This window comes from Hirundo rustica, chromosome 2 (genome assembly GCF_015227805.2).
Source record: "Hirundo rustica isolate bHirRus1 chromosome 2, bHirRus1.pri.v3, whole genome shotgun sequence".
Taxonomy (NCBI): Eukaryota; Metazoa; Chordata; class Aves; order Passeriformes; family Hirundinidae; genus Hirundo; species Hirundo rustica.
The window spans coordinates 92,317,269-92,461,447 of NC_053451.1; the positions used below are offsets into that span (position 1 = coordinate 92,317,269).

Consider the following 144,179-nt stretch of genomic DNA (forward strand, 5'->3'; position numbering starts at 1 on the left):
GCTATCTGTCACATAGACCCTTCAACAGAGCAGCACAGATTAAAGGGGTGGCTTTGAAGCAGTGGCAGTAGATAGCCTAAGTGCAGCTCTGAGCTCTGACCCTACAGCTCTAGGTTACAGCTAACAGGGCTTCCCACAGTGGATGTGTCCTGTGTAACTACGGATGGACAAGGGGGAGTAAAGCATGACTTGCAACATAGCGGTAATAAACGACATTCATCTTTTTTCTGGGGAGTTCATCCTCAAATACTGGAACAAACTGAAACCGCATTTTTGACGAAAACCTGCGTCGGTGTGTGGGGAGAACCCAGGGTTCTAATTTATGGCAGGACCGGATTGGGTTTGGCGCCAGCTTCCCTCTTCCTAGCGATGCGCCCCGGAGCTATTAAAGAGATGTGCCCGGAGGTGAGGGCGCAGTCTCCCCGCCCGCTCCCGCCGGCCGCCCATCGGCGCGACTCCCCGTGACCGCCCCCGCCGCTCGGCACGGCCGCTCCCGGGCGGCGGGGCAGGTACGCGGGGCCGGGCCGGGCCGGGCCGGGCCGGGGGGCCGCTCCGCCGCGAGGTGTGTCCCTGCTCGGCGGCTCGGCGGTGCCTCCCGAGGATTGGGCAGGGCGGGCGAGCGGCTCCGCGCTCCCCCGCCGGGCTCCGCCGCCCGCTCCCGCAGCAGCAGCGCGCTCGCCGCCCGCGCCGCTCCCTCTCCCGCTCCGCGCCGCTCCCGGCCCCGGCCGCCGCCGCATCGCCATGCCGCATCCCGCGGCGCCCCTCGGGGCCGCCCTGCTGCTCGTCCTGCTGGCGGCGGACTCCTCGCAGAGTGAGTACCGCGGCGGGGCTCGTCCCTGCCGCACACGCCGCCGAGCATCCCCCGGCTCCCCGCGCGTGTGCGAGCGCGGGCCGGGCGGCGGGCGGCGGGGGATGCGCGGCGGAGCGGCCGCGGGGTCAGCGGGATGCGGGCGAGGGGCCGCGCCGACCCGCGGGCGGCGCCCCGAGCCGGGAGAGCGCTCGGTGACCCCCGGAGCGGCTGACTGGGGTGCGGGGTGGGGGTCGGGGGAGCCGCGGCGGGCGAGCGGGCTCAGCTGTTGACGGCTGCCTGTCCTTCCCCCTGCTCCTCGCCTCTCCTCTCGCTCGCCCTGCTCCTCGCCTCCCCCGCGCCGTCCCGGCTGCCCAGCCGTGCTGCTGCGCGCCCCGGAAGCTGCCCAATTCCTGCGGCAGAGGCAGCGGCGAGCGTACCAGATCTTCGAGGAGACCAAGCAAGGGCACCTGGAGAGGGAGTGCGTGGAGGAGCACTGCAGCAAGGAGGAGGCCCGGGAGGTGTTTGAGAATGACCCAGAGACGGTAAGGACGCGGAGGTTTGGGGGTTTGTCCGGCTCTGCGCTCACGCCCACCCTCTGTCCGCGGCTGGATGCCAGCTACCGGCACAGCTGGGAAAGGCGTCGGGAGGAGGAGGAGGACCCAGGGCCATTCGGTGAATGGCTGGAGGACACACTAGTGCTCAGCCTGCGCAAGGGCAGTGTCGGGGCTGTCCGGTCAGGAGCACGGTGAGCGCGGTCTGGAGGAGCAGCCCAGCCTGGCACCTGCTGGCAGGACTGTCGCTGGAGGGTAGAAAGGTCCTGTTCAGCCATGGTCTGAATCCAAGAAGCAAGACCAGTGCAGCATAATGGTACAGCTTCTCTGTCTGGGTACCTTGCCATCCCTGCTCAGTCCTCCAGCTTCCCACCCCAGCTGTATTTAAAATCCCTTAGTGTTGCAGCACATGTCACAATTGGGGCTTCTCAGAAGAGTGTCCTAACAGTGTCTTAAATCCATGGGGGCCGATTCAGCTTGATCAGCATCTTAGAATCAGTAGGTTTGGGACCTGTCACTACAGCAGCAGGAGAGCACATGTATGGGAATGTGGTACTGCTGCACTTCTAACACTGTGGATTCACACACTTACAGACTGCACACCACACATGGAGCTGTCTTTTCCAGTCTTACCAAGGTTGACGTTCACTTCAGTCTTCTCACTTCGAGCAGTATGCGGATGCTTTACTAAGCTTGGCTTACTCCTCCAGTCACTTTGCACCTCCTCTCAACACTGTTTTGGATAGGCTGTTCTCATTGCAAAGGCTAGCTGGCATTGATTTAGCAGTGGGAAGTGGATTTTCTTGGTGCTCAAACTGAAGCTCAGTTCTGCACAGCGTGTTCCTGTTAATGGTATGATGCTCCAGGGAGAAGATAGGACAGAGAGGGAGAGAGAGAGAGCAAGCGAGCACGTGTGTGTACGCAGAGGCACAAACCACAGGCAAGGGAGGGACTCAGCAGAGATGTTTTATGCTTCAGTAAGGCAAGTCTTGACATGTGTGCTTCATTAGCAGCCTCAGCACTGGATAGGCAGTGCAGTAGCTTGCTGTCACACAGCAGTAGTAAGTACAGCGAAAGCAAAGTGATAGATTTTTGACAGTCTTTATTTTAGAGATTAATATGGAACACTTGCCCAGGCAGTGTTTAATGCTGCACCTTTTATGTGTATGTGTAGTCGCATCTGCATGTAGCAGTGTTTGCTTCTGTTCTGCAAAAACTGAGCTACTTCAGAATGTGGGTAATTGTAATGGGGTGAGAGTGGTTGGCACAACTACTTCCATATTCGTGTTGAGTAATATAATTTTAAACTCAATATAAATATTCACGTAGCAGTGAGTACAGGGTGATGAGTGTGATTTTGCAGCTTTCTGGAACAAAGGTGATCTAAGGTCACTCCTTTTATTAACTGGCTGCTGGCCAAGAAAGTAGCCAAAGGCAATGCATTGATAGATCAGTTTAAGGGTAGGATAGTGTACAAATACGTCAGAAATACTTTTAACAATATTTTTACTGATTTTGTAAATGGTAAAGAATATACAGTTCTCCTACTGAAATGACAATAGTGAAATAATTTTGGTTTAAAATCTTTCTATGTATAAATTCTTTAAGATACCATCATAATTTCAGTGTGTTTTGTAGGACAATGCCGGCTTTCTGTCATTGCAAGTGATTTTGATCTTTTGCTGCATTTCCTTTGCTATTGCTGCTAGGTTTCACTCCATTCTGAAAACCTGAAGAAAAGTTAGATGGGCTTCTAGTGTCTGTGCCCCCTAACATGTCCTTCTACACCAGGACACTTAGATCTGCAGTGACATAAGATCCTACCTTTTCTGAGACACAAACCTCCCGAGATCTTTGAAGCTGCTCGTTAAATGCAGTATGTCCTACTCCTTGCATTACTTTGCTTCAGTTGATTGAGAAGCAAGTGTTCCCTAATATATCAGGGGGATTTATGGCGCTTCCTGTCCCTTTTGCAGTCAGTATGTGACGTGAAAGCAGCAGCTGCTGCTCAGTAGCAGCTTTCTAATGCGTGGTGGCAGAGGTTATGAATGTGGGCTGTTGCTACTCTGCACTGGGAGACTTTGCTGTTTTGTAATGCATAGGAGACTACTCCTCCAACAGTACCTGTGGATTTCATGGACAGAGTATTAATTCACCATGGAGGTGTATTTTAAACAGTAGGGAGTTGTGCTGTCATTTCACTGATGCTGTGTTGTACATCCAGTCCTCGTGGCTGACGGAAGAAGCAAACTGGTTGAGACAGACCTGACTTCAGAAAGCCCAAAACTGTTGTAAACAACACCAAGCTTTTTGAAGAATTACAGTAACTGCGGTCATACTTCAGCGTATTGCCAGGCTGCGGCTGACCCGTGCTGGTAAAGTGAGTTTTTATTGACCAGGGAAATGCATAGATTGCTGTTAACAGAAGATGATTCCTTGCAGTTTAGGAAGGCTGGAATTTCTACGTGTACCTGCCGAACCTGGTCACAGGGATTAATTACTTAGGTTGTAGCAGAAGGAAACAGCTACAGCACTTTTTGCCCCGTGCTGAGCTCTGTGAGGCTGTGCAGGCAAGCACACAGCAGTGCAATCTGTCCCGTTGCATCTCCCAGGTTTTATGTTTTAAAGCACCAGATGAGCATCTGTGTAGGCATTTGGTTGTTTACTCTCCCACAGGGGCAATGGTCTTGCAGTCTGAAAGTTAGTTTCAGATTAATTGATCAGTCTTGATGCTTCTTGGTTCAGCCTCAAGAAAGGCTTGTGATGTCAGACTAAAAGTGTTGTCCCTCTTCCCTTTTCCTCTCCATTATGTGCTAATGAAATGTATGAGTCTTCCTTACCAACCTTGCCATTCTTGACTATTCTGTGGTGTGTGAGGAGAATTTCAAGGCCTAATTTCAAGACCTGTGACCTAAAGATGTGATAGGAAATTGCATTAACTGATTCAATAAAACAGTTCCAGAAGCTGAGGTAAGATGAAGCAGGGCTGTAACATAGCTCACACGATGCTTCCCAGGTAAAACCATATCTTTAAGCAGCCAATTGTAACATCTAGCCAAGAATTTTACGGAAAGATACCTGTTCCCAGGACAGACCAGTACATGAAATGAAGTGTCACATACCTAGACCATAGCACCATTTCTGTGCCTTCCATTGTGTCAGTGGTCAGATTTCCAGAGCAACATCTGCAGGCGGTCCGCGGGAGACGCACATTCTCTGAAACCTGAGTGTGGATCTTACCACATGTGCCATTACTTGCATCAGCTGCTAAGAATAGCGTATCAGGCGGGGCCCAAGGGCCATTCATCTGCAGGGCAGTGCAGCTTTTGTCTTTCATGTTACGGAAAATATAAATATCGGTTCGCTCAGACTAGAGGAAGGAAGATCAATTGAAACATTTTTAGATTGTTGGGTTTGTTTTTTTTTAAGAGGCAGAACAAAACTCAGTCTGTGCCGCTTGTATGACTATACATGGTAAAAGCAAGTAGCCTGGATTAATGAGTCTTGCAGCCTACCTTTTTCATGAAGCTGATTATAACATCCTTAAACATTCCTGCAGAATTCTGGGATGGTTCCTGTTTTGTAATTTCATTTATGCTAGAGGTGCCAAACAGAAAAATTAAAAGATAATATGGTGGTAAAAAGAAGAAGGATGGAAAGCGTCTCGATGGGAGGTATGCAGACTGTTTCTAAATGTGATCTATTCAAAATATATGCTAGATGTGATAGATGGGATGAAGTTGCAAAATATCTTGGATACAGAGATAAGAATGTTATCTTATTTAAGATGTTGACAAGGCCTTATAAAAGCAGCCCTGCAGAAATATTTGACCTTGGTATGCAGTCAAGGTATTACAGCTTGTTAAGTGACTGATAAACTACTCTGGAATTTGGTTGACTTGTTCTAAAAATCTGGTCATCCAAGCGTATAAAACAAAGGGCAGAAGGGAGTGCAGATCCTGATTTTCTCAGAAACATTGTATTTCCCTGAAGAAAAAAGTGTCCTCGTGCAAGGAGTTTCTCTGTTTTGAAAAGCTCAGCATAGGGAAGGCATTTGAATGCAGCCTCTTACCCTTTGGTACTATAGTATAGCATCTGTCCCTGCACATCCTGCTTGCTGCTCTTTCTGCTGAAGAATTACTGCTCTTCCTGCAGCTCGCCATTGAAGTTACCCTGCCGAATGCATTGAGGACTGTTAGGCACCCCAGAAACGCTGATGTAGGTCAGCCTGGCCACCTGTGTTTATTGTTTATGGGTTTGGCCCTCAGTAGAGCACTGTGGAAAGCCAGCTGGTTTCCATGTGCGTGCAGAATGGACATCTGATTCAAAGGCAGATACGTGAAAGTTCTGGTTTTTGAGGGACTCGCATCCAAAATGTTATTAAAATCTACAGCTTGTCAGATACACAGAACACTGGCAGAGGATCCCAGCGTAACTTGGGACTGAAGAGGAATCTACTCCACTCTGCCACTCATGGCAAGGGCAGCAGTGACACCAGATCAAGTTTTTGGGGGCTTTTAGCAATCTTGTCTTGAAAATTACTGATTCTAACAAAACATGCACCAATGTCAGCATTCTTTCTGCTAGGCTGGGTTTATTGAGAAGCTGAAATGCAGATAAAGCAAGGTAGAGGTGTGATAAGGGTCAGTTTGGCTGGTTTGCAGTGTGCCAATGGCTCACGTGGTTTTATTTTTTTATGTGTTCCATAATGTGACATGGTCTTGATAAGACAGATGAGCTTCATCCATGGACTAGGGTCATCCAAACTTCATTCTGAAATTTAGGAGGCGTGCTTGTCAGGCAGTGTTTCGATGTTATTTCTAAGAATAACAAGGTAGATACACACTTGTTAGTATTAATCAGGAAAGTATGAAGGCATGTAAAGGGAGGAGATGAGTTACTGGGAGAGTAAAGCAGTGTAAAATTTCTTTAAGTAATTTAGTGAATGTTGTGTAGTCTAGACATGAAAAATACTGATATCATCTTTAGATACAGATGTCATCATCCCTGTATAGAATATTCCTTTCTAGATCCAGGCAAGAATCTGGTTTTATTTGCTGTGACAGTTCTTCTCAATATACTGATTTGTTCTGACATTTCAGCAGAGCATGGAGAAAGGGCTATATCTATAGCTGGTGTAAATTTCTTTATCTCTTCTTGTTGGTGCAGAGAGAGAGAAAGTGTTATTGGAAAACTTTGCTGATGTTTAACCTGCTTGGACTCAATATATGGAAGAATGGATTCCCAGGCACAGTGGTACCTGCTTAATAGTTTTGAGAAAGAAAATATAGGGATATTTAGAGTTTTGTCCAGGAATGGGTTGAAGGAGAGAAAAAGGAAATAAAAATCTGAGTGCCCAGGTACATGCCACAGTGGCATCCCAGCCTGCTGGGATGAGACCTGGGTGTCCACCAGGTGTTCTCCCTTCCCTTTTCTTCCTTTTCCCTGTTTGGTATGAAAGACAAGGGAGCTTTGTACCAAAATCCAGGGGGTCTAACTGATCTGCAAGGCAAAATGATTTGGCCTGTTAACCAGGATGTACCCATCTACTTTGCAGTGCAGACACTCATTTGTTGGCAGTGGTGGTGTTCAGTAGCAGGAGGGTGACAAAAATACTCCTGCCTGCCTTAGGAGGCAGGCTGTGCATTTATTGGCTAAATGCTGCTTTATCAAAAGTCACTGAGAAGGGTGAGCAAAGTTTGCTGTTGGTGGAGGTAGGCGCAACTCCATCAGCTCTGCTGGGCTCATACCTACCTGACCTGTATCAGTTTCCACTCATGGGAGAGCAGCCCAGAAATTCAGAACAGACCTGGAAATACTGACACACCACATCCCAGAAGCAGTATATGCTAAATGTCCTGTGCAGCAGGAGGGAAGAGCAAGAGAGGACAAAAGGGACTAATACTATGCTGAGGGGCTGTTTGCAGATATGGTAGAAAAAGGTTCTAAGAATGACAAACTGAGTGGGGGGTTTATACTGGTTTCGAGATGGATGATAATGTAAAGAGTAGATGAAGTTAGGGTAAGTCAGTTTTCCAGAGCAGTACAATAAGTTTTAATAAATACGTGAGAGAAGGAAAAAGGCAATTAAAAATTTAGGCAACAGTTTTGTGTCCATGAGCTCATTTCATTTTCTTTTTCATATTAAAAAAAAAAAAAAAAAAAAAAAAAAGAGCAGCTTTCTGGGAATTAATACAAATTTTTAATGCAGCTGCTTAAGAATCAGGTAAGAGAAACATCGAATGTGTATAAATTAGCAGCTGGGATTCATGTGTGTTCCATACTCTGAGTGAGCTTAATGAATTAGAAGTAGTCACTTTCCACTAAACATGAAGAACAAGGAAGGAAGCACAACCACAGATTTAGGAGAAACTGAGAAGGAGCATAGCAACAAGGTTTATTTGTCCCCTCACATTACTTCTCAAGCCTTGGTTTCACACTGGGGATTCAGCTGACCTAGTAGAAATAAGCAGCTCCTTTGCCTGTTCTTTTCACCCTTCTTGCACAGCAATTTGGGTGCCTGCATGGTCCAGCTGAAGTAACCTAAAGAGAAGTAGTCTGCAGAGGAAAATGGTGATTTTGCAGCTGGATTGGTTTCCCAGTCCAGGGAGGTCTGCCACAGTGAAAAGGACAGCCTGAGGTTAGGGTGGGAAGGACAGGTGCTGGGAGGGAGACAGAAATGGCTGTCACAGCTCAGCCTGTCAAAGCAATGAACAACCAAGCCTTGGAGAATCTGACTGAAGTTTTTCAGCAGGTCTCCCTTCTGTATCTTTGCTTTCATCACAGTTTTGTTATGGCTGCTGATCTATAGGCTCCCCACGCGTGGACATCTGTGGGGAAATCCCCTTATTGATGCGTTTGTGTTTTCTCCCTGTTCCTTTGAGCATCAGCAGTGGCAAGTAGAAGAAGAGCAAAGCTGGGAAGTAAGGAGGATACCCAGGGAGGAGAACAAGTGTTGGTGTTGTCTTCACTCTGCACACCTGCCGGGACAGAAGGGTACATAAATGAAGAGGTGGAAGGAGAAAGGGTCATGCTTGCACTGCACAGTCATATGTACCTGGAAAGCTACCATATTTGGCTGATTCCTGGAACAGGGAGTTCTAGTTCAATTCCAGAAAATACTTAGTACATTAACAGAAAAGCAAAATTACTTAATTATTAAAATAATTAACAGGGAAGTGTGAGATCAGATTCTGTCACAAGGGCCTGGTGTCATCTAAGATGTCACTTCCCTATTCCTTACTTTCCTGTGCCCTCTGAGTCCAAATCCTTAAATGCCTTAATTGATTGAGTGCTGTTAGTATGAATTGTAACCTCTGCAGATAAGCAAGATCCAAAGAAACAGTGTGTTTACATTACAAGGAGGGGAAAAACTTCAGCGGATAAAATGTCACAGAGCCCATGAGAGATTATTGATATTTAAATCGTGTTTGATGGGATATATGACTGTTTTAAATATAGCTAAAATAATTACAGAGTAAATATAGATGGTGTTGGAGAGACAGCCTTTGACTTATTTATTGGCCAAATGCTGCTATATCAAAAGTCATTGAGAAGGGTGAGCTCACCATCAGAACGATATTTTATCAGATACCGTTTTCCTTAATTTGACTAAACTATCTGAGTGAGTTTTAGTTTACCCACATACAAATACTGTAACTCTTGCAACAAGTGAGGATTCAAACAAGCAACATTGAGTGAGTATTTGTCATCAGATTGAGATCTTGCACATTATTGAAGCTGGAGGGAAAGTAGCCTTTCAGTTCTGAAGCAGTGGAGGAAACCTCAAGGCATTTGTGATCAGATTTCTGTTAGAATAATTTGAAAGCACAGCCAACCAATTGGAATCACACTACAAATTATTTTTGTAAGTTTTTTGGCAGTATTTTTTGAAGCATTTGGTACCAGTTATATCCATTTTACACTGTTTACTGTCTAATCAAACCCTGCCTCAGGCCACCTGTAGAAATCATGTCTCTGTGCCTCCTGCATCTTGACAAAATGTAAAGTATCTGTGACATATGTGAACTTTTTTCCCCCTGTCTTTCCTTTCTGTAGTTTTTTTTCTCCCCTTTAATTATGCATTCCAGTCATTGGTGGGTTTTTCCTCATTGCAGAGAAACAGTTTTTGCTGAAGTGGCACCTCAGTAAGCTATTGGGAAACAGTCTTGCTGTCCAGAACAGAGCAAAGGAAGTTGTGACAATAGATGGGTTTTATTTCAGACTTGAGGATTCTGCAGAGGTACCTAATCTCTATGGAAGACTTCACGCTGGAGAGTATGGTCTTGAATGCTTTTGCTTTTGAAAATTCAGCAGCTTGGTAGAAGGGGCAGACCCAGTCATTGTGCACCTGAATTGCTGGATAGTGTGAAGTGGATACTTGACAAATGGACAAAAAATCTAAAGGCTACCCTAAGCAGCTGTAACTTGGGTGGTAGGAGATGAGTCTCGGAGGCTGCTTTTGGATTGTAACGTGACCTACTTGCTTCTCTAATGCCTCACTTGCCAAACTGTGGAGAGAAGTTCTCTTTGCTCTTTGTATAGAGACCACAGATTGCCACAAAGCAAAATAGGAAGCAAATTCACCTGGCTGAGTGATGGGTCCCTCATGATGAGAAGGAAGGTTTGTGCAGGCAATACGGGATTCTTTTGAGCATGAATTCTGTAACCACTGGTTCTATATACTTAAAATTCTGAATTGCACAACTGCTTAGTGCTCTGATATAGGTTAAGGGCCCAACCTTGCAGTGTGAGATTTTCTATGCACCTAAAGTCTAGGGCTGAGTTTTAAAAAATGGAAGAGGGCTCTTGAGCCTTACTGAGATTTGCATTCCCAGGCTGTAACAGTTGAAAACTGGCAAACACTGAGTTATAGCCATTTATGGTCGATAGCAGTAATTTCTTCAAGGATAATGCAAGCCCATAGTGTGGAAACACAAAGAACATTTATAAATGAGGTCTGGCCATGCCCAAGACAAACATTCAGTCCTGAAGGAAAGAGGAAAAGGGAGAGTCATTATATGGAAATAAGGAAAGGGCATACTGTGGGAGTTGTTGCTACTCTCTCAGATGTAACTAGGTAACTAAGAAAGTGCTTTTTAGAAGTCACCGTTGCTAACACAAGTCGGTGAAATGCTCCAGTGTTAGTGGCACTGCAGTCACGGAATCACAGACTGGTTAAGGTTGGCAGGCACCTCTGGAGACCTTTTGGTCCATCCTCCTTACCCAAGCAGGATCACCAGGGGCCAGATGTCCAGAAATATAAGCAGCCTTCCTATAAACTACATCTTTTATTTGTGGCCTCTAGAGCTCAAAATGATTTTCCTTAGATTCTGTGCCTTACAGTCTTACCTGACCTGGTACTCAAACGAAATAAACAGAAGCAATTAGCAGGCACTTATTTCTGAGGTCTCCAATGTTATGAATTGAAGTAGAGCAACAGTGAGAACATTTTCCTGGTGTTGACAGGGTCATTGTTATGTTTTCAGAAGGGCTATTTTAATACAGTGACTCATATTAATGCCTGTTCTGATTTGGTGTTTTTCCATCTTCTCTAAAAACGCAGCAGGACTAATGCATAGCCCATATAATTACACTAACTTCTGGATTTTACCGCCATGGACTTTGGCCACAGAGTTGAAAAGAGATGGTGACCCCAGTCACAGTGTAGGTTTCCTTTGGCAGGGAGGCTGACATGGGTGTTTCTGCCCCTTCCACTGCACAGCTGTGAATTCTTACCTTGGTGTTGCTGTTCTCCTCAGTTGTTTCAAGGAGAGGCGTTGTGAGGGTGGCCCCAGAGAAACTGTTCTTATCATTTGGAGGGAAAAAGCCAAAGATAAAAAATGAACAGCATGGAGTTTGGGCAGGGGTTGTTTGCTTGGGTTTATTTTTTTGAGGACACTTTTAAAATTATGCTCTCCTAGGTGTCCAGACTAAGTGTTGTCGTGGCTGTTTTATCAGGGTAATAGTAAGCTCCAGCTGCAGTTGGGAGAGGAGCACCTTAGCCCCATGAACAGAATTCTTATGCCCATGTTTGGTGTCACTCTACCTTGAAATAAAAGCATGCAGTCTTAGATCTCGCAACACTGTTGTGGAAGCAACTAATTGCATTTAATGCATCAGAAGACTTGCTTCTAGCATGTGCATCTATTTGTGTGAAAGGGGTGGGGGCTGTAGAGCTTAAATCTTTTCTGTTAAAGCACAGCTCTGTCTCCTGGGCAGCAAGAGAAAGTTCTCTGGAACTGAGCTGAAATAAGCAAGCCAGGACCTGCCTGGAGAGAGTGGCCTGATGCCGTGCCTTGCACCTCTCTGAAAGGGTGGGGATGGGGAGATGTTGGACACTTGCCAGTCTCTCCTGTTTCTTCCTCTTTACCCGAGATCTCTGCTGAGCTGTGCTTTGGGTGGCACATGACGTGTAACCCAAGGTGAGATACAGCTCTGGTGTGTAGCTCACACTACCTGTCAGACCTGTAGTGGCAGCAGATAAAAGATGTCATTTACAGAAGGACCGTTCGTGTTGCTCGGGCACCGCAGGCTGCCGGTGTCCTGCTGTCGTAGCTTCTGCCATCCCAGCCGTACTGTTGATAACGTGGAAACCAGACAGACAGAAAGTCTGGTGGGTCACAAAGAAGGGAGGTGGAAATACATGAAAGTTTCCTTGGTGGGAACAGCCACAGAAGTCGGAATTTTTGAGGCTGCGTTTGCGACGTTTGGTCTCTGGTGGAGGTCGGCGCTTCTGCAGCCTTTGTGTTCCTTTTGCCTGCGCTGGGGCATTACTGCTGGACAGATGGGTTAGAGAGCTTGGGGAGGTCAGAGTCCGTGCAGCAGCTTGTCCAGAGGATGTTTATGTCCAACGTGTATTTGTTTATAGCTTTTTATTTTAAAAGCCAATTGCTCCTGCCTGTATTTTCAGCAGTAATTAGGAAGCAGATCTAAAGGGGAAGGGTTGACCACGCTTAAACGTTGACGTTTTCTGTCAGAATCCAAGCTGAAAATTTCACACTCACATAATTCTGTGGCGATTTGCGCCACCCTAGTGGTAACAGTTAAATAACTTCCTGCGTTTTGATCCTGTGAACAGTGTGTGACTTTCTGGATGGTGAGAAGTTTATTGAGCCTGAAATTGAAGGTGGCTTGTTGAGAAATCAGCAAAATAGTAACAGAATCTTTGCCAACTCCTTCTTAGCAAGCCTCCAAGCATTTCTCTTGGCGTTTCTGTAGAATACTGAAAATGCAATTGAACACTTCTAGTAGAAAGAAGATGAGTTGCACACTTTTAACAGGGATCTAACCCTGTGTAGGATTTTTGTTTTCCCTGACATCTGGAGGTCATGAAACCTTAGTACATCACAGAAGACTGAAAAGACATTGAAGAGTCGAGTGCTCACATGAGAAATAATGTGCATCTCTATCAGGTCAGGCACAGCTTGAATTTTTAACTGAGAAAATATCTCATCGGTGTTTTTTGAAAAGGGAGCTGCAGTTTAAGCGAGTTCCTTTTCTCAAGGTGTAAGATCATTCCTCCTTCATTATTGATTAAATCTTCTCTGAATGTAAATATATTGTCAATGTATTTACAGAAGCCAGCTGTAAGAAAAATTGAGTATAAAAAAAAGTGAAAAGCTAGTCATACAAGAATGAGTCATGGTAGAACCTGTGAGCATACATCTTTGTTTTAGAATGGTAGTATCAGCAGGTTTTGTAAACCTGGAGAAGTGCTACTCATCAGCAAGTGCTTTTGTATAACATAAGCAAATGAGAAAGAGTTAAATTTCTATTAATAGCCTCCAGTTTAAATCACTTGGCTACATGCTTTGTGGAATGAAGCTTGTGGTGGTACAATGCCTTGGAGTTTCACTTTGCTGCTGTTCAACTGGCGTTGAATCAATACACAGTCAGTTTGAATTTGGAAGTTCCTTTTACAAAAGCAAATTCTATATCACTTTTCTAGCACTCAACTCATTCATCAGAGGTCAAGGAGAAAATGCCTTTGCCACCACTGCCACAGAGCAATTAGGCTGATAGCCATGAATATGAAAGCTCCTATTTATTGTCCAGTGAGTGCCAAAACAGTTGTTCTTGCCAGAGTCTGGATTACCCTTTTGGTGGTTAAATACATCGGCACATTCTTGTGAAGTACATGGAATAAAGGGGAAATAATGAAAGAAATGTTTGGAGTATTTTATTACGTGCCCCTGTCTTTTCCTCCTCAAGTGCTGGTTGAAGTTCAGTTTGTGGTTATAGCACAAATGGGCACCCATCTGAGCACTTAGACTGCTTAGATTTATTTGTATTTTGACTGCATTTTTTTTACTTGTCTTTTTGAAACTAAACCTTAAAAATACAAAGCAGGAACAAGGACCATAGTGGGTTCTGAGCTCATCACTCTGATGAAACATTTCAAGCTAAAGAAACATTTCAAAGCTCAACTCCAAAAGATGCCAAACTTATCACCCTCATGTCAGAATTGAAAATTAACATAAGTGTAAGCTGCTGCTTCTACTTCTTTGCTGATGCTTTCCTAATTTAGGCTGAATATTTACATGGTGCATTTCAGTAACTGGAGCATATTTGCCAGAAGCAGTTGATTCTTCTGGTAAATGACAGCAGTGCAATTGATTGCACTGGACAGTCCAAATCAAACTGAATCATGGTCTGTGCTTGCCTCTGTTGTTTATACACAGATCCAATCCAAACATCTGTAATAAGAGGAGAAGATAAAATAATTTCTTCTCTTGCACATTGTGTAGGCTAATTTAATTTTGTAGAATGCAGGGTATTTTGTGTTCCAATCTCACTGAAGATAGTGTTACATGGAAATTGCTCCTCTTACATAAAAGAGAATTATAATGTGCATATGTTTTCATAATTAGCTGAGAAGTGGTTTATTTAAAAAAAAAAAAAAAAAGAAAAAAGCACTGATACAATGCATAAGTTTTTCCTCATTCAATGCCCCAATTATCATTTTAACAGCACTTGAATTAGTGACTTACATATTATGAAAATCAGCATGAAGGTGGAAAAAAATGCTTTTTTCCTGGCCAGGTAGTTTTTTGTATTTTTTTTTAAGAATGTGATACAGTTGTCAGCTTCAGCCAATCTCCCATTCTTCCGTGCAGCGCAGCTGCATTTTCTGCTGCTTCCGTGTGTTGGTGCGAGCAGTCGTGACCGGCGAGGCCTCACCAGGCTGACTATTCCGACATGCAAGGCTGGATTCACATCACATCAGCAAAATGGTGCCGCTCTCCCTGTGTGGCTGCACTTTGTTGGTGCAAGGCAGGGAGCAGCAATGCGTGGCCATGTGCCAGAGAGGAATGGCAAAGCCCTTTGCAGCCTGCTTTTAGAGTAATGGCTGTCAATACCCCGCCTCTTGCAAAATGTAATTTCTCCCTTCTCTGAGCCTGCAGGATGGGATGTGTGGGTGGTACAGCAACGGGTGCTGGTTGAGTTGTAGGGTGCTCCTAGTAAAAGCAAAAGGTACTTTTTCTAGTGGCTGTGGTGTTCATGTGTTGGCCATGTCCTGCATCAGCAGAATGCCTTCGAGGAGGCGTGGGGTGGCTGAATGATCCCGTACTCTCCCCTCTAGGGTTTTGCTCCTGGATTCCAATTCCTTCCCCTACCTCATGCCAGCAGCAGCAGCTTTATCTCTTGGAGGGTGTCTTCATGCTCAGTCAATGACCAGATCAGCTGCCATCAAAAAGTACCTTGAGATGAGCTAATGTTTCTTTCCTTTTCAAATGACAAAATGCATGTACAATACTGTGCTGCTTCTGGTTCTGAATAAAAAGAAATCAGGTGTTTGGAATTGTTAAACAACTGCCATACAAGACCACTAAAGTAACAGCAGCTCTTAAATAGCATGAAAATAGAAGCAATTATGATTCTTTTTTTTTTTTTTTTCCTTCTATAGGAATATTTTTACCCGAAATACTTGGGTGAGTTGCAGCTTTTATTTTCATTTTGTGGGAGTGCTGGTATGTGCCTAACACTGGAGCTTGTCACAGTTGAAGTCTCTGCTAAGGAAAGTGATGGAAATCTGATTGCAATAAACATGCTTTGCTAACTTTTAAGATAGACTCTCTGATCTTTTTTGTACTTTGAGGTGGGTGTTTTTACTTACGTGTACATTTGCAGACAGAGATGCTTTATGTATTTTCTGCATCTTAAAATCTTGATGTTGCATATATATCTGTGACTTGAAGTGTTATGAAATAATTTGTAGTTTTCTACCTTTTTTCCCTTTTTAATTAAGTTAGATATTATCTCCTTAAAAAAAAAAAAAAGTGCCTGATTGAATTACTGGCTTTTTCTATTGACTGTATCATTGTCATGGCATCATACTGCTTTCTGTTCGTGTTTAATATGTTTTACTTAAGATCCCAAATGCCACAGTGGGAGAAAAAACCACATGCTTTTCAGATATTTTAAGAAATTTAGTTGTTCAAATTGGAGTAGCTACTACCATAGTTTTAGAATCATAGAAACATCTGGTTAAGTGATCATCCTATTCAAGTGGCTTTTAACTGCTGCTCATCAAAGCTAAATGATTTTAATGAGCGGCAGAATTTTAAGGCATCTGGGAGATGATATTATTGCATAGATATTGCATCCACCTTCCGAATCCTTGCAGGCCAGGTATCATTTTATGTGCTTTGAAAGCTGTCCTTCACCACTGTAACAATAACAATTTCATTTTCTGTTTTTCAGCTTGTATTCAGAAATATGGGTCGCCGTATACCAGAAATCCAGATTTCCTTACATGTGTTCATAGTAAGCATTTTTGATTTTTATATTGTAGTTGAATGTTCTCTCATTCTACCTGAAGGTGTGGGATTAGCTCAGCCATCTCTATTTTTGGTAGTATTTCAATACTGGTCTCCCTATTCTCTAGGCTTAAGACTCCATCCCACTAAACAAAATCTTTCTCATTTTATAACCTAATGCCATCTTGCTGTCATGTTTTAGTGCTTTGATATTTTATAGTGCAAGGTTCTGTCCCACCAGGTTCCCAAGGTTTGAATAATATGAGAAGCAAGAGGAACAAGAAATAGGAGGTACTATAAGGCTGTACACTATGTGTGGCCCCTCATTTTCTAGTCTCTTGAATGCTGGCTTTGGCTCACCCCATTAAGGAACCTCAAGAAAAGTTTAAAGTCAAACCAGGCTTGTGTCAGCCTTCTTTGCACTCAGAGATGAGTTTCATGTATCATGTGACTATGCTTTGAATATTGTTACCTTTAAAACCTCAAATCAGTTTTGAAGCCAAACTGATAACTTTGTAGAGGGTGAAGGGTTTTTTGTCCTTCACTAACTAGAGAGGAGAATTTAATGAATTCTTCTAATACCTTTCTAGCTGCCTTTTGAAACTTAGCAGTGCTAAAGGTAGAAAACTGCATAAGTATTCTAAATATGTCTTATGAGCAGTTAAAACGTGGAGAAAATCAGATGTATGTATATTTATTTTCTTTTTAGCCTTGGCTTTCAGTCTTTTATTGTGATCAAGTTTAATTAGTCATGTGTTCATACAAGTGCTACCAAAGTAGGATCAGTATTTAGTCAACTTTTCACATTTATATACTGCATTAAAGCTTTTTTAAGAGTGAATTCCAAGGTTAAGAAGTGGTGTGTGAAGAATTGCCCTCACATACTGCAGCAGTATCACTAATGGATGTTGAGTCCTTTGAACTGGGAATTCTCAGACCTGTGGTACCTGTGTTGGCTGCAGTATGCCAGCTAGTCCAAGGTGGGACGTGAGGCTGAGTGCTGACATTTACTTGTGCATGTGGCACAGCAAGGAAGAAGGAGTTTCTGCTGAAAATGGTGGTATTGACTGGGAACACTTGTTTCAAACAGCTAATCAGTGTCTCAGAAATGAGTCTTAAGGGTAGTGATGAAAAAATACGAAAAAAAAAAAAAAGCTGAGTAATTGTTTTTAGGGATTTCTGCCCATTGCAGATGCAGTGGATCGGAAAGAAAATGATAATATTTTCCCCCATTAAAATATTAAAGGGTTTTTAAATGGCTGAGTTTTGGCTAGCCATCATCAGTTCACAGGAGAAGTAACAGAGAAGGAGCCTGAAACACACTTGGAAGAACGACAGGCTTGGTGCTTGGCCAGTTCTAGTGTACCTCTTAATTTTTCACAGATGCTGCCAAAAGACTATGTAGCTCTATGGGCTTGTGCCTGCAAGACACTTCAAAAGTTTGTTTCTTAACAGCCTTTCTCTTCTCAAAACAAGGTCGTGGAAGGTTCTTTTAACTGGTGTGCAAAGGCATTGAGCAGCCTGAGGTCCGGAGGGTGATTAACTGCACTAGTTTATCCTGGGAATGAGGTAGAAATTTTAAGTATGACAGTGATTAGGCAGCTTGGACAGAATATGTGGGGATTCCTAATTTCATAAACTCTTGAGATCAGGTTACAGCTAGGATTCAGCTCCAGATTCAGAGGATTCAATGCAGTGTGTGAATAGGTATTCCCAGCACGGGTGCTTCCATGAGCAGCATTCCCATCAGAGTGAGCAGAGTTAATCTCCTCTGCTTCTAGAGGGATTCCCCCAAGCAAACTGTGTCTGCTCTGGGGAGGCCTGAGTCCCTCTGTGGGCTCTGCTTATTGCACTACCTCCACTGACTGCAATGAGCATCTATAATATGTATATCTTTGCAGATAGATGTTTACTTTACACACGGATACCTACACTTTCTCTGCATATCTGGATCTTTTTCTAAAAGAGATCCTGCAGGTTATCCAGGAATTAAGGATTTGGTTCTGCGAGGCTTTGGAAAACTTTACAGGACTTTTTGGGAAATGAAGCTTCACATGGCCTTAAAAAACAAAATGAGATTTTTGTCACATGTGCCTGCTTTTTTACTATTAAATTCCTGAGTGTAATATTATTTGCAGCCTAACATTTTATGAAGTTTCAATATGAACCATTTTGTGGGTATCAAAAAATAAATTCTCAGAACAAAGTAGTGAACTGAAAGTGACAGTCAGTAGGCACAAGCAAAATCTTGTTTCCATACAGATTCCAAAGATGGAATTGGTTGTTCTATTCTCTGTCTGCACTTATGAGCCTCATAGGTGCTATCAGACACAGTTCAGAGCACATGAAAAGGTCATGCTCATCACCAGTTGTAACAGCTTTACTAAAATCTGTCATGCAAATGAATGGAAACAAAATGGTGGTGCCTTTTTCTTTTGCAATGGTTTCAATTGGGAGCACCTTCTGTGAAGCCAGCAGAATTACACAAATGTGAAGCCACCAGAAGAGTATCAGAGTGTGTCTTGTGTTCGCAGACTCTCGTGACAGGAGGGGGTAAACAATCAGCACAGTGCTGATGTGATGGAAATCTCTGTGGTTGATATCCATGGGTTGTTACCCTGCTGGGCAGTGTTACTGCCATCTGGCTCTTCAAGGCATGTCAGAATCCAGTTTAAAGGGAAGAATCAGAAACTTGTGGATACACCAGAGAAGTTGTGCATAACCCCGTTGACTTGGATTTGCTTATCAAATTACTAAAAACACTGCCATACTTAAGGAGGCTTGGTGTGTGCTGCTAAAAGAAATTAAAATATTTGGCTTGCTATATCTAAACCATTCACCCTTCTGTTTAATGTACACATTCTGATCTGTTCAGGAAAAGGAACATCCTGGACAGACTTGCTTTGTTGTGGCTCATTGCCACCTTAACCTGGCCTCTCCCTCCCCAGCTCCTCCACCTCCAGATGTGCCAGCTGGGCAGTGATTTACTGGGAGGTGTGCTGGCAGGTGGATGTTAAGACAGTAACACAGTCCATGTAGCTGTGTTTTGTTTTTGTGGCCTGGCTTCTCTGGCTGTGCCCTGGGTCTCATCAGGTTTCATCTGAACATGAGGAAAGGCTTTTTCACTGTGAGAGTGAATCAGAGCTGGCACAGGTTGCCCAGGGAGCTTGTGGAGTCACCATCCCTGGGATAATCGAAAGCATTCTGGCCATGGTCCTGAGCGACTGGTTGTAGGTGGCCCTGCTTGAGCAGGGAGGTGGCACAAGCGATCTCTGGAGATGCCTGCCAACCTCAACCACCTGAGCTTAAATCCTAGGCAGTCAGTGCAAACCAAAGTGCTGTTCAGTGCTTTGTGAGGCGTCCAGCGGAGCTGCTCCTGCCTGCACTCACAGAAGTGTTAAAGTTCTTTCAAAGCAGCTCGTCGTGACAGTGACTTTCAGAATCACACAGAGGAAGGTAAGAAGAGACATGTAGAAGTAGAATAACCCTGGCAAAAGTGGGAGTCTTAACTTTTCTCAGTTGGAGAAGTCTCATGAGGCTGCTAATCTACAAAGAGTTCCACTCCTAAAAGCCTCCCTTCCATGCTACAAAGTCATGTTTGAGAGTATCAGGAGTACTGGACTCAGCAGAACCAGTGCATGGAAGCCAGTGCAGGTCTTTTGTGCTGCTGCTCACTCAATGTGTACACACTGGGCACTTTCACATGCTGTGAGGAGATATGTGAAAAGAAAGGCTCTTGAACTGGTGTGCTTTGCAATCTGCAGAATGAGCTTCTGCACTGTTCCTTCTGGTTGAAGTGGTGGAAACAGTTAATACATCCATGTTTCTGAAGACCACTGATCTAGAGCACGGGTGTCAGCAGGCTACTACTACATGATAGCTATCAGCTCACTTTTTTGTGGAAACAAGGGTATTCTGTCACTCTTCCTTTAGCTACCTCTGTGAAGCACTGTCCCTGGGTGTTGTGCAGGTAAGTGGGTAGGTGAATTTGGACAGGTGACTGCAGTTGATGAGTAGTTGCATGATACTTTGAGATTTATTCCTTCAGTCATTCCCAAAGTGTGGTGACTACTCCCCTGCTTCTTTCCAATGAGAAAACTCATTGCCAAATCCTGGAACTTGGCTTAAAATTCTCCATAGGAACATTGTGCTCTTTGTAAACTGGTTTGCTGTTCCTTGGCTGTTGATATATAGGTATTCCTTTTTTATTTTCATTCTACGTAATAGAAAAGATCTAACAAAAATATGATTTATAAACTTGCTAGCCAGAAACCTATCAGCCCTGGTAAGATCCTCTGCTGAACTACCAGAAGTGATTGAAAAGAGTACCCATCCTTTGTGGAGTATTTTAGTTGATACTGCCTTTTTTTTTTTTTTTTTTCCCATTAAAAATTAGTAAGAGTAGAAAAATAGGCTACTTTGGGTTGTTTCTTTCATGATGTGTCCTTCAGATGTGGGGGTGGTAGCTCACTCCCTTTTGCAATTAAGTGAATTCCACTGCATGTGATCTAGCAAGATTCTTGGCAGAGCTAGTTTGGCATGTGAGCACTGGGAATTAGCTTATAGTTTTGCCAGGTGCAAGTATTTTTGAGTGATTCCCCAATAATGTTTAAGCTTCCCATCTTCTAATGAGAGTGAAACGCCTGGTTTTCAGTGACTTCAGTGTATTTTCTCTTTTGTTTTGGTTTATTTATTCCTTGTGTAAATCAGATTTGCCAAACCAGTGTTCTCCCAATCCTTGTCATGAAGAAGGAACCATCAAATGCGAGGATCTCAAGGGGGATTTCTATTGTGAATGCAAGCGTGGCTGGCAGGGAAAAAAATGTGAAAAAGGTAATTTCATTTCATTTTCTTTTATTCTTGTAACAAAGATATTTTGGGTTTTGCTGTACTCTCAAAAGGTCACTGATAATGTGCTGCACAATTCAGAAGTCACTGAACTGAACCTGGATTACACACTGTGTTTTTACCCTTCTGGGGAACAGGTAGCTTTTTTCACATCAGCATTTTTATATGACTCTAGTGGAGCTCAGCTTGGTCTTGGCAAGGAAATCCAAGAAGTTAATCTCCAGCTTTCTGCTCCACCCCTCAGAAAGCAGCAGCAGAAACAGAGTAGTAGTGGCTTTTCAAGCAGAACTGCCTCAGCTGCGGCTGTGAACCCTGTGTAACAGATCTCAGAGTGCAGAGCCAGAGAAGCTGAACCATCTTCCCATCTAGCATCCCTGCAGTGGGAACAGTGACCTTCAGTCAGCAAGCTGAGGTCTGTCTGATGACACACAAACTGATAAAATTAGTCTGTTAAAGCCTCCTTGCTAGCAGGGCTCTATTCCATGTCCAGTTAATTCCACATATTGCATTAGTGTATTTCCATCACCTCAAAAGAGAATTTCAGACAGGAACTATTTGTGCAAGAAGTTCCAGCTGCCCACATAGCTTTCTCTACAAGTTATCTTCCCTCCTCTTGTTTTCTGGTTTCTTTGTTGGTTTTTGCCTGCGAGGTTTCCTGTTAGGGCCGCTGCTCTTTTGCTTGCCAATAGTAAGTAATGACTAGAAACCATCTCCAGCCAGTCCAGAATTGTGGAATTGTGGCAACCAAGAGAGCAAGAGATCCAGTGCTTTCCTTCTCATGTAAATACTTTGATGAGTTTATAGGATCACTCAGGCATCTTATTTAATCAATTCAGAAAGCAGACCAGTCAGTATCCAGTTGGCTTTGGGAGCTCAGACACTGATCAGCCTGAAGCATGTTTTCTTATTCTCCAGTAAGATGCCGTGACCTGCTGTTCTATCCATCAGCTAACTCTGGAGTCCCGTAGACAAGCAGGACATAATGAGCAGCTAGGGTAGATCGGGGGTGAAACCCAGGCTCTGCTGGATTTTACAGGCTTTTCTGCCAGCTACAGTGGGCACAGTTAAGCTTACAATCTTCAGCAGGTGTGAGCTTGGAACTTCCTGTGTTCTCATGAGTTCTGTAAGAGTAACAGTATAATGTTCCTGTTTTATTTAAAGCTTTTGTCCTGAGCTTACTGGCCATAGCATAATTTTAGTACTTAGTTATGATATAAAATACATAACTAGTTTGCTTCTTTCCTCCGCAGTGACTAAAGAAGTAAAGATACTTTTATGTATTCTCAGAGCTGTGAAGGAGATAAAGGAGATACTATTCAGTTACAGGTCCTTCTCTCTCCCCTTTTTTTTTTTTTTTTTTTTGTAAGTTGTACAAACTTGAGCTCATATTCCTGAAGTGTTTGAATATAATTTTTGTGTTGCATCTGTAATAACGTTTCTTGTTTGCTCTTTCTCCTTCCCAGCGCCTATTCCGCTCTCACCCTGTGGATTATTTTCAGATGTGAAAAGCTGACTGTGACACTTTCTTTTGATGCAGATATTGATGAATGCAGAACACAGAACGGTGGCTGTAACCAGCTCTGCCTCAACAAGCTAGGCAGCTACCGGTGCTCGTGCTACAGTGGTTATGCTCTTAAAGACAGCAAAATATGTGAAGGTAAGCTTTGCTGGGACTCTCACTTTGCTTCAGGGGGGATACTTCATGACTTGTGTCTGTGTTTTGGAGAGCTAGGTTGCCCTGAGCAGTCCTGGTCTGCTCCCTAGCCTGGCAGAAACTTGCTGGAAGCTCCTCTTAGCTTTACTCCACTGGGGTTGTGCTGGGTGCTCCAGCCAGTCTACATGCCTGGGCTTGTCAGCAGTTGGACCGTGATGCTCTCAAAAGCATAACACAGGCATGATTCAGGGAGGATTTGTGGCTTGGATTGTGCTAAATTGGTTTAGTCGATCAGTCCGTGTATCCTGACACTGAGAGGAGGAAGTGCTGGCCAGATGTGCTATTATGATTCTTTCCAGTCTCCAGTCTCACAGTGTTGTAGTATGTGAGCCATTTGTTTTTCTCTTGCGTGTTTCTTATTTTTATTTTTTTAGATTTCAATGTGTGCAGCAGCTAATGAATTCAAGTAGATACAGGTGGCTAAATTCACTGCAACTCAAAATTAATAAGTGTAGAAAGGCCCTAGCGAAGTTTGGCAGCTATTTCACATACCAGCTGAAAACAGAAAGTGAGGTCCTGAAGTTTCTGATTGAAACTGCCAAATGAATTTACACAACCAAAACTTAAGCAACTGAGATTTTAAAAGTGTTAAGAAACTGCATGCTGAGACAGATTCAATAGCTCAACAACAGGTAGCTGTTAAAGTTATGTTCATCTTACTAAAAACCAGGTATATATCTCTTAGAGATGATGTGATGACATATTTCTAAACAATTTGCATACGTGATCTGAACAACTTATTAGTGCACTACAATATAAGCATTCTGTTGCTTCAACGTGTGACCTTGCAGCTGCTGAGATTACTGTCAGGTGTGGTTATTGATAGCTGAGATTTATCATTGCATTTTGACTTTTTTGCCGTTTGTTCCTGTCATCGTGGGCAGGCACACAAAAGCCACCTGTTGTCTTGGTTTGTAGGCTAGGTTACATATGGTACTCAGCCAGTTCGCTCATTCGTGGGAAAATCAACAAGAGCAGTGTGTAATTGTCATTTTAACACATGCTAGAAAGCAAAAGTAAATATTAAACTCTAGGTGTACTGCAAATGTTTTGTCAACACCGGGATTCTGCAGGGTATTAGTTACCATGTGAGGTAAGCAGTCAGGTTTTTTATGGACTTCCAGTTCCAGTTCATTGCCTTTCCTTATGGTGAAACCCCACGTGGGTTGGCGTGGCTTGTTCTCTGTAACAAATTGGGCTGCTTCAATTCTCCTTTGCCACTACAGACCAGCAGATTTAGATCTTAGCTTTGTGAATATATGAAAATTTATTGTTTGCCTGTCTGACACAGAACAGAAATCTCTGAAGTGCCACGGGCTGAGTTTTCCATCAGTGTTTTGGTAAAATTCATGCTGCTGCTCCTAAGTTTCTGCTTTTTTTTAACCTGCAGTTTCAGCCCCCCTGACTGGGGAGAGTGGAGCTTTTTGGTTTTGTGGTAGTTGCTTTGTTTTAGAGTTTTTCTCCTCGTTTACTTTGCATTACTTTTTCCAACAGTGGTTAATGGCTTAAGCTAAAAAGGACCAACTGATTTTTGAAGCCTAAAGTCACTTCTTATAGCTAGCTAACCCTAAAAGTAGATTCTTAAAGATACTGTTCTTTTCAGTTTCCAAAATCACGCAGGAATCTCCTTGCCTAAGCTCAGTCCGTGTGAACAGTGAAGTGATTAAACTCCTCTGAAGTCACGTTGTTTAATTGCTTGTTTTGCAGACATAGATGAATGCACAGCGTCAGCAGACATCTGTGGAGAAGCTCATTGTAAAAATTTAATAAGCTCGTATGAATGTCTTTGCGATGCAGGCTACAAGTACGATGATGTGAGAAAAACTTGTCAGGGTAAGCTCAAGAAATATGTTAGCATTTATTACATCATTTAAATCTGTAGAACCCTAAAAAATTTAGTTTCAGGCTTCAGTAAAAGCATTTTTAATTTCTTTTTTAATCTTGCTTGTACACTGGAGTAAGCTTACTCACCCTAGTTGGGAGTGAGTTTGCAGTTTGCGGTCACCTTTGAGTTCATCGAGCTTGCCGTCATCTTTGAGTTCAGTGAGTTTGCAGTCATCTTTGACTTGAATCAAGCTGTATGAGCCCAAGTAGTGAGATTTCTTGGCATTTTAACAAGTGTAAGATCTGGTGAAAGCTCAGAGGCATCTGTGCATGTTGCTGTCTCTCTTTGTAGGACAAGAAAACTTACAAAGCAGTTCGTTTTTCTAAACCTGTCTTGTGGTATTACTCTGAACTAGGAACTTAGTGTGTACTGGAACCATGCACAGTTCTGCTGGCTACACTGCCACAAGCTCTCTCAACAGAGTAAGCTTTGAAAGTATTCCAAAACCAGCATTGTTCCCTGCCTTTTGTCTAAGTTAACGTAATGGCTCAAATCACGCTCCAACCAGTCCTGTTGGGCATTATGTGTTAAACTCTGCCTGAAGAGATCTCTGTGGGCTGTCACAGTTTGCTTTCCTGCATTTGTTTGTGAAGAAGATTAAAAAATAGCTGAAGAAAAAAAGAAAAGAGAAGGGTGACTGAGAAACTCAGGTTTTATATGCAGTCTCTGACTGCAAGGAGTAGGAGCCAGTCAGTACAGGCATAGCAGAAGGGGCCTGAAGGGAGGAGGTCTTGTCTCGAAGTTAAAGCCCAGGGCTCTGCTCCAGCAGACAAGTAGTTGAGTTCTGCTTCCAGCCTTCCCACTGACTTGCTGTGTATCTTTGGGCAGCTGGAATCTGTCTGTGAAAATAGATTTCACAGAATAAGCTGAGTTGGAAGGGACCCACAAGGATTCAAGGATAGAGTCCAACTCCCAGCCCTGCACAGCGCCATCCCCAAGAGTGACACCGTGTGCCCAAGACCCTTGTCCAAATATTTCTTGAACTCTGTCATGCTGGTGCTGTGACTGCTTCCCTGGGGAGCCTGTTCCAGGGTCCAACCATCCTCTGGGTGAAAATCCTATTTCTAATATCTGACCTAAACCTCCCCTGACACAGCTGCAGGCCGTTCCCTCAGTTCTGTCATGTTTGAACAAACGCAGTGTTTTTGTCTCTCGTCTTTGCTGGTCTCGTGTAGATATAGATGAATGCGAAGAAAAGCTCTGTGAACAGACCTGTGTCAACTCACCAGGGAGTTACACCTGTCATTGTGACGGCAGAGGGGGAGTGAAACTTTCCCAGGACATGAATACATGTGAGGTATGTCAGCGTCCACTGCTGTAACTGCAAACAGACCTTTTCTTTACAGCACTCCCTGATTCTCTTTCTGCTGTGCGAGGAGAATAATGTGAAATGTGTTTTGATTATAGAACATCATACCATGTGTGCCTTTTGCTGTTGGAAGGAGTATTAAATCCTTGCACCTGGGGCGGATGTTCAGCGGCACTCCTGTTATCAGGCTGCGCTTCAAAAGGAAACAACTGACGAGGTGAGGACAATTTAGAATGGCAGTGAAACGCTCTGACTGGCTTTGATGCATGCAAGGGAGTTGTTACAATAATAATTGATGCTAGTTTCCTCATTATTTGCTTGGATTATGAAGTCCTGTAAGGCTAAACGTTACCTAAACCAGTAATTAGGAAAGGCAGCCTTGACCACAGAGCCGCTAGGATAATTACTGAAATACAGTGTTGTATACTTTATTCTTGGTGATGTTTTAAAAGCTGTATTGACATCTTAAGGCTTTCAGGAATGCATTAAAAGCTAGTATGTTTTAACAGAGCTTTAGACCTGCTAGAATTGATGATGTATGGAAAGTACTCTGTGGTTTCTGAACTCTGCATAACTAATTTATTTCTTGGCACCTGTGCGGTCAGACTTGTGGCTGAGTTCGACTTTAGAACCTTTGATCCTGAAGGTATCCTTTTCTTTGCTGGAGGCCACCGGGACAGCACGTGGATAGTGCTGGCTTTGCGCAAAGGACGGCTGGAGCTGCAGCTGAAATACAGCGGGATCGGCCGCGTCACCAGCACCGGGCCACTTATCAACCACGGCATGTGGCAAACGGTGAGCCCAGACCCCTGCTGAGGTCTTAGCCCTTCTGGGCTTCTTTGGCATGCACTCATCTAGGGCACAGAGGCTTCATGTATTCGTGGGAAAATGCCTTTGCAACCTCTCTGTCCATTAAATGCATGCCGGTGTGTTATACATTCTGAGGTGAGAATGGGATGTTTTTTCCTAATGAATTATACTTTATATCCGTTGTAATATAGACTGCATCTCTAATTTGCACAACCAGAGCAACCGCTTGCACAAACAGTGCCTTTGAGATGCAGTAGGGCTAAGATGACTTCACATCAGCTCAAGAAGATGCCCTCTGGCTGAGGGCTGGAAGTGAGTAAGAGGGAAGGAACTCTGTGTCTGTTCTTTTAAGGAAGTTTCCAAGTGTGTTTGGTGTGGACAGCTTTGTGGTTGCTTTCGTTTATTTGTTAATTTGCTTGGTCACAGGCCTCAGATTTTCTGAGGCCTTGACAAATCTCTTATAGCGTACTATACTTTTTTTATCACATCTTCAGGTCTGTTTATATACAAAATAGAGTTGTAAAGATACTGGGGTTAATTATAGAATCATAGAATTCTGAAGAAGGTTGGACGAGACCTCTAAAATCATCAGGTCCAACTGTCAACTCAGCACTACCACTGTAATCCCTAAAGCATCTTTTTATTGATACCATAAACCCGGCAATCTCATGAGATAGTGAGGATTGTAAGGGTTCATGTTCTCCTTGGTGCTCTCACAGAACATTGACTGGTGATTTTGGGAGCATTGTGGTTGTTTCCATCTGTGCCAGGATCATGAAAAACATCCTGCTGTACGATCTACGCTAGATGAGCAGTTTATACATGCTTTCTCACTTCTGCCTCTTCCTCTCCTTTCATTTATTCTTACTTAATTAGTTCTTTTATACTTTTTAGTTGATGTGCCTCTTGAGGAGTGGGTGGGAAATTCTCACCTAACTCACATATGAGACAAATGCAGATACTGGTAACTGTGAATCATTTTCTGGTTTACATTTATTAGTATATGAAACCTCAAAATTGTGCATTAAATAAATAAGCAAGGTGGGAAAAAAATGTTTCTATTAATAAATGGAGAAGTCCTTGAATACATTCGCTGTCAACTACTGACATTTTGTAATGTTTCCAGCAGATGAGGTGATGTTTGGTTCAGTTCCTTTAATGTCAATGAAACAGTTTTAGATTCCAAATGGAGAACTGTAGAGGTTCAGTGAAACTGTAGATAAAATGTGTGACATGCTGTATCTTTACATATAGGAATAGCTTCGAGCCAGTTCTTACTGGATTTTATGGTAAGAGTTGTTCTGCTGATTTGAAATATGACAACTGTAATTGTGATAATCAACTGGAAAGAGAGGGTGGTGACAGAAGATGTGAAAAGCAGAGTGGATGCCACTGGGGTGAATTGGGAGTCACAAAAATCAGGAGTTGCCAAGCAAATTCATTTAATACAGGAGCTAACATACTGGTTAAGTGCCAGACCTCATTATGAGATAATTACAAACTACCCCATTTAGTTTGGGGAGACACAGCTGAAATGTGTTTTCTTTCTTCAGGGAGAGAAGGCAGTGATAAAAGTAAGTGTCATGTTTAGACAAGAATTGAATGTCTCCTGCTAGCTCTCAGTGTCAGGGCTCTTATCCCAGGAATCGTCCTAACCAAGAAATTGCCCAGCTGAGTGGCTGCAGCAACACACCCTGTGCATTTTCTGAGGGATTGTGTAAATCCCACCCCCCCAAAATCCTTCCCCAAGCCTTTTTGGGACAGTACAGACCAAGCTGTGGGTGCTGTGTGGAGCAGGTGGGTGGGGGCAGAGGGTGTCCCTGCAGCCAGGGGTGCTGCCCTGCGTGTGGGCTGAGCAGGGCTGGGCAGCTGCCAGGGGCATAGATAGCATGGCACGAGTGGAGGAGAGAGCATCCTGCAGTGCTGGCACTGAATGTGTGCCTGGAGCAGGTCAGTGGCCATAATTCTGGTGACTGTCTCCCAGTGTGAAACAGTGCAGTGCTGATGCTGCCCCAAAGCAGAAGGATTTACCCACGGATGCACAGCAGCAGGAGGAGGGAGCCTTTAGTCTCTTGACTTCATAGTTTACACCTTTGAGACCTGGGACCTTGCCTGGTTTGCTGGGAGGCTCTTGATTTCTCCTTTCTCGGCTCTATTCTCTCTTGCTTTCACCCTAGAGATACTTGGCTGTCTTCTGCTTGACATCTAGTGTCACACACCTCCAAATGCAATTTAATCTATATAGCTGAGTGATACAACTGCAAATATGTTCCTACATTTTATCCCCTCCTGCATTTTTCCATTTTTCTCTGTCTGGCATGGTTTTTAATTTAGGAAATCCTGTTTAAGGACTTCTTTTTACCATCTCCTATTGTAAAACATATAGCCATACATTTCATTTTGAGCATGGACTTGTGTGTACTTTGCAGCCTCACTTTCTATGAAGAACAAGCCCAACAATCTTCAGACATCACAGTCTAGGCTCAAGTGCAGTTGTGAGCTTTAGTCTGGACTTCAGTATGCACAGAATGAAGCCCTTAGTTTTGGTTAGATCTTAACCAGAGGACTTTGGATACTGGAGGGAACTTCATATGGGTCATGAAAAAACAGCAATTTTACTATTTAACTTTCAGCAGATGGAAAAACAATGAGTGTTTAAAAGCAGAATATATGAAAAAGTACCAGCAGTGTTCTCATCTCTTGAGTGAAAGTTGCATACTTTAAAGGAAATACGATGGCATTTTCAAAACTTCAGGGCAATATTTCTACCTAGGTATTTTCTCTGGTGTTAATCCTTCCTAAGGTATTTTGATATGAGCATTGAACCAGCATTGAAAACACAAACAAGCAAACTTCAGGAAGGACTTTTAATGTGGTTATTTGTGTGTAATCCAGCTGGATGAAGTGGCACATATGAAATTACGATACTAGAGAATGCACTCGCCTTCTGTTTGTTTTGCATTTCCAAAAACAGTCACAATTTTGTCTTATTTTCAGCGTTCAGCTTAGTACTCCTCTGAGGACACAGTCTGGTTAGCAAAAATAATAACTTACCTGCACTGTTAAATGTCAGGGCTGGAAGTTAAGCAATCACGAGATTGGTATTTGGTTTTAACCCTGCAGCTGCCTACAGGTCTGTCCCTTTTCAGTGCTGTCCACTCCCTTGTCAGCAGACAGTGGACGGGCTGGCTGCGTGCTATGAGCTATGCAGGGCATGAATCCAAAACACAAAGCTGATTCCCCTTATGGCTAACCATATGGGAACCTTAGCTATAAGAACTGTCCTCCTGAGTGTCCCTAAGCCGTGGTGACAGGCAGCAAGTAGCTTCTCCTTGCCACAGGAGTAGGGAATTGGAGCAGGATGCTGAATACAGAAATGCTTCCTCTTTTGGTTTAGATGTGATGGTGATGCACCAGCTGTTAAGCTTTGGCTATAAGAAGCAGGAGCTTAAACAGCCAGAGGGTATTGTAAAGTAGGCAGTAAACTGGAATCTGTTGAGAATTCCCACAGGGATTAACCCCTTCTCTAATGGAAGTTTTCACTGGTTTGGGTTTGCTTGTATTAAAGATCAGATGCAGCTAAGAACTCAGAATTTACTTTTTTTAAATGTTATTACTTGCAATACAATCTAATAAAATTTTAGAAGGCCCTGGATTTCTGGTGGCCCTGTAAGCAGCCGTATTTCTTCACAGTATGGGCACGGCTGCAGCTGGCTTTTCCCAGTCCCCATTTGCTGTGCCCAGTGTCTGTGCCAGGAGCAGGGGGCTGGTCTGTGCCAGCTCCTTGTGGCACTCCACAGCCCTGAGCACTAGGGCAGCGGTGACCACGACACTGAGCAGAGGTGTCTGTGTGAATTTTTGGCTACATAGCCTGTGTAGCTCAGCCAGCTGGGCTGTGGCTGCCAGGACCTGTGGGCTTATGTTCCCACACACTGAATGGGCTTTACAACCATCCAATACCCAAAAAAAGCCTGTTTGAGACTGGCTCGTGTGTCTCCTTGGAATGCAGTCTGGAAGTGTAGGTGCTACTTTAAACAAGCAAGCTGCAGACAAATAAATTCATGTCCTGGAGGAGATGGCACAGGGCAACACACCAGGTGTAAGCAGCCTTGTAGCAATGTAAACCAGACTGTACTAGAGTCCACAAGAGAAGAAAAAAAGTTCATGAGAAGAGGAAAGTCTGTAAATAATCTTTTCTACTATCAAATTCACTTTATCTTCATTACTGAAGATTACTGCAGTCCAAAGGGAGTCCCAGGTACAAACCTGCTCAACCCTCCTTCATGTTACAGCCACAGAGCAGGAGCTCAGAATGGCTGATAAGAGCAATTTTGGGACAGCTACTCAAAATGCAGAGAGAAAGATGCTCAGGACCTGGCCTGCTAGCAGGGAGAGGGAAGGAGACATCTCAACATCCTCTGGAACAGATAACTGGTTCTGTACAGCAGCTCACTAATGGAACCAGCATCTGGGTGTCCCAGGGAAGAGCTGTACAGATGAAGAGTGAGTAGCTGGAGTATCTGTCATAGAGTGGGAAGAAGATATGAAATAGTGAAGATGTGTTCCTTTCTTCTCTACAGGAATATGGGGATTGTCTTCTGCTACAGCCACAGAACACCCCACTGGTAGCAGGACCCACGTCCCAAGGCAGCAGAATCTTGGCTGCTGGTCAGTCTGGTGCATCAGCTTTGGGTTTCACCTTCTCTGCCTCCACAGAAGCTTTATGGTGCTTCTCTGTGCAGCCTGGTCATAATCAAAATGATGACATTTTTTAAAATTTCAGCAGTAATACAGTCTTCCTGCTGATGATTTTTTTGAGAGAAAAGTTATTGCCTATAACACGTTTTTATTACCCTCTCAAAAATTACATCCTCTGTTGTGTTTTTTGAAGAGGTTGGTATTCAAAGACTGGGTCTGGGAGGCTTCTGCGTTATCTTCCACTGATCCAACAAAAGACATCTTCTTTGTCCTCCCAGCTTTTCTTTTCATATGCAGTTGCAATAGGAAGTTTCTCAGTAATAATTCATTATGGCATTTTCATTTTGAATAAAGCAACCTACAAAAGTCATGTATTTAACCCACTCATGTTTTTCTGTAGCTGTTTTGAAGTAGATGGACTGTCTTCACCATTAAGGGTAGTCACAGACTGCTTTCTAGAGTAGATTTATGTATCAAGATGAAAAGCAACTTAAAAGGTGAACAAAGCGGTTTGGGGTCTGAAAATATTTCTTTATCTTGGGGATTTCACTGGAGTCAGTCCTGTAGCTGAGCTTGCAGATACTAAGTTCTTTTCATACTGAATTATTCAATTTGGAATTTTTTCAGATCTCTGTTGAGGAACTTGAAAGAAATTTGATTATAAAGGTCAACAGGGACGCGGTTATGAAAATAGCTGTCTCAGGGGACCTGTTCACTCTAGACAAGGGAGTGTATCAGCTGAATTTGACAGTAGGAGGCATTCCTTTCAAAACAAAGGACCTTATTCTACCGGTAAGTATAGCATGAATGCTTGTGTTCCTTTGCATGCCTGAAGGGCTTGATTTCATCTTCTCTTGGGGTTATGTAGCTCCTTCCTGAGACTAGTTCCACCTGCCCTGAAACGGGTGGAATTATCACCTTCTGGGTACAGCTTTCTGCCCATTGACTATAGCAGGAGCCTAAGCCAGTAGCAAAGCTGAGAGTCCAGATTTTTTGATTGGTAAGTTTGGGTGAGATGTATCCCACCTGCAGAATTAGGGCACAGCAAAACTGGAGCACATGACAAAATTCGCAGTGGTCTCGCTGGCTTGGAGAGCATGAGTGACCCAGGGGAGGGGCTGGTGGGCACATTGCTGTGTGAGGGTGCCACTGTGCCTACTAAGTCTGGAACCAACATCAGGGGCGTGTTTTGTGTTGCAGCCAAAGTTTGTGCTTCATGTATAACAGATCACAGTTTGCTGTTTCAGTTTAGTGAGACCCAAGGAAAAACAGACGCTTGTTTTTCTTTATTTCCTCCTAATTGGAGTGAGAATATGAATATGAATAAAAGTTAAGGCATTCCTTGGGTGAGACTGGATGATTGCTTTGTTTCTGGAATAGCTGCTGCTATGAATGTCCACCACAAGCAGAGTTGGCACCTTGAAATCCAAATTTGCGTCTGTTTATTCCTAGATGAGGTGACAAGCTTGTGGCTCTGACTGGGAGTGCAGCAGCTGAGCCTCACAGCTCCTGTGCCTCACAAAAAGTCATTCAGGGCCACTGCATGTCAGAAACAGTAAGCTCAGAGTATATAGTCAGAATCTAGGATTGAGAGCCAGAAACTCCTCAGGTTTTTACTGTGCCTCAGACACTTAATGGTCTCTCTCCTTCAGTTCATTGGGGGTAGTGGTGCTGATTTAGAGGCTTTGCAAGGAGCCTTCTCTTTACACACTGACTCACATTTTAATGCTGATGTTTGGTACAGGACAGCCTAACTAGAAGCTGGAAGGAGTAAGGTGTGTACAGTGGTGTGCTGGTATTATGGTGCAGGTGCCCCTCCTTGAGCCAGAACCCAAAAACTTATACCGTGATCAGCTCCAATGTCTGTCTTGTGTGTCATGCAGGCTGTTTGCAGTGACAAAAAGGATTGGGATTTTCAGCCTTAAGTTATCCTCCAGCACTCGCAATGCAGAATTACAGCTTTGGCTGCAGAGCTTTAGGAGTAAGTTGTACTAATGATGGGCAACAGAAAGAAGAGCTTACAGAATCAACACAACAAAATCAGCACCTGCAGTAGCTAGTGCCCTTCTGGCCTGTGGAGTCAAGCTGAGCTCAGGGGAGTTTCCTGGGGAAATACTGACCACTCGCTTGGGGTTGCAGGATTGGGGTTGCTCGCTGTTGGTTTGCATGTGCCCAACATGTCAAAATAATTTCTGTTTAGTATCATGGTGTAACTCAGTATTCCTTTGCACACAATTCCTCTTCACTGAACGGTAGTTTGAGGCATAAGATACTGCTTTATCTTCCTAGATAAACCCTCGTCTGGATGGTTGCATGCGGGCGTGGAACTGGCTGAATGGGGAGGACACCTTTATCCAAGAGACCATAAGGATGAATGAAAAGATGCAGTGCTTTGCTGTAGCAGGACGAGGGTCTTTCTATCCTGGCCGAGGTTTTGCTGTGTTTAATCTTACTTACAGTAAGTAGCCTGGGATTTTTTATTTCTGACCTCTCGTCCCACCATTAACCATACCTGGTTGATAAACTGTGTAAAACTTAGACATATGCTGGACTCACTGTTGATTGATGCAGAAAAAACCTAAACTTGTGGTTCTTAGTGAATGAAGGCCCATATATGATAGCTGATAGCCAGTGCAAATATGCCCAGCATGGATTAGGTTCTTTCTGTGAAGCTCCAGTAATACATTTCACACCCAGACTGGCTCCAGCTCATCCTCAGCCTTTAGAGGCTTTACACCTCTCTGTCAGCAGCTTAGGAGCTTCCAGTCCTTACCATTTTTGCCTGCTCAACAGGGAGACCTGCAAGCCAGGTCAGGACTGCTGTATCCTGAGGTTATGATAGACAGAAAAATTAATATTTTCTATTGTCTTGGATTCACTTTTAATCATGGGGGTGCTTATACTTGGGACAAATGCACTAAGCAAATGTCTGATAGAAGCCTATCTGTTTCAGTGTGGAGTGTAAGTCCTGCTCTGCAGGAGCCATCTGTTCAGCATTATGTGGATTTTTCTGCTGTGCCATGGTAAATTAGGGAGTACCAGGTGTCTGTCATATTACTTAGCACATGAATACAGAAGTTGCAAAGTAAAGACGAGGCAGCATCTAAAGTGCAGGTGAAGTGCAGATGACAGGACTCAGCCAAGGCCTCAACACCTGTGGTTTTTGGTTTTTTTTAACAATTATTCTCTCTCTCTCTTTTTTTTTTTTTTTTGTGTGTTTTGTTGTTGTTGTTGTGTTGGGGGCGGGGGGGGGGGGGGGGTTTTTTTTTCTTTGCAGTGGTAAGCATTATAAAGAATGGATTCTTACATTTCAAGATGTGGTGAAGTAGCAAAGCTGATACTCCTGTGAAGAAAGGTTGCAGGAGCAGGACTGAGATCTTTTTTGCAGCCTGCATTACCTTTTAAATTATAAGGGCATTGAGGCAGTAAGAAGATACCAGAAAATTTAATTCAGGGTTCAACAGGTGAAATAAAACATGTCACACTTCTGAGAGATTGGTGATTAGGAAGAGTTTGAGTAGGTGATGAGTGTAGTATGCTTATACAATTTTTGAGTTTAATACAGGCTTTCATAGAAATGTTTCCTGTGTATCAAATTTCAACTTAGATTTTCCAATGATCTTTGGGCGGACTGGTCAATCAAAATTGGTTTTTGATTGGCCTATCTTGCAGCAGTTGTTTGTATGTGTCAGATTGGCAACAATGGGAATTTGACTAACTCTTTGTGATAAAAAAGCTTAATGTTATCCTTTGACATTCTGAAAAGCAGCAGAATGCATGAGGTAACAAGAGGAAACTGATGCCCTTTTCTTGTCCAATTTTATGTTCAGGTGCTTTGGAATTATTTTTTTTTAATTTAAAAAAAAAAGCAGCAGTCCGTCCACATGCTCATCTGCCTGTGCTCTTCTCCAGGGAGAAACTGAGCGACTTACCCATTTGACACATTGTCCTATAAATTTCTTTTCCTGCAGTGCAACCTTCTTCTGGAAATGAAACCAAGACAAATTGGGAAATTGAAGTAAATGCTGTAATTCAGCCAGCAACAGATACTGGTGTGCTGTTTGCCCTAGTTACAGAAGAAGCATCTGTCCCTTTATCGCTATCTCTGATTGACTATCACTCCACAAAGAAACTGAAGCAACAGGTACAAGCAAGTATTTTTGTAAGGAGGCTTCCTGGTAACTGGAAGTCAGTTTCAGAAAGAGTTGTCAGGTTTGCTGTCTGCCTCATTATTTGTCCCACCTGTCCAGAGCATGGTCTGAAACAGCAGTGCTTGCCTGAAGTTCTGCCTCTTACAGGTGTGTGTCAGATGCTAATGGGGAACTCTTGGCAAATGTGGCCTAGGTAAAAGACAGAACTGCCACCTTGAATGCAGGCATATTTATTTTTTCTGGCAGAAAACCAGAAACTGTTTAGTGCCATAAACCAGGGATTTCCATTCTCGCTCATGAGTAACTGCCCCAAAGTAGCCAAGAGACAGGCTTTAGGTGTGGCAAAGGCCAGTTATGGTGGAGTGTCGAAGCTGCTCTTTAATGGCATTCATAACTAAGGTAAATGGCATTCCACAAGGGTAAACCAGGGAGGATTTCACTAAATCCCATGAGCCAATTTTCATTTATAGTACAGCAACTCCAGTCAGTTTGCTTCTATAATGACTTCTGCAAGACCCACTAAGAACTCTCTCTGAGAAAACATGGTTTCAGGAATAAATCCCACTGGTTCCTTGGTTTGTCATCTATGCAAATGAGCTCAGAAAACAATCAGCAATATCAATAAGCCTAATTCTCTGGAGGCCCCGCAAAGTATTTGTAATAAAGGGCACATTGGGCTCATCCTGGTACTGGGTAAGTGTAGCTAGGTATTTTTCTGCTCACTGCCTGTTTTTCTTTCTTTCCCCTGCTGTTCAGTTTATCATCGTGGCCTTGGAGAACACGGTTGTGTCCAGACTGGCAATAAATCTCTGTGACAAGAAGGAACACTCTGTAGAGGTCCTCCTCAAGAAAGATCACTTATCCCTGAGGGTGGATGGGGTAGCAGGAGAGAGTGAACTAAGCATCTCTGAGCTGGAGGACCGTCTGTCCATCTTGGAGAGCTCTTTGCAGTCAACGAAGACGTACGTGGGAGGATTGCCAGGTGAGCCTCCAGTTTTGTACCATGGACCACAGACTCCCAGCTCACCTTGCTGAGCTGGGAGTTAGGAAAACTGTTTCTGTTCAAGCTTGGAGACTCCTGCTCTGTTTCTACTTGAGCAGGCTTTGTCTGCAATACAGGAACATAATAGATCTGGGGTTACATTTTCCTTGAACGATTGTGTCTTCTGAGGACAGCTGGAGGCAAAAATAAAAAGAGGAGATTTTGCTTGTTCAACAGTAGAAATGATTCAATCTGAAGGATTGCTGTAAACTGGTTCATTATCTTAAACCCAGTAAAATCCATAGGAGCTGGACTGTAGGTTCCTGCAGGGCTTCATTAATGTGATGAAGCCATGGGAGCACTCCTTGAGGGGTGCCTTCAAGTTGTTTTGCCTTAAAATTGGGAACCCCAGTGTGGTGATTCTCCCTGGCTGCTGCTCTCTTTGAACTGATCACAGCACGACACTGACTGCCTCCCAGCAGAAGGCATGTAGGGCACAACCAAGGGGTTAACAACATCTATAGTTCCTCTGGCTTTTCAGCAACAACCTTCTGAGAGGTCAGTTTGCTCCTCTCTTCTGAACCTGTAAGATCAAACTTTCATCTGAATCGTGAATTTTGGCCAGGTTTGGGAGTTTGTTTCTTGTTCTGCCTGAACAGGTTTATCAGTCCCTTCTGCTGAGGAATGCTGTTAAAGGAGCATTTATATCTCTGATGCATGTGATGCCAGCAGCTAAGCAAGATCCTGTCCTTACTTGCCCAAGCAAGGGAGAGGTACAAACGTTGGCCTCTTGGTAGGTGCTGAAGCAATCAGGATGGAACAGGGTGGCTGAGGTGCCACATGTACTAGGACACATGGTGCAGCTGTCTCCACCATGAGCAAGAGTTTACAGAGGTTTTATGCTGATGATGCAAATGGCTCCCAGTCACACCTGAAAAGGGGAGGCCACATCCTCTGGGACGTTCACACACGGGCAGGAACAAGGCTGAAATCCCAGACGTGGCATTTTCCAGTCTCAGGTTGAATTATCTAGAATGGCCATTGCACAGGCAAGAGAGGTTGCCTGCATTCTTTTAAGCAGCTCTCAGGTGCACGGCAGAGACTCCCACAGCTCAGAAAATCATCCCATTCTGTCACTGCCCCAAGTTCTCTGTGGTTTGCTTCGATTGCCTGTGCTGGGTGCAGCAGTGGTTTTGATTTGGCCGAACGAAGTGCGAGATGCCGTGGCTGTGGCAGCTCCGACTCGGCTGGCTGCTGTGGGTTTAGCGACTGCCCCCCTTGGATCTGCTGTGCTTAGCAACAGGAATTTCTGCCAGCACTCTGCTTTTGCCATTGAGAGGAACCCGGCGCTCGCAGGAGAAACGCTGTCATTTGCCAAATAAATAAACATTTCAGCGCTTCAGTTGGATTCATCGCTCTGGGTTAAGTAACGATACCAAACGGGCAGACCTAAGCGAGTTTGGCTCACTCAGGTTTTGAAAACATTTGCGTAGTTTTTGGTTTTTCCGTGCTTCCATACCCTGTGGAAAAAACAGTATGCTGGTCAAACTTCACGTCTTTATTCCATTTGCCACAAATAAAGAAAGAATTCTGGATCCAAATGTGTAATAAGTCTGATCCTAAGCACGGCTAATTTTGCAGATGTGGAAGAAATACTGCTTAGAGTTGCAACAGGTAAGAGGGAACATAGAGACACTTACTGCGTTTTCTATAAGCTTTTTTCTGTTCTGCTAAATCTTGAATTATGTAATTTATGCGATGCATAGGTGATTTTTCAGAAAATATGCATTCCACCAGGCGAAGAAATCTTTAAACTAGACTTCCAGATTTTTACGTGACCACATTTCAGACGGATCCATTTCTAGTCATAACAGAAAATGAAATATTTCACATGATTTACAACTACAACACAAAGAAAAAAAGAAGTTAATTTTTTTTAAATCTCTTACAAATCCATCTGAAAGCCCACACTGTCTTTCAACCAGCCCTGTGGCACATGTACCAGCAATCTGCTTGACTCCTTAGATGAGTCTTCAAGCTCTTAAGTCACAACTTCAGCTCCATCTGACTCAAAATTTAGTTTACATTCTTCAGAGGTATTACAACAGAGATGCTGCATTCCTTTAAGCAGACTTTGCAGATAAACTTAGGTAAATGAAGAGGAATGGGAAATAGGTAACATCATTAATTAAAGCAACTACTGAGCAATGGTACTTCTCCCCCAGGAATCTGAAGAGATTTATAGTATTTCTTTGTAGCTTACATATCTCCCACAAGTGTTCTCTCTCCCACCCGGTCCTAGATTCTGTCTGAGCTCTATCTGATCACATCAGCCCTGCATATCTCCAGGCAGAACACTTTAAATTTCATATAATCTTGGGTCAACAGGACAGCCTACTGTTCAAGTTGTCCTTGCGTCGATGTAAAGATAAGTGATTTATTTAGCTACCTGAATCACTGTGAAGTTAAATATTCTTTGAGACTTTCATATTTTCCATTGCACAGCTAGTTTGATTGGCTCAGCTTTGGGTTGTAAATAAACTAATGACCTCTGGGAAAAGGTAGAGGACAGAGCTCATGTAGATTTTTCTTGTCCTTATGTTACCGTGTGGGGGGTTTTGTTTACAGTCAGTGTGTATATGATATTGCAGAAGTTAGTAGTTAGACTGACTAATTTCCTCTAGTCTATTGGATTGTACTTAGTGTCTTCTTCCTTGCCATCTGTTTTCTGCCCCTGGTAAACTGATTAAAAGAACGTCACTGTGGATCTCCACAGTAAAAATTAGTCTCGTTAGTCTAACCAATTCAACTGATGCATTCCAGCACCTTTCTGATGAAGGCCAGCAACCTTCCTGCGCTCATACACAGCGAAATCGTGGTAAAGATTAGTCCAGCTAGTGACAGAGGCTGCATATGGGAAGTGCTTTCTTGTCATAAAATTCTTCCCATAATACTTTGGAAGCTATTTTGAAGAGAAAAAGAAGATTTTGAAGAGAGCTCTATTTTGAAGAGAGCTCTATTTTGAAGAGAGCTTTAGGGGAAGGTCTAACATCTCCACCAGTAACAAAGCAGAGGGTTCAGAGATGGAGGAGGGGAAACGTGGGGCTGTGTGAGTGCCTTGTGCCAATGCAGTGAAGCCTTGCTGCTGTGCTGTGCAAGGTTTCGTGGTTTCATCGGGTCTGGAGGCCCTGCAGGCACACGGAGCAGCTGAGGAAGGGTTCAGCCTGGGAGAAGGGCGTTTGTGCACCAGAACAGATGGTGTTTTCCTCACGTCTGGGACCGTGCTCTTGCCTTCTGCGAGAGGGCAGGGGACGGTAGAAACCCTAGCATGGAAAGAGGTGAGCTTGAATTCATTGAAGTGAGAGCCACCTGAGCCTAGGTAGGGCAGGTGTTAATTTCAAAGCAGCTGTCAGAGATATTTATCTCCCCTTTCCTACAGACGTTCCTGTCACTTCCACTCCGGTCACCGCGCCCTACCACGGCTGCATGACCCTCAAGCTGAGCAACACGGCGCTGGACTTAGATGAGGCTCTCTACAAGCACAGTGACATCACCTCACATTCCTGTCCTCCGGTCCAGGAGGGTCAGTAGGTACCACTGCAATGCGAAAGTTTTATACTCAGAAACTTTCAGTGCTTTTCTTTTTTTTTAAAAGGTATAAATTATTCAGATCTACCGCACTGCGTGTATAGTTTCTCTTAAACACTGAAGTTACGTAGAAGCTACTGATCCTTATGTCAGATTGATTATTGGAATACTCTTTGCTTTGAGTTTTAAAGGTTGTAATATATTTGTAAATAGTTCAGAAGACTAATATTAAATAAGTCAAAAGTACAGAATATACTGAAAGTGAATACTATCTTAAAACTGTAAGAGACAGCTTCATCTGTAATGTGGGAAACCTGGTAATATATGAGTGCGGACTGGAAGAAAAATAATAATTCTGTATTGTTTTTTATTACCAAACGCTGCTTTTTGATTTGCAAAATATGAGAGAATAAAATATTTACATACAAGTTTTTAATTTGCCTGTACTGAGATTATTCTGTATTTATTCTGGTGTTTGGAGACAATGACTCAGACTGTGCCTGATGTGGAGGTTACACTGGGGGGGTGGGGGAGAGGAAAAGGCTGCTGTTTTTGTTTGGGGGGGTTTTTTTTGTGGTGTTTGGGGGGTTTGGTTTATTTTTTTAATTTTAATTTTTTTGAGGTTCGGGGTTTATATGCTTACATCAGTATTTCATATCTTCTCAGCTGCAGAGCACATGGTGGCTGCTATTCTTATTGCTAGAGTTTCTCTTTCTGGTACCACAGAAAGACGACTCAGCTGTGACCTTTAGAAAAAGTCTTGGTCAACAGAAAATGGAAAATGGAAAATGAAGTTGGGTCAGCAGGAAACATTTAGAAGAAAAGACTCAATAAGTTGAAAGCCATACGGCTTTTGTGTCAATAGCTGCTGGAGCAAATGATGAGGTGTGGAGAATTGAGGAATATTATCTGGTGATGATATATTTTTGCTGCTGCATTCCTAGGCTGGCTCATTCACTGTGAGCATAGTGGGAGCAGAGAGGTTTGAGCTGTGAGAGTTAGCCAGGCTGAACTGCATGAGGTGAGAATATCCCTGGGGGGTTATGCAGGAAAGGTTTTAGAGCCATAAAGTGTGTTCAGCTTTTCAGCTATCCTGAAGCTGGGATGGGCTTTGCCTAGCCTGTCTCGAGTCGCTTAGATATTGTTTTATTTGGTCCTTGTCTTGCATCAAATTAATAAAGTGAGTAATCTTGCAATATGCTGTGGTGCAAAATCGAAGTACTGGGTGCCTAAAGTTACACCATCCTTCAGAGGATTAGCATGAAAAAGTTCTAATTCTACAAGGTCTATTATAAATTATTCTTGGCCAGTCATGTTATGTTTTCTTTAAGCAGATAAGGAGACACATTAGTCTAATAAGCCTTATGTGTGGCAACATCTGTGACCAAACTGTGAAGATACAACTGTCCTAGAGGAAAAGAGGAAAGAAGAGGAAGACTATTCCAAGCACATTTTCTGGCAAGGATCCCTGCTTTATTCAGCAGAGAAGAGGAGAGTACTCTATTAGCCATTAGACATGGCATCATGTCCTGCTTCTTATCCTGAGCAAATCAACCAGCAGTAGTGAAGCAGGGCAGAAAAGAACAGAACTTTATCACTTTCAACCAACCTACTCATTTATACCTGGAGAAGGACCTACTGTCAGGTCTGAGCAGACACAAGTTCAAAAGGAAATTTCCCACTAGACAGTAATAACTTATTGGCAGACTGTGCATGGATAGGAAAGCCCAGGAATAGTTCTGTGTTTTCGCTTTTTTTTTTTCAGTTGAGCAAGGGAAACCACCTTGGTCCTGAAAGTGCTTTATTTTACCACTGATTACTCTGGATCAATTTGTGATTTGATGGAGTATCCAAGAAAGATTAGATTAGTATCTTCAGTAAGAGCTGGAAATCCTGACGATATTCTATTTAATAGAATGTCCACACTGCAGTATTTTATTTTCTGTATGTTCTTTGTGGTTATTTTCGTCCTTTACTGAAATACAGCTCTGTGCTTGTTTTTGTTAATGTTCTCCACAGTAGCCAGTATGAGGCTGTAGTTTGCATTTCTGCTGGAAACAACGTTGATAACTCTGGAATGTTTTAGCCGTTGCTGAGCAGGGCTTGCACAGTGCCAAGACATTTTCTGTTTCTCACCCCACCCGCCAGGGAGGGGCTGGGGGTGCACAAGGAATTGGGAGGGGGCACAGCTGGGACAGCTGACCCCAAGTGACCAGAGGCATATCCCACACCATATTGCCTCGTGGTCAGCACATAAAGCTGGGGGACAAAAGGGGAAGGGGAGGGACACTCAGAGTGGTGGTCTTTGTCTCCCCAAGTCACTGTTTCACCTGACATTGCCTTCCTGGAGATGCCTGAGCACCTGCCTGCTCACAGGAAGTGATGGATGAATCCTTTGCTCTGCTTTGCTGCTGTGTGTAGATTTGCTTTGCCTGTTAAGCTGTCTCTATCTCAGCCCACGAGTGTTCTCACTTTTACCCCTCTGATTCTCTCCCCAATCCCAGCGAGGGAGAGCGAGTGAGCGGCTGCCTGGGGTTGGGCTGCTGGACGGGGTTCAACCACAAAAATCTCCCATCTATTAAACTTGGAGTAATTCCTCTGAAAAAAAATAGACTCAGAAGACACATGTTTTTAAACCAAGAAGATAAAACAAGCCCTGTTTTACTTTGTTCTTTTCAAATGGAACATGCTAGCAAAATAGTTTCATGTCTGGTATTTTTGTTAAATCTCTGTGGTAGTTCCCAAAAAATTACCATGTGGCATAAATGAATCACATACATGTCTGACCTTTGTGTTAATAATGTAAGTGACACTATTTATGAGGCCAGAATTTTTATTTTGGGCCCTGGAAATGTGAATCCTAGTGGTACATTATAGTACTCTGCAGTTCCATACTAAATGTCACTTGTACAAGAGCATTTAATTTTCTAATTCAGAGCAGAAATTGCTCCTGGACTTTTCATATGTGTGCATGTATGTGAAGATATTTTGCATAGACCACGATGCACCCTGACTCGAAATGTGCTTTAGAAGAGAAACACAGAATTTCTCAGTCTGGAGAATGACAGAAGAGGTGGGGAGGGCAGGAGGAGGGATTGTGTAAAGGTGAATTTTTTTAATACCTTACCACAGTACCGTACTGGAGAAAGGTTTGGAGGAAGAGGTACCTGCCATAAGCATTCCTTCATTCCTTCTCAATCACTTGCTTCAGCCCAAGAAAAATATTGATTTTGTCCTTGTTCAGTTAGTCTTGGTGCTCAACCCAAAGGGATCAAGTCTGTTCTGGACTTTGAGTCCTCCAAATGAACCCAGGTGGTTCCCCTGGTAGTATTCATAGCAAGTAAAAAGAAGTAAATATGTGGCTTCGCTTATTTCATACTCAGAATGACTGTGCTTTTCACAGCATGTATTTGCACAAGGACTAAGCATTTTGGATGCATTAAATTGATGTTTGAAACAGAACCAATCGTCTCTTCTCTGACTCCTGTTTCTCTCAGCCACGTTTGTATAACTCACCTTGTCAACAATACACATAAGGCACCTCACCACTGCTCACTGGCCTCAGAGTTTGTATCTCAGAAAAACCTTAATTGAATAAAAGGTGGCTTTTGTGGTCCACATAAATTAATCTCTCTTTTTATATGTATCAGTACTGAGTCTGCTTTTTATACATAGAGGTAAACCACATGAATTATCAGATACTTCCTGGAAGTAGCAAAGTATTATGCGAAAGGATGATCACTCTTTTCTATTTGAGCAGGTCTGATGGTGTCAATTCCTTTCAGAGGAAACTGTCAAGTAAGCTGGTTTTGTTTATATAGTTTGTTTCAATAGCTTCAAAATACGGAGCAGCTGCTTAAAATGTTAGTGAGAAATACCTTCCGTTCCCTGTTTTACTGTTAGGCATTTCAGGAAATTTCTAGACCTTCATTGCTGTCTAGACTGTAAAATCTATGGAGCAAGCAGCACCAACACCCTTGCTGCAGGAGCAAAATGCAGTGAAGGGATGCAGCATTTAGATGGGTTTTCATGCTGGTTGTAAGTACCCCTGTCCCAAATTATGGCAGGTGTGTGCCAAAAGGAATCCCAGCTAATGTGGTGCATGGTGAGGAGACAGACTGCAGGCAACAGGGACGTGGCTTTTTTCCTGTCAATGGCACTGCCAAAAGTATTGTTGCTTAGCCTTTGGAGAAAATAAATAAATTTTAAAAATAATTAGGCCCCTTCATTCACTCTGTCTCAGTCATTGTAAAATACCTGCATTAGGTCTTAAAGATAAATAAGAGGCATTTAACCTAAAATGGTTTTGGTTGTGACATTCTTTTGACTAGAAAGGAATTTGAACACTAAAGTGTAGCCTAAAATACATGTCTGGTAATGGTATTTTTAGTGCATTAATGTGACATTTTACTATGCAGACTAGACTGACACAAAGTTCAGCTAAAACAGTCCCAAAAGAATTAGCCTTCCTATCTGAAACTTGATAAGAGAAACTATTTGGTAGGGTACTTCTTCCTCTGTTCTTTTGTTTTCCTTTCCTTCCAAATATACACAGCCTTAGGTAAGGTATAAATATACACAGTAAACTTTTTTTGTAAAATAATTGCCACACTTTATTGGTACAACACTTTCACTTTAGTTATTACACACTACAAGCAAACAAACTCTTGCTACCCAAAATGATTGACTCTGAGAGCTCCCAGCTATCCATTCACACAACACAGGCTAAAACCCCTCGACACTGGTTTATGAAAGCAGAACACGTATCCGGAGTGTTTTCTTCATTTTTCCTCATGAAGAAAATCTATTTTGCAGTGGACTGAGAGGGAAACATCTCATGCTTACAGTAGCCAGAGAGTTCTACTACATCTGACTGCAGGTAAACTGAGTGATGATGTGTCTGCCCTTACAGTTCCAGGGCTCTGCCCAGCTCACAGGGAGATGTGAGTAAAAGCGGAGTGGCAGTAACACACTCTGTGCTGGGTTCCTGTGGGAAGTCTAATGCCTGCACAGCACAGTTTCCAGAGGTTTCTTTAAAACAAAATCAAAGCCTACCAGCTACTAAAATACATTCTTTGTTCTATGGTGCATATGGTGGAGGCTTTTCTCCAGGCAAGCAGTAAGTTGGTGTATAGAGGGCTGGGGCATTCGGAGGAAGACCGTAGCTGGAGCTGGACTGAGATGGAGGCTGAGTTTCTTCTGACAAAGAAATGTCAGTAGATGATGTTCCTGGAAAATTGCTGGCAGGCTGTATCAGACAAAGAAAAATAACTTCTTCAGTAAAGGATTACAACCCCATTGCAGTTTTGTGTTGTTTGCTATGTGTTACATAATAAGCCCCACGATTAAATTTCTCATGCATTGCAGCACATTAGGTTTAGTTCTAAAGCACCTGCTTAAGTGTGGCAAGGTGTCTGGTGAAACAAGACAGATTCCATCTGTAACCCAAGTCATTTTTAATAGGCATTGTGCAGACAGCTAGGCAATAGAGCAGAACAGGAATTTCTGCAGGAGAAGATGCTTAGCTTCCTAGGTGAGGCACAGCACCTGACTGATTATGTTACATGTATCTGCTGTTTCCAGGCACCACTGTGAATTTTAAATTGCCTCAGATGTAATTAAACTCAGCTATGATACTTGCATAAATGCAAGGTCTTATTCCTTCGCCAAATGCAGATTCCTCTTAAGAGACTATTTTACAGGTAGGCATGTCTCCCTCTTTGGCAGTCAGCTATCATGGGGCTTTGGCTGAAAAAGGCACGAAAAATAAATAGAGCTTGGGAAGTAACTCATCTTCAGGAACAAGCAGGGTTCATTAAAACAAAAGAATGCATGTAGGGAACAATATTCAGGATACAATCCTACTACTTTAAGCCAAGTTTTGTCACTGATTTCAAGAGGGTGAGGATTTTACTCCTCCTCTCATATGCCAGCACATGCCAGTCTATGGGCTTCAGCTGAAGACTTGGGCTCAGCTCCCCTCAGGTTCAGACTTTAAGTGAACTTAAAATGTCTTGAATTTAAAAACAAGATAAAGCGATCATGGATCTTTTTCAAGAGAAATGAAAAATCTGGGCAAACGATGTTCCCTGCTGCTAAAACAATTAATAGCCACAATCTAGAAGGCCAAGGACAGGGCTGGCCCTTAGACAATGGCATCTCAGAGCTGTCCAGGGCTGGCAGACCCCATGCCGAGGTGTTTGCTTCCTCTGTGGGGCTCCATGTGAGCAGGGGCTGCTGCCCTGGGTCAAACCCTCCTGGCAAGGAGAACGTTGTGCTGCATTTGTACCACACGGTGACTTAGTGAGTGAGAATGGGGGCATCCCAACAGGAAGGCTCATTTATGCCCTTTAACTCTCTGAGGCAGTGCAGGTATACTGACAGATCTGCTAGATACATCAGCTCCATACCTAGTTGTTGTGGGTTTGGGTTGGCTTGAGGTTTTATTTACTTTGGAGTTGTTGCTTCCCTCACCCCTCAAACTGCAACCGCTGCTTCCATCTGTTTGCTTGGAATTGTTTCTGCAGTGAGTTCTTCTCTAGCAGGAATAACTGGCACAACCCATAACTGCTGTCATCACCACCAGTCCCTGCCCAGCTAATCAGGACCATTACCTGCCCAGCTGGCAGGCTTGTTACCAAGACCAGTTGTGGCTGAACTGTTCCAGTAAGGGGTGTATTATTTTGTAGGCTCATGTCACAGTAAACAAAAGAAATGCTGGTTACATCCTTTCAAAATGCATTCCTGCTATCACCCTTTCTTTTTGACATTTGGCTGATTTATTTTATGGATTTTGCCTCTCTGGCAAGCATTTATTCAGTGAGATACTGGATTCAGCAGAGGCCAAGGAATGAATGCCATATACCTTTAGCCTGAGATAATCCACCGTTGACTCTAAAGGGCAGACCAGCTTGGGCAAGGTCTTCTACTCTGTGGACAACTAAAACTTAGTTCAGTTTCCCATATCTAAGTGTCCAGTCCTTTTGGGATGCCATGGGATATCCCAGATGTCCACAGACGTGACCCGAGGACAATGAGACCTGAACCTGGACCCTCTCAGAGTAGCAGCAGGGGACAGGTGGCTACTTGATCTCATTACCAGGCAGTACTAGATCCCTGCACAGCAACAGACCCTGTGTTCAGTCAGATGAATCCCAGACCCAGACTGGGATTAAGGGCTGCAACCATCTGAGCAGGGCTTGTGAAGGTCTGAATTCAGCAGCTGGAAGCACTTAGACGGAACGTGAAGACCTCAACCTCCAGCCCAATGGATTCAGCCCACAGCTCTCAAGCGATGGAAGCAGATGACAGTTAAGCTTCTGGCTGTTCCTCATCATCCCTGCTTCCATCATTCACGATTTGTACCTTTGAATAAGTTCATTATGATTTTTTAAATTCATATGCTGATGCAGAAATTACTTCTCTCCAAACCGCAATACAACGAGTTCATACGTACAGGGAGGTGGCTTGCTTTTATATTTTTCCCCAGGAATAGGGTTAAGTTTTCCCATTGTTTCTTACTAATCAGCCCAGTGGATCCCAGTGTTTCTTACTATCCTCTCCTGACTCGGGGACAGCTGCTGGTGTCTGCTTCTGAATGTTATGAAGGGAAAGAAAGATAAATGAACACACTTATTTGAAAAAGTAGAAATCTAGGTAAATAACTGTGTTTATTTTGGAGTGCAGATAAGAATTTGGGGTAAATACAACATATTTCTGTTTCTCAGGGGCCACAGGACTGAATAATCACAACGGATCCTCATGACTACTTACATGAATCTTTTCAGCTTAATTTCATGTGTTTCCATCCCCTTCTCTCTCTACTCTTGGCTACCCTTATCTCAGCAGGTAAGAGTCCAAAGGACAACCAGAGAAAGCCTGAGGCCTGAGAACAGACCAGAAAACTAGGCACAGACTAAGCTATCCCAGGCAAACCTGGGAGCTGGGATCCAGCTGAGACCTACCTCTGCAAAATTGGTACTGAGTAGCAGCTCATGCTTTTCTGATGGCATGAGAGGGGTGTGTTTTTGTACTGTACCTGAAGAGGCAGTGGGTAGGACGGATATGTAGAAATTGTTGCCGTGGAAGGACAGAACCCAGCGTATGTCAGGATCTGCTGGGCAGGGTTGTACAGGATCTGAGGAGGAGGTGCAGCACTGAAAGCGATTTGGGACAGAGGTACCTGTTGGGCACAGAAGACAACAATGTATCAGTACAGTGTAGAGGGGGCTGGAGCAGGAGCTGCTCCTAACACAAGCAAAAAGGCAATTTAACAGCTTTCTATTTTCCAACACAATACCAGTAGTACAAAAAAACCCAGGAGCAGACAGAATGAGAGGAGGGTGTTTCCAGAATGAATTTTCTGAGTAAAAATACACAGCTATTTTTATCTTCTTTCCTTGGAAAAAGGCTGTTGGTGCTTCCCTAGCAACAGTTTCAGGAGCACTGGCAGGACTCCAGATCCGAGACACCCTGAAGAGCACGGCATACAGCGCTGGCTGCCTCTTCTTATTCATCCAGCACCAAACACCAAGTCCTTCACCATTTGCTGCAGACTCCTTCCAACAGCAACTACCTGCTGCCCTCAAGTCTTTTTTCTGTGCTTTCCTACACAGATTTACCTAGATCTCCCTTTCCAGACCTGTCACTCCTCTTTCACAGCTCACTCTCACTTGGGAACTGGAGTTTGCTGCTGGCTCTCCAGCACCACTCTCAGTGTGCTTACCTCATTCCTACTGCAGAAAATCCTTCTCTCACGGCTTTATTGGCATGCCTCTTAATTACAACGCAAAATGACGTTTGCAGGAAGAAGTAATAGCTCACATGAAACCAGGGTCAGGAAAAAAGAATGAAAGTTAGTGTAAAAGAGGGTCTGTGTTAAACCCTAAAACCCTGTGCTATGTAACGATTTGTGAAGGACAGCAGAGCAACAGAGTTTTGTGAAATGTTTTCACGAGATAAATCAGGTGGTTTCTTTTATTTCCTTTGTTATTGTTAGCACATTCCTCCACATGAGAGCATGGAATTTTCTTTTCACTGAAATAATAAAATATGGTAGTTGCCAGATAAATGCTGAAAGTAGCAGCCAGGATTTTTTTTTTTTTTTTTTTTTTTAATCTGTGGGAGATATAAACCACTGCATCCTCTGGAGATGGTGTGAGATCTCTCTGTGATTGAGTAAGAGGTATATTAATTGTGTTTATACTGGAAAACATCATCTAGGTCACTGATGTACCATATAAGGTTACTGAAAAATCTAGGCCTAGGTTTCCTGGAGAAATTTGGCATTTCAGGAGCTAGTAGAGAAAGGCTGGGATCAAAGGCAGAGAGTTTATTTCAGGAGAGAAGGCAAGTCTCTCATCTTCAATGCACCCTACTCAAAACACTCTCATCTGCAAGATATCCACCTTTCTACCTGCCCTGCTGGGTGGGTATGATGGGGAGAGATGAAAAGACACTGCCTCAGGAGGAGGGAGGAGCAGGTAACCTGCTTATTTCAGACCCAAATGTTTGGGGCCAGTGCCACAGCCCCAGAGTGTGCCCTTCCTCCCTCAGAGGAGGGATAAAATCAGATCCCTCTGACATAAATGAGTTAAGAAACACTAGCTTTACCTACAGATGTGAAACATAGATGCCTATTCTGCATCTGCCACCAGCTTTCTGGTTTGGGTCTCTTTGGGTGCTGCTGTTTGACCCCCTTTGACTTCTCTTGGGAACCTCTCTCAGTCCTCTCACATTCCATCCACTCACAGAACAATGCTCTCTAAGTGCTAAGGATGAACATCTCAACAGTCCTAGAAGATAAATTTGGGGAGTCATCTATGCTACATCTACTGATCAAAGCACCTTATTATCGTGCTATCTAGTCTCAGCCAGGGCCAGCAACAATTTGTGGTCACTGAAGCTGGTTGGATGCTTTTATCAAGTACTCCAGTAATTACTCTGTGTTAAATTACTCACCTAAAATACGTGGGTAGGTTGAGACATTCTAAACTGCACCAACAGCCAAGTCAAAGAGATAAGGAGTAATGAACTAGCCAGGGAGGGCTAACAGTGTCAGCTCTCCGGCCTCACACAGACCTGCCAGAGCATTTATGTCTGACCTCCAGCTACTTTTCATGTCAGACTGCACCTTTAGTTGCGTGAGTGCTAAGACATAAACCCATGGCAAGCAGCTCAGTAATTAGGGGTTAGTTTTGCTTTCCTTTTTAGAGCAGAGTGAGGGAAGAAGGGAGGGGATGAAGCAATGCTATTTTATCTGTTCAGATTCCTTTAAGGACTGTAAGAAGGAAACTAATTTTAAAAAAAGTAAAAGGCATCCCCTTCCCCCCACCCCCCCTATCCCCCCTCAGGACTATCAGTAGTTCAGGTTAATGCAGCCCTAAACTCAGGGCAGGCAGATTCCTTGGCAAGGTGTGTCAAAAAAACATCCAGAAGTCATCAAATGAATACCAAACCAGGGAAGGGAGTTTCTAGATTAACTCAGCATCAGCAAGGGAAATTTTCCATGTAATTCTTTACCTGAAACTTCTGTGAGAAATAATCACAGTGTGTTATCATTTTGGGTACTTTGGCTACATCTACTGATGTAATATCTGAATCTGCTTTTTGTTAGAGGTGACTTTAAGGTAACTACCTCCATGTCCTATATCCAAGCATGCTGTCGATCTTAAAAGGAGGGTTCCTGCTGTAACCACTGCACCTCCCCCAGCACGCTGCAGATCACAGAGGGCAGCCCCATGGGTGACACCTTGGGGTCAGGAGAGAATGAAATATTTCCCACTGAGCCAGCACAGCCCTCAGGCAGGCAGCAAAACCACAGGGAGCGTGCCAGAGTCTGCAGGGAATTTGTCACAAGAAAGAAAAGCTGAAACAAACCAAAATAAAAGGGTGTTTTTCTGCCCAGGAAATACGACGAGTTTAAAGGAAAGGGCACTGTTTTGCAAACTCTCCCCTTTGTAACATGGTTTGGCTGCCAGCATTCCCCAGAGATAAACATGATGTTTTTTATTTGACTAGTCAGCCTGGCCTTGTGCTTTCTGGAAGTCAACCCCAAAGCAATGCTGTGAGGCATTTCAGGGGGCTTTGCAGTTCTCCCTGCAAAATGCCAGTGAACATTTATGTAAGAAGGTGAAATCTTAAAGCAAAGAAAATAGTTCTCTCACATATTTTAATGGGCTTTTTGCTTTTTTAATTTCAGTCCCATGCCCCCTTCTTTTCCTCTTCTGCTTGATGTTTTCTTGGTCCCTGTCTTCCCCCAAGTGCTGCTCCTTTTGTAAGGAAAGGGAGCAGCAGATTAGCAAATTATCTCTGGTACTAACTCAAAAGAACCCTGAAAAGGCACAGGCAGGAGGAAGGGGCAGCCATTGCATTTTGGATTGCTGCTTTAGTATGAGTTTCACAAGCTGAGGTGACTGACACAAACTCATCCTTCTCTTGAACTATGACATCCTTTTCCTGCTCACACTCCGTGGAGACATTGAACATCTTATTCAGATGAGGTTTTTAGCTGGAGCCCTGACAGACTCACTCCAGCTAAGCTTGGGGTCAAGCTGCACATCCACCACTGCTGCAATTTCCCTCTGCTTTTATGCCACTCAGTCAGAGGACCCAAACCCTGACCCAGCCTCTGCCTCCCAGCCAGATGTGCCAGATGATGGTGACTGCCATTCTCCCAGGAACATCTCTTTGGCTCGGTGTTCCTCACGAGCGGTGCAGCAATGGCCCTGCAAAGCACAGAGCTGTATCAAAGCATCAGCCCAAACCTCATGTAAGCATAGGTTTGAGCAAGACATGTTAGGTGGACTCAGTCTGGCTCTCTGCACACTTCTCACAGCTGCACTTGCACCCAGTTGTTAGGCAGGAGAAAAAATTTAGTGGCACTAAGCTGCAGTACTCTCCCAAAAACTTACTGTAGATGATGGCTGCCTTCACTCCACATGCAAGCTGCTCTTCCCCTCATTTCCCACTGTGGTTGCTTCTGCTCCCCTTCTGCTCCTCTCACAGGGAGGAAAGGGAGATGGGGAAACTCCCTTTGGGGAGCTGCGACTCTTTAGTGGCTGCTATAAATTCCTTGCAGGAGTCCCCTACACAAAGGAGAGCTCAGCTGCACATTTCTTTCTTACATGCCATAGCTCAGTGTGCTTGTTTGGCTTAAGCTGGACAGAGGAGTATTTCCAAGAAATGTTGCAACTCTTAACAAAGGTTAATTTCAAACAATTCATATGGCCCTGCTCTATTTTAAGCATGGTTTTAACCACCCAATACATATTGTAGATAGCCTGGGCATGCTTCCTAAGGAATGCTGGGTGGTCAGAGCTGGGCCTGGATGGTTTCCAGTCTGACTGGGTCCTTGGCTCACTGGATGCCAGGTCTGAGCAGTCCCTTCCTGCCAGTCTGCTCCCGCTCCTGTCCTGATGTACATCTCAGCTATCTCTCTTGCCTTGTCTTCCCTGCTCTATCTCTCTATTTTTGTTCATTTTACCCATCTTTCTATTCAGTTTTCTCCTCTGCAACAGTGACCAGACACATCATGGATCTAAGATGACCCATGCTGCTATCACAGCTCCATTTGGCTCCTCACTAGGCTACTCCCCTGAGAGCCTAGTAAATCCTGAGCTTCTTGCTTGGTCTTTAGGCATTGCTTTAGCAAACATGGCCACTGACAGTGATAATGCCAGGAGCAGCAACTTCACCCTTAAACGTGTCAGTAAGTCCAGCCATATGGTGCACTCCCACCACACAGTCTCTTTTGAATGCTGTGGTGCACATCAGCACAACACAGTGGTGTGGCACAGGGAGTAGTCAGAGGGTGGCATTCCTTTGTGAAACAAAAGGGGATGTTGAAGTGTTCCGAGCACACAACTGTTTAAATAAAAATTTGACTGGTACTTCAGAATTCATCCCCATTTTTAGGGAAATTAACTACACAAGGCTGAACAGTCACATATAGGACTTGACTTTCACTTGTTATCTACAAATTTGCATCCTCAGACTCCGTGCTGGCCCACGCATTCAGTGATGAATTAGAAGGGAGAAAAATGCCACTAAGTGAATTGCCAACATTTGTTCACACAGTTGTGATTTTTTTTCTTCCACTCTCGTATTTTGGGCTTGACACACTTAGCTGTGAACAGCTGGCAACAGCTTCACCTAAATCCATGAATAAAGCTGAATTGTTAAAGACAATTACTCAAAACATCCCATTTGTTGAGACTTGAGGCTGCTGGGTGAGATGGAGGAGGTGAACTTTTAGTTGTGTAATGGCTAAACTGCTGATCTGATAAGGCACAGGGTGAATGATGGGCTGTGAGATAGGAGCTGGACCCAGTGCAGAGGATTGTGCTCTTTGTCATGCTAAGTTGTGCTTCCTTGCACAAACCCCTGGGCTGTGGGGCTCCCCCTGCTCTCCCCGGGGTAGTATCAGGGAATTCAAGACATTTGCCTGTGGCCTCAGCATGTTTATCTCTGCTGATGGGACTTAACTTACTCAGCTGCTGCTAGGATGTGCAGCTGTGTTAGAATGTGTCAAAGACTCCCGAGGCATCCCATGAGATTCACATCATTATACCGAGCTCCTCGCCTGGTGGGAGGCACCTGAGCATTCCCACCTGAAGCAGAGTGAAAACAGACCCAATAGATATTGTGTTCTGGGGATTTCTCTCCATCACATCTTCAGGATTTGCTCCACCACCAGACAGACGTGGTCAGCGACCACCACTTTAACCAAGACTGTGCAGCAACCAAGTCTTGTCGCTTGTGGGTGGTGAGATCCTCACACTCTTGTACTTTCTCTTTTTTTCCCTTGTCTGTGTCCTTGGGTGATGTTGTTGCGCTTTCATATTGTAATGCTTTGGTGTTGTTCTATTACTATAGAGAATAACCACCAAAACAGCTCTATACCTCTATTCCTTTGCAACCAAATTGTTCTGCAATAAACCCTACACTGTTTATTTACAGCCACTGATCATTCAGTGTTGTTTCATTCTAATCTGCCCCAAAGGAGCTATTAACAAGAACCTGGGTTACACTCACCTTCTGCAGCAGCTCGTAACACTTCAGATTCCCACAACACCCGGGAAACGCATTTAAAGCGTCTCCTTTGTATATTTATACTTCCTTGGTTTTAACCAATTTGCTAATGCAAAGAAGCAGAAAGCCCTCACATAAAGCAAAAGACCATGAGCCTTACCATGTCTTTAAATGCCCCAAGAATGGCTGCCGTGATAATCCCCAGAAACAACCCGATGATGTTGAGGACTGTGGAGGACCACAACAGTCTGTACAGGTGAAGCACATCCTGACAGCTGCTCACGCCGAGAAATTCATAGTAGCTGGAGGACTGGTCTGAACTGAAAGAGAACGCAAACAATGTTTTTTGCACGTAATACCGAGCACTACAGGATCTGACTCCTTCCTGCTTGCTTTCCTCCTTGGCAAAGTACTACATCCATGCTCCCAACAAAAACTGCTCAGAAGAACAGGAGAAAGCCCTGCTGAAAAACCAGCTCTGCTAAGGCCACCACCAAGTGTTATCTAACCAATACCAACCCTAGTTTGACTGACTGGTGGTGGCTACCAGCATGGATCCTTTATCTTTTGTTCCTCGTCTTTAAACAGAGACACGATCTTGGTATATGGATGCTGCCCTTGTCATTTAGCTACCAGATAGAGCTTTCTTAGCTTTGCTTTTTTTCCTAGCTCACCTAGAAATCTGGCATCTCAGAGACTGGGGAAGGCAAGTTGCTTAAGCATTAATTCAACCACAGGAAGGGAGATATTGCCAGCTGGCTACATTTGTTTGTGGTGTCTCTGGTTCCAAATTAATACAACCCAGTACAGTATAAAGATGCCTTTACACTCTGGATTGTACTATCCAGAAATATTTGTTCATATTTCTACACCACACTGGTTATTGTAAATCAGGCATGTGGTGAAGTTACGCCTCAGTGTCTTGCCAAAAGCTAGAAATATCCTACTGCAAAATTTAAACCCACAAGTTCCCACAGTTCTTTCCAGTACCCACCTTAATTTGAACCCATTAACAAGCTCCTAGGGCAGCTATTTGAATTTGAAAGTTTTTTTTTTTGTAAATGACAAGCCTGTTTTTCCACTATTAGGAAATTGCCAAATTGCCATCAGATTATGGTGGAAACCAGAAGTGAGCAGTTTGAGTTCACTCTTCTGTTCCTCCATGGGGAAGGAGTGCATGGGGCAGCAATGGAGGTTATGGAAAGTTAGGTTAGTTAGGGAAAACTCTGCAGAGCAGTTCACAACATTTCTGGGAAGAACCACATCAGGCACCATAACTTCTGGAAATATCCAGTCGATGGATTCAGGTCATGGTTCTGGCACTGAAGAACCATACTATCAAGCTCACCTGGGCCCTGCCATGAGCCCATCTTAACTAAATAAACCTACAGCTTCAGCTGCTTTGAGGCTGAGGAAATTTGATTTACAGTCCTGCCTTCATATCAGTCTATTCCATGGCTGACAACAAATCTCTCTGTGGGCCTGTGCTTCCTCCTGCTTCTCTCTAGGCAGCTTGGGAACTGGAATTGCCAAGTCTCCAGAGCAGTGTGGCTGCTTATTTACCCTGGATTTGTCCGTGCCAGTGCCATAAGGTCTTGCTGTCCACTGCAGAATGTTGACAATAGCAGAACACACACATTTAATTGTATCATTGAATAATGTCACAGCAGTGATCAGATCCAAGTGTTTCAAACAAACTCAGTGTCTTAGAAAAATGGCACTGATGATCTCCATCTGAAAGGGAAATATGCCTGATCTCTCCTTGTGGTTAATTTATACTTTAAGCAACAGTTTCAATCACTTTTTTTGGCAACTCTGAATACTTTTCCCCCCTTTAACACCCCTGTTCTTTTCTGTGTTGAATTGGGCTGTTTGGTTCAGTGTTAACATGCAGGCAGTAGCTGTATACCATGAAGGAAGCCTTCTCGCTATATACATACTGCATCGCAAATACGATGTTCAATCATCTGTCACAGAAAAGGTACCAAAGCTGAGCATTCTCTACCTTTCCCACTTGTTTTGTATACCTCCATCATGTCCAGATTCAACACTTCTTACATAAGCAAAAGACTCTACACAGGATTTTAATCCATTCCATAGACCTTCATTCACTTTGTGTCTCCCATCTGCATAAGAAATATGCATGCATAAATCACTTCCCTCTAGTCCCAAATGTCATTTTGCTTCTCTAGTTGAGGTATAATCTGGCTAAGAGCTAGTTTTTCATGCAGAGGCCTTGTGTAGAAGCTTGATTGTTCACACCTTGTTGCCCTACATCTAAAATGTTTGTGTCTAGCATCACACTAGCCAAGTCTTACAGAGGACTGGGGCTATTCAGGACTGCTAGCATGTGAAGAGGAGGCAAAACCAAAATAAAATAGATGTAAGAAGGAAGAAAGATGAGAAATACACAGGGGCAAAGAAGGAAAAGTGACTGTGGCTGAACTGTAGAGGGTTGCAGATGTTGCACGAGAGTGCACTGTAAGATGACATACAAGGGCAGGCAGAGATAAGACAAGGGAGAATAGTTTTAAACAAAACCAGGGAAGATTTAGATATTAGGAAGAAATTCCTCACTGTGAGGGTGGTGAGACACTGGAACAGATTGCCCAGAGAAGTTGTGGATGTCCCATTAGTGGAAGTGTTCAAGGCCAGATTGGATGGAGCTCTGAAGAGCCTGGTCCAGTGGAAGGGGTCCCTGCCCATGGCAGGGGGTTGGAACTAGATGGTCTTTATGGTCCCTTACAACCCAAACCATTCAGTGATTCTATGACAGTGAGATGTGCAAAGGGTTAGCCAAGCAGAAGAGTCAGTAAATCTAAAGGGAAAAATGCATTGCCAGACCAACAGTATATCTGAACAGGGATGTAACTGAGTGACCGGTTTTGATCACACAGCAAAAAGCTTATGGACATGTTTAAAGAAAAAGAAACTGAAATAACACTAACACTAATGAACAACTCCTGACCCACTTTGTGTTGGTATCAGGACTTCAATTGCAGAGGAACTGGATTTCTCAGCATACAAGCCCCTTGTGTTACTTCTTCGGGCCCTACCATTTACAAGTAAGGACAACCAACCAAGAATTTCTCAGAGGCCTCGGAATGCACACAGGTACTTACTTCTCACAGTTGTACAGATCACAGCAATAGCATGTGTTACTCTTCACTTTCAGCTGGCACTTGCTGTTTAGGGTATGACATGTCACCTGCCAAAAAAGCAGAAACTTACTTTTATGCTCAACGTTTCAGTGTTGTGTGAATCATCCTACTGTACTGACCACCAAAAAAAACCCACCAAAAAACCAAACAGCTACTACAACATTGTCAAGTTGTCTTACCTGTTGTGCAGAAAGATCCTGAGATTCCAAAATTCATGACTGGAAGCCAGAAGGTCATCCCTGAGCTCACAGGAGTTTGAACCAGGATGACAGCCCCTGAGTCTGAGGGCATTCACACATTCTGGCAGCCCAGAGCTCCCAGCACCAGCCTGCAGCCAGGGCTGCCAGAGCTTTCAAGCACTTTGCTGCACTGCCTGGTGCTATTCTGCTGAGACCCAGAGTGTGCAGCCATGAGACTCAGATCTCTACAGCTGTGATGAACTGACCGTGGGTCTGGAAATATACACTACAGCAAACAATGAAGTGGATAAGAGAACCAGTCCATTACAGTGGCGAAATGGCAAGGGAGCCAATTTATCTGAACAGCTTCCAATAAATGGGAGCTCTCCCCTTTAAGTGAAACCCTTCTGAAGAAGGAAGTAATTGTGAACAACAGCAAGAACTATCTTCTAACCCACAATCAGAATAATTCAGAAAAGATCCAAGTACTCCAACAAATAAGTACCATTTATTGCAGGTTCTCAAATACAAAACTGAAAAGGTTTATTTATGTGAGGAGGAATTGAAAGGATGGACAGATGTTAGAACAATAAAGGCAGGCACACGTAAGCCACTCTCCATCCAGACACAAAATCATTTTAATGAATCCTTAAATGTGGTAAGCATTAATCAGTTCTATCTGGCACTACAGACCAATTGAAATACTTTATATGTAAGGCTTTTTTTTTTTTTTTTTTTTTTTTTTTTTTTTTTTTTTTTTTTTTTTTTTTTTTCTCCCTGAGAGTTTTGGCTTATTAACTTTGAGATCCTGGAGAGCTGTCAGGTTTTAAAAGCTAGCAGTCCGAAAATAAATTTTTTCTATAGCTGTTATTTGATAGGAAAAAAATCTCTATAACCACTGAGAACTACTTTGTTCATAAAATGCAATTAAAGTGTATTATTGAGTGGAAAATTCCTCATAATGAAAAAGCAGAAGGAGCATGCTTAGGATTACATGCCCACTTTTGACAAGTTTATCAGACAGCTCTGGATTAGCCACAAATGTGTTACTCTATGGAACAGTGTCCACAAGAGATGTTAAACCAGATGTTTCTCACTTCCTAAGTCCTGGATCTGTGTATCCTGTTAGTATGAAAACTGTCACTGCTGATGAGTCTGTACTCCTCACATACTTGTTCCCAGCAAAAAGGAAAGCCTTAAACACACACACTCAGCAACAGAGGAAGTTCATCTCACAACCCGTCTCCAACTTGCTGCACTCATCCTTAGCAGGATTTGACCAAGCAGTGGAAAATGTGTGACAAAACTTATGTTAGAAGGAGATTAATATGATTCCTTGGGATTGTTTTGCTGCTCAGGACAAGGCTGTACCTGTGGTTACTGTCTCATACAAATCAGCTCTTCTATCCCAAAATGGTAGGTTATAGAAGGACAGTCTCAGTCTAGGTTGCAATCTGGGAATGGAGCTCACAGTTTGATACAGACACATCCCACTTTTCAAAAGGACATCTCACCCTCAGACAGGACCTTGTTTCAACACTATTGCTCTATTGTGTATGAACTTACTGGAGTGTAGGCTTTGTTGGCCTGAAGCCACATTCAGCTGCAGCTGTCAGCCTGAGCTGCAGTTTACTGCAGAAGAGGAGCTCGTACTGTCACTGACTGCAGCAGCTTAATCAAGGCAGTGACTGAACCCCCTGGCTACTTCTCAGAGCAGGCTGAAAACTAATCCTGGAGCACAGAGTGCTACCTCAGCCATTTTGTGAGGTGCCCTATGGCTTTGTATTCAGTGAATCTTCAGACTTTGGTTTTGACCTCCTGTATACAGTGAAAATGGCCTGGGACCCACATCCTGCTACAGATTGGGATAGGAGGACTTTATCAGATGGAATGTGCTGCTAAAAAGTGGTTTGTTCTGATGTATGGTTTGGGAACCACTTCTAATAGGAAATAAAATTAGTTTTCCCCTCTCCAAGCAATAATAAGCCCAGTCTGCCCATTTTAATGGAGAAGGCTAGAAGTACAAAATAGGGAGACTAGCATTATCATAAACATGGTTTTTAGCTGCTTCTACACTACAAGGCACATATTCTTGGCCAAGGAAGTTATAGTAGTTATCTATTTTTATCACTGCATTTTTAAAACATGCATAGAACAAGACACTCCTTTTTAGGAGAACAGTGAATAAACCAAAATAAACAAATCAGTGTGTGGTGTGAGCAAGGGTGGTGGAAACAGACCATTTGTGGGTGTTCTGCATGTCAAGACCTACTATTTCATTTCAGTGACCAGACACACAGCTTTTTCATGTCTTGGATGTTTGTGATTGATTATCTCCTCAGCACCAATTGAAGATATGTTCTCCTCTCATAGTAACTGCAAAAAACCAAAATTCTTTCTGCTTTGAGCAAAGAGAACTGAAACAGGCACACTAATTGAGCTGGAGACCACTTAGAGGTGAGAGATGTCAATCAAAAGGAAACTCGAAGTCAGTAAGCAATCTGCTTTCCTAGTTAAGTGTTTGCCTGACATGCAGAGCATGTCCTCTGCTCACTACCTGGCTACCTTTGGAAAAGCGAAAACCAAGTATAAATGTCATGGATCCTTAACTCTGAATTCACATGCCCTAATGCTAAATCAGTGAACAACCAGAGAAGAATGTTATTAGAAACTACCTACACTTTTATAAGATATGCGGTTTGTTTTTTTTCCAGAATAGAGGAAGGAGTTCTGGGTGGCCCAAGTTTAGACATTCCCAGAATCAGCAGAGCTGTGGAAAACTATCTGGCCAGAAGCCTGAGGCTAGGGTCACCTGCAAGGAGCTGTGGTCAGTGTGAGGCCAACCACATGCTTATTACAGGAGGCAGAAGCATTTCTCAGGACACGTCTGTGTCTGAGTGTGCAGGCACATTTTAGAAGAGGAAGGAGTAAATCTTACAGGAAGGGGTATTGTCACACTTCAGAAGTTTGTCTGGGTCGGTCTTTACATGAGGAGATCAGTGAAATATTTTTTGTCATACATTTTCTGGAATCAACAGCAGGATGCTCTAGCAGCAAGATTTAAGGACTGCTAAACTAGTAGTATACTTTGCTAAGCTTTCTAGAAATATTAGTGGTAACATTCCCCATACACATTTTCTTAGGCATGGCAGGAATGGTGATGAAGAACAACTGCCTTCTTGAAAGTTATACCACTGTTTAGCTGTTCTCCATTTTGCTTTTCTATTCACTCCCACCAATTTACCACAATAATAAAATAGGAAAAGAAGCTAAATCTGGACTTCTCAAGAAGCTAGCCATTTGGATATGGGCACTTTTCTGACCATGTTACTGTCATTGAGATAATAAAAATGCTGCATTCAAACCACTGATGTTCTTGGCCTGTGCTGGATAAATGCAGAGATTTGAAGTCTCCTGGATGATACAAATGGGTTAGATATTTCCTATTCTACTTGGAGTCTACAAAAGCCTTCTTAGAGGAAGATGCCAATGTGACAAACATGCCCCAGACAATTATTATATAGCATAGATGGTCTAGAAATCATTCCAGTCACAGAGTAATGTACTGGATACAAACACTGATGATGACTCAAAACCTCACTGACTATAGTGATTTGCAATCATCAGAGGCTTGGACAAGCAGGGAGTCACTTGTGGGAGAAAAGCAGTGGGGTTTCTACCTACCCGTGACCTACATGCACAGACATGCTCTCAAATATCTCCCTCGCTCCTCCCCAGCACAGCAGAAATGAACACATGAGATGAGTTTGTTTACCTCAGTCTGGTAGGCATCATACAGGAATCCTATTCCACTCGAATAAAACTGGCATCTTTTGTTATACAGAGGTCTGGGTTCCTGTAAAGAGAAAGGCAGCCAAAAGAGTGATTGGTTTGGAGGAAGTGGAATGCACCATGTCCCATGTCCCCATGCAGATGTTTACAACTTTGTGGAGCTGAAGCAATGCAGTCACTTGGGTAAACGGCTCACACCCCCTGTGTTGGCTTTCTTTCTGGAATGGCCCTCCTCAGGGTTACATTTTCCATCCTCACTCCACCACTAAGATATGTGAGTATCATCTATTTTTCTCTAAAAGTCATCACCTCTGGCATTTAACCATTTGATGTTGTTTAACCACACTTGACGTCAAATAGTACTGCTCAGAGAATGGTCCAGTCTCTCTTTTTTCTGGTACTGTTTCTTACCCAAAACCAAGATTTATTTTTCAGGTTGTTTTCAAGATACTTTCTTTTCAAGGGATTTACTTTCTAAAGAGTTTCAACAGTGTCCATGGTGAGAACAAAGAAATGTAGATAATAGTTTGCATATTCCACTTATAACACACACATCAAATCCCAGAAGTAAAACAAAGAATAATGAAGAAATTAGGGCATAAAGAGAAAGCAACTTACATTATTTGTTTTTGCCTTATTTTCCATTTATGCTATTGCAAAATATGCATTCACTGCTCATATTTTATATTTTGCTTGTAACAGTTCCCCCAAACTGATATAAAGAAAGAACACAATGAAATATTCTTGGCCAGATGGAAAATGTGTGCTTCTGACCTTGGCAAACAACCACTTTGAAGGCTGGAAGGTGCATACCTCAGTCAGTTTCAGGGCTAGACCATATTTGTCTTGGGAGGATTTGACAAATTGAATCCTCTGTGATTCAATGTCTATCTCAAAACAGTGTTGGAATTACTTAATGTTTACAAAACAAAAAACAAAAGACTTTTTCAACTTGCCATCGTTTATCTAGTCCTGATATGTGCCTTCAAAAGCATGAAGAGCTGGGAGTGTGGGTTGATCTGTTGGAAGGTAGGAGGGCTCTGCAGAGAGACCTGGAATGGTTGGATGGATGGGCAGAGTCCAATAAGATGATGTTTAATAAGTCCAAGTGCTGAGTCCTGCACTTTGGCCACAATAACCCCCTGCAGCATTATAGGCTGGGGATGGTGTGGCTGGACAGTGCCCAGGAGGAAAGGGACCTGGGGGTGCTGAACATGAGCCAGCAGTGTGCCCAGGTGACCAAGAGGGCCAATGGCATCCTGGCCTGGATCAGGAATGGTGTGACAGGAGCAGGGAGGTCATTCTTCCCCTGTACTCAGCACTGGTGAGGCCACACCTTGAGTGCTGTGTCCAGTTCTGTCCCCGCAGTTTAGGAAGGACGTTGAGATGCTTGAGCCTGTTCAGAGGAGGCAACGAGGCTGGTGAGGGGCTTGGAACACAAACCCTGGGAGGAACAGCTGAGGGAGATGGGGTTGTTTAGCCTGGAGAAAAGGAGACTCAGAGGTGACCTTATCACTCCCTACAACTTCCTGAAGGTTGGTTGTAGCCAGGCACACTTTCTCCAGGCAGCAGCTGACAAAACAAGAGGCCACAGTCTTAAGCTGCACCAAGGGAAAGAGTGATCATGTACTAGAACTGTCTGCTCAGGGAGGTGAAGGAGTCATCATCGCTGGATGTGTTTAAAAAAGGATTGGATGTGGCACTCGGTGCCATGGTTTAGTTGAGGTGTTAGGGCGTGGGTTGGACTTGATCTTGAAGGTCTCTTCAAACCTGGTGATTCTGTGATTCTGTGAAAGCACTCAAGTGCTCATTGCTCCTCAGTATGTCAGACAGGCCAGATCCAATAGAGAAGATGCAAACTCACTATCTGCCATCCCCTCTTTCCATGCCAACTGACAAGCGAAGGACTATTTAAGTTGTTAGCAGAAATCTTAGCTGATTAACTTTCACAGCATTTTAAAGCTTTAAGATCCATCCAGGAGTAACGTAGATTTTGCAGAAAGATCTGCACTATCTGATCACAAGCAGAGTGCTTGTTGGATAATGAAGTGTGAACTGTACAAATCTGCTGATCCAAAATACATAATTAGTTAAAATGCAGAGCTAGGCAGGAATGCAGACAGATCAATGAATAAAGCTCCTCCATCAGCTTGTTTGCCTTTCTGATTACTCCGGCAAACTTCAGCAAGTTTGGACACCAACTCTCAAGGGTTAGAGAAAGGTTAGCTTCCTGCATCCAAAAATATTTATTTATACTACACAAGTGTAAGAAAAAATGTTTCAGTAACTCTTCTTCTCTAGAGGAAAAGCAAATACCACAAGAACAGCATGCCATGTCTTGAACTAGGTCAACATTCTTCCACAGTCCTGGGAAAGCATTAGCCTTTAGCCATGACTTCCAGGGACAGATCTGGTTGGGAGGTCTAAGAGGACTGCTGTTTCTCTGCCGGAACGAGGAGCTGACAAGGAGAGGAACTCTGCAGGACTTCATAGTTACAAACAAGGAAAGATTGCTCAGGGATGTACAGGTCAGGGGCAGCCTTGCTCCTAATGATATGGTGGGATTCAGGATCTGGAGAGGATGGAGCAGGATCCCAACTCTGGACTTGAAGAAAGGAAACTTTGGCTTATCCAGTGATATATGTGGAAGAACCCAATGGGATACAGTCCTGGAAGGAAATGAGGTCCAGGAAAGTGGGTTGATATTCAACATTCATCTCCTCCAAACTGAGAAACAGTTCATCCCATCTAGCAGGAAATCAAGTAAAGGCAGCATGAAGCCTGTGTGGATAAACAAGGAGCTCCAGATGTAACTCAGGCATGAAAAGGAAGTCTACAAGAAGCACAATAAAGGGGAAATCACCAGGAAGAAAAACAGAAAAATTATATGAGCATGCACAGATGGGGTTAGGAAAGCCAAAGCTCTCTTGGAATTCAGTCCAGCAAGGATTGCAAAGGGCAGAAAGAAGAGCTTCTACTTGGTATATTAGCAGAAAAAGGAAATCAGGAAAATATGTGTGCATCACTGAATAAGGCAGGCAACATAGTACAAAGACATGGAAAAGATCAAAGTATTCTGTGCCTTCTTTACCTTGTCTGCAGTGGAGACGAGTGGGAAAATCTGGCACTAGAAATAATAACCCTTGCCAAAAGGAGATCAGTTTCGAGAACATTTAAACAGACTGGTGATACATCCTGTCTTCAAGAATGACAAGAAAGACAATCAAGGGAACTACACACTGATGGGAAGGGATGGAACAAGCAATCTTGGAAACAATTTCCAAACACCTCAAGGACATGGAGGTGATTTAGAGTAGTCAGCAAGGATTTACGAAGGGAGAGTCATGTCTGACCCACCTGTTGACCTTCTACAAGGGTATGACTGGCTTGGTGGATGAGCGGAGCTTCTTGCTCAACTGCTTCTGGATCTTCATCTTCACTAATTGCCGCTGGCAGTCTCTCCTTCTCACAGACAAGCTGATGAAATATGGGCTAAATAAATGGAGAGTGAGATGGATTGAAAGCTGGAAGAGCTGCTGAGGTTGTAGTGTTGGGACCAGCTGGAGGTGACCCCAGAGGTCAATGCCAGGACAGTATTGGATAACATCTCAATTGCTGAACTGGATGATGGGTAGAGTGCACCCTCTGCTAGCTAGCAGATGATAAAAATTTGGGATGAATGGCTGAAACACCACAGGACCATGACATTGTTCAGAGAGACCTGGGCTGGAGAAATGGCCCACAGGAACCTCAACAAGGTCAGTACAGGAAAATTCCAAATCCTGCACCTGGGGAGGAATAATCCCATGCACCAGGAAAGACTGGGGCCTGACTGGCTGGAGAGCAGCTCTACAGAGGGTCCTGGAGGGTAGCAAGTTCAACATGAGCCAGCAATGTGTCCTTGTGGCAAGAAAAGACAGCAGTATCCTTGACTGCATTACGAAGAGCACCACCAGCAGGCCCAGGAAGTTGATCCTTCATCTTAACACTGGTGAGACACATCTGGAATACTGGATAAAGTGGTTGGCTCCCCAGTATGAGAGAGACCACAGACATGGTCTATGAGTTAACAGAGTGGAACATCTGTTGTATGAGAAGCAGAGCGGTGTCTGTTCATCCCAGACAAGAGAAGGCTCCCATGCACCATGTCAATACTGATACTTGATGGGGAAGTGAAGAAGATGGAGCCACATTTCTCTCAGTAGTGTCCAGAAAAATTACAAGGTGCAGCAGGCACAAACTGAAATATGGAAAATTCCATTTAAACATAAGAAACCTTTTTTATTCTACGGGTGATTAAACACTGGAACAAGTTTCTCAGAGTGGTTGATCAGCCTCCATCCTTGGAGATACTCAAACTGGGCACTCAAACTGTACACAGTTCTGAGCCACCTGTGCTAGCTAACACTGCTCTAAGCACTTGTGGTTGGATTATAAATCTTCAGAGGCTCTGCCCACTCTCAGCAGCTCTGATTCTGTGAAGAGAGTCAGAGTATATGTCAGGCTATGAGCAGACTAACAAATTCTCTCAAAGTATCATAGGTTATGAGTTTAGCAGATATGCCTTAACACCTGGAGACAGATGCTCCCTGGCCTTACCTTTGGGGCATTTGTATCTTACTACAGGTTGCTGATGAGTAACACCACCACATCACACTATGAGGCTGAGTCTGAGAATGCTAAGATAACTCCCCTCAGACACCACTGTATCTTCTTAAAGGCAGTGAGAGAGCTGTCTAATCTGTCTCCATCAAATACAAGAAGACCCTCACTTTTGGCCCTGATCTCTTGGCTTATACAGTTTTTCTACCTCTTACACCTTCTTCCTCTTAAAAAATAAACCGGTCTTTTTGTTGGTTTGGTTTTTGATGGAGAAGACAAGCACACTTTTCATCCAAGTGTGCTTGTGACTGGAAGCAGCACTGTTCCCTGAAGAAAGAGGTTATTGATTAATCCATACCAGCTATTATGGCTTCATATTGCTGTACAGCACAAAGGTCAGAGCGGTGACACGGAAGTGGCCACATTGAATACAGTTATTACATTTGCATGCACAGTCATGGCAAACGAGTACCTTCCTTCATGCACCTAATTTTGAACAGCAAGCCTCCTGCATTCAGTCCATTCTCTGAATGCATCCCTACGTGCAATCAAACAATTGAGTGATGATCAAGTGTACAAAAATAACAGAGATTAGATAACATTGGTGTGGTCCAGACACCTACAAAATTTAACACCTAAAGCACACAGCTTTTAAGTAAAGGTACACTGAGGATGCTGAAAGGTTGCATTGGTAAAAGCTTCCATTTTCATGCCACAGAGGTGCTGTGGTCTGTCTGTCTACTAAGGTGTTTATATGAATAAGGCACCACATAGATATTAAAAAGTGTTTAAAAGTTATCCAACAGTATGTCACACCACATAAGCACCCACAGGGCTTTATAGGAGTGTCTAATACCAAATATGTGTGTGCATGTATATATATACATTTCATCTATTAAGAGTAATTCTAAATTATACAGCAAAAATATTCTTTTAGACTGATTTAATATAATTTGATACCAAGAACTTCCTCAAACACTGTTACTGAAACAGAGCTATGCAATACGACCCACTGATGTGTAGTATTGATATATTACAAATCATGCATTCCCTTTGTTTCTTTGAGTAAGTCCCTTTAAGTGGAAATGGGCAGGTGGGAAAGTTCTGTTAGTTAAAGCTCTGCTGATGGACACAGAGGAAAAAATATGTAGGCTGGTAAAAAGAGGAAGACTTCTCTATAAAAATGTAGTTATATTCTTGGGTTTGTTTATTTACTGATGCAAAGGAAAAATTGACAGGTTTTATTCAATCCTTCTGAGCACGGGAAAAGGTGATTTCTTAGCTAACTACACTTGAGTGAATTTGTGTATACTGAGCAGGTACAGTCAGAATACCATCAAGCTAAGCTTAGAAAATTTTCAGATGTGTCAAAAAAACATCCAAAACCCCTTTAATTTCAGACAAATCAGAACTGCTCAGCCTTGAAAGCCTTGAACACTACAAGGCAAACTGTAACTTTGCCTCTCCTTGAATTTTTTATTTCAATAGTTTTCTAGTATGTGTATTAAAACCTGAGAATGGCAGACGGACAAGAGGAAAGGCTTTATGCCAAGGAAGAAAAGATTTGGTCCAAATATAGAGGGTTCTGGTTTGGCTGATTACTTTATTTTAAGAGCATACAACAGAAACCCCACATTCTCTTTGATGGTGGGTTGCAGCATGCTTTTTGTGTAAGAGTAGTATTCTTTTAAGAGTATATTTGATAAAATGTCTGTGGGGAGGTTGAAGGGCTCTTAGCTGAGGTATGGAAAAAAGTTTTTCTATTCCAGTTTTTGTTTCCTTGGAGAACAGATATATTTTGGATAACATAGGGAAAATTCCATCTCCTTTATGTGTAAGCTCACTTTCAGAAAACAGAGATATAGCTTAAACTGTATTGACTGAAATGTATGCCATATTTTACAAAACATGGTTAATAATTTATTGAAATAACTATACAGTGAGAGCTATTTTTTTCCAATTACAGTATTTATTTAGTCTTAGCTTCCACAGATGCATCAAGAGAGGTGTAGATTAATCAGTGCCAGGGAATGTTCCCAGGCTTGAAACTCGACCATCAAGCCCATTAAACAGTTAGAACTGTGCTGGTGACGGCTTTGGCCTGGGGAAATTATCACTCTTCCAAAATAATTCCTGGGCATGGTTTGTAAATTAGTGTGGGCCAAGAACCATTCCCAGTAAGTAATTTGGACGTTGCCATTTACATTCCAAGAGACTTTGAGAGTGAGGACGTGGGCTTCACCACGCCAGTTGGCCTGGGGAGCAAGGAACCATCCTGGTCACATGTAAAAGATGAATATAGATAAAACTGAGGAGTCCAAAACCAGAATAAAGTTTTCAGTGTCTCATTAGCGTCAAGTTTTAATTTTCTGGTTTCGGTTGTTTTCATCTACTAGCAAAGCTAGCAATGAATAGGAGAAGGATAGCTGCCAAGATTTTTCAAGTTTAATCCTAAAAACAAACTGAAACATCACCCTTCAGTGCCAGCTCAGCCTTGTGCCAACAGCTGGGTGTTCTGGAGATTATAATTCCCTTCAAGATCACACTCTCTGCTAACTTTCTGAAAACAGGCATACAAATATGAACAAATAGAAGTTATTAGCAATTAGGTTTTATGCTCCTCTGGAGGGCCAGACGGAGCACAGGTATCTGTGTCTGCCCCACACTGGCACATGAGAGCCTACAAACCAGAGACCTTTCAGAACAAAAATAAAAGAAGCTCCTAAAAGAAGGGGCTAACATATTAGGAGCCTGGGAAAGCAGGCAGACTGGATCACTGTCTGGGGGCCCAAGCTAAAGTCAGTTGGATCCTACCCTGTACAAACAATGGGAGGAAATGCTACACGTCTTTTGTAATTCCTGTCTCTCTCTGACCAAGGGCTGTTTCTCCATCTTTTTCAACAGCAATCCCAAAGAGATGGCTTTCTCCTGAGGAAGACTGCTAGAAAATTCTAGGGAGTCACAGGAGTAATACAAACATCTTCATGCTTTCAATCATAAACAAATGAAATAGGTCCTTTTAAAAAATCTTTTATGAACAGTTCCCATATTGGCTCTGGCCAGTTTGATATTAGGAACTTCTGAGTCCAAGGCCAGTATCATCAATACTGCAGTGAGGGGGCGTCAGCTTTGCAGAACAAAACATTTCATAACTCAGTTTGCTCCCCAGCCTTGTGGCTCCCACACAGAGCACATGACCATACCCCTCTAGAATCAGAAGCAAGGATGGATTTTTTTGAAAAGTGTTTTGGGCTTTTACTCACTGTCAGATAAACCTGCAATTCAGTTTTCAGTCTGTAATTTCTGAAGCAGAAATGGCTTTCAGAAAACAGTTGCTAACTTGCAAACTTGCAAAATTTCACCGTTATATGGAAAAAGAAGAAACAATACCTCCTGAAATCTCCATATCCATATTTCCAGTTATTGAACCCACATCAACTGCCAGAGAACTAACTAATTAAAATAACATTTTAAAACTGCTAGTTTCCTAAAGACATGTATCTTCTCTTGTGTTGTTAAAGAATCTTTAACTTCCTGGTAGTCCAACAGAATGCCTTATCCATAATTCATGAGATATCAAATTTTTGTATACATATAGTTACATCCAGTTTGTTTTGTAAACTATTTGTTTATATATCGTTATTAGCATAGTATTCCTCATATGCTTCATCAAAATTTATTTCTGTAACTAATACCATCATTTTCAAACCTCTCTATTTCAGACAGCAGCTGGACATAAAGCCGGAGAGGGGTCCTTGCTCGCTGTGTGTCAGGAGCTTCTGGGCAGGACAGATCACATGCTCTCACATGAAATGTTGCCTCCTTGGACAGGCCAGTGTCCTGGGATGCCCACCACCACCATGGGGCTCAGTGGGCTTCTCTCCTCTCCTCTCCTCTCCTCTCCTCTCCTCTCCTCTCCTCTCCTCTCCTCTCCTCTCCTCTCCTCTCCTCTCCTCTCCTCTCCTCTCCTCTCCTCTCCTCTCCTCTCCTCTCCTCTCCTCTCCTCTCCTCTCCTCTCCTCTCCTCTCCTCTCCTCTCCTCTCCTCTCCTCTCCTCTCCTCTCCTCTCCTCTCCTCTCCTCTCCTCTCCTCTCCTCTTTATATCTGGGACAGCTCTTATGGGAGTGCCAGGCATCAGCTCCTGCCCTTTGCCAGGATGTTCTCTTTCAGTCAGTGGCAGGGGTTCTAAAGAGGTTGCCACTGCATCTCCACCTCTCTTATTCATGAAGGAATTCAACCCACATAATAAATTGGCTGTAAGCATTTGGCTGGCAGCTATCTGGAATGTGGTTGCTACAAAACCTCAGGTTTAAAAACCACTGTGACCATAAAAGGAAGTCCAGGTGCTAAAAAATAAAGTCATGGATATTATGGAGTGATGATTGAAAGACAGAAATTGTAAAGCAAAATCAAACAATTTATTTTTATTTTTTTTTTTTAGTTACCGAAGTTGGGAAAGTACAGTTATGGTTAGAAAATTAAATGTACTGCTGGATTTGGCAGTGTTAAGTTTATGTTGAACTCAATCATCTTAAAGGCCTTTTCCAACCTAAATAATTCTACCATTCTACAATAATCCCTTCCTATTTCACCTTTTGACCATGCATCAAGACAGTCTTTTCTAGAATTATTAACAGCTTTTATCTCATAGCCACCAAGGTCATAATCAGCTTTTGAATCCAAATGTGTCCGTTCAGTTTCACTTCATCAAGCAGGCCTCCAGGCCTTTCCATTTCTGCATTTCAGATGTTTTCCTCCTACTTTTTCTGATGTTTTCCCCTCTTGATGTCATCACCTTGACTATTGCCATGGAAAGTCCTAGGCTGTCAGGGTGTGCATAGTGCATGCTGGGTGGGATTTGAAAGGGTGAGTGTAAAAGAACCGCGAGCCTTTTGTGGATTCCCACAGTCCTGTGTGAGTGCAGCAGCCCAGCCCCAATGGCATGCTGCTGCCAAGGACTACAATGGACCAGACCGTCAGGAATTGAATGCTTCCAATATTTTTGCTATTGTTTTTTCAAAATTTATCCAATAATTAGGAAGGTATATTAAGAAATTTTAAGCCCTAGAATTGGGTTTTCAAGTGTTTCAAGTGTCTACAGACATGGCTAGTGTGTGTTAATTCTGTTTCTACACATATTGCTCATGCCCTAAGAGTCAAGGGTTCCCAGCTGATCAAACCCTCTAAAGCCTTGCAGAGTGAGACAGAGACATGCTTCTGTTCATGCCATACTGCTACTGTAACTACAGCACATTAGTGATCCCCTGGTGCAAATAATACATTCCCAGTGTTGTTTAGGCACTTCAGAGGCAGCCGTCATGGTATCTGGTTACATTCTTTGAGTGAGGTCATGCCATGACAGCAATTCCACTGCAGACTGCAGACAGCACTCACCCTTTCTTGTGCTTCTACGTCTGCCTTGCATGAATTTAAGAGCTGATCTTCTCCAGAAATGCTGCACTCCAGCCGAGATACCCTGTCTATTTTGTCTGCTATGCTGAAACAACCCAGCTTCAGTGGTGAAAATAGGAAAAGCAGCTGGTGGGGCTTAAAACTACTCTCACAAACCAGATCTACTGATTTACTGCACCTTGTGCTTTCCAGGGGCTCTTTTTAGGATTTCTATTTAATCTGAAAGACTGGATCCTACAGAATCCTCTTAATACTTGGTAGCAGTACATATTCATTTCAGGTCTTTCAAACCAGTAAATATTCAGAATATCTGTACATTGTCATGGCTGAAAAACACACATTCTGTCTCACTTTATATTTCCTCACTGATTTTTATTTTATGTTATCTTGGTTTAAAAAGACAGTTGTCTGCTAAGGAAAGCTAGAGAGCCAGAGCCTCCCTTGGAAAGGAGAATGTAAACCCCCTTCCCTCCAAATTATTATAATTTTGCAATTAGGGGCTTTCAGGCAAAGATATGGGAATAGGAGTAACAGATTTTTACTAGGAACATATATTAAAAAAAAAAAAAATGTAATAGTACAAAAAAACAAGCAAGGAAGCAAACAAAAATCCTGGAAAAACTCTGACAGTCATGGATACGACCTGGCACCCTGGTGGTCAGGGTGTTGGAAGCAGTCCAGATAAGTCCTCCTGGAGTAACAGATGTTGTTCTGTGGAGTAGAGATCGTCCTGTAGAAAGTCCAGTGCCGATGAGGTGGGTCCAGTCTTCCTCCAGGAATCCAGCGGAAAAACGGGATACTTTGTGTCCTGCAGTCCCAGTTTTTATCTAGCTGGGAACAGCTGGCTCCTCCCCCACTGGGTGGAGCATCTCCCAATGGGATGATGGAATGTGTCATGTCATTGGTGGGCCCCAATGGCCCATTATCAGAAGATGTCCTCCTGGAGGACGGAGGGGTGGTGAAAGAGATAAGAAACACTGCCCCGCCTGGTTTTAATGGCTGGGCTGTTATCAGAAGGCATCTGCCCCCCTCCCCCCTGGAGTTATAAGAGAAGAATAAAACATTTCCCAAAAAACAGCTTTCAACAGATAAAATAGAATTCACATTTTTAGGTTACATAATCCAATACATATGTAATACTTTGCAGTCACAGCCTTAGTCTTACTCTTCTATGTTTTGGTGAGGTTTGTGGTCTTGTAGCACTGCTACAGCCGAATGAGAAGCCTTCAGGTGATGGAGTTGCCCCGTTTTTGGACAATGGGCGCAGACAGAATACTTCCTGATGTGGACTGACGGGTCTGTTCTCACATGGATACAGATCTATTAGGAGAGGTTAAGACCTCTTCAAACAGGTGATTTTCCCTCAATGACTTTTGGCCACACTCTCTGTGGCACAAAGGCGGGAGGAAAGGCCCATCAGCCTTCACAAGCGGATGGATGGCAGAACAGGCAAAAGAAATGGGAGCTGACTCCCCTGCACATTCCCAAGGAGGTTCAGGGGCTGCAGTGCCCTGAGCTGGCGCAGGCCCAGGCTCCTGGCAGCAAGGAAAGATGTGTGTGCAGAGCTGCTGAGGAACGCGGTGCCTGTCTGCTCGGGGGCTGCTGCTCTGCCTGCTCTGGGGATAAGGCCACACAAGGATCCAGTGAGGAAGCCTACTCCTGCCTTAATACAGTAAATCTGAGCCTGGCTCAGGAACAGGTTTGCTTTTCTTTACTCAAGAATTGCTAGGCAAAGTCTCTCAGGGTAAGGCTATAGACCTTCCCATAATACCTGCAATAGCTATGTTGTGCAGTTAAAAACTTAGATTTGCCACTGGCTTTCACACAAGTTTCTAGTGATGCAATTAGCTGATACTATTCAAGGCTGTAATTTCAGTTATTGCTTGATGCAGTTAGTTATTTAATTGCTTATTATAGTTGATTACTTGCATTGATTATATTACTTTGATTATAGGGTTTGTTATATGAACTGATTGCTCTGTCTTGATTGTAATGATGTTGTGCCATGTGAGTAATTAACGTTTCCACAAGAATGCAAGAACTGTTTATTCTGTTTCTGGTAGTGTAACTCAAATACATGAAGAACTGCTCCATCTCCTTCCCGTTGCCTTAATGCTATAAGAATATGTAAGAAATCACAGAACTACAGAATATTCTGAGTTGGAAGGGACCCACAAGGATCATCTTAAGTGAATGGAATGATTCCACACAGGGATCAAACCTGCAACCTTGGCATTATGAGCACCATTCTTTAACCAACTGCGCTAAGCTCATATAAATCTCTGAGTTTGTTATTGGAAGAAATGTCATTTTGGAATACCTTAGTCTTTAGACATCTGAAATACTGAATATCCTGCTGACTGAAATGTACAGGAGTTTAATTTACAATGTTCTTCTGCATTTATTTTATAGCGAAGGGAAGGAAAAGAAGCTGCACTAAATACACATAACTGAGCTATATATAAATATATTGAATATCTACATCTACAAGTAAAATGCTAGAGGCTTAATTAACATTGCAGTGTTGATTTTATTTTTCAGGGCATGGCAAAATTATATCCCTATTATAATTTAATTAATTTAATAACAACTTTATGCACAACATTTTAATGTTAGATATTGAGCAGAAAACAGTCAGAAAGCAGGTGTTTATGCACAACATTTTAATGTTAGATATTGAGCAGAAAACAGTCAGAAAGCAGGTGTTTATGCCCAGCAATTTGTCATCAAAGCTCCCTATCACTCCTGTGATGGGGAGAACCCCATTGACACGTGTCAGCCAGGCTAACAGGGCTCATTCAAATGGGGGGAACTGCAGGACTGGGACCCAAAATGTGAGAGAGGAAAAAGTCTACAAGAGATACCTCAAGAGGAATGCAAAGACACGAGTCTTAAAAGTAAAATAGTCTAAACAATTAGTGAAATGTTTCATGAATGTCCAGACTGCTCAGGTACAATTAGCTTTTTCCTATCTCCACTGGCTTGTCATTTTGAAGCTTATATGCATTTCAGAAGATCAGAAATGTTGAAATACATGGCGCTCAGTGCTCCAGAGGCAAAAAACTTCACTGGATATACTGATGGTTGGGAATATGGAGAGAACTGCACTGAGCCATACAAGAAAATTCTAGGAATATTTGGTAAAAAAAAAATTCTTAAGTATGTTATCTTCTTGGAATTTATCATAAAAGATGAAATAAATATATTACAAGTATGAAGTTCCATAATCTAGCATCAGTGATGCAAAACATTTTAATAAGCTCTTAACAGAGCCATAAATAATCATCAATCAAACGTCTGTTGAATACCTGGGAACATACTTTCCATAGACATTATATGCAACTGAATAATCATTTACTCACAGAGAGAGAAATTCCTGCTCCATGATATGATTATTCATACTAATCATGGTTTCTTCTTAAAGGTGAAGCAAATAAAACCTTTTGCTAAAGCAAATTGCATCATAGTTAAAGATTTTTAACTCTAATTTTAATTTTTACTTTAGTGGAATTTAACTTGAATTTAAATTTTTACTCTATTAGAATTTAAGGACTTCAGATCCATGTGAATAAACAATTCCTTTTCCTTTATTTACTTATTTTTTTTAATCCCCTAGTTTCTGCACTGGACAACTGAAAACAATGTTTTCCCTTTGAGCAATGATAAAAAAAGAAAAAATGAAGCATTTCTGCTGCAATCTGAAGTCTGCAGGTGGTTACTTTCTCCCCCTCTATATGTCTGTGTAGAAGCTTTTAATTTTTTACATAGAAAAGAAACATCTGTTGTTAGTCTAGAAACATTTCTGAGAATAGGAAACAATAAAGGAAATTATCTTCTGCTGGCAGCACATCAGAGTGAAGTAGATTATGCTTTTCAGAACAGGCTGCAAGCCCTTTGCCCCTGTCACCCACCTTTCTGAGAACTAAAGCGTAGTTAACTTGCTTTGTACGCTCTGCATAAATTCCATCATGGCCCATGCTTTGCCAAGTAACAAAGTAAAGATGAAAGTAGACAATAAATTTCCCCTGACTCAAGCTACTCTTCTACATTGCTGAACAATTTCTACCTTCTCTGCCACTCACCTGATTTTTGGATGTATAGAAGCCACACAGATGCAGAAGCCAATAATCTATGTATAAATGCAGAAGACTATGATCTGTGGGAACTAAAAATACCAGTGTAATTTTCAAATTGGATCAAATACTTCTCACTTTCTCCAATCTCATATTATTTCTTGCATTAATAATATGATTATTAATATCAGTAAAATGTGTAGAAATTCCTATCTTATTTCCTTATTTCTGGAGCTGATTTACAATATACTTGAAGGAATTCAAGCCTATCTAAGTACACTAGAAGCAAAGCTAAAAGAAAATAATTTAATTTCAGAGCCAAAGAAATTGGAATGCCAGATTTGCTACTACCCCAGTGTGCTAAACATTCTGCCCAGTTGTACACTGACACTGTGGGCTCTGTGCAACAGGATCATGCAATTAAATGGCAGTGGCATTTCACCATTATCTTTCAAATATTCAAATGCATGGGTCGTTCCCTTAACATTTTTCCCATGGTACAAACCCCCAATTTAAAATAGAAGAGTAGTTTTTCTCCCTCCCTATTGCACGTAATTGTAGTAAGATGGTCTTACTGCATCTTCACAGAACTCTTCCTTCAAAGATGCTTCCCAAAAAAAAGTTTTGCTGCATTTTGAATGACCAAAGCAAGGATATTAATGAGAGATCTCAGTTTGGGATGTTACATCTCAAAGACAGAAGCCAATGTACCAGTGTTTATACCAGGGAGCTAGGGAATCCTGGACCAATCCTTGGTTTTGTCAGCACTGATGGCATTTGTCCTACATAGGGGGACATATGGGAAAGGAATGCAGAACCTCTCTTTTCACTTCTCATTCACAAGTGGATTCCTCTTTGGTATCCAAACACAGTGTGTGCTGCCTAATGTTTTAGACATTTCTGTTTCGCTGGCACAATACCAGCCCTTTCCTGTCAGGAGAACAAGTCACAGCAGGAAAGGAAAAAAGGGATTTTAAAGAATTTGTAATTTGGCTAAACCTGAAAGGAATTTCAGGGATAAAAAGAAAACAAACAAACAAACAAACAAACAAACAAACAAACCAATCAACAAAACAAAAAACCCACAACCCAAAAACCAACTAACCAACCAACCACAACAACAACAACAACAAAAAAGGCAAAGAAACAAACCAAAAACACAAACAAACAAAAGCCCCAACCCCAAAAAACAAACAGACCCAAACAAAAACCCAAACAAAAATCCCCAAACAAACAAACACAAGCAGTGTACAAACTGGGTGCTTTGTCCCTGCCAGTGTGAGAGCTCTTCAGACTCAGAAAAAAAAAATGGTTGCTATTATTTTTATTACTGCAAAATATCTGGCAACCAAACTATTGCATACTACCAGCTCCTCTGTGATGTCAGTATATTCAAGCTGTATTCATAACACTTACCTGTCTGGAAACAGAGGAATATCAGATTGCAGATTTGTGGGTACAAAAACCCTGTATCTGTGCTCTAGACCAGAAAACATTAGCAAGATGGCAGTTTTGCTGACAAGTCCCTGGATGCATCCAATATATTCAATATATATGTACTCATATATATATTAATATTTTGAATGTATTCATCATTGGGCTGTCTTTTATGTTATCCAGTATGTGAGGAATAGAGGTAGAGATATTATTTAAGTTATGTTCATTTTAAAGACTGCATTTCCTCTGTTAATTTGAAGACCAGCAAACCCCAATCAGAAATCTTGATAAATAGTTTTCAAGTGTTTTTAATTTATCAAATCCTAAAAATTTTCCAGCAGAGAACAGGTCCTGGCACCACACAGACAGCTTGTACAAGAGGTAATAGAGTTTCTACCTGACTGTAAAAATAGTTCACAGGAGACTTCCTTGAATACCTGCTCTAGAATGACTTCCTGAATAACAAAGGCTAAATAATTTCATCCCAAGACATATGCTTCAAGTTCATAACCTCTGGATATACTTCATAAGATTACACAAAAAGAAGCGTGGGATTTAAATATTTCAGTGATTGATAATTATCCATAACCTTGACAAAAATGCTTCCATAATTCATTACTGTCAAAACCATGTCTGCTCCATGGTTTTAATCTCTTTAGCATTGACTTCAACTCACTGCATTTCTTTTGTTTTTGTGCAAGAGACTAAAAGCCCCCTGCTATCAGATAACCTTTAACTACACCATAGTGAAGAGATACCATAGAAAGGACATGATCAATTTACCTGTCAGTGTTTTCTGCATTAAATGAAATAAATCAAATTTCTGAGTACTTTTTCTAAAAGCTACCACTTCAGACTTCAGTTTTTTCTTCTCCAAACTCTTTCCAAGTCGATAAAGTCTTTGGCAAAGCACCAAGAAATAACAGAGATGGAATCATCTAGCAGTGGTCCCACAGGCTATTCCTATATTGCAAATTAAAAGCCAGAGACCAAGCTCCACATGGTCCCACCACTTTGCTCACATCAACACACCTTAGCATTATATGTCCAGTTCAGATCTGATTTCAAAATAACTTATGGAGGTGATCTGAAACTCTTCTGTAATGTCAATACCTTCTCTACTACTAGATTTCCTTCTGACTTCTGTTGTGAGGCTTTTGACTTATGTACCTCTGACTAATTTACCTTTCACAGGACTGGGCACTTCCAAGCTGTAATGTGCTTCACAGGGAAAATATATCTGAGTAGTACATCAGGGTCCAAGCTTTTCAGGCTCTCCAGGAAAACTCTTTTTCAAAGTATTTGGCCTTTGATTTAAAGTATAGTCAACAGCATTTGGATATGTGAAGGGGTTTTTGTGAAGTACAAAAGAGAAATCTTGGCAGATGGGCTTAAGCTGGTTGCAAGAAACCTCCTTTGCTCCAACCCTTGAACTAAGTTCATAAAAAAGAATTAATCCCACCCTGTAAATGGCTGGTACGCTAGGAATGCAATCTGTGCTTCCCATCTCAGTGTCAGATGCAAGGTCTAATACTAGAATTAATACTGTGGGATAGTTGACCATTGACATCAAAATGTACTGATTGCAAACTTAAGCACTCTGTATTAGGAAGTTCACCAATAAAACAATTTTACCTTGGTGGACCATCAACATAAAAATCACTACTGAACTAGCACTAGTTTTCAGTGATAAATATTTAGTACTTGCTCTGCTAAAAAGAAAAGAAAAATACAACTGCAAAGCCTTTCACAGAATCACAGAATAGTTTGGGTTGGAAGAGACTTTTAAAGCCCATCTAATAGCAATGAACATCTTCAGCTAGACAGGCTGCTCAGAGCCCTGTCCAACCTGACCTTGAATGTTTCCAGGGATAGGGCACCTACCATCTCTCTGGGCAATCTGTTTCAGTGTTTTACCATCCTTGTTGTAAAAAACTTTCTTCTTATATCTAGTTTAAATTGACCCTCTTTTAGTTTAAAACCATGACTCCTGGTCCTATCACAACAGAGCCCACTAAAAATTTTATCTCTATCTTTCTTATAGGCCTCTTTAGGTACTGGATGACCCCAGTCTGGTTTCCACAGAGCCTTCTCCTCTTCAGGCTAACAACCTCAGCCATCTCAGCCTGTCTTTGCAGGAATGGTGCTCCATCTCTCTGATCATCTCTGTGGCCCTTCTCTGGACTTGCTCCAAGGGATCCATGTCCTTTTTCTGCTGATTGGACTCCGGAGCTGGATGCAGCACTCCAGGTGGGGTCTCACCAGAGCAGAGGGACAGATCTCCTCCCCTGACCTGCTGGACATGCTGCCTTTAATGCTTTGTATGGTATATGCCATGCCGTGCTATTATATTAATGAGTCATACAGGATGGAAATGGAATTAAAAGTAATTAGGTGTAATTTTGTTTCATGTGGTAGCATGGAGAGCATAAAACACATTTAGTGTTGACCTCCAGAGAATCTACCTAACTTAATTCCAGTGAATAATTTATTCTTTGAGTTGTGTTTTCTACCGCCAGTTGTCAAGGTAACAACTTTGTTAGTCATGGAACACAACTATTTCTTTTTTTCTTCAACAGGAAAGCCAACAGGCTGGCTCAGAACATTTTCAAATGGCTTTTTAGAGCATCTGGCCTGTAGCGTGCAAGCTTGTGCCCTGTGTTACATGCAATGGGCATATGAAGCTACCCTGTAGTAAAATGCAGCAGTGGCCAGCAAAGCTGCTGGTCACCCCTGCTGCTGTCCTTGCCTGATTATCTGTAACCTGCATGAGAGGCCCCAAAGATGCCAAGGGGATGGACATCCTTGGTCCCTGCATGTGCAACCACTGGGTGTTGCTGCCAGCTCCTGAGGGCACACAGCAGCACCGGCATCCTCTGCCCTGGACCTCACAGGTCACTGCTGGGCAGGGATCACTGCTGGACAGGGGTCTCTGCTGGGCAGAGGTCACTGCTGGACAGGGATCACTGCTGGACAGGGGTCACTGCTGGACAGGGGTCTCTGCTGGGCAGAGGTCACTGCTGGACAGGGATCACTGCTGGACAGGGGTCTCTGCTGGGCAAGGGTCTCTGCTGGACAGGGGTCTCTGCTGGACAGGGGTCTCTGCTGGACAGGGGTCACTGCTGGACAAGGGTCTCTGCTGGGCAGGGGTCTCTGCTGGGCAGGGGTCACTGCTGGGCAGGGGTCTCTGCTGGGCAGGGGTCACTCCTGGGCAGGGGTCACTGCTAGAAAAGGGTCTCTGCTGGGCAGGGGTCACTCCTGGGCAGGGGTCACTGCTAGAAAAGGGTCTCTGCTGGGCAGGGGTCACTCCTGGGCAGGGGTCACTGCTAGACAAGGGTCTCTGCTGGGCAGGGGTCTCTGCTGGGCAGAGGTCACTGCTGGACAGGGGTCACTGCTAGACAAGGGTCTCTGCTGGGCAGGGGTCACTGCTGGACAGGGGTCACTGCTAGAAAAGGGTCTCTGCTGGGCAGGGGTCACTCCTGGGCAGGGGTCACTCCTGGGCAGGGGTCACTGCTGGACAGGGGTCACTGCTAGACAAGGGTCTCTGCTGGACAGGGGTCACTGCTGGGCAGGGGTCACTGCTGGGCAGGGGTCACTGCTGGGCAGGGGTCTCTGCTGGGCAGGGGTCACTGCTGGACAGGGGTCACTGCTGGACAGGGGTCTCTGCTGGGCAGGGGTCTCTGCTGGGCAGGGGTCACTGCTGGACAGGGGTCACTGCTAGACAAGGGTCTCTGCTGGGCAGGGGTCTCTGCTGGGCAGGGGTCACTGCTGGACAGGGGTCACTGCTGAGCAGGGGTCACTGCTGGACAAGGGTCTCTTCTGGACAGGGGTCACTGCTGGGCAAAGGTCTCTGCTGGGCAGGGGTCTCTGCTGGGCAGGGGTCTCTGTGTCTCTGGCAGGGAACCACTCTTAACCCAGAAATCAGCAGGTCTTCATCACATAGAATGCATCCATAATGTAGCTATTTGTTCACTAGGTCGGGGCTGCCGACTTGACATTACTGAATACAGCAGCTTTGGAGTTCTACCAGCCAGAGCTCAATGTGCATGAGCATCCCCCAGCTCAAAGACTCCATTTTCCCACTGCCTTTTCTCTGTGTCTCACAGAAAATGCAATTACATAATGCCTGTCTTATTAAAAAATATTTTGAGTTAGCATATATGAAGAGAAAGCAAATATATCAAGTTTAATTTCTAAACTCCCAAATCAGTAGTTAATTACCCAGCTGATATACTTCAGCAGTCCACAAGTTGCACTTAAACCATATGGGTGAAGATCTGAATCTAGGAGCGTTTCAGTATCCTCTGGTCCAGCCAGGTTCGGGCTCAAGTTCATTTCAGGACTTAGCACCTGCAGATGTACTCTATTTTAATTAATTCCTTAAGCCATCACTCTCAAGAGGAAGAAACTAGGTCAGCTGAAAATTAAATTAAATCCATGTTACATGGAAGTGGCTTTGCAGAAGAGGAGAGGAACAACATAACACTGCTTGGTTTGGTGTGCATTTTAGATCTCACAGTGGACAAGCAACTCTGCCTTCCAGAGCACCCAGCTTTTCCTTCACAGAACCACAGAACAAACCCGGCTGGAAAAGACAATTCCTCACTTCATACCTGTATTTTTTGCTGTTGGCTATTTTAGGCTCTTTCTGGAGCACAACTGCAAACTCAAGATCATGTGGCAATGGTTGAGGCTTGCAGTCATGAACAGGAAGTCATAGCTACCTCAGAGAATGTGTTCTTGCGGTGGGACAGGGCATCTCCCTGTGTGGTGGGAGGAGGTTGTTGAATGATCTCCAATAGAACACTTGGACTATTCTCATCTGCTAAATAACAAAATGTCTCAAGCAAACACAAATGCACATAAATTCCTTTAATCACCATATTTTTCTGAAATAACATCACTGCACTTTAATTTCAACTTTGATTTATTTAACTTGATTCTGGTTTTTTTTTTGTTTGTTTGGTTTTGGTTTTGGTTTTGGTTTGTTTTTTTTTTTTTGAGGTGAATTATATGGGCATTATTTTTTAAATAAGCTACTGCTGTTTTAAATCAAGCTACATTCCCTTCAGTGTTTTTAATTTTATAAATGGTGTGATCCAGAGCTTTCTATAAAGCAAAGTAAGTATTAAATAATTTAAGCATCTCTTTTCTGAAATACATCAATTTCCTCAAAGAATTTTTGTCAATTTCATGCCTTCTTGGGAAGGAAATAAAACAGAGAAAAGTATTTTATTATTCTATTTGCAGCTTTATAAGAGCAGGAGAAAATGTGCAGCTATAATAATCTCCATTCCATGGCAGGCACATACTAAGAAAAATCTGTAATTATGTGATTTGTCCTCTTCACATCCTCCCCAGTTCAAATGACGCTAAAAACAAAATGAAAAAGAGGGCACATTTCTTATTCCAAATTGATGTGAAAGACGTTGTATCTGTCACCAGTCTGAAGGCTGCTTGGCTTCAGCTACCATTTCTCACAAAAGGTTTATGGCTTTATTATAGACCAGGCACCTGCTCTGACACGGCAGGGATTTGTCCTTTCCCTGACTGGAGGACAGTCTAATCCAGCTCTTCAGCAGTTACGCCCCAAAGCCAGTGGACAAAATGGCAACAGCACAACCCAGGCCTGAAAAAGGCTGGTACTGCCTGTAGGGAGTGGACTGAAAGTGGTGTTGCTGCTCATCCTGAAGGAAATGAGCTGTTACGCAAAGAGGATATAACACAGTGGCAGTGACACTGTAGTCTGCATGGCACATGTTCTTTTGATAAGGTCCCACCGTTACTGTAAATTAAACGGGGAGCACCCTTACAGTCTCATGCCTACAGACTTTCCCAGGTGTGTTAGTCAGAGAAACTTGGTGATGTACACCTTTACTTCACCTGATCCTATCAAGCTCCTCATTAGCCAGAGGAGGATGAGCTGAAGTGAGTGTGAGCGTGCTGAGAGGCAAATTAGTATTCCAACATACAGTGCTACTTATTATTTCTTTTCTCTGTAATAGGTGAAGGAGACAGCAAGATACAAATACAACAAACAGAACTAAGCCCAAATGTAAGCAACTGGTCGTGGATTTCCATGAAGCCTGTCATGATGTGACTGAAGCGGGATCATGTTATTGGGTTCTACATCTCCAGCACTCTGGGGAATGGCTGGATGGTGACCAGCCCCCTCCAGCCTCCAGCTCTGCACAGGGGATGCAGTCATACCCAGTCACTGACTTAACCAGGAACAGAACTGCACCCCAGATCGTAAGATGGTTTTTTCTTGGGTGAGTGTAATGACATTATGCCTTGGTGTTCTCCTACTGAAAACACCTAGGAAGGTGCGAGGAGTGACACCTGTGTCTGTGCTTGAGGCTGAGCACACACTGTCCCCTGGCACAGTACCTCACCTCAGAGAAGCTGTGTCTACCCCCAGCACTGGGGGGCTGTGGCTGCACAGCTGCACTGCAGTTATAAGGTGTAAGACTGTACAAGTGCCATCTGAACATTTCCTAATGATCACAGTAAAGCAGGACAGAACTAAGTCAGGTTCCTGGGAAATTACAGAATCACAGGATCATCAAGGTTGGACAAGACCTTCAGGATCATCCAGTCCAACCATCAACCCTAAATCACCTCAACACCATATCCCTATGTGGCACATCCAGATACCTCTTGAACATTTCCAGAAATGGTGACTCCACCACCTTCCTGGGCAAGTTCCTCCAACGCTTAGCCACTCTCTTAGCATCCAACCTGAACCTCCCCTGGCTCAATTTAAGGCCATTTCTTCTCAAACTTTCAACTAGCAGAAGAGACTGACTTTTACCTCACTAAAACCTCCTTTCAGATAAATAACCTCTGTTTGTCCAGACTAAACAACCGCAGTCTCCTCAGCTGCTCCAGGACAGATCCAAAAATTCAGTAAGTGGCAGTGGTTTTCCCGGTCACAACCACTGAATTTTCTGGAGTAAGGAATCTAAATAGGATTTTGCTCCCCTCCTCTTTTAAGCAGCTCCCATGGAAAGGCTCTCCGGGCCTATGCTAGCCAGAGATGGTTAAACCAGGTGTCATCCAGACCAACTACAGGGTAAATCCAAGAAAAGCAAGCCACTTTGGCATCCTGCAGGGTCTGTATAGCACAAAACATGACTACAATCCAGAGCATTTATCCATGCTCACATTGCACACCTCAGTTGTTTATGCCAATACATGTCTTTTGTCTTGTGCAATGCACATGGGACTCTGAAACCCATGTTTGGTTTAAAGCCCTCTTCAGTAACAGTAAAATATACATCAGTTCATAACTTCATGCTCCAAGTCATCTAAAGCCTAATTATTCTGAGTTATTTGATAGCAGAAATTCAAGTAGGGGTCTCACTGATGCCAGAGGAGTTATGCTACCCCTCGGTGAACAGAAGAAGAAAGATGAGCAGGCCCATGGTATTTCATAGCAGAGACTTGTATATAATCACACTTGTTGTATTATTTAGCATACTACATCTGACCTCTAATGTCTGTTAACACATATGACTACTAATTTCCTGATGATTTTGGAAATCAAAGCTCAGTTAAAAGCTAGGGTTTAGATTGATTTTTTAGATATTCTATCACAAAAGATAGAACAGCAAACAACACTTTTCTAACATATAAACTAGCAAATTCAAATCCCATCAGGTCTTCTGGTGCTCATCACTGGGTGCATTCCAATCCTTACCGTGCCCACAAAGCCTTTGTGCAATAGGAAACAAATGCTGGTAGTGGTTGAAATATCTTCCTTTTGTGAGCAGATATTCCTTTTAGTGTGCCTTTCAAGATATCATTTTATATCACCTTTCTATTTGGAATCTCCACCAAGAACTATCAAGACCCCTGATGTACTGCTAAACAGAAACAAAAAGAAAATACTTTTCTGCTAGAAATGACATAAATAATCAAAATTGAAAGATGATGGAATCACTGTACTTACTATGTGTCGTGCAGCGAACACTCCATCAACTATTGCACAACAGAAGGCTGCTACAACACCAAAGCTGATAAATACGATGGAGGCCACCAACTGAGAAGAGAAAAACAGATTAAGCAATCTTTTCAACATAATTCTTTAAGTAAAACAATTACATTCATTTTTCTAGTATTCTGAAATGATGGTTCCCACTGTTGTAATTCCCTTTAGGTCTGTGTGTCTGGATGACAGTCATACACTAGTGAAAAGGCAGAAACTCTTGATGCTCAGTTGACAGACCATCAAGCCTACTAGAAAAGTTTAAATCTTTCAAGAGAAAATTAGGTCAGCTGCAAGAGTTAAATTCAATGGTGATTACTTCCAAATCCACTTACTTAATAAAACAACAGTGCTTCCACAGGGACATGGAGGGCTTGGGGGAAGAGGCTGTGCAGGTTGGGCATGCTAAGCCCCCTGCTCACTGTGCTGCTGTTCTGACAGCAACTGCAGGGCTAGAACAACCCCAGACACCGTGAGCTTCCTGCCCAATTCACTCTGGAGAGAGCTACAGGACCTGGAAAGAATGTGGAGTGCATCTCCACCAGGGACCAGTCAGTGTGCTGCTGGTACACACTTCTGAGATGACACTGCCTTCTTCTGAGGCCACATCTAGAGGGTGCAGTGCTGTGAGCCAGGTGAGATGAAGCCCTGAAAGGCCACCTGTGCACTTGGCAAAGTGCTCCCCTGGGTTTGCTAGCCCCCATGCCATCAGATGCTGACAGTCCTTCCTCTCCCAGATTAGAGGATTTTGTGATGTTGAGGACTCTGCACCCTGAGTTTGAAGGAGTGGATTCCTGCAGGGTATTTAGGTGAAGCTAACGTGCATGCTCTGGCTATGTTTTTTTATGTAATGTAATGTATACTTGTTCTGGCTCTGGCATTTCTCAGGCAAAGTCTCAAGAGGAACCCTTTGAAACATCCTATATGATAGGTTGATTTCAATTTACAACAGTATTAAATTATAACTAATAATAACAAGAGATAATTTTTTTTCTTGGAAACTGATGGAAAAGGATTCTTTTATTGACACAGTGCATGGAAAAGGGATTCAGTGAAGAATGTGGAACCTTTTGGTTATTTACATGTCATTAAATGCTCCTTCATAACATGTATTCTTGAAATGCCCAGGTACAGATTACCAAAATTATGTCCATAGAGTTCATTTATCCTTTTGCCTACACAAAATCTGCATTACATAGATGCCATTTTCACAAATTTGTAAGGCATCACTAACTCACTTTAAAAATGGACTCTTTATCTTGTGTTAGGTTAAGAACAGTACAATTTCAATAATGCTTCCAGGGGTTGCTGCATTGGTGATTTTCTCAAAAATATTTATATTGGGTAAGTAAGAAACTACAACCATATAAGCCCACAGCTTGGATGCACAGGTCAAAGCAGTATCACCCACTTGGAGGGAAGAGCTCTTGGAGAATTGGCAAAAAGTACAACTTAAAAGCAGAAGAATCACAATGCTTTCTGACATACACCTTTAATCTCCCCTTAGCTCATGTCTCACGCAATCAGAGGTGAGTCAGCACTGCCACAGGGATGGCTGTGGAATTGGAATCCTCAGCATGGGGAGAAAATGGACGCACAAATATGGCTGAGGTTGATGGTACTGGATGATCTTGGGAACCAGCTGCATTCCCCCTGCAGCCAGCTCCATCCTGCTGAAACCCTAGGAAAACACTGCCTTCAACCTCTGCTATCCAGTAGCTCTCCAGCGTGGAAGGTCATGTCTCATGAATCTGGCTGTCTAAAGATCTTGGCATGCAATTCATCAGATCGAGAAGGCTGTGGACTCCTATCACTGCAGAGTAGTGGGCTGTGCTGCCCTGGGGCAGCTGCATTTGCTACAGATCCTGATCTCTTTATTTGAAAAAAAAAAGCAGTATTTAAAAGTTCTGATTAAGCCATTATTGTCCAATACCTCTATCTTGTTTTTCAAGTCATAGCAGTCAATCAAATAATTAGTGGGCTAAGCCAGGTGTTTCTGAATTGCCTGAGCTCAAGATGAATTTACTGGAAGCTGACCTCAAGGTGTCTTTTCATTTCACACATGAACAATTTATTGATGATCTACAATCCCCAAACCAATATTTTCCACTCACTGAGATAGTTTAAATCACATCAGGAGTGTGCTGGCCTTTTGGTTTCACCATATAGCCTTGGGAGACCACACATAAAAGTGCAGCAAATCACAGTATAGAAAGGAGCTACAGAGTTGGCTTTGCTCTCCTCAGTCACGTTGGAGATCATCTACCATTCCAAGGAGCTGTGTGCAAGTCAAAGGTTTACAGCCAGAGCTTGTTGTTCTTATCCATGACTACTAGCAACTACTTCAATGAGCAGTTCCTTTAGAATCAATATAATTTCTTGACTGAAGTAATATTTGTCACGATGTCAAAATGGCAGAACATGACACTGAGAGCTTTTTATGACTTAAATTGCCTTATATATATTTGAACAAACAAAAGAAATAAAAATATAAGAGTGCCACTAAAAAAATCCCTTAAAATAAAGTTAAGATTTATATTCCCTCTCAAATCTCTCATTGCTTATTAAGGATGTGAAAAACATAAAAAACCAAGTACAAAATTAATTACTTCTGAAAATTGCCAAGACATCCAAATGAAGAGCTGTTGTAAATTCAAAAGTTAATTTTCCCAAGTACTAGGTGATTGCTGGAGCAGTGAGTTCACAAGCCTAGGACTGTCTAGAAAGAGAAGCAATGCAGTTCATGTAAAGATAGAGAATGTTTGCTGACAGGTAAAAGAAACAGCACTTAGAAAAAAAGAATACTGATCCATGACATCATCTTATCTCCATTTTCAACAGCATTATGTTTTATCAGGAAAACTATTCATAATTTATAGCAATATATTTGAACAGTTATTCAAGAAACAATTTTGCTCTTACTATTCCATTGATGTGCAGCCAGGCTTCTCTACAGCTCTTGCCATCAGAACATGTTTACTCTTGTAAAGAAGTTCTTGTACAGATTACAATAATTTTATTATTTACAAGGAAGCCATAAAACCAGTTATTAAAAACTGAAAGCTGTACTGTGTGGGCCTAACAATCAAACTCAAAAGGCAGTTGTTTAACAGAGGGGTTTTAGCAAGAGGGAGAACAAAACAGCACATGGAATGAGGGACTTTTGTACGCAGTATTAATTGAAGAGCTGTAATCTATCTTCAGCTGTGTCACAGAACTATGAAAGCACTGAAAAATGCAAAACTGGTGAAAGACCAGACTGCTAAATTCTTGCACACTGCCTTCTTTCAGAAAAGACGTGCATTTTTTCTCAGAAATCACCTGTCTTGGACAACCTCCTGTCCTTCAGTGGGCATACAACACCACTGCCTGCATGGTCACCCTCCTGCGCAAACAAGACTAGAGAAGGCACCAGGGGACACACAGTGGCCAGGGATGCTGGTCACACTCTTGTCCACCTGCCAGAAATGCACCTGGCACCGGGAGCTGGCAGCTAAGTCTTCCACAACAATTCCCATTTTTGGAGTTAAGAGCTGACCAGAAACCAGCCCCAAGAGGTAGTTTGACGAGGCCAGCCCAGCTGCAGCTGCACCCTCATGAACGCCCTGAACACAGACACAGCACCCCAGGTCCCCAGCACGCTGTGTGCTGAATCACACACTGATAGCGCCATGTCCCTGCTGTGTGACACACAGACACCTGCAGCCAGCGTTTGCCAGCAGACCCACAGACAACCACATTATCCTCAGCATAAACACAGGCTGGCACCTCTCTGGCTGTTTCCAACATACCTGTGGAATACTTCTGGAAGCTAGCTCGACTCTCATTTCTGGCACATCCTTGGTTTCCTCTTGATTCTAATCGAGCCTTCACCTATCCTCAACCAAAAAGTACAACTTCTCAGATAACAGGAGTAATTTCTAGCACTGGCTGCTGTGTGAGATGCTTCATTCTCTCAATTTAGACCAAGTAGATGTGAGACTGAAAAAGGCATGGATTCATGTTTTCAAAATCAACTCATAATGGATATAAGGTACCTTACATCTAACAGAATCACTTTGCTCATGTGTTGGGGGTTAGGTTTGTTCCTTTTTGCCTTAAAGAATTTTTCCCCATAAGTTGCTAAGAGATAAAGTGCCATTGCGTAGATGGTGCTTGACCCACACAAAAGACATGGCTGGGAGGGGGAAGATCACACAAAGCTTGGGGGAGGGAAAAGGACAGGGCTGGGGGAGCTGGGGGTTCTTCCTGCTCTCGGCATTGGAGAGGATGGTCAGGCTGCTGCTTGCTGTGGGAGGAGTCCACTGTCAACAGAAAGTCTGGTCCTGGGACTTCTACCATCATCCATCATCTGCTCGTGTGCCCAGGAATTCTGAGCCCCTTCACCTGCCCTGCTGGAGCTGGGCCAGCCCTGCCCAGCCGTCGCGGCTTCTTCAGCACTGCCCACTTTGCCGGGACACCCTCCTGCCTGCTGGGGACCCTCACTGTTCCATCCACCAGCCCAGGAGTTTCCACCGTTCCAGCTTGGTGCTCCCGGAGTCCCAAGGGATCAGACTGCCCCGGGCTTTGTGAAACAAGGCCCCTCGAGGTTCTTGGCTCTGTTTATTATTGATGCTGTAGTTGTTGTTGTTTGTTTGCCTTGTTATAGTAGTTTACTATACTAGTAAAGAACTGTTATTCCTTTCCCCATAGCTCTGCCTGAAAAGCCTCTTTAATCTTCTAAATTATAATAACTTGGAGGGAAGGGATTGGAATTCCCCATTCCTAGGGAGGCCCAACCTCTCCCTACCAGATACCTGTCCTTCAAGCCAAGACATTATGTTAAATGGCTACTTCTGCATAGCACAGCCCACAATAATCAATGTTGAATTCAGCAGCTCATATATTGTTCAATATTATCAGCAAAACCAAAGATCTTTGATTCAGATTTCCTTCCCTCTCTCTGTTGTTAGTAGCACCTCAGGGTATAGACTTGAGCCTGTGTGATTGCTCACTGTCAACTCAAAGGGCATCTTCTTCTCCAATCCTTTGTTTGGTTCACTGCTGTCCAACTTTTCTCCTGCTCTCTGTCCCAAAAGGCTGCATCCCTTCATCCCAGCTCCTGTGCCTACCCAAACACACAGGAAGCCAGTGAAATTCACTCCATAGGCAGATACTACTTATTCCCCTAAATAAGTTACATCTGCAGAGAGACATGAGCACTAGATTCAGTGCAAATGAGAAGGTGACACCGTGTAGCCATGGCAGAATGGAAGGAGGCAGAAGTGCTGACAGCAACTAATAGATTGTTTCACCTGTTCCATGTAGTTTATAGTCCTAGGGATTATCAAAGGAAAAGCTAGGTTTTAGCTGTAATGAATAAATCATAAGAACTGGGGTTATTTTGTTGTTTGTGGTCAAGGAGACTTTTGTTTTACTGCCTGTGAAGAAGTCTGCTGTTTCCCAGTACCATGTCAGGGATAATTAGGAAAAATAGCAACATGAAAAGGCCAGTTGGTATAACAGAGGCAGGAGAGAAGTCCCATGAGAAATTTAAGCAACTTCACATGCATAAAAAGGTTGAATTAATTAGATAAACAAAGGGGAAAGAATACAGAAACCACATGAGAGGTATAAATTATGACAAAGAGAAAAAACAAGATCAAAATCCACTTTCAAAATCAAAGTAGCATTTTTGTTTGGAAAATGTATCTTTTTTCCTTGCCCCACATCCTGAAGGGCAAAATTGTGAAAAGTAGGATTTGCAACCTCTTTTGTTACAGCTTAGGTACTCACAGTTAATTTTCATCATATGTAGGCATCAGTAAAAGAGTATGCACATTGCTTTCTCTTTGCCTCTTCCAGTGGTATTTCTGCTCATCTTTTGTAGATAATTCATGATTTAGGCTGCACACAACAGGCAAGGGACAGGAGAAGTATCCAAGGATGGGAAAGTGCAACAGGGTGACTTAGTGGTCCTGGCTCTCCCCCAGCCCAAGAAGGTTTATGCAGCAGAGTTTAGTAAGAAAAGAAAGGGAGCACAGGTTCTGAGTCAGCTTACTCCAGCTCCTAAAGACACACAGAGATATCTTTGGGACAGGGACTACATCTTTACTGATCAGAAGAACAGACTACTCGAGTTTGCAGACTACTGGGAACTTTCCTTGTGCCATTTGCTGTGGCAGTTTGTTCTGGAGATGGGGGAACTCAGCATCTGACCACCCTGACACACGCCTGGGCTGTGTGATGGCTGTGCGGGGCCCCGTGACAGCAGGGCTCGCACAGCCCCGGTGTCTCTGCTTGCTATTTGCCTTTGGGGCACCAAAGCCCATGGTTCAAAACTGTCCCTAGAAAAGTAGCATGGAAACAATTTTGCCTTAACATTGTACTGTGCAAATAAACCCTTGTATTCTAACTCTAGGAGTTCCCTGGTCTAGGTCTCTCAGTTGTTTTCACTGTCTCGAGCATTAATCCTTAACTTATACCAATGCATTTGCTTTACTCTTTCTGTAATTAATCTTGTCTTTTTTTTTTTTTTCCTAGCTTGATAAAACATATGGAGATACATTTTCTGTGAAAAACATTATATGAAATAAAGACAAATTTTCTTATATTTTTATCTTCAATGAAAGATTGGTGGGAATTAAATCAATAGCCATTATGAAACATGAAACAAAACTACTGAGAAAGGTTACCTGATTAATACATTCTTTCTTCTCTCATAATCTAATATCAGCTACAAAACCAGACTTAGAATAGCTAGGAAATTATTTCAAATTGTTTTACAAGCAAATCTTTACTAGAATGACCGATCTACAGAACAAAAAACCCTATATCAAGCAGTTTCTGTGCACTTAAGACTTTGAAACTAGAGTCACCATTACATTGCAATCAGAGAATGAATATATGTGTAAATGAACACATATTAAATTCAAGATAATTCATTCACTGATGAGTAAAATGCTTGTCTTGATTCAGTTAAAAATGCCACCACTGATGATGCACTATCAAGTCTCCTGGGATTTTGGTACAATCTGAGGCTTCACTGGAGTCCAACAGATATTATTAAACAATTTTTTTAAAAACATGAGACTGAACTATACTTGCTTTAAATTTTCTAAGACAAGAAACAAAAGGAAAACTAAAGATTTTTTTTTTCCTGGTGCAGGGTTAGCTTTACTATCACTGGTCTTTTAACCCTCCACAACATCTAAGAATCCCAGATCATCCCAGTAACCATTACTGCAGTTACTGATTTCCTTCTAGCAGCAGCACATCTCAGCAATACTCAGCTCATTCTAACAGTACTGCTGTATTTTGTCCCAAGTGTGAACTGATCCAACCACCCTACTGGCTGACCTTATCTACTTCAAACAGGTACAGTGCATATGCTCTGCTCCACCTGTGGTTTTGCTCCTTTTAGGGAGGTGGGTTTTTTTTTTTTTAGTAGCTGCTCTACTTTTCTTCCATCCCATTAAATTAGGTGCTGAGTGTATGATCAACCTCCTTCCCTCTGTTTCGGACTCTTACTATGTGGCAACACTGGGGTTTCTCAGGGCAATTCAGTCTAGTGTGCTTTTCCAGATAGTGCCACTCTCTGGCCACCTTTATACAGAAAAGAGAAAAAAATATCATCTGGATCTCACAGCTGGAGAAACTCTAATGGTTTTGGAACCAGCTTAACCAAGTCTTAGTCGAGCAGGCAGTTCAAACTGGTAAGAATTCCCCTTTGCAAACATCAACAAAAGCACTTAGATAAGAACAGCTAAAAATTATTACACATTTAAGGACATAAAATTCAGTCTAGATGAAAAAGCCAAACACAGCATTAAAGGAAAGGGAACAAAAGTGACACAAATTTAGATTCACTGATCAGCAGTGCTGACATTATAGGAATTAATTTTGTATTTCTTGTTATGGATGCTCTTTTATTGCTTAAGCTGGAACAAGGTCATTTCATCAATTAAACAGCTGTTCAGGGCAGTGTGAGAACAATAAACCAAAAATACATAGCATACCATGAGTCATGAAAGTTTATGCTTCCTGGTAAAAAATGGTGGAATTTACATAGATCAGGACTGTCAGAGCTGATTGTTTTAGCAGCAAGAACTGTTTTTACACCAAAGTTTCTGTTTCCACAAATCCTCTTTCCCTATACAGTGACTGCATTGGTTTCTCAAGACACATACACTCTTCATAGAAATGCATAAATTACAAGTTTTCATGTAGTGAAATTCTACCTGCAGAGTCTGGAAGATTGTATCAGTCCATCAGGGATGTTCAGCTATTTAATCTGAGCTAATTCTTCAACAAGGTGTTCAGAAACTGCCTGTTCTTTTCACAGGGCACACCTCACCTCACCTTCTTCACCATGCACACACACCAGAACTTATATCAGATGCATTACTGAGACTCTGCATCCTGTGCTTCTGCACTCTTTGGGAGAGTAATTGACATCTTTATTGTTCCACAAACACATTTAATGGGTCATAAGGTTTACTTCTGTTTTCAACTGCGTGACAGAAACACTTTCATTACATAAACATCACAAGAAAAACAAAACAAAACAGAAACCAGGCAGTTAAAAAGTGCCCTATTATGCTCTTAATCCCCTGTGCTGTTCCCAAACAAGATCTGAAAGGATCTACATCCCAGAAGACTGCTACTCAGTAAGACAGAGAACTTAAACTGACTTTGTGGCTTGAGTCTCTGACTCAAAAGAACGGTGACAACCTTTGAAGTATTGAATACCTTTCAGTATTGAAAATAAGCTCTGGTGGTGGAAAGACATATTTTCATTCATGTAGGTATGAATCTTCTTTCTGTTTCTATACAATTTAAGTTTCCAGAAGTAAACCAAAGTAATTCTGGTTGCCAAGGAAGCTCTTCAAATAGAAACCAAAGAATCTCTTTCAAAATTTCTCCCCTTTGTAACCAATACTCCACTTCTTTCTTCCAGTGAGGTGAGAAACCTTGGGTGGACAAGACCTGGGACTGGTACAACCAGTGAACCATGGTAGGGCTGTGTGGGAGGGAAGGAACCACAGTGCTAGGTGGCAGGTGGAGGCACTTAGCAGCATCTCTAGCTATGTCAGACACAGCCCTGATGATGGAGCACAAAGATTGCCACAGACCTGACTGACAGCTTTACCAGCTGAAGCAACCCGGCACGCACATCTATGAAGAATGTAAAAAGCATTTTGTACAATAAAGACATAATGTCAGTGGCACAGTGGCACAGGCTTCTTTGTCATTATAGACATTTGCCAGGACATGTCAGCTGTAAATACATACATATATATGTGTGGATTACATGGTTATAATGTCGTAGTACATTTCTATATTATAATACTTATATATAAATAAATATTTGCATGCCCAGCTGATGAATCTGCACTGGTAAAATCTGAACGCATGCACCTGTAGACATGCAATATGAAATGCCAATCCTTAAGGAACTAGACCAGGGAAGAGCTGAAACATCTCCCACACATCCTTTGGTAATTCACACAGTGAAAGCATCTATTTTTGTCTTTGAGTCCTTGAACTTCAAAATTCTCAAGCACTGTTGGGAAATTTATGCTCTCTATCTTCAGGCATTTAACTCCCTGACAACACTTAGATGATTGTTTCACACCGTAGTGAGTTGATATAACAGATTATACCTAGCAAAAGGGACAAGCCTTGTTCCCTCAGTCCACAAATTCCTCTTTACCCTTACCCATGCAGCCCCACCAGTTAACTTTTGCTGTCTGGTGCTCACTTGGCTTTGAACCTTTTCACTTAACCAGTGGAGAGTATTCTTGGGCAGGGAAGAGGAGCAGAAGGAGTCAGCAATATAGAGGAAGGAGCAAAGGAGGGAAGAGAAAAGAGCTCTGTGTCAGTGGGTATTTATATTTATTATAATTTGGAAATCCTCACATTAAATGCACAAGGTCAAAGAACTGCATAAAGAAATTCAAAGTATTTTACTTAGTCTTTATTCATGGAAGATATAACATTAATAACAGCAAAATGTCTCTCATAATATTATACTCTTAAAAACAATTTTTTCACTTATTTACATTTTACTTATCTACAAAACTTTCTTCTTTTAATTTTACTTGTCCTCACTTTAGATGATGCTTTCATACCCACTGATATATCACCTGTCCTCCTCCTCTGCAGCTGAAATAACTTAGCCTTCAAAACATCTCCAGTTATTCCTCTCACTTCTACTCCTGTTTTTGTGGATTATTCTCCTGCATTACAGGGAATAACACAGACTTCCTGGGCCTATCATGCATTGACCATGTTCCAAATCCCTTCCAAAAAGGGTTAAAAAGGGGTCTCAGAGCTGATTCCTGAAAAATAAGGCAGGTAATAGCCAGGACTACACCTTGCTTATGGGCCACCTACACATAGGCTGCTCTGCTCTCAACTTGAAACCAGACAGAATTATAGTATGGTATCTTTTGTAATGTTCTCAATATTATAGAAGAGAAATATAATTGTCACTTAACACAGGATTATTCTTACCACGCTTTAGCTAACAAAAACTCCAGAATCTAGTTTAAACCACCCTTCAAGGTCTCTTCCAGAACCTAAGGAGACAACAAGATGCCTCTGAAGAGCACCTCCTTACAGCCTCGAAAAGCTAGTATGAGAGCAGGAAGACATTCTCAAAGAATAAGCTGTTTGAACTTAACAGCTAATAAGATGCTGTTACATTTTGAAAAAAAAAAATGCAGATACATAAAGGAGCCACTCAAGCTCATTCAAGTGTCAGTGTCAACCTATTCTGATTATCTTTATACAAATCTTGTCTGTTTCTGAAATGTGCAGTTAGATCACACCACAAAACCTAGCACACATTTTTGCCTGAAAAGGTATTAGTAGGTCTTTTCAGTTTTAATAATTTTAAAGGTGCTAAACAAGAGAAGGATGATTACTAATTTCTTCCATTATAACATTTTACTTCAGCATTAATTGTTTTTCTCTGAACTGTGTGAAATATGAGCATACAGAAAATCAACACTGAAAGAAAGAAGTGCTGTTAACTTCATCAGAAAATTGAGTTTAGGAGAGAAATAGACCTTGGTAATTACAAAAACTGCCTTTACATTTTCTGCATTTCCCCTGCAACAGTAAAGGCTTCTTCCATTTATTTGCACAGGAACATCAAAGACAGTCTCAGGGGATCTACAGAATTTCAGTGGTCTTTCTTTATTAAAACAAGCTGCTTTAATTAGCCTAATATGTGATATGAAATCAATCAGGAATTAGTATCTTTGATCAAAATCCGCACTAAAGCTGATTTCTTCCAGAACGTTTGATTTGCAAACGGCAAATGAAACAGAATGTGTTTGAACAGAGCTAATTAGGTGTATATATAGCAGTATTTTTTTGGGTGTGTATCTATTAATAACCATCACCTTTACATAAAATGCCCCGTGGGAATTTTCTGATGGACAAAATTTACAAGAAATATTGGTTTTGAAAACAGTAAAAGGGGTTTGGCTCTTCTGAAAGCTGGCTCACACACGTAACTGCTCCAAAAAATCCTCTATTCTGAAACAGATGTAAAGTCTGGTGACAAGAAAATAATCAGAGACGCTATTAAAATACTACCTCACAAAATGTCAGTGCAGGACAGGGACGCTTGTGGTGTCAGGGAAGTCTATCAACTGAAAACAGAAGAGAAAATTATTGCTTTGTTTCTCCACCCTCAGCTATAGTGTCTTTTCAACACTTCATTTGAAATCTGCCTCTTGTTGGCAGAGGTTGGGAAGCAAGCATATTAAGGGACCAAAACTTAGCATCCCTTGAGAAGCCTGAATAAATAGCTTAGCCTTTTCTGTCTGTGTGCAGAGCTCCATGTTTGTACCTTCATCATGTTTTCAAATTCTGCTTTGTTGGAAGCATTGCCTCCATCTCTCTGAACAAGTTATGAACCAGGCTGAGCACTAGGTTTATATTTGAGTATATCCTAGACATGTCAGTGAGAAAATTCAACGTTTGTTAGTGCAAAGAAAACATGAGGAAGACACAGCAGTGGATGACTTTGGGTGTCAGACCTGCTGCACACAATTGCTTCCATCCCAAGTACCAGGGTTTGTGCTTACTCACCATCTCATGAGGGGTCACTCCTGCCCCAGTGACCCCTCCCCATCCTCCTTGTGTCCTTTTTTCTCCCGTACATCCTCCCACGCCCTTCCTGCCTGCTCTCTGCCACCGCTGCACCGCTGTTGTAGCTCCCGCAGCCCTAGTGAGGGCTCCTGAAGGCACCACTGTGATATTGCAAACACTCAAAATCCTGGCAGCTGTGGCCCCTGAAGCTCCCCTCTCTCTTGTAGGCACCACGGCTCCGGGTGCTCATTTTCAGCCTTGCAAACAGTATGGCTTGGTGAGGCTGGCATGGGAGAGACGTGTGAGTGGAAACTGTGAGCCATTGCTGGTTTATCCATTGGGTTAGCTGAAACTACAGGAATGGTGTCATATCGACATTGCACATTTGAGGAGTGATTCATTTCTGGGTGCAAGCTCATGCCACCTCCACATATTTTCTGGGGAGAAACCTGTTACAGCACTCCCTCAGTGCTACTCACTGCTCTCAGCTCAGCTCTGCTGCCAGGAGCCCAGGCACAGCCAGCCTTCCCCACTCCCATATGTAATTTCAGCATCTCATTTCCTAACTGGAAAGACTTTGTGCTGTAATGTGAGGAGATGGCAAGCAAGCAAACAAGGGAGAACACTTCATGTCTTACAATCAAATCCATTTGATTTGAGCAGTATCATGTTTTTCACCCATCCGCTGGACTAAGTGTGCCTTTGGAATGAAACAACATACAGCTATACGCTGCTCTTCAATCCATAACCTGCCCTGCAGAGTGCAAGAGAGGGAAAAGGGAACAACAACACATTATGCTTGAAATGCCTTCTGCTTGCCAGTTAGGAACATCCCAAATCAGTTCAAATCCTTAGTTAATGGGAAATTTTGTTCTTCTGGTGCCGAGCTTTGCATATCAGAGCCAAGTACAAATGCTAAGAGCTGAAGTGAAATCATGCTAGTCAATGAGGCAGAGCCTGCTTCTTCAAGCAGCAGTTCCTTTGAATTAAGGGTTATAGCTTGGTCAGCACATTGAAGTCCCACTGTGGGCTCTGGGACGCCAAGGAGGTCAAAGAAGTGCAACATTATTAATGGTGTGTTTTAAGAACAAACCATTGTCCACTCTGCCTAACTGTGCTTTTGTTCTTTCTCAAACTCCATGCTCATCAGTTACTGAGAGCTGGGGTTTTACTGTATAGGTTCTACTAATCATGATATATTTTATATTGAGTTTAGCGTTTCATCAGCCATGAAAGAACCTGGACTTAAAATGGAAGGGTCACAGTCAACTAGAACTTCAAGACAAGAAGAGAAATAGATTTAAGTAGAATGGTCAGTTTGAAATAGATTTTTTTCCCTAGTGCAATAGAATTTGCATTCATTTTCAATTTAAATAACAAATAAAAAATGAAGTATTGAGTCATTACAGGGACCAGATAATTGTCACAGCTACACTGGGTTAAATTCAAATTATTCTGCAGTAACTGTTCAAAAGTAGTCCAGTTAAAATAGAAATAGAGCAAGCAATTTCTTTTCCCTTCCACTCCCTTTTGTCCTGCTGCAATGCATATAATATTTAGGTACAGGAATATAACATTTATGCTATATTTCTGTGCTTATATAAGTCTTTACAATCTTACTGACGGCTGCAAATTTGTTGAAGCTGCCCTAAACCCTTCCAATCAAATATACTCAGTGATGTCCCAGGGAATAAGTACCGCCTTCCATCGGAAACCCTTTCAATCTCATTTCCACAACTTTTAAAAGCATCAGCTCAGCCTTGGGAAAGACAGTGTTAAAAGATCCACTGTGGATGGTTCTCAAGGCAAGAAGCATAATTACACTTTCCAGTTATTCTCTTAGTCTGTTCCCCAGAAACCCAGTCTTCCAACAGCCAAATCATCTGTAAATGTTATAAGAAGAAAGCAGTTTTCCTTGTTCCATTGCTGGGAAATGCAAGCAGGCACTAATCCCAAGCATACTGGACACTTACGTCTCCACAGTCCTTGTGTAAATGACACAACATGTCAAGGAATACATACTTTAACTGCTGCTTACCCAACTTATGGCTTTTTCAGACATTTTACTTTTGCTAAGGACAGAAGCGTAGAAAACCATGAGGCAGATTAGGAGAAAAGTAAAAAATCAAACAACCCTAAAATGTTATGCCTGTCAGTAAGGTAGCATGAACACTGTGGAAAATAAAGCTATTTTCATTTCCCAGCACTGAGCCTGCAACTTGAAACCTGCTGTTCAGCCTGGTCTCTGATGTAGAAATCAGGAGCAATAGTTCTTAATTAAGCTGTTTTGTTAGTAGCAAAATTAATGACCCCTGACCTACTGCAGATTTTTGTCTCACGGGTCATGTCCCATGTGGATTCTCTACTTTTAAATAGTGGTGAGCTGACATTGCAGCTTTTACCACTATGGGGGAAATAAGTCATAATTCTCTCCTCTACCCACCCACGAATTTTCATGAAACTTGATGGTATTGCATACTTTTGAAGTTTCTACCTCCCTCCTGACTTTGCCTGAAACTGGTCAACATATTCAAAAAATGGAATAGGGAACAGAAAAAGACAGAGACAAATATCACATCTTTATCAATCTTATTTCTTTGTGAAACCCAGCTAGAAACAGAAGTTAAAAGCAAGGGAATTCTTGCAGATACACTACTGACATTTACAGGTAATGCAAAAAAAGAGTGATAATAGGAAGGAGTGGTATTATGACTACTTGTAAGTAAAGTAGTTACTTGTCAGTAAAATACAAGCTAAATCCATCAGTTCCTCCTTCGAGCTTAACACCACTCTTGATTTATACCAGTGAAAACTCTGCATTATGAAATTTATCATATTTCATGATGCTTGGCTATAATCAGTCTACTGTGAAGTGCCCATCGGACATGCTGTTATCCAACCATGACTGTTACTTTATGCAAAGAGAAGAAGGAAATTGTTAAGAATTTCTACAAATTCCTTCCTCCTTCTTACACCTTCTTTTACCCAGATGCCCCAAGGACTTTCTATGACTTCTTCACATAAATAAAGGCAAAGGATTTGGGAAGCCAAGCTAAATCTAGAAGCAATTCACACGGCATCTCAGATCCTGTCTGACATAGCCAGGCAATCTTGAAAGCAAGAGCTTTGGAATTTTTTCTTCCATTTAACTCATACAGTTTCATGAAAGTGTTCTTGACTGAAACTTCTTGCACAGGGTAGAGCTGATCATGCATCTTGTTGCTGTTCAAACTGTTATTTTGCTCTCTTCCCATCCTTTTCCCAGTTACATGGTCCTGACCAAGCTCTGACTCTTAAGTGATTCTGCCCTTGGTCAATTCAACTTGCTAAACCAGGAGGAAAGTAAACTCAGTAAAGCAAAGTAAGCTGCTTTTGTTTTGCCTTGTATAAAGGAACTTACTGGCCCATTCATGCTTGTCTAGAACTTCTCAGAAGTGGTGAAACAAATGACTAACATTTTGAGGCAGATGAAGCAGTTTTAAGTCAACTGGAAATCCCTGTTTTTCATATTTAATAGAGTTTGATTTAAAAAAAAAAAAAAAAAAAAAAAAAAAAAAGGAAAAATTAAAAGGGCTGTTACTTACTATTTGTCTTCTGTTTTCTACCAGGTAGATTCCCACAATGCCTAGGAAAGATCCAAAGCCAAGCTAAGGCAAAGAACAAAACCAACAGAAATGCATGAGGTCAGCTTATCTGGACAACATACCAACACATACAGTGATATGTGAGCTAATGCACCACACGGATGGGCTAAATGGGGCAGGTCAAGGGAAAAGATGGAAGTTACTGTTGGGCATAAATCATATAATGTAATGGGAAATGGTCAGGACTGCAGCTCTTTGATAGTTCAGTGCAAAATTTGTTGTGTAGTAAACAGAAGTCTGTATAGACACGCTTCGGTAACCTGACTACTGTTACCATTGTCATGTATAATTTTACACAGCATAAAGTAAAAACTAAGTAAAGTAGGAGAAAAAACAAAACAAAACAAAAAAAAACCCACAAAAACAAACCTACATTTAGTCCACACACCATATTTTTGAAAATTGCAAAGCTCTAGGCAATTGCAGACAGTTCTTCTCAAAAAATTGATGTGTTCCCCCAAGTTCAAACCCTTAGACTTACACTTGTTTGGTTTTAATGAGTCTACACTATCACACAACCCAGAAAAAAATCCTTGCTATAATGCTAAAAGGACCAGTACAGTCAGCTGCATCAGCAACAGCCACAGGAGAGAGAGGGGAGGAAGGGACACCAAAGTAAGCCAGCCTTGATGTTCCAGTGTTGCTTCAACATCGGGATGGTAGGAAAAGCCTCGTCCTTATGATGGGCTCATGAAGATTTGGAGCAGTAGAAACTCCTTGGATTCACAGCTCCAGCCCCTCTCTGTAATGAGGCCTCTGAACTGAGCTTACAGCCTCTCGTTCAAGCACAAATTCAGTTTATAAGGACTACATGTCCCAGCCAAGGGCTTAAGCGATGCCCTTAAATTCCTTGCTGTTCCGCACAACTGCTCACAGCAGAAAGCAAATCCCCTGCAAGCACTTTACTCGCTCAGTATCACAAGAGGAATCCGTCACTCGCTTTCAAGAAAGCGAATGTAGGGAAGGAGATTTGCTCTTGAGTGCTTTGGGAAAATTTATGTGAAAGGGAGGCACAAGGACTAAAAGCAGAGACTTTGAAAGAGCGGGCAAGTGCATCCACGCTGACAGCTAAATAGTAGAGATACTTGGAACTGTGAGCAAGGACACTGTTCAGGGGACAGCAACTTTGTAAATTTAGATAACTACATCAAAATGACATCTGGTCCCAAACCCCATTTTTCATTCCAACAGGAACAATCCATAAAGCCTCAGTTATGGCTGATGCAGGGAACACAAAATGAGTAATATCCATGTCAATAAAAAGAATGACCAAACACAGAACAACAACAATTAAATCAGAAGGAGCAAAACCATAGAGATCTTGATGAAAGCCACTGCATTACTGAGATTGTTTTAGGACGACATGAGCTAGTTTTTATCTGTTTAGACAACAGGCTACTTGGGAACTCTGGGAGTCCAGGTCAGTATGATGCTGGGACAACTGGACCCTGCTGAAAAAGTATAAAAAAAGCAAACAAAAATAATACCATAAGTAGTCACAGAGAAGTGACATTAAATATTTAACTATAAACAATATTTATAAGGAAATGAGACTGAAACAATTCCAAATCTGTCTTTGCAGACTATTCCAAGATCACAGTCCAAACAAATGCTCAAGCAGTAATGTACTGAACGCAGACACCTTCCAAAGTGTAATATTATATTAAGTCATCTACACACAGAAATATTTTATGTTCAATTACTTTGGATGCATAATTTCAGGTAATACCTAGCACTATAAAGATGTATTTAGAAAAAATTACAAACTACAAGCGATCACATATGCAGGGAAATTAAGGCGCTGAATTCTTCTTGAAGCCAGTGGGAACTTGGCAGAAGCCAAAGTGTATTATGGATCTAACCCTGAAGACATGTTCTGTAAATACTTCTAGAAACAAGTAAATCTATGCCAGTGGATAGTGTTATTCACCTTCACAGGCATCTTCAAGGCAGAGTTAATTCTGCGTAGTTTTTAAGACTGAAACCGCTTACCTAAGGTCAGTGGAGGTTTCGTCTCATCTACCAGCTGTGAAATTAATATTTTACCACGTAATTCTGTGAGAACTAGACCTTATTTTTAATTGAAATTAATACTGTCTGTCATCATATTCTTGCTTTTCTCTGAGCCCAGCAGTTAAGCATGTAGTGACAAACTCACTCCCCTGGTTTAGGTATCTAAGACTCTGGCTGTGCTGGTTTTCTAAGCTCCCTCTGCTGTCAGCAGAAAAGAGAAGCACCTTTTGAGGGTTGTTCAGTACACTCAGAGAGGTGATGGTGAGAGGAGATTCTGTCCCTCCACTCCGCTCTGGTGAGACCCCACCTGGAGCACTGCCTTCAGTGGGACACCCAGCATAGCAAGGACACGGACACGCTGGAGTCAGTACAGAGCAGGGCCACAAAGGGGATCAGAGGGCTGGAGCACCTCTCCTATGAGGGCAGGGGGAGAGAGTTTGGGCTGTTCAGCCTAGAGAAGAGAAGGCTCTGAGGAGACCCAATTACTGCCTTTCAATTCCTAGGGATGCCTTACAAGAAAACATGAAGAGATAGGACAAGAGGTAATGCCTCAAACTGAAAGAAGGTAGGTTTAGATTAGGTGTTAGGAAGAAATTCCTTACTGTGGAGGTGGTGGAACTGGAATAGGTTGCCCAAGAAGCTGTGAGCACCCCATCCCTAGAAGTGTACAAGACCAGGCTGGAAGGGACTTTGAGAACCTGGTCTAGTGGAAGACGTCCCTGGCAGAGGAGTTGAGATAACCTTTAACGTCCCTGCCATCCCAAACCATTCTACGCTTCAGTGACTGTCTGCCAGTGCTGCACTGGAGTCAGTCACTTCTGGCAGAGGCAGAAACACAACAGTGCTGTCACACACCTCTGACCAGGCTTTTGGCAAGATATCATGTAAGGTTTGCATACCGCTTTTAATTCTTGCTGAATGTGCGTGATATTTAATATCTTGATGACATTTACATTGGCAATTACCTATTACTCTTTCTCAGTTACTTCAATAATCCATCACGTGTGCACAAACAGAATTCTGCATTTTATGAAAATCATTTGGCTCCAATAGTACGTTGAAAGGGAAAATTATTAATAAAAGGTCTTGTTTTCAAAGTATTCTAATAAATTCTTGTTTTTCTATCTGGTTATTAATGAAAACAAGATTTTCAAAAAATATTTTAGCAAGTGATATTTTTCAGATGAATGAGTAGACATTGCATTATTCCTACAAGAAACTAAATGTTGTTTTGTGCACAGGGGTTTATTACTTATTACACTTGTTAAAAACAGCGGTTTAGAAATGAAACTTCTTTCTAGGGATGAATGTGGTCTTACAAAAGATTTAATGTCAAATTTTGGAAGAAGAAGAGAACTTTATCAATATTAATCTGTCTATTTTAGGTTAATGAAAGGGAAAATCATTCTTTTAAGGTCTTATTATTGGAACTGCTTTTTGTTCTATTTTTAAAACACTATTCCTTATAGATCATTATCCTAAAATTATCTTTCTGAAAGTCCTGTTCTCAACATAACACTAAGATGAAAGAGGAAGTTCTAACTCACAAATTATTTATGGTGTATGCACAGTATTAGAAGATGCATATCCCTCTTCTCTGGGCATTTCATTCCATAGAGAGCAAGAAATTATGGGACCTTGCAACATACTTTGGCAGTGGTGGAGCCACACACCTAAGTAGTGTCTAACTCTAAAGATGTGAATTTCTTTCTTCACCTTGCAGCCTCTACTTCCCCTTGGCTGACTCCGCCCTTCTCTACTTGCAGCCCATAGTTCTCATATTTAAAACTCAGCCTAAGTTGGGGTTTTTTTGTTGTTTTTTTTTTTTTACTCCAGGCATTCACACACTTTGAGATATAACTGATCCCTTCTCCTGAGATCAGAAGATCAGAAAGGGCCTGGGGGTTGAACCAGCAAGGGGCTGGCAGGGTTACTCCTCCCCAGAAGTCACAGAGGCACACCACAGGGCAAAGCAGGCAGAGCTCACACCTGGTGCTCACTGCAAGAATGCTTTTAAGCAGTCTGTTCCCAAGGCAAAAACAAGACCAAGGATTTTGGAAGCAGGATCTTGTGTGAGAGAACTGGCAGCAAGCCTGCAGGCAGGGATGTTAGGGAGAAGCCTCCATACATCCATTTGCAAGGCTTTCCCTGCTATGGACACACAGACACAGGAGCAGAGTGGCTCTTCCTTCTATCAAAGCAGTAAACTTCTAAAAGGTTGTTCAAATCTGTCCCATGCCTACTGTCCAGTCACACAGACTGGTCTCTAATGGAGACCGGTGGGAGTCTAGCACAGGTTTTCACACAGTTCCCTCACCCCAGCACAGTGTAGTGCAACCTTGATCTCCTTCTACCCCCTAACAGCCTCCCCTTCAGGGCACTTCAGAAAAACATTTTACCCTCCTGCCTTACAATACACTAGAACTAGATCAAAACAAAGCAACATCTCTCTCCTGTGGAATGACAAGGGACTAATGGTATTCTCTTCTTTTTTTTTTTTTTTTTAGTCTCGAGCTCCCCATTTACAGCTGATAATAATTTATTTGGATGTACCTAATTTTTTTTTTTTTTTTTTTACTTACCACAATGCCTGGATAGTAGCCTCCCACAGTGACATTTTCTGTTCGTGTGGTAGCTGCCAGACCTATGGTCAGTATGAAAACAGACACCACCAGCAGTGCGACTGTGAACCAAAGTGAAGTCTTCTTCCTTTTTGCAAACTGTCCTGTAGGGAGTGGGGGGGGAGGGGTGGGGGAAAAATAATAAAAAAAGAGCTTTTCATTGCAATCATGGCAGAACAAATACAAAGTGATGAAAGACTTTCTTTTGTTATTTTTTTTCCTGTAGATAACCCTCAGTTGTTCTCCCACTAAGGAAAATTGCTGCCAGACAACAGAAGGAATTAAACCCCACAGAATTAGCTAGAGTATTAAATGCTTAATGCACATGCACTGGGTACAGGCATGAGATGAGCCTTTATTAAACTGAAGTGTAAGTCAGTGACAATGATAATTATGCCTTGTCTTTGGAAACATTTATAATTGTTGTTCACATTGGTAAGTGAGATCCTGCAGGTCCTAAATTCTTACCTGTGTGAAATGCCAATTTGACTCTATCTGGCCTGAATATAAAAACGAATATTTCAAACAAGATTAGCAGGCGCTCTGCATGCTGTCATGAGAATGAATGTGCTCTTCATATTTACTGAGGTAAGAAATCTGTATCCTTGAAGCAAAGCTGTAATAGAGTTTATCAGGTAATGATATATGGGACTTTTCTAAGTGGCTGCTCAGTGAAATCTTTTCAGTCTGGGATTTGGACCCAGATACCCCCAAGCTCAGCTCCAGCTTGCAGCCTGCTCCAAGGCACTTCACCTTACTACCCAATGGCAGATCCGAGCTGCAGCCAGAGGTTACTCACACCAGGGCCCCAGCCCATGGCACAGACTTACATTAGACTGATTTTAAGAAGCCATTAATACGTGACTCTAACTAACAAAAGACACCCAAGTGAATCAACCTGTGGTCCCCGTTTTTGGTGTTCTCACTTTGAAGGTCAAGGCGGGAGCGTGCAGGATCACCGTGTAGCACTGGGCCACGCGATGCCCTGGTGCCATCCACTGCACCTGGGCAGGATGGAGCTCCTGAGGAAGCCCAGCCTGGCCACAGCAGGGCCAGTCTCTCTCCCGCTGTGGCCTCAGGAAGCTGCCTGACTGCCCAGCCTCGGGAGAAGCAGACACTGTGATGTTGCACTGAAGACTGGAGGCAGCAGCCCCCAGCAGGAAGGAGGAGGTGAGAGGGGAAGGCAGGCTTATGTGGGTCAGGCTCTGGGGCACTGCTGGAAGCAAGAACAGGGGAAATGCAGGAAAGACAAACACAAGCAGAAGCCAATTCCAATGAGTCACTGGAGTTTTGTGGCGATTTAAAGTCATGTAACTCAGTTAAATGTTTATAGTTCAAAAGCCGGACAGGATTAGTGATGTTTGCAAACCAAGTCAAATTTCAATCAGTAAAAAAAGGAATTTATAATAACAAGTTGTGTTTGCTGACATTTCCCTAGTAGAACAACCAGTCAAAATGATTCCAGTCTTTTAGTATCAAATACTAAAGCAATTTTCCTAAAAACAAGTACCATCTATTGAGTTTACACAAGTTTCTTTCACCTGCATGTACAAAGTCTTCCTTCTAAAGATAAAGAAATAATTCCTAAGACTTGCCAAACACCTTCAGCCTGTGTCTCTGCTGTCTTCCTCTGGTAATTCCCTGTTAAACCATGGAGGGACACCGGGCACATGGAAGCAGAGAAGTTCTTTGTTAGCAGCCAGTTTTTCACCAAGTATGTGGAGTTGAAGACAGTTCTTCCAGTGAAGTTAGGAAGCTTCACAAGGCCAAGAGAGAAAACTAGATTTCAGATGTGCAGCTCCCCAAACCAGCTGTCATTCCTACAAACTAAAATGATTCATTCAATACATCTACCAGATTGTAAATAATATCTGATGCCCTTGCCATATGTTATCATCTTGGAAAAGCCATGGAGATTAAGGAATCCCCAAAACTGAAGAAGAGCAAATACTCCACCTGTTTTTAAAAAGGAAATGAGGATTCAGGGAATTATAAACCAACCCACCTCACTCTGGTTCCAGGGATGCTGGGACCAAAAAGGGGGAGTACGTCCTCTTGTAAGACATTTCTGGGCACAGAAGGAAAAGGTGATTGGCAACAGTCAGGATGGATTTACCAGAGCCAAGCCATGTCTCACCACCCCAGGTGCCAGCTGTGGCAAAAAGACTGGCATTGGATGCCTTTTGCCTTAATTCTAGCAAGGTTTTTAACAGGATGCCAAGTCCTGAGCAAAGGAAGGGACAATGCATTGCAATGACACAGGTAAGGGACTGCCAGGCTGCAAAGCAGCTCTGGTGGAAAGGACCTGGGGTATTGGTAGCTGGTGAGCTGATCATGAGCCAGCAGTGTGCCCTAGCAATAGAATCCTGGGCTGTACTAACAGGAGCATCACTAGTAGATCAGAGGAGCAACTACACCCATCTATTCAGCACTTTTTAGACCACAAAATATTACACTCAGTTTTGGGCCCCCAGTATAGGGAAATTCATCAATTAACTGCAATGAATTCAACAGAGGACTGCAAAGAAGGTAAATGGCTGGTACTCTCTGTATGAGAAGAGGCTGAGGGAACAGGCCTTGCTCAGCCTGGAGATGAGATGATTTTTGGCAGGGCTAGTTGCAGTCTTCCAATTCCTTTGAGTTGTTGTCAAGAGAACAGACTCTGGCTTTCCATAATGGTGCACAGCAGGAGGAAAAAAGACTGCAGACAAACTGAAATACAAAAAAGTGTTTCAGACTGAGTATAAGGAGAAAATACATCAACATTAGGACAGTCAAACATTGGAACAAATGTTGCCCAAAGAACATGTGCCCTCTCCAGTTTTGGAGGATTTCAAGATTCAAGCAGAAAATGCACTGAGCAGCCAGGCCTGACCTCATAGTTAACCCAGCTTTGAGCAGGAGGTTGGAATTGCAACTGAGGTACCTTCCTACCTGAATTCTTCTATGGTTTTATGATAGTCAAGACAGCTAGACTAAAAGTGGGTTGGGTACGTGTGCTCATATCCACTGATACGAAACTGCAGCTGCAATGTAGACGTACTCTAAAGGGACATAGGAACACAAATCAAAGTATGTGTAATTACGTGCATGTAAGCCACCAGCATACTGGGAGCCTATATAATATTTGCAAAGCAGCTTAATATCTTCAGAAGTTACAGCTGAAAAGGGTTCCTACTATTAGCTTCCTTTTGCAATTTCAGTCACGTTGGGTCCTAAGATATTTCAAGCCTTTGTTTACTGCTGTTTGTAGCAGTTGCCATGCAGTTTATTTGGATCTGTTTTTAATGTACCTGCCAGCCAAAACCCAATGCCAGACTGAGAAGCCCTGTCTCCAGCTCAGACAGTGTGCCTAGCCCAGCTTTCTTCCCTGACACTCTGTGGCACAGCTTGGACTGAAGGCTGGCTATATACAAGAATAGCAGTTAAATTAAGAGCAGAGGAAACGTTGCAGTCAATATTTGTAGCCTGTTTTTTCTTCCACCACTGATGTTCCTGGAGTGCAGGAAACAGTTAATGGAGGCTATTCGCTTTCCAATTTTTAGTACTGAAGTAACTCTCAGAATCATTTTGATATTTATTACCTTTGACTTCCTTAACAATGCTTTGGTATAAATATTATTAAACAACTAGTCTGGACCTTAATGCAATTATAATTATAACTTAAAATTCTTATATTTAGCACACCAAAACCCAAGCTTGTAGGAAGAAACCTTGTCATATCCCTATTAGCATTAGCTTGAGTCCGGTGTCAGTAGAGGGTGTGAAAATGCTGTTAACATCTATTGGCAATATTCTTCAGCAGTTTTGGCCAGTGAAGTATTGATTGAGTTTTGTGCACTGAGTTTTTTGCAGTATTAACTGCAGAAATAGGCACTACAGATAAATTAGAGAGGTAACAGAACTTCTACATCACTGGCATGCGCAATGCCTGACGCAGACCTAAATTGTGCACAAAAAGGAACAGTCACAGAAACACTCCCTGCTTTGCTCAGTTAACATTTGCAGGAAAAGTATCTGCTTGAGCCCTGCTTCCACAATGGAAGGTGAGAAGGTGCCCCTGTTCCTTCCAGGACAAGGAAGAGAGACACCAGACTGGTGCCTGCTTGGGACAGAGAAAGGCCTGTGAGGAGGGAAATTGAGATCACCCTCCAGAGTGCAAAAAGAAAAAGTGCCTGCTGAAGACCACACTCTGCTGCCCTCAGAAAAAACTTCTGTCTGTTCATCAGCTGCAGAAAACAAAATTGTATTACAATGGTCTGTTTGCAGTGGGTGGGGGTTAAATTAAATTTGTAGGAAGACTATGGAAAAATGAATGGTTTTGTGAGGAGGGTATGTATGAGATTGCAAAGTGGTGGGTCTAATGATGAATAGTAGGGTTTGAATTTGAACAAAGCAAAGAGTGAGTTTAAAAGGAGAATGAACTAATTAATGAGGAAACATGTCCATGGCTCAGAATGTGCCCAGGAGCCAAGGGGAAGAAAGAATAGAATGAAACAGCATCTCTCCACCTTGGAATACCTCCATTCATTCTGCAACTGAACTAAAAAGAGCCTGCATTTAGACCAAGGAAACTATACTTTGCTAACTTCACGACTTCTTTTAAAATCTGTCTTCAGACATCATAAAGTTAAAAAATGTGGCATAATTTCTGGTGAGGAAAAAAGTCGCTGTAGGATATAGCAATTAGCTGGGATTATAGTCACATTTGCTGAACATTAGCCCTACATAATTCCATACCTTCTTCTTTGATTTAGTTCTGGTGACCAAAATGGAAACACTTCTTCCAAATAGTGCCCCAGTTCAATGTTTATGAGCATCTTACTATGAGAAAAAGGAGGAAACTTTTGTAACAGGAAAAAAAATAGTACATTTTTATTATGTAATGGATACTACTAAAAATTGTGACATGTTTCAGGGAGTGGCATTAAGCACACAGAATAAGATAATTTAAGTGGAAATTCATCACAGACAAACCTTAGTATCAAAGGTATCCACTGTTTTGCTGCTATTGAGAAAATTTTTAGGAGATTTTTGGAGCTAGATTACAAATTTTTAATTACTGCAACACTCACTCGTGTGTGAGAGTGCTATCTCTTTCTCAGCTACAGTTTCGTGTATTTTAAAGACTGTTTCATGCCAGTGAAATTGAATTAATCCTACATTGCCTCCCAAAATCAAATGTGACGGATTGAGATGCTTAAGAGAGATACTCACACCTGCAGTTGGTGATTACATTCCCTTTTCTGATTAAATGCTTGACTTGTCCAGAGTGCTGAACTAATTAAACCAGATGCAACAGCATTCATTTCAAGCCACAAGACAGCGGCTTTTATCAGGCCCATCTCTTACCTTTCTTATTAATTTGTTGAGTAAGGTTCTACGAGTGCATTATACATTCAAGACCATGGGAAACAGTTTACAATTCTACTACAAAATATCCATGCTGGACAAAATGAAAAAGCAATCCCACATATACTATGTAGTATGGCTATAGTAAGTGATACCATGCAGTATCACTATGACCTCATTGTTTTGGCAGCAATTGTTTCACCAATAAATAATTTAGTGAGCAGCTAATCACTAATTTAAAGCTGGCATACCGATTCTTCTTTTTCTGATGACTACCTGAAAATGTTTCTAAGTTACAGCACATCGTCCACGGCCACATTTTCAACAACAACACATTTTGCCTTCCAGGTTTAAGACAAAAATTAAGATCCATTTTTCATTCAGCTGTTAAGATCCTTGACTGCATAGCAAAGTCTCTGCTTATGCTTTCAAAAGCTACACAAAGTAATTCCCAGCAGTAAGTCCTGTATTTTCTAAACTTCAACAAATTTCCCTGGAATAAGGAAATACTTGACCTCCCTTTTGCCTGCGTGCTCGTATTTCAGGACGCAAGTGTAAACGCAAGCCGTTCAATTAGGAGACCCGGGGGGAAGCAAACTACCCCGACACCTGTCCCCAGCCCGCCCCGCACCTGCGGGCATCTCCGCCTGCTCCAGCGCGGCCACCGGCCAGCGCGACGGCTCTTACGTTCATTTCCTACCCGCGTCCCGAACCGAGCTATTCCTCCGCATGTCAAACCTGCAGCTCAGGGATTCACCAAGCGCAGCTGAAAGCTCTCAAGAAGAACCGGTGTTTTTAAACACCTCGACTAGAGAGAGGTCGAGCGGCAGCGCGCACCGCGCCGGCGATCGCGGGCTGAGCCCCCTGCGCCGCCCCTCAGCGGGGCACAGCCCGGGCACGGCCCCCGCCCGTCCCGCTGCCCGAAGCTCCGGGGCAGCCCGGCCGTCCAGCCCCGCCGCATCCCCGGGGCTCACGCACCCGGCGGGGCAGGTGCCGGGCTCACCTGTGGGGTCCAGCACGGCCAGCGGGCCCGACACGGCGGGGGCGGGCGGCGGGGCCATCATCTCCCGCGGGCTCCTCGCCCCGCTCGGCTCGGCGCCGCCGGCGCTGCCCGGGGCGCGGCGGGTCGGTGCGGCGGGTCCGCCCCGCGGGGCAAGGCGGGGCCGGGGCGGGGCGAGCGGCGCTGCCCCCGCCGCGGGGGGACCCGGCCGCACACCGCACCTGCCCCGGAGGGACCCGGCCGCACACCGCACCTGCCCCGCTCCCCGCGGAGGGACCCGGCCGCACGCCGCACCTGCCCCGGAGGGACCCGGCCGCACACCGCACCTGCCCCGCTCCCCGCGGAGGGACGCGGCCGCACACCGCTTCTGCCCCGCTCCCCGCGGAGGGACCCGGCCGCACACCGCACCTGCCCCGGAGGGACCGGGCCGCACACCGCACCTGCCCCGGAGGGACCCGGCCGCACACCGCACCTGCCCCGGAGGGACCCGGCCGCACACCGCACCTGCCCCGCTCCCCGCGGAGGGACCGGGCCGCACACCGCACCTGCCCCGGAGGGACCCGGCCGCACACCGCACCTGCCCCGCTCCCCGCGGAGGGACCCGGCCGCACATCCGCACCTGCCCCGCTCCCCGCGGAGGGACCCGGCCGCACACCGCACCTGCCCCGCTCCCCGCGGAGGGACCCGGCCGCACACCGCACCTGCCCCACTCGCCGCGGCTCCCGTGCCGCTCCTGCCGCCTTCGGGGGAAGCGCGGACCCCGTCTTTGCTCGTGCGGCCGCCAGCCGCTTAATTCGTTACACGTCCTACCCGGGTCTCTGCCTTGGCGTCACTTCTGGATTTCTTCTTGGCCGATTTGACGCCTGGTGGAGATCAGAATTGTCCCAAACTTTCTTTCTAGCTTTCTTCTTCCCTTAAAAAATATAGTTACATAAAAACCAGAAATAAAATGCAACAGCAACCAGAAATACTAATTAAATTACAAAAGCTGGCATCTCAGAGACATGGGTTAAGGCAGATGTAGGCTAAGACGGGAAATGTCAGTAGCCAAGAGATGCTGCAGGGCTGTTCTTTTTCTTACTTCGTGTCTATCAGTTTCTCAACCTTGCTGTCTCAATTTTTATTACTTCTGCAGATCCTGACTCTTGACCTGCTGCTTCCCAGGAACTGCCAGCTGTTGCTTCTAGTGCTGCTGACTGCAGGCTTGTGTGACTTCTGCCCACAAAAGAGTCCAGCAACAACTGAGAAGAAACAGCCAAAGGCACTGTGCTGTTTTGGTGTCGACTGTTCCTTTTGCCTGACTTCCCTCTAACAGAGAACATAATAAACTTTTTTTATGGAAAATGTTTTTGATAGGCTGCCAAGGGTTTTGCTTATGTTGTGTTCTCCTACTTGCAAAAAGCACAACTCTACTTAGCATTCTTGTTTTTCTTCTGTTCCAACCTCTAAATGTACATGTATATATGTATTTAAGTTCTTCAGTCTTCAGCAGATTTCCCCAGGAAATGGTTAGATGGAAAGACAGAACTTTCTCAGGTGCTACTCCTGTAGTCTATGAAGATAAGTAAGCCAGGAGCTAAGGCTAAACACAAACCCATTTTTTCTCTTTGCATCCTCTAACCTGAAGAGGTAGAAGAAAGGAGAAAAAATATGGTAGAGGTAGTATTTGTACTATTAATTACTAGTTTTTAATAGAAATCAATGAAGCAATAGATTGAGAAAACAGAGATGGTGATGGTACAAATAAGAAATTTGTTTGAATGTGGATAAGAATGATACAAATGCCCCAAAATCTGATAAAGACTCTCATGTTTGGGGATGGCTATGAATAGAAGATTTCATCCACAATAAATAACAGCAATGTTGGGAAGATTTCAATTCCCTAGAGAGCTGCAAGACAAAGACCATACAGAACATGTATTATCGAGTCTGATGGGCAGTAAGGCTTTTATTTACCAGCAGTCACTAATCAGGCTCAACAGCCTAAAGGGAAGCTGTTCTATAATTCTTTTCAATAAAATATAAGGATATTATAAATCCTTTAAAAAATAATTTGATTCTAGAAAATAACCTTTGATGGATGACTAACATTATTGACTGCAAATTTCTTGAGAACCAATAATAGATCTACAAGAATATCCTACATTCCTGGTATCAGAGGGCAAACACTAAGAAACTATGAAAACTGGTTGGTGAGGCTGCATGGACCTAGCACTTGAGCGTGGAAGAATCATGGACTTACTTTAAATCCAAAATGGAAAATCCTGTATAGCACTTACATCCCATAAAAGAGATTGGAAAAGATCAAGAATAATTGTGGAGCTAGTGGGTAAGTAACTACCTGAAAATGAATCAACCTACAGGAAATTGTAGGAGTACAGTTTGCTGGGTTGGAAACTGCAGAATCAGAGAAAAAGAATGGATAAAATCTATCTGAACCAGACATTGCAAACAAAAAGTTAACAGATAACAAAGGATTCTTCAGCTACTGAAATAGAAGTGATTCAAAGAAGCAAGATAAGTGGTGACTAAATGCCACGGATGAGATGAAGGCTGTTCCAAATACTGAATAAATACATTGCCACAGTTTTCAATGAAAAGGAAAAATTAAGGTGAGGGTATTTACAGAGAGCATAAAGTAAGCAAGATAATGTAAAAGATTATATTAGCAGATGTGAAATGAAAGCATAAGTTAGGCTGCTTCCTGTGACAGGTCCTGGAAAATCGCACCCCAAATGTTGAAAAAAATTGGTATCTATGGTGTCAAGTCCTGAGCAACACTTTTGATAAATCAGTGAATTTGGGGTTGAAGTGCTGTTATTGGAGACTCTTGGAGAACAGGAAACTTGTCTTCTAAAAAGGCAGAGGGATGGAGAGGAACAGCAATTCCATTCCCTGTTAATTTGACTGAGAAAATTCTCAGAGGTAAGTGAAAAATGGGTTCAGCTACTTTTTGGTTCATCAAAGCTAGATCATGTCAGACTACCAAGATGTCTGATAAGGTAAGTGATTCCTCAAGCATAAGCATTGCAGGGAAGCAAATCTGTCTGGATGCCTACACATTAATAGGGCCCTTTAGAGGAAAAGTCTTGGCACGGAGAGGTCAGCTGCCAAGTATGGGTTGACGTCAGGTACGGCGATTGAAAATGAGAAGCCAAGATAAAGGCAGGCCACCGGAGGGGCACCACAAGGACCAGTCTGGAGGCAAGATCACCGATGTTGTTGGGTTTAGGGAGTGTGTGTGTGGCCATCACAAAGCTCCCAGGCACAATTCTATTACAGCAATCACAACTGCTGTTACTGAGGGTGGTGGGAGCAGGAGCATACTAGCGTGTTAAAAATGTGTTGAAATGGAGCTTACATACTTAAAAACTAACAGTGTGAGCTTTTGCTGTAATTCTGGAGTCCCCCCACCCCACTTCAGTGAAATTGAGGAAGGATCTATGTATCACTACGTGATACCAATGGGAATATGCTCAACAGGTGCGTTCTGGGTGCGTTATGTATAGTGATAGCGCTTCTTTTTATATTTATGTTGCTGAATGTCTCCAAAGCCAAAAATTTGTGGTTTTTTTCACCATTTTGATGTGTAACTTGGACCTGAATTTCCTTAATTAGTATTCTTAAGATCTTTGTTTCTCAGATGCCTGGCCCATGTACCTAGTTCAAATGTCAAAATTAAATAATTTGCTAGATTTGTGCCCAAAAGGAGTTCCCACACTCCAAGGTTAGGCTGGCAAGGGCTATTAAGAGTTCTTGTAATATGTGTGTTTGTGGTAAATTTGTCCAGATAACGTTTGCATTCTCACCCAAAAAGTGCCTTGTCAGTCCTAAGCTTGAAGGCCTCCATCATGTCCTTGATATCTTCTCCTCCTTTATTGTGGCACACTCCATGTTTGATGGATTTTTGCCTTTTTTCCTACAGGCCATCACTATGGTAGTGCATTCTTTGGAACTGTGGTTGGTCACTCGTGAGATTTCGATCCTGTGTGTTCCTCAAGCATTTTCTTCTTTATTTTGAAGATGATCAATCTCTTTGGTCTTTCTTTTCAGGTCATGTTTTCCAGGCTAGCAGACATTCCCTTCACTTCCCTCTAGCCTCTGTGTCATCACACACTTTGTGGGACACATCTTTCTTCAAGGGTGATGCGCAAGGACCGGGCAATATTCACAGAATCACAGGTTGGAAGGAAACACAGTGGATCACCTGGTCCAACCTTCCTGCTCAAGCAGGGTCATTCTAGAACACATTGCACAGGATTGCATCCAAACAGTTCTTGAATATCTCCAGTGTGGGAGACTCCACAACCAAAACAATTATTTTTCAAAATAATTTTGAATTATAGGTCTGTTTAACAACACAATTCCTCCAAAATACTCAACAGTTTCTCCCAGTTTTATGTTCTCTGCTAATTCAATGTACTTTATATCCAAGGCTATCAGTGACCATACTGAACAATACCAGACAGCACCTTAGCACTTTCCATCTTCCAGGACCCTTGACAGGTATGACTCTCCAGCTACTTATTTCATCTCTTCTGTACTACTGTAACTTACAGCATTTCTCTGTAAAGAAATCTGAAATCAATCACAGAGACTACCAGGGTGAAGCAGCTTAAATGCCCCCAGTACACTTAACTCTACACCACAGTATTTGGACTACTTACTGTATTCCTCAAAAAGTCTGGGAACTGTCTCCTCCTCTCACTGTTTGAATGCCCAGCAGAAAGGTAAGCCAGTCACTGCTGAGGTGAAATTCAGGATGTTTAATAAGCTGACGTGCCCAGTGTCATGACAGCCAGGCAAGTAAATTTCCTTGGTTCCTAGTACATAAATAGTATTTATTGGCGTGGTTACTGGTACAGTCCCTTGAGAAGCGCATTGCTTTAGTTCAGCTAAGCAGTATAAGGGAATCATGCAGGAATTGAAAGGAGCAACAGAAGTATCTTTGAGGTTGAGATAAATGGCCACTGACTATTTGACCAAAATATGGCTAATAAAAGACAATTTCTGGGCAATTCTCTTAAAAAATTTTGCTTCCTGGTGCCAGTCAGTATTCAGGGTGTGTTTTATTAGTACAAGATTTAAAAGACTCTGACTAAGTTCTTCAAAAGGGACTTGAAAAGGTAAAGCTATTTATGGCATTGTTCAGAGGCATCAGAAATAAGTGAATGACATTCATTTGTGGTATATGTTTGTCAAAAACAGGCTTAAATTCTTTAATTGCGTTCAGAAAACTCTTTACCCATTAATTTGTGCAGTCAGTTTTTGACTGAATAGTCAGAATGCTGTAAACTTTTAGCATTCACAACATGTTGTGACTAGGAGGTCCATGTGTGCTGTGTGAAGACATGGGATACCCCAGCGGGACCAAGAGGCAAACTGAAAAGAGCAAGATAAAAGTCAAGCTAAATGTCAGGTATATTTAAAGTCATAGGAGAATATACCTGAGGACAGGTACATTGCCCTTGCAAAAACATCCCAACAAAACAACAAGCAAATAATTGCTACATGATACCAAAAGTTATTGTGTGATTTATTTTTTTAATAAAGCTGGATAATAAAAAGTGTGGATAATGTACTGGAGAGCATTCTTGTGCTGTAGCTCATAACTATATTAAGACAACAAATCTCTGAAAACTAAAGTAAAGAAAGGGTTTTCAAAGAAGTACCTGTTTTTGAAATCTTGTCACACTGATAGAGCCTAAGTTTATATAAGTTGCATATGTACCTCTGCAACATGATTAATAAAGGTGTGTTTGAAAGGTACCAACATTAACACGTCAGTAGCATGACTGAAGGGAAAAAAAAAACCAAAAAAACTTGGTTGGTATTGTGAATAGTTACATTAATTTGTATATGGGTAGAAATGTCTACACAGAATTATTTATACACAGTCCAAACAGGAACAGATTCTCAATTTTTGAAATGCATAAAGAAACTCCTCTGGAAAATGCCTCTTAAATTGCAAAACTATGCCATTACCAAAAGAGTAAATCAATCTGGAATGCAGATGCAGTAATGAAATTTTTATAACAAGCATAATTTCAATTACACTTCTAAATAGTTAACATAAAGTTTGATTAATTATTTTTCCTAGCTCAAAGGAGCTTTAAAAATTCCTTTGGTAGCACAGTGAATTATTTTATCCCTTCAAAATCAGTTTTTTGAAGCCCAGAAGTAAGTGAGACACTCTTTACATTTTCTCATGCCAGTTGGTGCCTTATTTAGTTAGGTGCCCTCCACCCATGGCTGCTGTAGTGACACAAAGTCAAGGACAATGTGTAGCACAGTCTCAATGAGGGAAAAGAGCTCCTTGCCTCTCACTTATCCCATCCAGGCAAGGTTGTTCCCTCCGTATATTCCGAGAAGCTTTGCTTGGTTGGTTTTAAAGTCTCACTTACGAAGTTCTCCTTTCCCTTGACAGGCAGTTTCACAAATTTAATGGAAAATGAGGAGAGTCAAGAGCCAAGTTCCACACTGACAATCCCTCAAGAGCTGAAATGTACCTCAACATTTGTCAAACTGATCTCCTAATTGTTTCACTGATGAACTCCTTTAACTTCAGGAACTCACCGTACTCTTCATAAACTCTGGACAATGAAATATGGAATTATTCTGCCATATTCTGAAATGCACTGCAGTTTCCTCTGAATCCAAAACGTCTTGGTAAGGAGAACAGCGAAGTCTGTAGAATGTGGTAGGGTAGCTCAGCTGGGAAGAAGAGAGAAGAGGCAGAGGGTGAGCAGAGACAGGTGGTTCAACTTTGAAGTTTGTTCTAGAAGAAAATCTGCCAGCCTTGGAGAGGTATCCCAGTAATGTTGAGTGAGTCTCTTCCTTCCTCCCAGAGGATCCTTAGGAACCACCTACCTATTTAGAGGGGAATAAGATGTCAGGCTCTTGCTGCAGTCCAGTGTTTCAGCATTTTCACAGCACTCACATCCATTGAAAACATCACAGCTTCAGCATTTCTTTCACACATGAGAGGAGCAGCTTGCCAATTCTTAAAATTGTGCTTGTATTTAGGGTTTAATAAAGATGTGAAGGTGTAACAGAAGGAAGACCATAAAACCTGAACTTGGAGGCTGGGTTCTCCTGCAGGGCATTGGGTCGTGCTGGCGGGGATGAGGATTCCTGGCTGCTTGACAGAATAAGGCAGTGAATGAGATGAATCACTGGAATTTAGCTGGTGGCAGGACAGGACATGCAAACAGCAGGTGGGCTCTGAGTTTCAGATCCAAGGTTGCTCAGCTAGAGCAGTGACCTACAGTGGCCACCGCTTTAGCCCAGCTGTGCCTTCAGCCCTGTAAGAGTCACCTCTACACCACCCCACTTGTGGCTGTATCCATGCTGGCTCAAAAACAGCTCAGGAACTTGGCTTTTACTTTTAAAAGGGAGGATTATCCTCCATTCCCTGCTGATACTTTCTGTGAGAAAGAAATTCTTCCATTAAAAGTTAAAATGTCAGCACTCTGTCTTCCCAATGCCTGGCTTGGTTCATTTTGGCAGCACAAAGGGAGGGCTACAGCCTGGTGTATTTCTTATGCTCGATTTGAAAAGACAGAATTAATGGTGCATATGGTGACATGGGCTGCTTATGGAGATGAAAAGGAGATGTAGGGTTGAAATTAGAAAGGGTGACAGGTTTTAAAATGCATTTTCTACCATCAGGGCTAAGACAGTTTCAGCAGCAGTTCAGAGACTTACATGTACTTTGCTTTGTAAAATGCTATGTTGTCAATAAAGAAAAAAATAGTTAAAAGTAGCTGGTGGACCATGACTTGCTGCCAAGGAGATTTAACTGTCCAGGAGATGGACTATGGCTTGTTGCCATGGATGTTTATACATACAAGAAGACAAATGATGTGGAGCCATTGCAGCCCAAAGTGTTTCACAAAGGAGAAAAGCATAGCAGAAATTTTTATTTGGAGAGTTTTAATAGTGTTCTCCTACCCTGGCCCTTCCTCATCCTTTTTTTTTTTTACAGCTCTGAGGCCCTCATATTCAGAGTGGTTACGTGGAACAAGTTACATGTCTTCCTCTATTTCCTTTTGACCTCATTGTCCAAAGTATTCTGTGAAATTATCATATTTTGATGCTAATAATAGAAATAAATTCAGTTTAGGAAGCATTTATCACTTCTGTTTCCTCTGCCCCTAATTTTTTTGTTTCCTTTGGGTCAGTCGTAGACACTTCTCCTGACCACAGAGCTATCACTTAAGCAGCAGAGTCCCTGTACCTTATGTGGTTAGACCAAAAAAAACCCCAGTATTTTCAACAGGACAGGACAGCATGCACAAGAAACCAAGAGAAACCTCTCTAAGCTGAGAAGATCTAAGCCATGAGTGGATGTTGAGACTGGATTAAAATGACCAAGAGTTAGACTGGTATTTGCAAGGCTTGCATCCTTAGTAAGAAGACTTATTTCCTGTTTGTGCACCCCCACAGATGGAGCCCTCAAGTTTGCAGATGTATTTTGTCAGAAGTGAAGAAGGTGCTCCTGAGGGAGCAGGACAAAATCAAAGCTCTTCAGTCTTGCTTGGTCTCTGTGGAGAACTTTCTGCTACCCTGGAATAAAGCTCTGCATGGGGAGTGGGAGGGTCAGCTCAAAATGTGATAAAATGCTGTGGCATGGGAGGAGCTGTGGACTCCCCACATGCAGCCGCTGAAGGGAGCCCCCTTTTAGCTGGCTGTTCTGTTCTATTCCTCCTCAGCAAGCAAACAACAGCACTGGGTAACAAAACAAGAGGGATCCTTTGCCTACGGATGTATGAAAGCAGATGCATCAGAAGAATAGAATGTGAGCAGGAAATAAGTTTCCTTATGATGTTTTTTCAGTGTTAGTGAAAAGTCACTGAAATGTGGGTGGAGTAAAAGTAGAGTGACAGGTGAAATTGTGGGGGCTGGATACACTGAAATGTCTGCAAACATAAACGTGCAAATGGACCCAGATTCATGCTTGATTTCATAGACTTCTAAAGGAAAACATAGATTGTATTTGGAGATGAGGTGACTGTGTGTAGTCAACAGATACCATGATAAATGGGACATTCCTTTTGCCTCACAGACCATGTATGGGTTTTGTCCTTCCATAAAACTTTCAAAAGGGCGTTCATTTCACTGTTAAATTTAGATTTAGGTTCTTTCAAGTTAAAGGCATTCTTCTCTCAGTACAACTCCTTTTGTAATAACCAAGTTTACCAATTCACTTGGCTCTTGTTCCTGGAGCCCTTCCTGATCATAGGTCGAAGATGCACATTTCCAATGTCACTTTTTAGTGACTAGAGAGAATTTATGTCCTAAACCAAGCCTGCTTTTATTTTTCATTTCCTTTCCATCCAAGTTCCTGCTAAGTGTGATGGCATGCATCAGGGAAGTGGCATCAGTTCCAAAGGCTCTCTATTCTGACAGTACATTTAGGATAATTCAAGATTTTGATTCTGGCCCTTTCTCTATACTAGAGCTTTTGTACATGATGTCAGAATTTGGCACACTTGAGATTAGCAAAATGAAATTAGGTAAGCCTAAAGCTTTGGAAACCAGAACTTCACACAGGTCAGAACAAAATAAGGGAGGTATTGATGGTGTTCAGGGTTCAGAGTGAACACAGGTCTCATGAACACACTCAGAGACAACTAAACTGGGACACCAACAGAAGTCACTCATAAACTGTGGCATTAATGTGAAAATTATTTCATATCAGCACATAGGAAAATCTCTCTGCAAGCTGCTGGTAATTATTTCCTCAGATCTTATACTTACCATGTTATGAGAAGATACTTGAGAGTAACAAGGCAATGGCTTGTCCTTACCATCAGCAGCAGGCACACATTGATTCAGGTCCTCAGTAACCCTTGGCTGTGGTGAGGTACAGAAATACAAGAGCTTCTCTCTCCTGGATGCCTTTGGAACATGTCTCTGGCACAAGCATCTCTAGGCAGAAAATCAGCCCCATTTTCATTCATTTGTAGTACAAGAGAGGAGAAATATTAGAGTATATCCAGAGGAGGGTGACTGTTACCTTGGTTTTTTGTGTTTTTTATAGCCTTTTTGATTTTCATAAATGGAGTCAGATCTTTTTAGTTATTGTACAATATTAAGAGCAGTTCTACCTTTTTCCCACAGATGTAACATAAACAAATCCTTTGTTTTTCATTCTCTGTCCTTTGTTTGCATATTTCTAACCTGAAAACAATTGTAACTGACAGTTGGTTTAGCCACTTGGCTGAGGGGTGAAAAACCCCAGAAGCCAATCTTCTGCTAGACCCACAAATGTATAAAAAGTAAGAAATAAAACAAAGAGGCTCTCTCCGCCCTGTCTCAGGTTTGAGCTGGATCGGAAGGACCTCTGCCCTGCGAAAATCTCTTGTCTGCGTGTGACTGCTTTGTGTGTCTCGGTGACAGAGTGATGAGCAGCCTTGAGTGCCAGATTCAGGAGGAGTGGCTGAGGTCACTTGGTTTGTTCAGCTGGGAGGAGACCAGGCCACCTCGTCACACTCCAAAGCTTCTCAAGGGCATCTGTAGAGGAGGAGGTGCTGCTCTTCTCTCTCTGCTTCTTAACTGTAGGACACAAGGAAATTGAACGAAGCTGTCAGGGAAGTTCAGATTAGGAAAATGTTCTTCACTGAGAGGGTGATCAGGTCCTGGAACAGGCTGCCCAGTAGTTAAAGCAGGAAGCCTACCGGAGATTAAGCAACATCTGTTCTTGTTTATATGGCTTGGTTTTAGGCAGTCTTGCAAGGAGCAGGGAGCTGCAGTTGGTGATCCTTACTGGTTCCTTCCAATTTGAGATGTTTCTATGTTACATCTGAAGCAGTGACCGCAAAATCCAACCTAAAAAGACAAATTCCTTCTGTTCCTTTGGCCATTTTAAGATGGTCTTGAGTACTCAGTGTGAAATGCCATTGTCTTTTAGGGTGAGGAGATCAGTACCAATCAGCTTAAGGATTGGTACTGAAACTACATTGGGGGATATAAACCACTCTACATTGTCCCCCCTCAGTGTGCTCAGCATTTGAAATGCCATGGGGGAAGGTGTAACTCCATATGCTCTGCATAAAAGTCCTTGAATTGTCTCTCTTTCAGAGGTCTGAATTAAATTTGGACAGAATATGAAGAATCTTCAGCTCATGAGGAAACACCCGGTTTACTATGATTTGAACCAGAGTTTAAATTTTATGTGTATATCAGATTCCTGACTTGCTCATGTATGTAATTGTTATCTAAGATAACCATGGGGCCTTTCCAGCTCACTGGGAAAAACACCACTTAATTTGAAAAATTACATTAAAGCAGTGTGAGCTATAGGAATAAAACAAGTGATGAGACCAAGGTTCCCGCTATAATGTAAACAGATTTTGGAAGAAGTCAGATAAAAATATAAAACATTCAGATTTATTTATGTTGCTCTTTCTGAACATAAACATTCAATACTGTTAATTGCAACAGAATCCTTATAAATCTAGAGGACTTCCATACATTAGAGCAAAACTGCCTTCATCAGTCTGGGAGATTGTGACCACCTGCTGACAGCAAGGCTTAATCTAACCCAGCCTTCAGAGACTTTTAATTATGAGCAAGTTCATGTGCATGCATTTGGGTGTTCAGCTCTGCTTTGGACTTCTACGTCTTCCTTTTTATTGCCCTTTCAACTATAGTGGACATAAACAAAACCATGAAGCATTTAAAATGCAAAAATTCCTTCTTAGACTATTTTGTTACATGTTTTGCTTCTTCTGTTGATTTATAAGACAATTTTTAAATTCTATTAAAAATGTTCTGCTGCACAGCATCCTACATTTCCCCTACCAAGCAAGGATATCAGGTCTTTAATCTAAATATTACCCCTTCATCTATCTATTTGTGCCAGCTGTTTGTGGAAACTTCTTTTCACACAGAATTAGTCTGCTGCTTACATGCTGTACATGCAGCACCCAACATGCATGGATTTCTCATGTGGGGATAAAAGGACCAGAGTCTGCTTTAGAAAGCCTAAATCCAAGGATAAACACAGATGGAAAGAAAGGAAATAGGACACGAAAATCTTGACTTGGTGCCGCTTACTCAAGAGGTTTCAATTTTGATTTTCTCATCTGGAAATGTGGCTGAAGCAGTCATGCTGCCTGTGAGTGCTTTTTGGCCAAAGAGGGACGCCTGAATTTCAGCTCAGAGCACATAACACAAACGGCTGAACACCCTCTGAGATGTTTAGGGTGTACATGTGTGGGGGCAGCCACAGACATGAGGTACAAGTGTCATATGGGACAAGAGGCCAAGACAAGACCTTGGTGGGGAAGGAGAATGCTAGAGGAATGATTTAGGAAGAGGCATGTGGGAGACAGGTAATAAATGCTCTGTTGCTTTAACTCCCCAAATTGCAACTGTGCTTTCAGCAAGACGTAAATTGACCCCAACCTTACAGTAACTTTACAGATAAAAGATAACTTTTTAATTAATTGCACAGTGAATAAGAGAGAAATGAGTGCTTCTTTCTATAATGATGATGTGTATTTTGTGGTGCTCTCCTGCTGTCTAAATAAATGGAAGGCAGAGTGTTGTGGTGCTCTGGCAGTACAACATGAATTGAATTATCTCCCTTCCTCCACTTGGCATCACAAAACAGTCACTCCTAATTGTACCTTCTGTCTGATTATTAACTGCTTCTCATTGTGCTCCATCTCTTCCCTTATCTGCTTTTCGTCTTCTGTGTTGCTCCTCTATAATTGCGACTGACCTGCCTCAAGGCCATGAATGATTTCCTATTGCCTTTGACTGCAACAGATTGTTTGGGGGATTTTGGTAGTGCTGCTCATCTCTCTTCATGATAGTGCTGCTCATCTCTTTCCTGGAACTGACTTTGTTGCAATCCAGCACTGGCCAGGAGCAGAGGCAGCTCCAGAGGCACTGGTGACAGCGGATGAAGCTTCTGAACCAGCACGACCTTCACGTGGTGGCAGCCTTCAAATGGCTGGGCAGGCCCAACAGCAAAGCTGCTGTGAGCTACAAAATGGGAATCATTGCCCTGCCTGTGCTCAACAGGGCAAATACAAACTGTAGTGGTGGCTGCCAGCCCACAGATGATTTTGAACTGTGTTCCAGAGGCTCTGGCATAGTGCAAGCATTGCATGCCGCAGGTTATGGAATGCATTCTTACGAAACACTTCATATGTGCAGTCATTGTCTTCTAAAACCCCTCACATCAACCTTCCATGCAACCAGACAGGAACTGCCCTAAAGTTGTGGAAGTAAATACATTTCTCTTTTAGAATCCTAGGAGACAGACAGCTCTTCTTGCCAGGAAAATCATTAGGCCATCACTTGGAGTCTGGAGCAGAGTAAAGGAATAAATGAAAGAGATAATAAATCCCTCTGTTCATATTACAGATCATGAAAGGGGAAAAACTGGCAAACATCTGCCATGTAAGAGACTGGTCTGGAAGTTGGGAAACCAGCAAGAAAGACTGGAGCATGACTTCTCTGGAAGAGCAAAAATACCTCAAATCCCTAAGTACTGCAAGCATACTACACAAATAGATGGCAAATACTCAATGAAAATAAAATTAATATTGCTTATTACATCACTAAATACCCTGTGGCAGCCAGCTTTGAGTTGCAGTGCTGAGTACAGCAACGCCAGAAATTTCAGACCGAGAAACTGAATACCAAGTCTGTATTGCTGCTATCAATTACTTTGCTTTCATTTATAAATAATGCTGGCTTGCTTAGGTTGCCAGTTAGGAGCTCTAAGACTATCTGGGGTGGTATTTCATTCCTTTAGAAAGCCTTAGTTTAATACATTAAGTGCTCTAAAAGGCATCACTGAAGAAAGAGGCTCTAAGGCCTCAAAGCAAGAATCAGTTGCACGGAAAAAATTATTTTTCATCCTGTATCAGAAGAAACCTGAGACCTTCTGCCCTTTTTTCTTGTGTGAAAATAGAGATACCTACCTCCCAAAATGTCAGTCACTGAGAAGTTGAGCTCACCTGTGGAAACGCTCTGGTCTTCTGGACCCTGGTTCCAGTCTCACATTTACTGCACTGAGAAAACAAACCCATCCATTCTGAGGAGACCTGAATCCCCCTGAGAGGAGCTAGTTCCTGGCAGAAGTAAACCAGAATTTACATCTCTGGTGTAGGACTGTATGGTGCATTGGCATCTACACAGGCACACACACCCATATGCAGAGGCTGAGTGCTGGTGGGCTTGGGTTCGGTGAGGTAAATAAAGTACAGGGATTTGCATGTGCAGCTACAAATGAAACTCCTCCATGCAGCTGATCTGCCCATTGAAACCTGGGAGAGATTTGGCCCCTTTGAAATTGAGGTCCCACTGAGTGATATGGCTCCCATTCTTTTGCACTACAAAATCCACATCAGAGGCACCAAATTTTTTTAGAGTCTCTATGTTGTGAATAATCATTAGGCCCTTTTCTTTTGCAGATTATTAGCTGGTATGCAGATAATCTATCTGTTAGCACAGCATCTGAAGGTCTAGCTTCATGTGATAACTCTGTCTGCAGTGCAGGGCTGTTCTTCCACTTCTTTAAGTGGAAGTTGCCTGGGAAGGCTCTGCTTTTAACCACTGAGTGCATGGAGGCTTCTTAAATGAGGTTATTTTTCCCCTTTTTGTTCTCTCAGGATTTTTATCCTTGTTTCTCCTGAAGCTGGGACTTAGGCAATTGTGCTGCCTATCATCTCCCTGTAATAACGCTTGAACCCAGTGGCCAAACATAATCACACTTTGCAAAGGGCTGGCAATCTCAAGGATAACATATCTGGGGAAAAACAACCAGACAGGGAAGGGAAAGGGAGTAAATGCTTTCTCTGCAGAAGGATTTCAAGGAGAGGTCAATCACATTGGGAAGCACCAGGGGAATTATACAGGGAGAGAAGCATGGTTAACAGCCACTGCTGACTCTGCTCATCATGGAGCAGCTTGTTGGAGGAGTGTTAGCTTCAAATACCCAGATGGACCATTCGCACAGACAACGTCAAGTCTGCACATAGACAAAGTTCCTTTCCAGCTTTCCAAAAGGTTCACAAACAGATGGGTGTCCTGGAGTAGTTCAGTCCAGCTCAGTTTTCTTTTATCTACAAAATCAGTTTTCATCTTCTGTGGACAACTTTAATAGCATCCAGGAGGCAATCCTGGCACAGATCCCTAGAAGAATCAGTTGCTGAGGTCTTACAAACAAGCACTTCCAGAAAAGAGATATCTAGTAAAAAGTAAGTCAGTTTCCTTCCTCTCTTGTCATGGATTGTGTTTCTCAGTTTATCCCACTATACAGAAGAGGATGGCTTTTCTTCTCTACACAGTCCATACAGCATATGTTGAAAAATAGTGGCGTAATGGGTGGTTTCCTAATTAGAAAACAAATATCCTGATTTGTGTCACAATATTTCATCAATGTCCTGAAAAAATTGGAACTCATCTAGAGAAATTAGGGAGGTATGGGAAGGGAGAGGCCAAGTTTCCCATCAGAGCCCAGCAGTGACACACAGTGGCTGGTGATACCTCCCAGGATGTTAATGTGGTTTGCAGGGGGACCTTCTCCCAGCAGGACAGAAGGCTTTACACTCCCTTCTTATGAAAGGACACCCGATAGCCCAGATTGCTCTGCTAGGCAGTGCATCATTTATTTATTGGGATTTAATGGGATTGAATATCTGTCTGCCCCTCCTGGATGCATCCTGCTTTCTGCTCTGTACGTGACCAATGGGCACCAGTAATATTGCAGTGAACAGACACATTGATTTTAGGGGCAGATGTTTTCTAATCTGGATGCTGTGTGTTTCTCCCCACATCCAGAAAGCTACAGCAGAACTGGAAAAGATGTTAAAAAGCTCCTGATGCACCAGTGCATTATCAGTGAGGATAATCAAAGGCACTGAAAGACCTCTGCACCAGAAACCAATAAATCCAGGAGGGCTCTTGTGTTTGAAGATGAGAGGGGGTGGCTTGAGGGAGATCAGTAAGTGCACGAATGGCAGTAAGAAAGCCAGCAGGGAGCAGTTGCCAGCTGTCTCTTCTAATCCAAGCAGCACAGGGCAGCAAGTGATCCTGTCAGGCAGAAGCTTCAAAAATAGAAAAATACCTATATACACAGTATGCAGATAATTTGTGGGCTGCCTTGGCAGAGAGTTTTTCTTTGTAGGCCCCAAGGTCACCTGAGCTCAGAAAGACACAGACTAGTCAAAAAGGGGATCATTACCACTGGTTCAGATGATAAAAGTATCTGTCTCTCTGCTGATCCCTTGGAGTCATTTGGGTCCACATCTGATGCCCAGACATGCTGCCTTTCACCCCCAGCCCAGCCTGCAGTGGCTGCCTGAGAATAGAGATTGAGCAACCAGCTCCAGGGCTTCCATGGCACACAGTGGGGCTTGATGAGGCCAGAGGGGTCCCCTCTTGTTTCCTGCAGGAAGAGTGGTCTCAGGATGCAGAGCAGCTCCCTGTCTGGTGGGTGTTAGATCAAGAATCCCCACAGGGCTCAGCCGATCAAGCTGGGGAAAAATCCACATTGCTGTTCTGAGATTCCCTGCAAACCATTGGTACAGAAAACCCAAAATGTAGTTTGTATGCAGAGTATGTGTGCTGGGGAGACTGTCCCTTCATCGCAGCCTCCAAGCCCCACTCCTGGGACCCAAAGAACGCATGGTCACGTTCAGCTCATTTGACACCCGATACGTGCACTGGTGACACCTTATACGCCCTGCTCTGGTTGCTCCTCAAACAGTCAGATTGACATTATGTACTGATTGTATTGGTTTGGCAATGGGGAAGTTTGGTCAAGATCAGCCCCGTGAATAAAAAGTGAGGGATGCTGAGAGGCTGTGCTTTCAGTACTGTCCCTGAAAAGCTCTTCCTTACCTTTTCCATACAGCTTCACACTGCTGTTGGAGGCTAGAGAAAGCCACCCTGGTTTCCCCTACTCTTGGCTATGCAACACACACCAAGAAACGCTACCCAGTCTCTGTACAGTGAGCTCATCGCTTACAGTTTCAGAAGCTATGTACAACTGACTGGAAAAACTGTGGATAAAGTTCCCAAGGAGGGCATAAGCACTTAAAATGTTGATATTCAGTACTTCACACCTAGCTGCAGAGAAATTTAATTTCCCTAGCTTTAAGACAGTAAAGTTCCCTAAGTAGCAGTAAAAGCAGCTTCAATGTGAAAAGGACTGTACAATTTTTAATGAGTATATAGATTTTTTTTTTTCTATTTATAATGTCCTTTCTGCAAGGTGACCAATAATTAAGGGTCAAACACACCAGTTTGAAAAAGCTGGTTTTCTTCTCCCTGCTCTGTGCTGAGGTCACCTGTACAGGCAGGTTCTTACCTGCAGAAACAGGTCTGATTTTGCTGGTGGGTCATCCCACAGCAGCTATTACTCCCATGTTGAAAAAAATTATCTGACAGGTGTGCTGGCTTGAAGGCAAAACCAGCAAGACACTCCAAGTCAGAAAAAACCAATTTAGTAGGAAAGAAAAAAAAAAAAAAAAAAAAAAAGGTAAAATAAAATAAAACACATGCAATAGTACAAAAGATCACTGACAGAGTCAGAATACAACCTGACACTGTGGTGGTAGCTGTCCAGATGAAGCGGTCTTGTTGAAGCAGTGTTCCCGTAGAAAGGTCTGGTAGCTCTCGTCCTCTGGGAATCCAGTGGGTAAGGCTGCCTGTGCTGTCCCAAATCCCAGATTATATCCAGGTGGGAATGCTTGGCTCCTCCCCCTGGGCGGAGTATCTCACAATGGGCTGATATCATTTTATCAGTCTTGCAATGGGTCCTTGATTGCCCATTAAACAGAGATAGCTCCTGGAGGGAGTTATCTATGAGTCATGCAGCAGGGCATTGATGGGCCATTAACAGAAGATAGTCCAGAGGGAGGGGGCAAGGGAAACACTGCCCAACCTAGTTCCAACAGCTCATGTGGATGGTGATAGAATACATACTTTGGGCACATCTTACATTGTAACCTAGGACAACAGGTTTCTCCATCTGTTCTTCATCCTGATGCTATTTCTCACTAATGCTGTTGGTCTGGAAGCACCCTCCCAGGTAACAGAAGTGACAGTAGGTTACAACCTGCTATCTCATCCACTCTCAGTGTCTAGGGGAAAGGTATATATTCACCAAGTTATCCCTTAATCCTTCAGATCAGTACAATTGCACATGTGCGTCCTTAAAACATATGGCTTGAAAGACAGCTTTTAACAGCTACCACACATAATAGTTGGCTTTTAGTCCCTATTGTGCAGGTATGAGGGGGATCAATGCTGTTCAGGACACTGAGTGATAGTGAGTATTGATCTTCCTGTCTGGCTGGCTGAAATGACATTGATTTACAAAGGTATTTGCAGAAATGTTTAGGAAGGTCCAGATACATGTGCATGCATTCCTTGTGGACATAAATAGAGAAGTGATGTCAGCCTAAATCCATAACCCCCCTCCCATACCTCCAGCAGTGTAGGATCCAAACAGCTAGACTTTTGGCATTTCAATAGACTGTCACCACAGAGGAATCAGCAATGGGTGTGTATGTATACACACAGCTACCCTGCTTCTCTCCAGCATGTCTGGGGGGTGCAGCAGCTCTGGATGAGGGTTGGTATCTGTAAGTGAGTGCTGCAGTGCACTGTTGGGGATATAAACTGATATTCAACTAGGAACATTCTGGATACTTCCAAAAATTATTTTAGATTACTTTCTATGTAAGACAAAGTTTTAGTGAGCCCACATTTTTCAGGCACTTTGACAAAAAGCATTTTCTATCATAAGCTTAGCAAGCATTTTCTCACTGAGTACAGGCACATCCCCTGTGCAGGGCTTTTGGGTGGCAGCTTTTGGGGAGCACGGGTAATGCACTCTGCCCTGTGGTCTGGGCTCTCACTGTGCCTGGAATAGCTAGTATGACTGAGAGGGAAATCCCCAAAACCAGCAATCAACAACAATGTGTGATGTGAGGGTGGTTGCTATGTCCAGGAGCAAGGCCAGCTGCCCCTATCAGAAGCACCCCACTGGCAGCAGCACAAGGCACAGCTGAGCACAGGCAAAGACAAGTGGGGTATGTGGTGGGAGAGAACACGGGATGAGCAGCTGTAAAAGCAGCAAGGAGAGGCAAGGAAGTAGAAGATGAAATGCGGAAGAGAAACAGAGCACCAGAAAGAGAAGTGAGGAGAAAGCATGAGCAACTTCATCAGGCAGCAGGGTGGCATTCTTTGCTATCCTCAAGGTGCATTGAAAGCTTTCCTTTCTCTTTCAAAACTCATCAGCTCCATCCAGGTCTCAGTGCCAGAGCTCTGGGTCCCTGAGTATGTGTGTGAAACCAGAAATAACCCACATTTTCCCAATTTTTTGGCCTGATGGCTGTAAAGTGATCATTGTAATCAGAGTGCCTCTTGCTGCAAGGGGGTCCTGGGGAAGTGTCCCTGTGGCTCTGCATGGCCTGAAGAACAGGAGTGTGAGGAAATGGTGCAGCCCCCAGCACTGCCCCTACAGCTCAGTAGGGGCTGCAGGCCAGGTTGCTGCCCCAAAGGTCGGGGGAACACTCTCTCCATGTACTCAGCACTGGCCAGATACTGCCTCCCGCAGTCCAGCAGTAGAAACACCTCCACGGAAATAATCCAAGGTCAGAAAAAAAGTGGCAATTAAGTGCATTGAGGTAAACGGAGTCACTGGGACATAGGAGGGCTTGGAAACAGCCTCAGTTGCAGTAGTTCTGGGAGACTGGAGGGGAGCAGCTAAATATTGTGGAGCTTCAGACCCCAGCCATCCTTTGCAGGAGTGGCTGACAGCCTTTGCACTCACCCAGCTGCATCCCGTATCCAGCTTTGGAGCCCAGCAGGCAACCACAGTGCTGTGTGTCCCCAAGAGTACCACAGTACCTCAGCTCAGGTCCTGTGACCCCTTACTGACAGCCTCCAGATCATGTTACCCATCCTCAGAGCCACTTGCTAATGATTCATATATCAATAAATGCATTTTGCAGTATTGCCATTTACAGTGACTGTACTAAGTCAAGAAAAAGCAGCTGTTTACAGGGTCACAGAAATCAAACATCATCAGTGAGACCTTCTGTCCTGTACTCTGTTGGGGGCTTTCCCCGAGATTCAGGTGGTTTTAGAGTCTTTCGCCCTCTGCACAGCTCTGTGCCAACCGGAAGAAAGAGATGGAGTCTTCAGGTTCTGATTTTTCAAGATTGCATGCTTCGTTTATTTTTTCTTATCTTACAATTTTCTCAGTGCCCCACAAAGGTCTTTGCAGCTGCTCAGGCATCTGGTGACTCCTCGACTCCAACTCCGACTCCGACTCCTCCCTAGCTGGGCTGTCCTTATCTTTTATACTAATTGCTACGTATTCTTTATTTATCATTACTTGCCAATGCCTATCACTTATACTAAACAGGTCATTTCTACTTTGACCCAATCTCTTTAAACTACTTTGCGCCACCGTCATTGCTGAAATGGAGTGAGGGAAGAAGAAAGAAGCAACAGGAGACAATGCCCCAAATCCTCCATCTTGCCCCCATTCACTTCAATACTAAAAACCCAAACCTACTGTTTTCTCACCCTGTGATAAGCTAAACTACTATCTTTCACACTCTTGTGGCCTGCAATCCCTCCCGCAGTGCAGGAAGCCTTTCCCATGGACTGAGATCAAAGCCAATGTCCCTCTGGGCTCTGGGCTGAGGTCCCAGACCCCCCTGTCCAGGTCTCTGACCCTCCAGGGCAGCCAAAGGAATGCCCTGGACTCCAACAGTACTCCCCCACTTAAGAGAGTGCTGCTGTCCTGGGGCCATGGGAAGGAATAGCCTGCTCAGCTCTGTTGTCCTGCTGCACTGAATGCTATTGTTGTCACAGCTGAAGAAGGGAGATTGGAATTGAATTTTAGAACTTTATGAGTGTCAGGCCAGGGAGGAAAATAAAAATACTAGATAAAATCTATTTCTGGACATGTGTGTTTTAGGGCTGGAAAAAGCCTTTCTAGAATTATCAAACAAGGCCATGTCCAAAGTAAGTTTGTGATGTTCTCATGAATGCCTGCTGTGTCTGTGTGTCCCTCTCCATAAACCTGCCAAGTCTCTGTGTGCCTCTGGTTGATTGCCATTTGTATAAACTACTCAAAAAGATAAATTAAGCTCCTTTGTTTAAAAGACGCCCATGAACAATTTTGTGACCTCCCCCTTTCCTTTTCTTTGTTGCTTTCTTTCCCCTGATAACAGCAGTTTTCTGAGAACTGTCATTGTACAGATGTCTCTCACTCCGCTGAATACCTTTGGCAAGAAGAGTCCGACCCAGCAGGAGTGGAGGATGAGTGGTGTGGGGAGTGGGATTTTTACTGAACTCTGTGTCATGAGTCTCAAACAGGGTCTTTGAACTACTTGGGGTGGATAGAAGGTTGAATCAGTTGTTTTCTCTCTTCAGCTGAGGGTTTCAGGTTCAAGTTTGGCTTTCAGGCAATGCTGTACATGTCAGATCAGAAGCAGGTTCATTGTTTTGTGAGGTGGTTGGTGATCTTTGCCACGCGCCCTGCCAAATCCACGAATCTTAATACTTATTCTAGGAAGGAATAAGTCTAGCTACACATTAACGGCAACTTATACATGCAACAAATACCTCTTCGAGCCGGTATTATAGCTTAGGAACAGAACAAGTTCCTTATAACAACTGGAATATATTTTGAGACCCAGGCCTGGAATTCACAATGTTATGGACAAATCAGTAGCCAATTTAATATAAAGTAATTTTATTTTGCCATTTTAAAAATAATAACATTCTGAAATATCCACAATAAAAGAGACAACCTCGATCCCGGGTTATCGAAGTTGGGTGAACGTAGAGACAGTCACGAATGAACCAGTCCTCCCCCATTCACGATTGCCTAGATCCAGTGGTCAGGTTTTATACAGATTTTCTCCCCTGAGGCAGTTTTATTGTTAGATCGTATCTGAAATACATATTGTGATATATGACCTAAAGTTAATTCGTGTTGTGAAGTGTAATTACTCTACGATGAAATGTAATAATATGCAATGTAAAACTGACCTGCTTTCAGTCTAAGTTGAGATCGGTAAACCTAAAGGTATGTTTAGGGTTAACTAAGACTAAAACAGCATGGAGGGACACGAGGGTCGAGAGAAAGAAGTAATTTCTGCCGGGAATCGCTTCAGGACAAACCTACAGAAAGGCACTGTCACTGTGAAACACAAAGAAATCACACGAAGATAAGAGATTTCTGCAGAGGTTCTTCTGATCCAGCTTCCAGCTGAAAGGGTGGAGAGAAGACACCCCTTTGTTTATTCTTTTACTTTTATACATTTGTGGGTCTAGCAGAAGATTGGCTTTTTGGGGTTTCCACCTCTCAGCCTCAGTGGCCAGACGAATTGTCAGTTACAATTGTTTTCAGGTTAGAAATATGCAAACAAAGGACAAAGAATGAAAAACAAAGGATTTGTTTATATTACTTCTGTGGGAAAGGTAGAAGAACTGCTCTAATATTCTACAGTAACTAAAAGATCTGACTCCATTTATGAAAATCAAAAGGCTAATAAAGAAACTCAGAAAAACCAGGGTAACAAGGCACCACTAGCAGAAAATGGGAGATGGACGCGCTAATGATCGAATGATTAGATCAGATCGATTTAACATTTCCAGATCTCCTCCGGACACGGCAATCACGGCATTGTTCCACCTTGAGAATCCATTCAACGGACCCCGGACCTGAACATGAATATCTAATAAAGCTGCCACGGAGGGGGAGACTTACGGTCTCGGTCCACTCTCAGTGGAAGACTGTATAAAAACCAGCAGTATTGGACCCAATTTGTGAACAGAGGGGATGACAGGCTGACAGAGTCTGTTACCACGTTCACCCAGTGCCGAAATCCCGGGATTCGACACTGTCCCTTTTAATTGTGGCTACCGGAGACTGTGATTTAAGTCTCAAAATAAAATTCTAAATTTTGATTTACTGAATTTGGCTTGGTGATTTATTACACATATTCATGTGTTTTCTTTCTCTGGCCACTTGGTCCTGAATGCTTCCTCCCGGCAGAGTTGGACGCCTGAATGAGGTTCTGAGAAATCAGTATTTGGATGCTGATGGTGACATTTCTGAGTCTCTTCTAGATTGGTATCATGTGTTAATCACCGGAGGAGGCAGGTGGCTCTTCCTTGATGGATGGGACATCTCCTTCTTGACCATTCCTTTTGGTTGCTAATCTGGGCTTCACCCTGCTGTTGTCTGGAGTCTCTACGATTGCAAATCAGTCTTGGCAAACAGGAGGGTTTTCACATCTTGGTGGAAACCCTCTGCTTGTAATGCAGTTTATAGTTTATAACATATAGAACACAAATTTATCACAAAATATCTATCACAACAAGTATCTCCACAATTTCTGCTTATAGCAGTAGCAAATTCCAAATAGCAGTATTTCATGAGGGTGCCTTGGGATCATAAGCTTCATTATTCATTATGGGTGCTGATCCCAGGCACTCAGATCAATATAAGGATGTACTGATACTGAAATTGAATGCATAACCATATTCTGAAATGTTCCAATCCCAGCAGAATGACAGCTAAAGTTAAAAGTGCCATGAATGCTCCTAGCTGTTATAGTGAAACACTCAGTTTTATAGTGATTTTTCTATAATTTCTATAATTTCTATATATTTTTTCGAATTTCTGGCCTTCCTCTGAAATGTTGATTCAGACAACATCTGAATTAATAGTATCTCCAATAAAACTGTTCACTTTGTGTCTCTGAAGGCTCTGTTTTTTAAGTCCTGTAGCCAAGTAGACAAAAGTAGAATTATTTCATCTTTAAGCATGTATCTTTTTAATGCCAGGTTGCTGAAGGTAAGATTTTCTCAGAAGACAGTGTATCTTGGGCTTAATGACTGTACAAGCAGGTACAACACGGAGATAATTTGATACTAAAATCTTCTTGTTCTCAGCACTTGTCCTCAAATTTCTCTTACTTCCTTTTCTCTTGAGGATCTTACAGTCACTCTGTTAGGAAAAGTCTCTGTAATAAATCGCCAAGCCAAATTCAGTAAATCAAAATTTAGAATTTTATTTTGAGACTTAAACACAGTCTCCAATATCCACAATTAAAAGTGACAGCGTCGAATCCCGGGATTTCAGCACTGGGTGAACGTGGTAACCGACTCTGTCAGTGTCACCCCCTCTGTTCACAAATTGGGTCCAATACCGCTGGTTTTTATACAGTCTTCCGCTGAGAGCGAGCCGAGACCCTAAGACTCTTGCTTCGTGGTAGCTTTATTAGATATTCATGATCATGTCTGGGGTCCGTTGAATGGATTCTCAAAGCAGAACAATGTCATGATTGCTGTGTCCGGAGAAGGTTTGGAAATGTTAACATCGGCTGGAACAGATAAGATATCGATCTGATTTAATCATTCTGTTGTCAGGGCACCCATCTCCCTTTTCCGCAGGAATTTCTCCTGTCCCTCCGTGCAGTTTTAGTCTCAGTTAACCCTATACACACCTTTAGGTTTACTGATCTTAAACCAAACTTAAAGTAGATCAATTTTACATGGTATATTATTCCATTTTACAGTGAATCAATTACATATCATATTGCTTAACACGAATTAACTTTAGGACATATATCACAGTCTCCATCATCTTTTCCCACTTACCAACATTTACTGGAAGAAGAGAAATATTTCTGCCCCTGGATGAAGATTGAATGCATTATTTTTGCTGTTTTCTGAATCATTTAGACACCATTTTAAAATGTCCCTTAGCATGTCCTGTTCTGGAGGTGTGCAAAGTGAGATTGGCCACGGTCCCTAGAGCTGTGCCGTGATGTGCAGGTCACCACGGAGGACCCTGAGGGCTGATCCCCCTGTGCTCCACCCTCATGGGCAGCCCCAGAGAGGTGCTATGGTGGCTGCCCATGCCAGCACCCTACTGCTGGTGCTGCAGGACAGCACCACACAGCCCCACTGTCAGCCCTGCTGTAGTGAGAGGCGGTGAGGGTTGAGTCTTTGGAAAAATAAAAAAATGGGTTTGGGGTGCTTTATAGCATAGCACCATTCCATATGCTTTTTGATAGCTCAGAATACTTCATTCAGTCAAGTATCTTTTTATGCAGTGACAGGAGCCACATCAATAAAAAGAGCATTGTTTTGTTGTAACAAAGCCAGGAGGACAGCTGAGCAGCTCCAGAGGGACAAGGACTGTGAAAAGATGTCTGTATGCTAAAGTGAGCTCTTTAACAGCTGAACAGCTGCTGTGATTATATTGGAAGATAATTCTACACTTTCTAGTCCTTGCTTCCTGATATCAGCCTGGAAAAGAAGAATATATATGTATTTTTAAAAATTCTGTTAAATATTTATATATATATATATCCTTGATTGTTATCTGTAGGGGAAATAAGGCCTATGGGGATTTAGCTCTTAACAAATATGGTATTAATCAGACTGACATTAATGGAGGAATCAGCCATGCATATTTGAGGGAAATTCTCAAAAAAAACAGACATCAGTAAAAGCAGATTTTCCCGGTGGCATTTTAACAGCCACAGCTTGAGACAATGCTTTCCACTGGTATGGATTTCTCACCAGGTTGGAGCTGACCTTTCCCTGCACAGTCTGATGCAGAGCTAAGGTCCAAACCAGTACAGCCAAAGGCTTTGCAAACCTGCTGTGTGCAGGCAAACCCTGATGGCTCCAGGTTTCCTTACCTTAGCTGGGCTCCTTGGGGCGTTGGTGGGGCAGGAGCTTTCAGTGCCTGCTGGGGACCAAGTGGTAAATATGTGACAGAAAACCAGTCATCATCTCACCAGGGTCTGGCAAGGCTCCACCATGTTCAGGGGGCGTCCACTTCAGCTGACAGCAGCTAACATCCTCTAAATACACGTGAATTTGCAACTTAACAGGGCTGTGTAAAAATAAATAAATAAAAATAATAATAAAAACATCCATATGTAATTTTGAGTGGCTCATGCTGAGACATCATGCTACCAAACTGACAAAGAAGTATTTTTCTCTTTAGGCCAGATCCCAAAGTAAACTTAAGCCAATGGGCACATTGCCATGGATTTTAGAGGATTTGAGGTTGGTGAGGCCACATCTTGAGCATCATTCAATTTTGGACACCTTATTATCCCAAAGCCACTGACAAGCTGGGAGGAGTTCAAAAGAAAATGGCAGCAGCAGAGCTTAAGGTAACTGGCTTAGGAGGAAGGGCTGAAAAGTTACTACGCTATTAATAGCTTGGCTAAGCAGTATCTCAACAGCCTTTGAATTAAGGAGGCATAAAGGAAGGAGTAAAAGGCAGAGAGGAGCAATATCTCACAACAGCCATGGTGAGATCAGGCTGGGAGAAGCCCAGGTTTGAAGGCTGAGCCAGTTGAGGGATGTCTCAGGATGTCCCTGCCTCTGGCTGTTCCTGCCACCCACAACGCCCCACCACCTTAGGACCTCAAGAAGCAGTGGATGGGGGGATGAAAAATCAAGAAAAAAGCGCAGAGGCTGAAAATGTGTGTGTTTTTTACTCCATTATCCTTTCCTGTAACATTAAGATTTCTTGTGTGTTATCACTAAATTCTTGGCTTTATTTGAGCAGGGATGCTCACAAACAAGATTTTGAGTGTAATGAGAGCTTGGGTGCAGCTTTGCAGATGGGCATTCAGCTGGGCCTGTGGCTTATTTTCTTGCAAAACCACCCAAAACTCTATGGCCTGTGATAGTCTGTAGAGAGAGATACCCCCTCAGTGGAAGGTGATGAGGTCAGAACTGCTGGAGGTGTTTAATGGGATGTTTATTTTTCCCAAGGACCCTGTTATTTGCCATCATCTGAAATACACCACAAGCAGTAGTAAGTTGCCCCCCAAAACAGCAGGCTTTGGCACTAAACTAAACATCTGAAAGAAACACCACTGGGCTTTGCTAGGTTTATTTAGCAGTTTCATAGTAATTTCCTTTGGATTCCCAGGAGGCAGAGGGCGAGTTGAGGGATCTGGCTAGGCTCATGATGGGGTCTGCAGTCCTTGACAAACAAGAGCAGGACAGAAAAGTGGAGAGGACCAGCCAAGCCCTGAAGAGAGGCTGCTTTGCCTTTTCCACTGCCTGATCATGCTGTGCTATCATAAACCCAGCACAGCACTATTGCCAATACTCCTTGCTTTTACTGCTTTCTCTGAGGCTTGAAAACAGTGGGAACATCAGTCCAGTTCAGCTCCAAGATGTTTTCCTTGTTTTGCTTCCCTAAATTGCTCAGAATGCAGATCAACTGTCTTTATTTCAAACACAGAATAACTGTGCTCCCTAGCTTGAAAAAATGTCAGTGTGTTTTCTTCTGTCAAACTGCAAAACAGAAGAGAGAAGCAAATGAGAGGAATTATTAGTGAAACACAATGCAGAAAAGGAAAAAACATAACACACACACAAAAAGTCACACCTCAAACTCTGAAACTAGATAGAAAGCTGGATGCAAAGACTGTTCCTTCACTGTGCCAGACAGTCTGAGGGACTGGGATTCTCTTACATACTAAATTTTTTATTTCAGAAAACTTTCAGGAGAAATTTTTGCCCTCTCCATGACAAAGGCAGAGAAAGCCTGACATGTGGCCACTTTATGACTTTTTGATACATAAGACAGACATGGGCCAAAGGCAAAGGCATAAACCTCATTTCTACCATGGAAGGAAGATGAACTTCCGATGCCAGCCTAGTGTACAACCCCCAGGTACATGAGGGAGGGAGCTCTTGGCATCCTCCCCCACATCTTGCTGTGCCAGGATGGGTTCTCCTCGCAGCTGATGCAGTCCATGCTGCTCACTGGGGAGTCACCAAGGCATCAGGGGATGAACATCCCCTTTGGGAGACAGGCTGACATCATGGTGCTCGGAGAGGCAGCATCACGGAAGGAACCAGCCGGCAGGCTGACCCCCATCACAGTGCTGGCAGTACTCCAGTGAGGCTTCAGGCAGTGAGCTGTCCCTCCTGGTATTCCCCACCACCACCACCTCCTGCACAGCCTCTGCAGGAGGGAGGAATCTGTAAGTGCCCTTATCATGAGTAAACAAAGTTAATATTTTATTAATATTGACACCAGGTTCCCAGTCAGTGCTGGGTGAACTTAGAGCAGTTCAAGCTGGTATGGCAGGTAAGGAGCCTGGGATAAAGCCAGGCCTGGTGTGCCAAGGAGTGCTGGCACACAGGTTTGCTCAGGACAGCATCTCCAGGGGATAACACCTCAGCCTGGATCTAACCTTTTAGGCACAGTGCTGCAAAAGAGGCCTTCAAGCTTATTACTCAAGTTGCTAATTGTGCAAATCACGGAAAGAGGAAGGGGCTTCACCTCTCTGTTTGTACATATCCTCTGGTCACAGGAGTGTGACCCTTGTGTGCAAACACATTCACCATTGGTTTCTTTTGGAGCCCCTTGGTTTCCCTGAGACCAGGCTTTGTCTTGCTGGTGACTTGGTCAGCAAGAGAGAAAAAGTGTAATGGATCCTGCCTAACCCTGCCCACCACCATGCCTGGGCTGTGCAGGAGGGGCAGCCAGGCCACAGTCTCACCTCCAGCCTTGTGCCACTCCAGGTTCCTGGGCAACCTTCCCTCTCTCCTGTGTGACCTTCCCTCCCAGCTGTCCCTCCCCTCAGTGTCCAGCCCAAGGTCAGTGGTGCAGGCATTAAAAACTGGCCAAGGAAAGCAAACATTAGTCCCTCTTCGAGCAGTTTGGGATATATTAAACACAACAAAAGGCTCTGGGTCAGGGGATTGGCACTGCAACTGGACCAGGGCTGGCTGCAATGGCCACAGTGCCAGGGCATTGTGGCAGGGATGGACGCGATGGGCAGCCCTGCGGGGGTAGGTGAGGAAAGGGGGCGCTGGGTGAATCCTAATGGACTATAAAGCAAGAATCAGCTTAGAACAGCCCTCCTGCGGGGCCATGAAGAGTTGCCCGCTAGCCAGTAACACGTGTCCTGACAAATTACTGCAGTGTCCAGGAGCCCTTCAACACAGCCCATAGAATAGCAATTGTTCCATCCTATGTTTATAAACCACTTCAGGCAGGCAGCCCTCATTTTCACCGATGTACAAACTTTCCAGGAGAGTTCCAGATTTGTCGCAGCTGTACATGGATTCTGCCCATGGCCCAGCCATGCCAAGTGTCTGGCCATTCACCAAGTCCCAAGTCAGCTCTTTTGTGAGGTGGTGGAAAATCCCCGGGTTCCCAATAGGAAATTTCTACACTCAGAACTCTTGTACTTATGAAGGTTCTGCTCTTAATGGCCTTTCTCTCTTCACGGTCTCTGCTGCTGCAAAACAGAGGGGAGACAGGGAGCAAGCCCATGAAGATGACATGGCTTGGGAACAGGCTCTCCACATACACAGCATGCAGCACGCAGCCCAGTGTTCCCTCTGAGCCCCTCATGCTGCCACTGGATCTCACCAAAGACGTCATTAATACTTTTGCATGTGTTCCCAGGTCTGGGTCTTGGAAGAGGGGAGGCCAGCCCATGAGGGCGCTTTGTGATATGAAACAGGGGACACCTAATTCCTGCTCAGGGACAAGGGGTAATGGCCCGAAGCTGAAGGAGAGCAGATGCTAGGAAGAAATTATTTGCTGTGAAGGTGGTGAGACAATGAAAGTGATTGCCCAGAGAAGATGTGGGTGCCCCATCCCTGGAGTGTTCAAGGCCAGGCGAGATGGATCTCTGAGCAAGCTGGTCTAGTGGAAAGCGTCCCTGTCCATGGCAGTGGGGATGGAACTAGGTAATCTTTATGGTCCCTTCCCACCCAAACCATTCTCTATGTGACTCAATGATTCTGGCATGACTGAGTTGGGCTGTGTCCCAGTATCAGTACTGGCCCCTCAGGGGCACCACTCCATACTGGCTGCAGCTGGATGTCCACATGCCGAGTGCTGCACGGTGGTCCCAGCTGTCTTCCAGCTGCCATCTATCCCCTGGCCCTTCCCAAGACAAAGCGCAGCTCCCCACCTGGCTGCTGTGTCACAGCTCTGCTGATGTCAAACTGGGTGATGTGGAACTGGCCATGTTTGCCGACCAGTCCGCTTGTCTCTCAGACTGGCGGATGTGGTGCACCCTTAGTACATCCCAAACCACCTGCTTTGTCATCCCTCCGTTTGCAAATAGCTTCCAAAAATAGCTGCATATTTAACAAAGAGTTATTCTTTAACTGTCCACCCCGCAATACCCTATGTCCCAACAAATGGCTACACATTGTAGTGGGAGAACTGTATCTACTAGTTGCAGGTTACTCGGAAAAAAAGAATAAAAAAGAAAACCCAGAGAGAAACAAGCTCTCTGTTGCTTTATCTGCTCTGATAACGGCTATCACACAGAGTCTATCGCAAACCCTACAGGCACTTGGCAAAATGCGTAACTCTGCTGACCTGCTAAGGCAGTCAAGAGAAAGGAGAAGGGCATTTGATAGGAACAAACTTTTCCCTGCCAGCGTTATCAACACTCTTTATAAAGGTTGATAGTGGGGAGCAGGGGCTTTCATTGGCATAGGAAGCAATCTCGGTGACCTTCAGTGGAGAAGAAGGTATAAAACCCAAAGTCTTTTTCTCGGTCGACTGTCTGGGCACCTGTTGGATCTCTTAGTTTCCAAGGAGGACACGTTTTTGTGAACTTTTCTGAGAAAATGGCAACTTTAAATGAAAAGAAGACCTGCAGCGAACGTATGGCAGATTTCCGTCGTTTTGTCTGGAATCCAGAAACAAAGCTCTTCATGGGAAGGTCCTTAATTAACTGGGGTAGGTTTTTGTGTGCAAGATTCTTCTCTTCCTTCTGGTATACTGAAAAACTGGGGGGCAGGGGGATGTCATCCTAGCAAGTGGGACACAATGAAGCCAGCAGTTCCCATATGTGCTTCTAAGCCACTTTTTGGGCAGCTCTATGAGCTGGATCAAGTAGATCATAACATTGATCCATGTAGTTCCTGCAAATGTATGATTTCAAAGTGGTTTTGAACCAAATACTTCAAAAGGAGACAAACTAACACATTAACAGGAAACTTATTAATAGCTACAGGTGATAGTTACAGTGTGATTTTGACATTGCTAATTAAAAGGGGGTTCAGGTACATGGGGAAATTTGCTTAATTGGTGAGTTTGTCCAATTCTTTGGAAACAACTTTCGTTTTTCTGAAATTCCTTTCTGAATTATTGTCTGCTCAGTCTTATCACTGCGTGCTAGGACGTATTCCATACCAACATGTACTTCATAGGAGCAGGTATTTCACACCAGCATATATTTTATACTAGCAAGTATTTCAGCTGAGCCTCCCTTCCCACAGCCAGACTCGTGTCTACAATGATGATCTGTATTATGGTCTACATTCTGGGAAGGGCAGCCAGGATCATTGTAAGGAAGATCCATACTCTTCCCACAGACTGCAGGAGTAGCTGCAAGCTTCCAGGTGATTTTTTCCTGCCTGTGCATGTAGTTTATTGGCTACTCCTAAAACCAGAATTTTACAGATGATGCAACTGAAATGTGAGCCTTTCCAGGTGGTAGAGAAGAAGGCGCTACAAGGCACCTATGATTACAAGCAGAGGTTTCTAATAGCACCCCTCCAAAACAACCACTGGCTGCTCGTAGAGCACCAGCCAAGTGTAAAACACTTTATGCACATACAGACAGAAACACATCAATAATCTTACGTTATCTCACAGCAGAATAAAATAGCAAGATGGCACATTTTGCCGTTGGTGGTTTCAGCTGTGTAAGGCAGTGAAATTATACAGGTCTAAAACCTGAAGTACTGTCATCTGTCATCCAAATAACAAGGAGCAACTTGGGTTTGTCAAAGAAACACCTCATCATCTGTATGGCTTAGTCCATGTGTAATAAGTACATAAAAGGTCTTAATACGTGAAATTACTTCAAGATGCCACATAATCTTTAAACTTTAAATAATCTGAGCTCAGCACCAACTCCATCAAAAATCCTTGTAGAACTACACAGTTTTTTTCTATATTTTTTGAGTGTAGAGAAAATGCTCCAAAGCACCCGTCCCTTTACAGGGCGAACTTCCCTGGGGACAAGGGTGGAAAGGAGACAGATGCTGCTGCCAGGATCATCCTGGCTGCAGAGAGAGCACTGCATGGCCTTGCTCAAAATTTGAAATTCTGCCCTCATTTTTTTTCCACAGTGTGGATCAGCCTCTACTACCTGGCTTTCTACGTGGTGATGTCAGGGCTGTTTGCACTCTCCATTTATTCTTTAATGAGCACGATTAATCCCTATGAGCCGGATTACCAAGACCAGCTGAAATCCCCAGGTACGTACTGCCAGGGTCCTGTAGCAGCTGCGTAGGGCTGGGCTGGGCTGAGAGGCATTGGCAGAGCCCAGGGCTGAGGGGACACCAACCTGGAATCAATCAGGTCAATTCTGCCCAGACAATCCCTGCAAAGTTTAACTTCTGCCTGAAAACACTTTCAGGCTTCAGAAAAAATCAGTCACATTTATGTACGTATTGATACATGAATATACTTATATATCCATATATGTATTATTATATAATATGAAAAATTAATATATATATTCATTTATTTCATCTTGCTATTGGGATGTTCAGTGCCTGCCTGCAGCAGGTCAGCTTCTCTCCCCATGGGCAGGGGTCAGTCCCTGGGGAAGTCCTAGGTTCTACTCCAAACCCCCAGACACCGCAGAGGACTTTG

At 43.0% G+C, this 144,179-nt stretch overlaps 3 protein-coding genes across 4 annotated transcripts in view; 2 read left to right on the forward strand and 1 right to left on the reverse strand.

Moving 5' to 3' along the window:
- The first annotated feature begins 741 nt into the window (after window positions 1–741).
- On the forward strand, window positions 742–40,519 carry GAS6 (growth arrest specific 6). The gene is made up of 15 exons (XM_040056352.2): window positions 742–811; window positions 1,166–1,332; window positions 15,251–15,275; window positions 16,048–16,110; window positions 20,814–20,936; window positions 22,489–22,608; window positions 24,373–24,498; window positions 25,726–25,847; window positions 25,958–26,076; window positions 26,465–26,654; window positions 31,995–32,159; window positions 33,657–33,825; window positions 35,339–35,511; window positions 36,275–36,500; window positions 39,940–40,519. The coding sequence occupies exons 1-15, from the start codon at window positions 742–744 to the stop codon at window positions 40,089–40,091; spliced, it is 2,010 nt and encodes a 669-aa protein (XP_039912286.1). The 3' UTR covers window positions 40,092–40,519.
- A 4,174-nt stretch (window positions 40,520–44,693) lies between these two features.
- Window positions 44,694–111,573, reverse strand: TMEM255B (transmembrane protein 255B). Of its 2 annotated transcripts, XM_040055830.2 has the most exons (9): window positions 111,485–111,573; window positions 105,091–105,233; window positions 100,436–100,498; window positions 84,729–84,818; window positions 61,235–61,315; window positions 57,242–57,327; window positions 54,280–54,439; window positions 48,127–48,270; window positions 44,694–45,336 (listed from the first exon to the last, which is right to left on the reverse strand). In XM_040055830.2, the coding sequence occupies exons 1-9, from the start codon at window positions 111,543–111,545 to the stop codon at window positions 45,169–45,171; spliced, it is 996 nt and encodes a 331-aa protein (XP_039911764.1). In that variant the 5' UTR covers window positions 111,546–111,573; the 3' UTR covers window positions 44,694–45,168. The 2 variants fall into 2 exon arrangements, with proteins under 2 accessions (XP_039911764.1, XP_039911765.1); XM_040055831.2 differs by lacking the exon at window positions 100,436–100,498.
- A 30,565-nt stretch (window positions 111,574–142,138) lies between these two features.
- Window positions 142,139–144,179, forward strand: part of ATP4B (ATPase H+/K+ transporting subunit beta) — a 6,329-nt gene continuing 4,288 nt past the window's right edge. Inside the window, exons 1-2 of the mRNA XM_040056638.1 lie at window positions 142,139–142,250; window positions 143,651–143,779. Of these exons, the coding sequence (XP_039912572.1) occupies window positions 142,139–142,250; window positions 143,651–143,779 (241 nt within the window). The remainder of the gene's footprint in view (window positions 142,251–143,650; window positions 143,780–144,179) is intronic.

Bases quoted from the DNA above. Each gene is read 5' to 3' on its own strand.
- TMEM255B (XM_040055830.2), bottom strand. From the start codon at position 111,545: ATGATGGCCCCGCCGCCCGCCCCCGCCGTGTCGGGCCCGCTGGCCGTG. The intron at 105,234-111,484 runs GTGAGCCCGGCA...CACTCCCTACAG, and splicing joins GGCCGTGCTGGACCCCACAG to GACAGTTTGCAAAAAGGAAG. The intron at 84,819-100,435 runs GTAAGTAACAGC...TTCTCTTCTCAG, and splicing joins TAGAAAACAGAAGACAAATA to TTGGTGGCCTCCATCGTATT.
- GAS6 (XM_040056352.2), top strand. From the start codon at position 742: ATGCCGCATCCCGCGGCGCCCCTCGGGGCCGCCCTGCTGCTCGTCCTG. The intron at 22,609-24,372 runs GTAAGCTTTGCT...CTTGTTTTGCAG, and splicing joins AGACAGCAAAATATGTGAAG to ACATAGATGAATGCACAGCG. The intron at 35,512-36,274 runs GTACAAGCAAGT...CCTGCTGTTCAG, and splicing joins CAAAGAAACTGAAGCAACAG to TTTATCATCGTGGCCTTGGA.